This window comes from Solenopsis invicta, chromosome 7 (assembly GCF_016802725.1).
Source record: "Solenopsis invicta isolate M01_SB chromosome 7, UNIL_Sinv_3.0, whole genome shotgun sequence".
NCBI classification, from domain to species: Eukaryota; Metazoa; Arthropoda; class Insecta; order Hymenoptera; family Formicidae; genus Solenopsis; species Solenopsis invicta.
In genome coordinates, this window is record NC_052670.1 from 9,713,179 (window position 1) to 9,835,074 (window position 121,896).

At 30.4% G+C, this 121,896-nt stretch overlaps 16 protein-coding genes, 1 non-coding gene and 1 pseudogene across 29 annotated transcripts; 6 read left to right on the plus strand and 12 right to left on the minus strand.

Moving 5' to 3' along the window:
* The first annotated feature begins 2,028 nt into the window (after positions 1-2,028).
* On the plus strand, positions 2,029-3,670 carry LOC105198240 (histone H4). Its single transcript, XM_039451797.1, has one exon. It carries the CDS (start codon positions 2,100-2,102, stop codon positions 2,409-2,411), a length of 312 nt encoding a protein of 103 aa, XP_039307731.1. The 5' UTR covers positions 2,029-2,099; the 3' UTR covers positions 2,412-3,670.
* A 2,938-nt stretch (positions 3,671-6,608) lies between these two features.
* On the minus strand, positions 6,609-7,434 carry LOC105198239 (histone H1A, sperm). Its single transcript, XM_011164894.3, has one exon. It carries the CDS (start codon positions 7,332-7,334, stop codon positions 6,672-6,674), a length of 663 nt encoding a protein of 220 aa, XP_011163196.1. The 5' UTR covers positions 7,335-7,434; the 3' UTR covers positions 6,609-6,671.
* Positions 7,435-10,004: 2,570 nt separating this feature from the next.
* LOC105198238 (short/branched chain specific acyl-CoA dehydrogenase, mitochondrial) lies at positions 10,005-13,239 on the minus strand. Its single transcript, XM_026137179.2, has one exon. It carries the CDS (start codon positions 12,439-12,441, stop codon positions 11,191-11,193), a length of 1,251 nt encoding a protein of 416 aa, XP_025992964.1. The 5' UTR covers positions 12,442-13,239; the 3' UTR covers positions 10,005-11,190.
* A 6,507-nt stretch (positions 13,240-19,746) lies between these two features.
* Positions 19,747-25,472, minus strand: LOC105198237 (15-hydroxyprostaglandin dehydrogenase [NAD(+)]-like). Of its 2 annotated transcripts, XR_005575193.1 has the most exons (3): positions 25,128-25,472; positions 20,011-21,058; positions 19,747-19,928 (listed from the first exon to the last, which is right to left on the minus strand). XR_005575193.1 is itself a non-coding variant. In XM_039451711.1 (2 exons), exon 2 carries the CDS (start codon positions 21,010-21,012, stop codon positions 20,206-20,208), a length of 807 nt encoding a protein of 268 aa, XP_039307645.1. In that variant the 5' UTR covers positions 21,013-21,058; positions 25,128-25,472; the 3' UTR covers positions 19,962-20,205. The 2 variants fall into 2 exon arrangements, 1 of the variants encoding a protein (XP_039307645.1); XM_039451711.1 differs by lacking the exon at positions 19,747-19,928 and having other exon boundaries at positions 19,962-21,058.
* A 2,342-nt stretch (positions 25,473-27,814) lies between these two features.
* On the plus strand, positions 27,815-40,127 carry LOC105196724. The gene is made up of 7 exons (XR_005575246.1): positions 27,815-28,888; positions 29,315-29,426; positions 36,251-36,395; positions 36,466-36,645; positions 39,145-39,293; positions 39,443-39,627; positions 39,729-40,127. It is a non-coding gene; the product is annotated as a dehydrodolichyl diphosphate synthase complex subunit DHDDS (transcript).
* Positions 40,128-59,425: 19,298 nt separating this feature from the next.
* LOC105200076 lies at positions 59,426-60,681 on the minus strand (annotated as a pseudogene).
* Positions 60,682-61,643: 962 nt separating this feature from the next.
* On the minus strand, positions 61,644-62,712 carry LOC105200075 (15-hydroxyprostaglandin dehydrogenase [NAD(+)]-like). The gene has a single exon (XM_011167452.2). It carries the CDS (start codon positions 62,534-62,536, stop codon positions 61,748-61,750), a length of 789 nt encoding a protein of 262 aa, XP_011165754.1. The 5' UTR covers positions 62,537-62,712; the 3' UTR covers positions 61,644-61,747.
* Positions 62,713-64,087: 1,375 nt separating this feature from the next.
* On the minus strand, positions 64,088-65,709 carry LOC105200074 (15-hydroxyprostaglandin dehydrogenase [NAD(+)]-like). The gene has a single exon (XM_039451898.1). The coding sequence runs from the start codon at positions 65,066-65,068 to the stop codon at positions 64,271-64,273; it is 798 nt and encodes a 265-aa protein (XP_039307832.1). The 5' UTR covers positions 65,069-65,709; the 3' UTR covers positions 64,088-64,270.
* A 138-nt stretch (positions 65,710-65,847) lies between these two features.
* On the minus strand, positions 65,848-66,839 carry LOC105200073 (15-hydroxyprostaglandin dehydrogenase [NAD(+)]-like). Its single transcript, XM_039451899.1, has one exon. It carries the CDS (start codon positions 66,765-66,767, stop codon positions 65,976-65,978), a length of 792 nt encoding a protein of 263 aa, XP_039307833.1. The 5' UTR covers positions 66,768-66,839; the 3' UTR covers positions 65,848-65,975.
* A 225-nt stretch (positions 66,840-67,064) lies between these two features.
* On the minus strand, positions 67,065-68,041 carry LOC105200072 (15-hydroxyprostaglandin dehydrogenase [NAD(+)]-like). Its single transcript, XM_039451900.1, has one exon. It carries the CDS (start codon positions 67,775-67,777, stop codon positions 67,088-67,090), a length of 690 nt encoding a protein of 229 aa, XP_039307834.1. The 5' UTR covers positions 67,778-68,041; the 3' UTR covers positions 67,065-67,087.
* A 551-nt stretch (positions 68,042-68,592) lies between these two features.
* LOC105200071 (15-hydroxyprostaglandin dehydrogenase [NAD(+)]-like) lies at positions 68,593-69,592 on the minus strand. The gene has a single exon (XM_039452022.1). The coding sequence runs from the start codon at positions 69,510-69,512 to the stop codon at positions 68,721-68,723; it is 792 nt and encodes a 263-aa protein (XP_039307956.1). The 5' UTR covers positions 69,513-69,592; the 3' UTR covers positions 68,593-68,720.
* A 2,561-nt stretch (positions 69,593-72,153) lies between these two features.
* LOC105200070 (histone H3) lies at positions 72,154-72,902 on the plus strand. Its single transcript, XM_011167451.3, has one exon. The coding sequence runs from the start codon at positions 72,169-72,171 to the stop codon at positions 72,790-72,792; it is 624 nt and encodes a 207-aa protein (XP_011165753.2). The 5' UTR covers positions 72,154-72,168; the 3' UTR covers positions 72,793-72,902.
* A 1,578-nt stretch (positions 72,903-74,480) lies between these two features.
* On the plus strand, positions 74,481-80,125 carry LOC105200069 (transmembrane protein 145). The gene is made up of 5 exons (XM_011167450.3): positions 74,481-75,762; positions 75,857-76,364; positions 77,196-77,333; positions 77,429-77,684; positions 77,760-80,125. Exons 1-5 carry the CDS (start codon positions 75,383-75,385, stop codon positions 77,948-77,950), a joined length of 1,473 nt encoding a protein of 490 aa, XP_011165752.1. The 5' UTR covers positions 74,481-75,382; the 3' UTR covers positions 77,951-80,125.
* Positions 79,738-82,601, minus strand: LOC105200067 (cytochrome c oxidase assembly factor 4 homolog, mitochondrial). 4 transcript variants are annotated; one of them, XM_011167445.3, is made up of 4 exons: positions 82,433-82,601; positions 82,248-82,313; positions 81,899-82,048; positions 80,935-81,117 (listed from the first exon to the last, which is right to left on the minus strand). In XM_011167445.3, the coding sequence occupies exons 3-4, from the start codon at positions 82,001-82,003 to the stop codon at positions 81,010-81,012; spliced, it is 213 nt and encodes a 70-aa protein (XP_011165747.1). In that variant the 5' UTR covers positions 82,004-82,048; positions 82,248-82,313; positions 82,433-82,601; the 3' UTR covers positions 80,935-81,009. The 4 variants fall into 4 exon arrangements, with proteins under 4 accessions (XP_025994457.1, XP_011165747.1, XP_039307963.1 ...); XM_026138672.2 differs by having other exon boundaries at positions 79,738-81,117; positions 82,248-82,601; XM_039452029.1 differs by having other exon boundaries at positions 82,248-82,601.
* Positions 82,602-82,769: 168 nt separating this feature from the next.
* On the plus strand, positions 82,770-94,360 carry LOC105200068 (ras-related protein Ral-a). Of its 6 annotated transcripts, none has more exons than XM_039452028.1 (7): positions 82,770-82,904; positions 84,132-84,237; positions 84,482-84,601; positions 84,803-85,011; positions 85,205-85,379; positions 85,950-86,066; positions 87,436-88,112. In XM_039452028.1, exons 3-6 carry the CDS (start codon positions 84,497-84,499, stop codon positions 86,064-86,066), a joined length of 606 nt encoding a protein of 201 aa, XP_039307962.1. In that variant the 5' UTR covers positions 82,770-82,904; positions 84,132-84,237; positions 84,482-84,496; the 3' UTR covers positions 87,436-88,112. The 6 variants fall into 6 exon arrangements, 5 of the variants coding, with proteins under 5 accessions (XP_039307962.1, XP_011165751.1, XP_011165750.1 ...); XM_026138671.2 differs by lacking the exon at positions 82,770-82,904 and adding an exon at positions 83,253-83,519; XR_850946.3 differs by lacking the exons at positions 84,132-84,237; positions 85,950-86,066 and adding an exon at positions 94,219-94,360 and having other exon boundaries at positions 82,786-82,904; positions 87,436-87,604.
* LOC105200078 (LETM1 domain-containing protein LETM2, mitochondrial) lies at positions 90,426-96,497 on the minus strand. The gene is made up of 7 exons (XM_026138669.2): positions 95,966-96,497; positions 94,422-94,885; positions 94,184-94,354; positions 93,354-93,668; positions 92,797-93,267; positions 92,265-92,705; positions 90,426-92,062 (listed from the first exon to the last, which is right to left on the minus strand). The coding sequence occupies exons 1-7, from the start codon at positions 96,024-96,026 to the stop codon at positions 91,658-91,660; spliced, it is 2,328 nt and encodes a 775-aa protein (XP_025994454.1). The 5' UTR covers positions 96,027-96,497; the 3' UTR covers positions 90,426-91,657.
* A 461-nt stretch (positions 96,498-96,958) lies between these two features.
* LOC105200065 (alpha-endosulfine) lies at positions 96,959-99,016 on the plus strand. The gene is made up of 3 exons (XM_011167442.3): positions 96,959-97,324; positions 97,833-97,952; positions 98,058-99,016. Exons 1-3 carry the CDS (start codon positions 97,283-97,285, stop codon positions 98,226-98,228), a joined length of 333 nt encoding a protein of 110 aa, XP_011165744.1. The 5' UTR covers positions 96,959-97,282; the 3' UTR covers positions 98,229-99,016.
* A 491-nt stretch (positions 99,017-99,507) lies between these two features.
* LOC105200064 (very long-chain-fatty-acid--CoA ligase bubblegum) lies at positions 99,508-118,300 on the minus strand. Of its 4 annotated transcripts, none has more exons than XM_026138667.2 (13): positions 114,537-114,822; positions 108,720-108,787; positions 105,859-105,907; positions 105,406-105,613; positions 104,784-104,918; positions 104,437-104,632; positions 104,253-104,354; positions 103,916-104,068; positions 103,295-103,764; positions 102,978-103,192; positions 102,688-102,839; positions 102,480-102,605; positions 99,508-100,227 (listed from the first exon to the last, which is right to left on the minus strand). In XM_026138667.2, exons 1-13 carry the CDS (start codon positions 114,571-114,573, stop codon positions 100,033-100,035), a joined length of 2,106 nt encoding a protein of 701 aa, XP_025994452.2. In that variant the 5' UTR covers positions 114,574-114,822; the 3' UTR covers positions 99,508-100,032. The 4 variants fall into 4 exon arrangements, with proteins under 4 accessions (XP_025994452.2, XP_039307957.1, XP_039307959.1 ...); XM_039452023.1 differs by lacking the exon at positions 114,537-114,822 and adding an exon at positions 118,147-118,300 and having other exon boundaries at positions 100,033-100,227; XM_039452025.1 differs by lacking the exon at positions 114,537-114,822 and adding an exon at positions 118,161-118,286 and having other exon boundaries at positions 100,033-100,227.
* Positions 118,301-121,896: the final 3,596 nt, after the last annotated feature.

The following is a 121,896-nucleotide window of genomic DNA, read 5'->3' on the forward strand; positions in this document are numbered from 1 at the left end:
ATTTAAGTACTTTTTAAAGCAAAATAAATTTTTATCTCTAAAGTTGCGATCGTAAATTATATGACACTTTGGTTATAATAGTCTCTTCAGTTTAAGATTGTAAAGTTTAACAAAAAAAAAATTTTTTTTTTTTTTATTAAACTTTATAGCCTTAAAATGTATTCTCAAAGCAATTTTATAATATTTAAACAATTTATCAGCGTTTTAACAATATTTTTTGAAAATTGATTCTCCAAATCATTTTGGAGAATCAATGATTCTCCACTACGAAATGTCTCAAGAAAATAGTTTAAATTAAAATATATATAAAATATATATATAAATATATATAAATTAAAATATATGTTTATGTGTAAGTCATAAATAACAATATTCAGAAAAAACATTAAAAATATTTACTAGAATAAAAAAATATCAACAAACATACAGGGTGATTCAGAATAAATATTGTTTCTTTTACAAGCATATTCGTAATCGAATTCTCAGACGATTTTTCTTATATTTAGGAGAAGGAAAAAATATAAAAGAGAGGGGAGGAGGGCCTTCGACAAGTTCGAACACGTTTACTCACGTATCATTCCGTACGGCGATCAGCTTATTGTTTCCACGATGTGATAGTTCAATAGAAATTTATCTTTTATCCTTCGAAGTTGTATGTGTTATATCATGAAAAAGTTACTATGAATGTTGAAAGAAACAATAAGTCGAGGCTCAAATATTCAGAATAATCGGATAAAAGAAATGTTTGACAAAGATTTTGACTTACACAAAAAGAACAATTGTGCTAAAGTGTCTTCAGTGTCTGATTTAGCTGCATATAGATTTGAAAATAATTTTTGTTAGAACATCAAAATAATTATGTAAGATGCACAAATTAATTATTAAAATATCGAAACTTTTTGCAGCATTTGTGTTTGAGCATTTAATAAAATTATTTTGATAATTTAACAAATGCATTTTCTGATCTGTATTCAGTTGAATTACTTTAGCAAACCGCCACACATTAATTTTTATACTTCTTTATTTATAATACTTTTATGTAATATTTTTACATATATTTTTATATAGACATATTTGAAGTCATGTATTTAACAAACTTCATAAAACTTATATAAAATTCTTATAAACTTTTAAAATTAATATTTAAAAATAAAAATGAACAAATGATTAAATTCAACATTATTTGTTTTCGAGTTTACAAAATATTGAAATGTTATCTGGATAATTTATTACTTATGAAAAATATAAATATAAAAATAAGATTTTAAATAAAATAAAATGTTTATAAATTCGTCGAAATTAGAAAATCGTCAGAAATTCTACTTGAAAATCACATATCTCTAAATAAACAAGATAGATAAATTATTTTTAGGAAATATAGAAAAGTAAAAGCGAGATATGTTTTGAGTTTACATTTGAATATAGTTTTTGTTTGCTTTTAATTCCAACTATATTTCGTAGATTATTTCTATAGATTAGCGATTTAAAATATATAAAAAATCGAAAAGTATTCTTATTCTTTAATTAGAAATCAAATAACTAAAAAATCGAATAAATAAGAGTGATGCTAATTTGTTTTATGTATATTTTAGAATATTTGTCATATTCATTATAATATAGCATGGGCATTCAGTAGTGTATGTAAGAATTTTGAATAATTTATTTAGTAATTAATGCATAAAACTTTAAGTATCGATGACATCTGATTTTAGAGGAAGTTCAATATTAATGAATTTAAGACACAGTATAAACGCAGTAGCTTACAGTTTCACACATTTTTTAACGTTGTATTTAAATCTTATAATAGATTTGCAAATTGATTAATAATAGAAATTAATATTGTATACCAATGCTAATGAAACAATAAATTTAATCATCACAAAATCATATTATTGAAGAAAATAATAAATCTTTTCGTACTAAGGTTGCAAACTACACCTAGCTACGCTGGTTTGCGGTGGCGTCGCTGATTGGCTACTGATGTAGTAGAGGGGCTAGCTTGTCGGTTCTAGGGTATAAAAGCAGGCAGCCGGCGTTACATCAGCACATCCCGTTGAGGTTTCACGGAGTTCAAGTCGTACTAAGCTTACTAGATCAAGATGACTGGTCGTGGTAAAGGAGGAAAAGGATTGGGAAAAGGAGGTGCGAAGCGTCATAGGAAGGTTTTACGTGATAACATTCAAGGTATCACCAAACCAGCCATCCGCCGATTGGCCAGACGTGGCGGTGTCAAGCGTATTTCGGGTTTGATTTACGAAGAGACCAGAGGCGTTCTGAAGGTTTTCCTAGAGAACGTTATTCGTGATGCTGTAACTTATACTGAGCACGCCAAGAGGAAAACTGTAACAGCCATGGACGTCGTCTACGCTTTAAAACGCCAAGGAAGAACCCTATACGGTTTCGGCGGTTAATTTGGTCACGACCTTGCAAATCAACGGCCCTTTTCAGGGCCACCAAATTTTAAAACGTGGGAATTTTTTTTCAAAAGCATACCCAAAGTATACAATACCAAAATTAAAGTTTGTCAATAAAAATAGAGAAATAATATTGAGAAATAATACTTTTATTTTTTAATTATTTTTATGATAGAATTTTAAAGTCAATATCTTTAATGTATTTGCTATATATGTAATCTAAAAACTTTCCACAGAAAACTGATCAATGCAAAGGTCACTGAATATCAGAATAATTCTTGTGTCGATTTGTCTTGCTACAAAGTTGTCAATGGTTTTAATTACGCGCATATATTAGCTGCGTTCCTACTTTGTGATTGGTTTTTGCCTCAAATTTTTGCAAGATTTGAATCTAAACTAATCATTAAAGACCCAACAGCAAAATGGCTTTCCGTTGAGCATAGCTATTTCCCCTTTGTAATTACTATCGCGTCGATCGCAGGCGCAATGTATTCGCTTATTTTACTCGAAATGCGCATGCGTACAAGTCGTATTAATTCGATGTGCTTAGGGCAGTTAGGGCTTAGAGTATGTTGACACTGCGCATTCAACGCTAAATGCGACTGTTCAATTACTTATTTACGTTATTATGCCGTTAGTATGTAATGTTATCTCACCTAGACATGAATTTTAAATAATTTTGAGTGACTAACATTAACAAATATGTGAATACGAGTGAAAGGCAGTGATTTTTTTCGTTTCTGTTAACCTCAATCGCAACTATTTACTTTTTGATGCAACGCGTGCAAGTCATAATTTGCTTTATATTTATATTTTACTTAGCACTATTATTTATTTATTACGTGTATTATAATCATGATCTCTCTAAAAAAATGTTCATGTCAGACCCGATACGTAAAGTACATGTAATACGAAAATAAATACATGAGATTAACTTCATAACCTTACTTACCAAAGTTTATGATATAATTGCTGACGAGTTTATTATATATTTATAAAGCGTTTGCAGTTGTTACAGGTCTGCAATAGACGATTCAGAGAAGAAAAAACCATATACTTTCTTTGATCGATCCAACGTTGTAACATCGTAGACATTGCCTTATAAACATTACAAATATTACAAAATTAAGCTTAATAAGTTTATAGCCGTTTTTTAACATTATTTATTTATTGCGTGTATTATAATCATAAAAAAACGTTCATGTTAAATCCGATAAAGTACATGTAAAACGAAAATAAATACAAGATTAACTTCATAACCAAATCTTACTTACTAAAGTTTATGATATAAATTTTATAATTGATCATCATTACTCTAATTCATATCTGTTATTTTCACAAATTAATTTAGCATCATCATGGGGAAAAAAATTTATCTTCGTGACTCTTGGTTGTTAGAATTACAGTTTAAATATATCAGTCTTTGAAAATAATTATCATTATACACAATGCTCTTTATGTTCGAAAATTATATACTTAAGTAACATGGCAAAGTCAGCTTTAACCAGACATAAAAAGCAAGAAGCATATTAAAAAGCAAACCAGAGATAACTTGTAAAAATCAATTTTTCGCCAATGTCTTATTAGGTAAATTTTTCTTTAATTTTGTTAATTTTATTAAAATTTGTAGTTCTCATTTCATTATTTACTGTTTATATTTTATTATTATTCTTAGATTGCAGGAATGACAAAAACAATCCAAATACTAATTTACATCATCCTAAATTATGAAATTGCGCAGATAAATTTCAAAATAAAACCAAAAGTACTTGTAATCAGTAGCATTAGTACATATTTTATAAGAGTCAATAGAACAGAAATATAATATTATAATCTTCGATAAATGCTCTTTTCTCAAAGACGCATGGAAATTGAAAAGATAAATGTTTCTCTCAAAAATGCAATGAAGTTTATGTCTTATAAATGCTTTCAAAATGCGTTAAAAATGTGAAAAAATTTTATTTTTGTTATAGTAGAGAGATATTTTATTTTCATGTTATTTTCAACATTTTTTATAAAATTTTGTTTGTAATTAAAAAATTTTAACACTTTCTCTTTTCTTGTTTTTGTTAAGTGCTCCTTTTTCAACTTTAATAGTGGAAATTTTCTAAAAATAATTTGCAAAACGTGGAAAAGTCATGTAATTTTTTTTCTGATTCGTTAATAATTTTGTTATATAATAAAATAATCAAATATACATATACACAAATTAAATTTTTATTGTTGGCGCATGTTTTTCAAAATAATTTTGAAGAAGAAAATAATGTAAGTCTATTTGAATCATCTCATACTTACACATTTACTTATATAAATATTCTATGTAATAATTGCAATCAGTTGTAGAATTAGTATTATAATATAAAAATATTCAATTTTTTAAATCTGTTTTTAAATTTATAGGAATGGTACGAGTAGCAATTATCTACTATAAAAAAAAAACAGAAAATACATTATCTAATAGCACATTAAACAAAAGATTTATAATAATAAAGCATTTATATATAATGTAGATACTTTGCATTTTTATGTATTCAGCAAATTACGAACGAAAACGAATTGTCAACACATTACAGTCTTTCATTAATGCAAACATGTCATATTATTTTACTCTATATCATAAACCATAAATTTTGCTCATATCATTAAACTAATAAATCTGTTGATTGTACATCCAATCATAAAATTTTTAAATTAGATGGAATTTAAAATTAATTTAATAAATTAAAATTTTTATAAATTCTTTGCAAATTACAAAAAACAAAATTTTCAGAATAAAAATATAGGATGAAATATAGATATATTATTAAGTATCATTTAGTTCCAGTGAATTATATCCTACTATTGTTCACACATCTCGATGCATTGAGGAATCTGGAAAATACAAATGAAATGTTTCAGGAGTCGAAAGTAATCATAACAGTTTGTTAGATATTGTGTTAAAAAATGTTTGGATCCTAATTTATATATTTTTTTCTAAATGTTCTTTTAGATAAAATTGGAATTGCAGATTAACAAAGTAAATGCAGATTTGTCAAATGTATGCGAGGAAAGAAGATATATCAAATTTGAAAGTTGATGTAGTTATTTCATAAAATTAATGTTTAATTTTACCAACTTGGAAATTAACTTTAAATCACGGTTTGACTTGCTCTTGATTCTTAGAAAAAACTAAAGAGCAAATAAAACCAAGATTAGTTACATATGTACAATTTACATTGATAGAAATGTACATAAGTGTTTTTAAGCAATTTCATCATAAAAGAACGATTTTTTATTACAATTTTTATCTTATATATATATTTTTTTTATTATTTTATCTTTTATCTATTACCGATACAGCTCATTTAAGATAACAATAGCTATACATCGTAATATCCGTGAGTTCCCGACATTAAGTGCGCTGAGTTATCTTTATTTTATTTTATTTTTTAATTGATTATTTCACTATTTTTCTAGAGTGAATTTCATGTATTAAAAATAGCAAATGAAAACAGAAAAATGAATAAAATATTACTTAAAACATTATTTTTTTCAAGAATGATTGTGTACATTATACACAAAGTACAATTATGCTGACAAATTCGACAAGCATTGTCGATTCATCCGAGGAACAATTATCTTTTAACATTAATGAACTCGAGAAACTAAGAATATATTCCAATAGTAATCTCGGCAATGAAACATCGAATAACGTTAACGATAACAATGAATTCAGGCATCAAGAAAATAAACAGAAATTAGCAATTCTTCGTGCTCAGCTTAAGAAAGAGGAGAGTAAAATTAAAATGGAATAAGACTCAAGCTAACTATATTAAAGTTGCAACCAAGAGAAAAAATACTTTCTAAAAATTCGTTAAATTCTTAACACGTAATGTGTATTTATAATATAATATTTATAAATGTGTTTATAAATTTGTAAACTGTTTTTATACATAAATATGAACCATCTATATTCATGTGTATCTTTCTATACTTACCGTATCAACATTTTGATGTAATCATGCACGGAAGCATGTAGACTTGTTGCATCGTCAGTCATATCGAATCACGATGCGACACACGCATGTGCAACAAGTCTGTACCTGTCCGAACGTGAATCAAAACATCTGTAGTGATGAAATAAATTCTTTTCAATAGGATTAAAGGCAGAATATAAAATGTGAATTGCGAATCGTATTTTTGTTCCTCGTTAAAAGAAATTTGGGCCCTGAAAAGGGCCATTTGTAACTGCAGCGAGCAAATCCTTCGACAAAACAATTATTTCTTTGCTGAAGCCTTCACGGACTTAGCTGTCGCCTTTTTCGGCTTAGGTGTCTTGGTTTTCGCCGCAGGCGCTTTCACGGTCTTCTTAGCCTTCGATGGTGACTTGGGCTCAGAAGCGGCTTTGGCCTTCTTCGCGGTAGCCTTGGCGGCAGTCTTCTGAGCAGGCTTCTTCGGTGCGGCTTTTTTGGCGGCCGGTTTCTTCGCGGCAGCTGGTTTGCGTGCCGTCGTGGTCTTCTCTACTCGCGCCTCCTTCTTGGCTCCCGAGTGGACCAACGAAGCACGTTGTGCCTTGCCCTTGGAAGATTTGGGCTTAGGCTTGTCAGTCGACAATTTGAATGAGCCGGTAGCGCCCTTGCCCTTGGTCTGAACGACAGCGCCCGCAGAGACAGCGGTCTTCAGGTATCTCTTGATGAACGGCGCCACCTTCTCGCCGTCTATCTTGTAGGTCGACGCGATGTACTTCTTGATCGCCTGGAAGGACGAGCCCTTGCGATCTTTCAGATCCCTGATGGCCGCCGTCACCATCTCAGCGGTCGGCGGATGCGACGAGACCTTCTTCTGCTGCGACTTGGCCTTACTCTTGCTAGCCTTCTTAGCGGGAGCGGGATTGCTCTCAGAGGCCTCCACAGCTGTATTTCCACTGACCTTGTCCTCCATCTTCAGCGTAGCACGTACGTTTCACGTTTTGAAAACGATCGTCCCGTGTCTCGATATCCCACAGAATGTAGAATAGTCAGATTGTGAGGCAGTGAGCGCAGCCACGCTTTAGTACGTAGCGCGCGGACCATGGAGAGAGACCTACCCAATATGTCGACCCGTTGGTTTCACTGAAAGCAACGAAGCGGTAAACGTACTTGGACTTTGAGACGTAATTTTCGCGAGATGAAAATTGTCCGGGACACGCGATACGAATCAACACGTAGCCGTGTGTATGCGGTTCCGTTTCCGTATCCGTCCGAACGTCCCGCGACCGTCGGCCGTCGTCTACGGCGGAATTTCGACGCTCGCGTATTTTCGCGCCGATAGCAAAGCTCATGGAAAAACATGAAAACTGAGCTTTTCCCTGGACATTTTCGATGTTGTCTCTCTAGAAAGATGTGCCGATGGAACGGGCCCGGGTGCTCGATTAATCGTTTTCATCCGCTATCGGCTTGCATCGCGAAAATAAGAGGCTTCATTCACGGCCTCTCGGGATACATGCGCTCGTAAGCTGCACGAAGCAAAATGGCCTTGTTGCTTCTTCGCTTAATGGTATATAATGCAAATCGATTGATCCTATAATTTTTAATTTTTATCAACGCCCACGTTCCAAAATTCACAATGACTCCAAATTATTCATAAAATTGATCCCGAGAAGCCCGTTAGCCGAATTGATGAGCGAATACCGCGTAGTTTATCCCGCAACCACGTGACGCATTCCATTCAAGAACGTAAGAAAAATCGATTCAATAATGTATCGCCGTTAATCGTTTTCCTTTTTCAATGACAATATTTATTAATAAAATAAAAATAAAAATTCTAATTAAGCGCTTTTAAAGTAACAATAAGTCTAAACAGGGAGGTAACTTGTGTCGCGCGCCTTTTTAAAACATCGTTTTACACATATATGACTTTTATTTATTTACTATTAGTGCAAATAGAGTTAATAATGATAGTAACACATTAAAGTTAATTAAAATATTGAAATTTCATTATTATAAAATAAACTATACGTTTGCGGGTAATATTTATTAAAACAAAAAAATCAACATCACCGTACATACGAGACGCACGTTACCGACAGGACGATGTAGCAATTATAATATTACGGTAAAATTTACTTCTTATAACTGTTTATATTTGGGAAACATTTCACAAATCATTATAAGTGAATCGTTTAGAATTCAATTTACATATTTAATGATGTAAAAAGTTTCTGAAAAAGTCTCCACGTATGAAAATATAATCAATTCATCATTGTATGCGCGCACATTCTGTAATATCTCGGGTAATTCTGACTTGGTAGATTTCCCTAGAATATCTTTTGAAGTATTATTTTACAATTCATAAACTAATATTGAAATAATGTTTATATTTTAAATTAAAATACATGAAATGTAATATGTACTCATAAAAGACATATTTATTTCACAAATGTTTATTTAAATTGTTTTATAATTGGTTTCTAGAAACGTTTCTCATGACTTAAAATATCACTTTGAAAAATATTAAAAGAAACTTTCTTTTTTCGACAGAGATTCAGAATATGTTTCTTCTGTTCTTTTAGATTTAGGTAATTAATAAAATAATACATTATATATATTACAATAACAAATAAAATAAAATTGTGAAATAAAATAATATTTTTACGATAAATAATTGTCATTAAAGTCTTAATAAAAATTAAACAAAGAAAAGTTATATTTAATGAAAAAAAAACTAACAAACATACAATTTAAAACAAAAAAAAATTTTTTTTATAACGAGTAGAAGAGTAGAAATTTGTATTTCTGAACTTCTAAATTTCAAATAACATGACGTAAAATTAGACTGTCTGAAATATATATCTTTTTTCATTATTGTCACTGAAAAATTTTTCATCACTGTAGTTTCTTCAGTATTTTGTTCAACTCTACAATAGTTGTAAAAAATTGTAAATGTATATACATATAATGAAATACATTTATAAATTTTGTTGACTGTAGTGACATTGTAACATATAGCAAAATTTTGGGTAGGAAAAGAAAAAGAACGAGGTTTGGTAACAAGAATTCTTAATATTGTATATCTGTTTAGATGTCCAAGATGTGTATCAATTATTATTCTACTTAAGTTGTCACGTATAAAATTTATATTTACACATGTAGATCTGATTTCAGATATCTTTTGCTATCCGGATCAAACAAGTAAAAGATATCTGAGATGCCAATAAAATATACTTAATATTATTCTACTGTAAATATAAATTTCATATGTGATAAATTTGCACGTAAGATAATAACTGATTCATATCTAACAATAAGATACCTTTGAGATATAAGTCCAAAAACTATATATTTTAAAATATATTGTAAAATATTTTATTAAATCAGTATACGACATTTTATTTGTATTAAAAGTACAATATCCATATTTATTAATGTTTTGGCTGCTGTGCGAGTCTAATTTTGTAAGCCTATGTTTAATTTTGAACATAATCTACTCAAACAACACCTAAATACTATATTTAAAAGATGTTTTTAAGTCATATTTTTGCAGATAGGTGTTATCTGGTTATCTTATTTAATATACATGACAACGTGAACCAATAATTCAAACATCAATTTTTTTAAATACTTTTCCATTTTAATAAAACAATTGAGAGAGAGAAAGAAAGAGACGTTTAAAAAATGTATAAGATCTATATTATCTAGTGTAGGTAAGACTAAAATTTAATATTTACATTAGATATTTAAAATATTCCATAAGCAAGAGTAAAAAAACCGGTTGTATAAAATGATGTATTTTATTGCATTTATTATTGATTTTTTAAAAACAATTCTTTCGAAGAATAAATTCAATTATTGCGAACTAATTGCATATTGCGTACATTCTGATATACATATTTTAACAAATTAATATTATATTCAATAAGATTTTTAACATTTCAATTTATGTTAGTTTACATAATTTAATCAAATTGATCTGTAAAAACGCTGATTAGTACGGTATGTATGTATTATAAATAGTAGTAATGTATTATAAATAAACGAATTAAGGTTCGGCTTTCTCGCATACTATATTTGATTACATGACGTCAAAAGCGAGAAATTACATGCAATGAATTGATTGTTAGCGTGCAGCTTTATTTTTAGTTTTCCTTAAAAATACGTAATAATTTCGTAGTCCTGTAAAATATGTGGAAAACTGAGACATTTATTCGATATGTTACGTAAAAGTGTAAAATAATTTCTGAATGGTATATTTTTCAGTTACGGCTTTTGTTAACGACTAAAAAATGTACCATTATTTCAGAAATTATTTTACATTTTGACGTGACATTTCGAACAGATGTTTTAATTGGTCATATATTTTGCAGGTTCCAGAATTATGTTTTTAAAGGAAAACTACAAAATAAAATTATACGTAGTAATTAATTTATTATCTTATTTCTTGCTCCTAATGTCATACAATCAATTATATCACCATTAGACAACCAAGCCTTAAAAACATTATTAAGTATTCGAAAATGCGTTAATGATGTGTATCTTGTATAAGTAGGAAATGAATATTTTCAAAGTACTAATTTCTTTTATTTGTACACACACACACACATAGATACGTACATATTTTACATTAAAGATTATTTAAATAGCAATTTAATAAAAATATTAAAAAATGTATTTATTAAACAAGACTACTTAAAAAACTTTAAAAATAATATAAAAACGTAAAAATAACTTTTACCTATATATATATATATATACGTAATATTTTTAAAGATAGGTAATAAATGATACACCTAATTTTGGAACAATCATAGACTTGTTACCATTTAAGAATATTCCTTGCGAATACATTTCGCAATCGTCGATAATTGTATATTACTTGTACCTTCGTAAATGGTACCGATTTTTACATCCCTATAATATTTTTCTTGAGGAAAATCAGTCGTAAAGCCGACGCCTCCCATAAAGTCTATACACTTTGCAGTGATACGACACGCGGTTTCAGACGCGAAGAACTTCGCCATAGCTGCTTCTTTCATAAAGTCCTTTTTAGCCTCCACTAATCTTGCCGCGTTGTAAACGAGCAATCTGGCGCATTGCAATTCCGTTACTGCCTGAGCTATTTGATGCTGCAAGCTTTGGAAAGAAAAGATGTCCTGCCCAAATTGTTTCCTGTCCAACGTGTACGGTATGGTCGCGTCCAAGCATCCCTGTGCCGCGCCGATCATTTGCGCACCGATGCCGATTCTGCCTTCGTTCAAAAATCCGGCCGCGTATTTGTATCCGTGCCCGAATTTTCCCAGCAGATTACCCTCAGGTATCTTAACATCGTCGAAGTGCACCATGCAAGTGCCCGATGCTCTGATACCCATCTTGTCCTCAGGCTTGTCTACCGTCAAACCGGGCGTATCGCGATCCACGAGGAAGGTTGTGATGCCACGGTAACCGGCCGAGGGATCCGCGTTGGCAAAAACCAAAAAAATTTGCGCTATATCGGAATTGGATATCCACATCTTCGTGCCATTGATCACGTACTCGGCACCCACCTTCCTCGCCTCAGTTTTTAGAGAGAACGCGTCCGATCCTGAACCAGGTTCCGTTAGGCAGAAACTACTCAAGGAATCCCGAGCTAGTCTAGGTAAGTACTTCCGCTTTTGTTCTTCAGATCCGATTTTGAGAATCAACGAGTTCGTCAAAGTATTGTGGATATCGACAGGTACGGACACTGCCATATCGACCTTAGAAATTTCTTCGATAGTTAGAATCGTGCTCATAAAGTTGCTGCCCGTTCCACCGTATTCCGTCGGGATTTCTATACCCATCAGGCCATTCTCGAAGAGTTTCTGAAACAGACCATCGTCTAGTTTCCCCTCCTTTTCCATTTTTCGTACGAGAGGAGCAATCTCTTGCTTAGCCAGCTTGGCGACCATTTCCTTTGTCATGAGCTCGTCGTCTGTAAACTGTGTCAGTGGGCCTGTGTGGTGCTGAAGACGCGACGTGTGTAAATGTAGTTGGCGCGTCGCAGTCAGTTTCTGCTGCGTGCGGCGCAGAATGGATCGAAGTATCGACGAGTACATGTTTGGCACTTCTTCGAGGAAATACAAAGATACTGAATATTCGTTAAGTGCGAAAGTGTGGCAACTCTTGCACGTGACTCGTTAGAGACTGATGTCGAATAATCGTTATCAACACCACGTGTTTATAAAGTATTATTGCATGCATGACGTGGCATTTATTGCAAAAAACGGCACACATTTATTAATAAAAATTTTAAAGTATAATCGATTGGTCTGTTCTTTTAAGATGAAATTTTCTTGAACGGTTCATCGTCTCTTCTTCTTTTCAACGTGAAGGGAAAATGAGAGAAGAGGGAAAAGCTGAACTGCACAACAAGTTCAACTAAAAAGAACAGACCTAATCACAGTGGTGCAGGACAAAAATATTTTGTTAAATTAATTCTTGAGAAATTAATTCTTTTGAGAATATTTCGACATCATTCGTAATATTCAAATAAATATTTACTGCCGAGATGTATGTACTAAATCTCTATGATGAGAACCTGTCTAAAATTATAATCCAATCTAACCAGTCCAAATTTACTTATGTACTAGCAAAATATTTTTTTTTTTTTATTTGTATACTAACCTCCAAATGCAATGATCTTGACCACATGCACGGACCACTTGCAGTTTTTAACTCTTTTTTTTTCTTTTTGGCAACTGAATCAACAATAGAGCACTCCTTCCAATGTATGATTACATCATCCGAGTTTTTTGTGATGTTTTGTACCGTCCCATTAATGTCTGGGTCACCCATTTTAGGGACCTTGTTTCTTTCTTGGTTATTTTTACGTTCATGACCGAATGTCGCGCGCGACCACGAATGTATCGTGGTGTTAGTAGTGTTTTGACAGCTAGCCGTTCTAACCTCAATTTTGATCGTTCAAATTTCTGAAATATTCCAAAGGAATACTAATACATACAATCAATATGTGTCTAAACAAGAGTGCAGAGAATTTTAAAATATGTATGTATTAAAGAATATATTAATATAAACCTGACTGAGGAACGAACGATGTTGTTCTCAAATGGTATACTAATTTTTTTCAGGCGCCTCAGGTGCAGAGGCTCTGAGGAGGGATGTCCATAGCTGGTTGCAACATTTCCTAACGTAGCAGTGCATCGATACATCTTCTTTGTCTAGCTGCTCATCGTACAAAATATAATGGTAATGGCATGCGAGCACTAAGATAAACTCTGGGCTCTACCGGCTTTCCAGCAAGAGAACACGCTCTCTTCCCAAACTTGGGTCCTGGCAAACATATAAACTTTATTTATTTTCAACTTCTTTGTTATTATCAGATTCTCTAAAACTAAACAAATACATCGTTAGCTGATCTTGCTAGCTCATGGATATCTTTGTCAAGATATTATGTATATCTCAGATATCAAATGATTGTTATTACATGCACACAATATCCAACAATCCATTCTTGCAAGATCAGTATTATTGAACTACTTTACCATTATATTCTGTCAAATATTTTATAATTAGATATTACTTCTGTGTTTGCATCCAATAAAATGCTTGTCGCTACAAACGCTCCGTTGTTGACTTCTATTAAGCTGGACTCCTTACCAGCGAAAATCGAGTTTGCACTAGGTCAAAAATTTAGTGCTTTTTAGGTGCTAATTTAGTACTCTAGTCCGAATTTCGGTGCTCAAACAGTTTAGCAGTAATTAAAAAAAAAAATGGGGGGGTGCAACTTAATGGCAAGCTGGACTCCCCCCCATAATAAAAAAATATATACAGTGGTCACAAACACAAAACAAGTACACTAGAATTTAGTGCTAATTTAGTGCTCAAAGAAACCCCTAAAATAAATTAAAAATATATAATTGTTTAAAAAATATCACTATATACCTAGCATTGCGATCTCGGAGAACAATACTTATACAGACTACCATATTTGTATGTTTTTGGTAGTAAAATAACATGAAAAACACAAATAATCGAAATATAACAGGATTCTAAGTTATTAATATAATAATAATTATTAATTCATCCTGTCCGATAGAGCAAAAAATCAGTTATCAGATCGTCGAATTTGACGCTTGTAAAAATTATACACTAAAATGTTCCTTAAATATCGTAATATCAAAATAAATTAACTGCGAATTTGGTGCTCGATGCTAACTGCTGAAAAATAAATTGTTTATGCGCTGAGAGCACGCGTCACGCCATAACTTTACTCTTCTGATCCACAGAGAATTTGGTGCTCGTAAAAATCTTATACTAAAATATTCCTTAGACATTGTAGTATCAAAATAAATTAATTGCGAATTTGGTGCTCGCTGAAAACCAAATTCTCTAACGATCTGAATACCACACATGGCGCGAAGGAAAAAAAGAACCGGGAAACAAAACAGGAGTGCGTGTCGAATAAACATTCGAGAACTGACTTAAGGTAATTATACAATTTAGAAATCTTATCACCTTCGATGAAAATAAATGTTGTAGTAAAAGAAATAACTATTTCAGATATTTAGCAGTTATATGTTTATATTAATCGAGCAATCTTTGGAGAATGATACTGAGTGTCAAAAGCGAGGACCATACAAAGAATTTTTAAAGGAAGCAAAATCTGAAAAAATTCTTGACAGCTCATTCTCGAAAAAAAAACGCCAAGAACAGGCTTCCAACAACACTGTTGAAAATAATAAGGTTTCCATTTATACATATCACGTTTTTTATTTTTTTATTAAAGTATATGATACTTTTACTAACAGTATATATAATACATGTATAGGGTAAACTGAAGTATTGGCCATACGGAAAAGATGGTCATAATCTGTAATTTTTCTAATATTGCTAGATAATATTTTTATAGACATTAAATTTAATTTTGTATTCTTACAGAATCAACCAAACAGTTTTGATTTAAACAAAAATAATGAAAATAAACTGCCTGAACCTGATGTTAATATGCTGAATGCTGAATGCTACCATAATCCCATCAGATGTAGGTGAAGACCACAATAGAATCAGTGATGATGATTCCATCCGCAATGCACAAATAAGTAGTGATAGTACAGACGATCTTACTTCACATGAAAGTTATCAAATGGATGATGAAGTAGATATTGAAACAGATTCTACTTCATCTAATGTTCACCCATTTGAAAATTTAAGAGTGGACGACGAAAATAATTGTTTTCAAAATATTCCCAATTATAATGATGATGGCGACGATAATGAAAATAATTGTCCAAATAATGCATTGGAACAAGTATAATTTTAAATATAACATTTTTTGTTTGTGAAATTAACAACCGATTTTATTATAATAGCTGCACAATTTACGAAAAAAGGACTGTTTGTTTTTAATTTCAAACTGCTGTTATTTTTGTAAAATTGATTATTATGAAGATGAAAATTGTGCAGATAAAAATTGTAAAAAGCATTCGAAAGCTTAGTTTCAACTTTCATTTCATTTATTTTTTCTATTTTTCTTTGCATAGTCATACAATCTTTATGTGCAAATAAGTTCTTTTGGAAAAATTTGGTTTGAATATTTCAGACTTGTGCAAAAAACTTAAAAGAAAAAAAGTCACCTTGCTGTTTTGTATTAGATACAATTCGTAAAATTTTGTCAGAGCAGTTCTTTTCGTGCACTTTTTAATTTCTTTGTACAGATGTATTTACAATTATTGTAAATATGTTCATATTATTTAATGAAAATGTGGACCTTTTCAGTATAACTGAATGGCGTATCTTTGAAAAAAATTTAATTCTCCTATACAGAATTCAATGAAGCTTTAGTATTGATAGGTTTTCTGAGTCGCTAAATCCGAATCTGAAATCAGATTTAGAAATTTTAGGAAGGATTAATTGCATATAAAAATACTAGAATTGGTAAAAAATGCTCTTCAAAATGTTTATATTTTCCTAAAATGTTTGAAAATTATACGAAAAAGATATTAAAAAAAGTCCTCTAAAAAATATTAAAGGCTGCAACTGTAAGATTTCTAATGATTTTGCACTATTTATTTAGATAATCGAACAAGAACGGGAGTTGTTTAAAATGAGAAACATTAATATTTCTACAATCACGTTTGCTGTAACAAGAATGCTTTGAAGGAAATAAAAATTGAAAACACTTTTTTGTTAAATTATACTATTATGTGTTTAAAAGGCAAATATTATTACTAAAATAAAGATTACTTGTTTTTCAGTTGCGAGAAGTGATATACGATGATTGCGACCTTACAAAAGAAGAAAGTGAAATCCTTATACTGAGTGCGGCTCTTCGTCATCATCTCACTGATGTGGATTTGCAAGATTTCATAAAATTAATTGACTGTCATTTACCACGCAAGTGTCATGTGGCTAAGTATTTATTTTTAAAATTATTTCCGAAAAGTACTTTTTCTACATATTATTATTGTTCACGTTGCATTACTGTTCTAAATTTTGTTGACCGTGAAGTTATTGCCGAATGCGATAATTGCTTTAGTGTTTATAATAAACTGAATTTACAAAAGGATAAGAAATATTTTTTACATCTTCCCTTAAAAAATCAATTAATTGCGTTGATTAATATTGAAATTTTTCTGCAATTTTGAAAGGAAAGTGAGACTGAAAATAATACAATAAACGGTTCTATCAAAAGTTGAAATTAAAAAATGTAAATGGAATTAATGATATAACCATACAATGGAATACCAATGGAGTTCAATTGTTTAATTCTTTTTCGCGATCTATTTGGCCTATTTTAGTCACAATCAACGAATTGCCATATCGTCTACGGCAGTCTACGCAAACATCACATAATAATAACCGGATTATGGTTCGATTCTGTTAAATCCGATATGAATATTTTTCTCAAACCTTTCATTGAAGAATTCATCGACTTACATAATTACGGTTTTCAAAGTACCACCTTTCTCCATAATAAATTAATTCAAATAAACGTTCACGCTCTTGTGGCTCTAGTTGATACAATTGCAAGATCAATGATTCAATGCATGAAGTAATTCAATGGTAAGTATGGATGCTTATATTGCTATCATAAAGGTAAACAGATTCGAATGGATGGTAGACGTGGACACAAAAATATTTATCCCGGTAATGTACGCATGCTGCGAAAACAAAGAGATTATGAAATGCAGACTAGAAAAGCATTACAAGAGTCCAAACATGTAAAAGGCATCAAGTGTCCATCCATTGTGGTTCTTTTATCCATTTTTGATATAATTTCATCTTTTCCGCCAGATTATCTACACAGTATTGCAGAAGGCGGCATAAAACAATTTGTTATGGCACGGTTTGACTCAAATAATCATAATTATATTTGGTCTTTACATAAACACGAAACGCGTTTCGATAATAGATTAAAAAGTATTCAGCCTTTTTCCGAAATTACACGAACACCTCAATCGATCGTTCTTCGTAAATTGTGGAAAGCATCCGAATTTAAGAATTTTCTGCTATATTATTCTTTAAGCTATTTGGACGAATTATTGCCAAAAAATATACATTGGTTGTTATTTGTTTATAGCGTACATATTTTTTTTAAGACAAAAATCTCTCATGACAAGTACATTTCCGCAACTTCTGCGATTCAAAAATTTGTGCTGGATATTGAAAAATTGTACGGCGAATATTTTATGAATTACAATATTCATTTATTATTGCATATACCGGCAGCAGTTCGAAAATTTGGTGCACTATGGGCGTGGTCCACTTTTCCTTTCAAAAGTTTCAATCATGTTTTACAAACTTCTTTTAACCGTACTCAATATGTATCTGAACAAATTTGTAACTTCTATTTCCGTCTTAATTATATTAAACGAAGTACCGTTTTTAATCGCCAGAACTGTAGCACTAAAGGAAAGGTTGTATTAGAAAATTATCAATGAATGTAAGGTCCAAAAATGTATTGAATATGAAGACACCTTAAGAGTATTTGGTTCCTCGCGTGAAACGCAATTAAATTTGACAGAAAAACTAAGTATAGTATTGTTAGTGGGGCAACGCATTAAATTAAAGATACTGTAAGAACTTTTGAACGATTTATTTATAAAAATGTTCTATATCATGGGGCCAATTATTCCAGACTAATAAGAAGAACAAAGTACAATAATAACAAAACAAAAATCCATTTTAGATATATTATATTTCTGTATTATTGAAACAATTACAGGCGAAAAACAAAATGTGTTACTTTGTAATAAAATGCGAGTTCTTCGCGAAGTGTTATGCAAAAACGGTAACATTTTATCGCAACATTTTTCTTATAACGTTGAAGAATCAGACAGTATTAAATGTTGCCGACTTGATGATATTGAAAATAAATGTATTCGGATTAAATTTGAAAATGTAATAAATTATGTATTGTATCTTTGGTAAATAATATCGAAACCGATTAAATAAATGTTTAAATTACTTGTACTTTATTATCAATAACCACATGGATCACAACTCCTAGCCCGTGCATCTTTTTCGTAAGGGATGTACACTGGCAGATCCAGTTGATTGAAACTGCAATTAAAGAATACACTTTTAGCTCTGTAATTTTATATCAATTTAATTTCAGTTTATACACGTATATGAGAAAGTATTAAAAAAATTTATTTTTTCATATATTTACCAAGTATCTGCAGATGGAAACCGTCGATTTATCAACATCAGAATGCGGCAGTTACCTTGGAAAATAAATTTGGAAAAGGCCGTGCCGTCTTTATTGCCTGCGACATGTCAAAGGCCGATGACTTAAAGAAGACATTTGAGAAGATTGTCGATGTATTTGAAGGGCTCGACATTCTTATTAACAAAGCCGGTATTTTCAATGATGTGCTCTGGGAAGAAACAATCAAGATTAATTTCAAAGCGGTAATCCGCAGATCTATGTTGGCGTTCGACCATATGGAAAAACACAAAGGTCTGTTGATCTATTTTCTCTGTGAATTTGGAACTTTTGTACACCGTTCATGCCTTCCAACGCGGCGAAACCTTGTAACGACACTTTGGACGTACCAGTGATAAATTGTATAAAGGACTTTGGACAATCCATAATACAAAATATCAAAATGTACCTGTAAAGACGTAGCAGTGTATTTATGATGCTCAATATTTGCTTTAAGATCCTTGATATCTACATTAGGTAAGCCATTGATCAATAGTTCAAGTTCTTGTTTATTAAATATGGAAATTAGTCGTTTAAGTAAATATTATAAAAGCTTTCCAAGAATGCATTTAATCTATAGCTAGGAAGATTTAAAATATAAAAATAATGTAGAACGTGAAAACGTAATTAAACAAATAGTTAAAGCAAATAATATCTTTCTACTCAATTTTGAAAAATTTACTTATTGCTTACGAATTGCTCCAGTCATTTTCATTTGACCTAATATATTCGAGTTTGGTCTCTTCTGTAACAATAATTCCTAACAGCACACTTTATCCAGGGGACGACCTACGGAGATCTGCTCTGTTACGGAGGGACTATATTACGTCTATTTGGTATTAAATCTTTCACATTGTTGACGCCAAATTCATTCACCTAGAAACAACGCATATATATATTTAGCAAACAAAAAAATATATATAAAGCCAATAATTACATTAAAATAATTGTTCTTTACCTCTATGGGGAATGTAATATTTTCAATGCAGTTGCACAAGCAATGGGTGCAATCGTAAGTGAGATAAATACACATTTGTTACCAGTTCGGTGGTGTGACAAATATTTTATCCTGTATGCAACAGAACCTTGCTTCTCTTCCTTCAAAGTCATTTTCATGCGCAAGGTAGCTCTTCCTTCTTTTAACGAACCGTCTTTATATAGGTCGAGATCGCTTGGAATAATGAGGAAAGTCTACGGCGTATGGCGGCTGACGATTTTCGCTGACCCAAACCGCTCCGGATTCACCCTTCTGAATAAGTTCTAGCATTGCAAGTGCTACATGTTCGGGTGTTTGCATCGTGAACACTCCTTTTGTTATAGAAGTGTAGAAACTATTGCCTATCGTAGATTTAATAGAATCGGACATTTTAGCTTTTACATTTATGCCGACTACTTTTGTTATTGTACCCCCCGGGCACATAACAACGACTCTTACTCCAGATTTATTGTATGTTTTTGCCAAAGATTGGCTGAAGCTCAAAACAGCATGCTTTGTAGCGGAATATATTGGAAAAAGAGATTTTGGGTCTAATCCGGCTACGGATGACATGTTCACAATTACCCCGCCCTTGCCGCCTTTGTGTTTTCCCATATAGTCAAACGCCAACATAGATCCATAGACTACCGCATTGAAATTAATTTCAATTGTTTCTTTCCAAAGCACATCATTGACTATACCGGCGTTGTTAATCAAAATGTCGAGCCCTTCAAATAAATCGACAATCTTCTCAAATGTCTTTTTTAAGTCATCGTTCTTTGACACGTCACAGGCAATAAAGACGGCACGATCTTTTCCAAATTTATTTTCCAAGGTAGCCGCCGCATTCTGACCTTCCGATGTTGATAAATCGACTATGGCAACCTTTTTTGCACCATTGCGAAGCAATATTTTGGCACACTTGTAGCCTATTCCAGTAGCCGCTCCAGTGATCATTGCAGTTTTATTCTGTACGTTGTACATTGTGATTCAATGATTTCTTCTTGTAAAATGCTTGTAAGATATGATTCTATAACATACAGAATCCCAATATTATGAGTATATTATATGAAAAATATATTGTAAACAATTTTTCAGAGAAACAAAAGTGTTTGACTCATTTGGTTGAAATACAATACAACACCATGGATTTTGAAAAATCATTGAAGTAAATCACGACAGTTCAAACAAGAATATATTGCAAAGTTACATGATAATGTAAATAAATTATTTGACGAATGGCCTGTTTTAAAACAATCTCTTGGATATACTTTGGTAATTATCTTTAAATAAGAATTTTTCATGTAAATGCATTTACATAATATTTTATTAAAGTTTATAAGCTCTGTTTATTTTACAAAAGTTGTTATTACTAAATAATGCTTTTTAATTAATATTCTTGTGTTCTTAAAAGTATTATAATAAATTATAATTTAAATTCTATTTATAATTTATTTACAATTTACTATTTTGAAATCTATGTACAATTCTATGAGTCATCCTAGAATACAATTTACAGTGGAAATAGGGGATGGTAAGATAAACTTTTTGGACGTTATAATTATTAAGAACGATAATTTTTTAACTTTTAATTGTTATCGTAAATGGTCAAAAAATTTAAAAAACTAGGATTAAGGCCGCCAATAGACATTAGAGAAGTGTTAAAAAGACTGAAAATGGAAGAAATTGAAATTATTACAGACTTTATTTTTAGCCGTAAAATAGACATTTAAAGTAAAAAAAGAAAAAAAAACACACTGTCAGTATTTGGTATAAGTTCCTATGTTAGAATATTCAAGCGTAATCTAAAACAAACATATGTAATAATTGTTGAAAGCCAAATCAGAGAAGAACCTGAGAGGTGCCATGCCGGCCTTTTTCTTATAACGCTAAAATTCCCGACGCACTAACGACGCACATTCATTTAGGTCGGAATATGAACTAAAATTACATTTATTTTGCAACACAAAATGGTTCAAGTCTGTGCTAAAATCACGTAATGGGGGTACCCCCAATATAAAATTTTTTTTGCGACAGTTTCGCAAAATGAATGTAATTTTAGTTCATATTCCGGCCAGAATGGATGTGCGTCGTTAGTGCGCCGGGAATTTTAGCGTTATAAGAAAAAAGCCAAAAAAAGCCGCATGGCGCATGGCCGCTCTTAGATTCCTCTCTGACGCTGGCAGGTTCCTTTCTGGCATTTCTAATGCATCATCAATGTATCATGGTGCATGCAGTCCATTCATGTCCACTTGACGCCACAAATGCTTTGAAATAAATTTGGCAAATGCATTAAAACATTTGTAGTATCAAGTAAACCGCAGTCTATTAATAATATTTTACAATGCAATGTGCATCATCTAATCACGGCTTATGTCATCACCATATGGTTACCACAAATAAATAAAAAGAGGTGAGTTCTACAATAATCTGTTTTAAATTTATCTTTTTTATTTTCCACAGTTTAAATTTATATCTTTTTGGCGTTTACAATGATACAGAGCAAAAGCTATTAACACTCAAATGGACAAGAAGGAAATGAGTTCGTTTTTCAAATTGCAAGTCACTGGCGAACGCGAAGGTAGCCCGTATCATATCAATCGTCAAGTCACAGGATACGCAGATAATGAGAGATCAAGGTCCGAATTCATAGACGTTTCTCAAATCTTAGATCTCAAATCTTAAATCTGTCTTTGTCTTGCATTACCATACGCGAAACAAAGACAAATTTGAGATCTGAGATTTGAGATCTGAGATCTAAGACTTGAGAAACGTCTATGAATTTGAACTCAAAATCATGTGCATTTGTTAGATAAGTTGTTGTATTTGCATTGATACAATGTCATTAAAAGCAAGTTTATTTTATATGATTAATAGATATACTAATTGGATTTTATGATACAGGTTATAATAAAACATTTTCAACTGTATGTAATACAGCGATAGTCATGGTCAGGGGTCTCTAAAAAAGATATAAATAAATTATTATCTAAATTAAATCAAGACACATCCATTCCAATAATTTTCAATGAATAAAAGTGAAATATGCAGCTCAAATTTTAAGTTTTTCTGTTATAGCTTCTACTATTAATACCATAATCTCACATTTGCCAACATCTGCTAAAGATACATCAGAATTTGTTAAAAAAATTAGATACTGCATTTGATATTTTTTTATTCATTATCCATTAAAGGAAAGAAACTGAGCAGAAACGCATTTATAGAAAAATTTATAGAAAAACGCTTCAGAAAAATAATTGGAATTTTTAAAATCATTACAAACATTTTTAGCAGTCTTACAATTCTTACAAAAGATGACAAAGATATTACAAGAAAAGTTAATGTATTTAAATGCTGGAATCAAAACATAAATAGCTTAAATCAAATGTGGGAATATTTTAAGAAAATTAATACAAGCCTTCAATTTTTATTAATGAGGCGTTATCAAGATATAGTCAAACATTTGGAAGTATTAGAAAGTTATCAGGTAATGCATTTAATCCAACTCCAGTTTGCAATTTTATTAATCTTTTAGAAAATTATTTACTTCCAATCATGTTCAATTTAGATAGAAAATTGTACCTTAGTTGTTGAGGAATCGGAAACAGATTTGATGACTAGAATGAAAGAGCTTATATATGAAGTGTTTATGCAAAATACATCATTGCAAAAAGCAATACCTGTTCACATTGATGACCATCGATTGATGATTATCTCGATGATTATCGACAAAAGAACATAGTTGAGGAAAATGCATTTTATTATATTTGCGATTATCTTATGTCAAAAAGTTTTTGAAGCAACATTCCTGTGATACATGTGAAAATTTTGTCACAGACATTGATAATTTTAATAATAACAGATATTATACATTATTTAGAGCAACAAAACCTACTGAAGAAAATATGTATGGCGGATTATGTGTTCCAAACCAATTGTTTGAAATTTACATAGAAAATTTAGATAATATTTTTTTTCAATCATTTACGTACGCATATTTTAAATGAATCCGTTCTTGTTATTATGATTACTTTGTTAGAAAATAAAGATCTTATCTCTCCCAAAACTATTTTAATTCAAGAAATTGATGGCAGTCTTTTGTTTTATTTCAAGTCTTACGAAGAACTTTAAATTTATCTATTATATCTTTTATTTTTATTTTCAGTTGTAAAAATTAATTCTTATTTTTAATAAAATTTTGATAAAATTTGATGTTTGACAGTTTAAAATATATGAAAATAAGTCAGAAATAAGCCCAAAAATAAAAATTAAGAAATAATGATTAATGTTTATGTCAAAACAAGAAACGTATGTAATGATATTAAAATAATTAGTTTCTTCAACTTAACTTCTGAATACCTATATATTTTTATGAAACTAGATTAATATATATCATTTTTGTTGTAAAATTGGCTTTTTTTTAGAAAGAATTGAAATTTCGTACATAAGTGTTAGATTTACATAAATGTTAGATTTTTTCTTTATGGGAAGGGATAACTTGACATTTTTTTTGTCAAGTATTATTGAAAATAATTTTAAAAGTAGATTATAAAAGCTATGGGTTTTTAATATAAAAAAATCAGTTGGTGGAGATCTGTATCTTGAATGATTTTCTAGAAAATTACAATTAAAATCATAAGAATCGCAATTCTTAAAATTTTGACTAAATTTATAGTTAAAAATTTTTTTTAATATCTACATTTAAAGTTGATTAATATACTAAGTCTTTCAAGCTTTACAGAGTAATTTTAATTATTAAAATTAATAATGTCTTTAATTAATAAAATATTAATAAAAATTATTATTATGTTCACTACTGATTATATTATATAAATATTACATAAAGAACTAAATAATATATTACTTACTTCAATATTTTAAATTATCAAATATTAGGAATCTATCCTATAATAAGCGACTTTATCTTATAAATTATTCAAAATATAACATTATGCTCAAAGGTTCCGAAAAATTTTATATCAATTCCTCTTTTAATTGTAGTAAATTATTTTTTTACATAAAAACCTTTTCCCTCGCCAGTACTTATTTGACATAATTTTAAATGTAATCAATTATCACAATAAATTCACAATACATACCTTGTCGTTTTTCAAAAATCACTCGTTTCGTTTGTCGACACTCGATTGTATGACACGTTCAATGTTTGGTTAAACTTTGTTGAAAATTGTTGAACTGCAGATATAATCGATGATTTGCCGCGTAACTCGTTTCGACCAATACTGCATGAATGCCAACACCTGCACTTTTTATAGCCGGGCGTTCGTCGTTCGACGCATGTGTGCGTAAAGATTTCCTATTAAAAAAGTCCTATAGATTCATTCGAGGAGTGGGATACAGCTCACGCATAAATTGAAAAGAGATAACATGTTTTGGATCCATAAGTTGACCTCCGTGAAGTTGGTCTTCCCCAAGTCAATTATCAGGATATTTTTTAACTACAAACAAAAATTCTTAAACTACAAACAACTACAAACGATTTTAGATTGAAATTTGTTGCCATTTGAGCTGTAACTATTAAATAATTCCTTACTTTTTTAAAAAAAATCCATAATATATTTATTTTCCAACTGTAAACAAAAATTCTTGAACTACAAACGACTACGAACGAAAACTCTTAAACTACGAACAACTACAAACGATTTTTAGTGAGGATATGATGTAATTTTTTATTTAATTATAAATTAATGCCTAGCTGTTATTAAAATGTCAATTATAAGCATATGTTTTAACTACAAACAAAAATTTTGGTACTACAAACAACTACAAACGATTTTATATAGAAGTGTGATGCCATTTGTGCTGTAGTTAAAAAATAATTCCAATAAGAGTAGCTACAGCTCAAATGGCATCAAATTTCAATCTAAGATCGTTTGTAGTTGTTTGTAGTTTAAGAATTTTTGTTTGTCGTTAAAAAATATATTGATAATCGACTTTTGAACAACAGCTAAGTATTAATTCATAATCATAAAAAATTACATCATATCCTTGTTATAAATCGTTTGTAGTTGTTTGTAGTTTAAGAATTTTTGTTTATAGTTTAAAAACAAGTATGTTATAAATTTTAAAAAAATATTTATACTTTTGAACTATAAACAACTACAAACAATTTCAGATTGAAATTTGATGTTATTACAGCTGTACCTATTAAATAATTCCTAATTTTTTTTTAATCGATAACATATTTATTTTCCAACTGTAAACAAAAATTCTTGAACTACAAACGACTACGAACGAAAACTCTTAAACTACGAACAACTACAAACGATTTTTAGTGAGGATATGATGTAATTTTTTATATAATTATAAATTAATATCTAGCTGTTATTAAAATGTCAATTATAAGCATATTTTTTAACTGCAAACAAAAATTTTGGTACTACAAACAACTACAAACGATTTCAGATTGAAATTTGATGCCGTTTGAGCTGTAGTTATAAAATAATTCCTAACTGTTTTTTAAAAACCAATAACATACTTATTTTTAAACTATATTCAAAAATTTTTCAACTACAAACAACTACAAACGATTTCAGAATAAAATCTGATGCCATTTGAGATGTAGCTGTTAAATAAGTCCTTACTGTTTTTTAAAAACCGATATCTTATTTATTTTTTAACTACAAACAAAATAATGTTCACTACAATCATCTACAGACAAAATCCTACAAGAAACACACTTTGAAATTCGATTTCGTAAAAGTCGGGTGCCAACTTCATGGAGGTAGAATGTCAAGGAGAAACTTCCCGCATATAAATTGGAGTACTTTAGGTGTGAACGCATTCAATTTCACATTCTTTCATTCGATCTTCATCAGCATCTCGTCTGTCGCATTGGATAAAATATAAATATTCATGCTATAACTAATGCGTTGAATCGAGCATGAAAGGCGAGAGTTGCAATGTACAACTGGTTTTTCGGATTCTCTCTCACGTTTGCTTGTCACAGCGTTTCAATTTATTGGTTGATGGCTTATCCTAACAAAAGTGATCGACGACGCCAAGCAGCCGTTCGATAAAAATAAAATGGTCTATTGAGTTGCAAAATAAATTCAAGTTACATACTATTAGTTGAACAAAAAATTTCTAATACTACTACTAATGACATATTATTCTGAATAATTATAATTTGTTATAATACTTACAATAAGAGCAATTCCGCGTGAAGCGGATCAGTCATCTCTCACAAACTTTTTCTTTTGCTATCAATGGTTATTAATAATAAGTTGCAAATTTTTGCATTATTTAATATATATTATAAATACCAGTAGCAATAATTAACGCAATAATATGTAAATGAATACTAACAAGGAAAGGCACCGCCTCAGATTTAAACGAGCTTTTAAGGGGTAACACCACTGTAGAATTTTTGAAAAATCAATTTTTTTATTTCTTTATAAACTGCTTTGTACCTTCTAGAATGAGTTAAAAAAAGTGTTACAAAATTTCTTTTTTAAAATTCGCACTCCTTAAGTGTATTGGATTGCTTCAAAATGACTACCTACGGCACATCGATACCTGCTCGAAGAGTAGGCGGGCAGCTCAGTTTTAAGTGGCCTGCAAGCGGTGTGAGGGGCTTGAGGGGAGACAGTAATATTCTTTTTTACTATTTTCACAAATGCGGAATAGCATCTGGAATAGCTTTTCTGTTATTCGTTTAAATAAGAATGCAACTAGTAATTTTGTGTCAATATAATATAATAATTAAATTAAATATGAAAAAATTTCGGAAAATCTGTTTAATAAAAAACGTCTACATGACCCAATTTTCAACTATATGTTATCTGGATAAGAGAAGACAATAGTGACGTTAATTATTTTTGTTAATTATATATTTGCAAAACTACATCTAATAGAAACGAAATTTTCGAGTGGTTGAAAAGGATTTGAAATACTTATTAATATCAACCATCGGCATTGACGTCGAATAGATGTGCACTCATGTAGTCGGCGCCCTTGGATGAAAATAAAAGTAAATTTTAATCAGTCAACTGACCACGGTCAACCTGTTATATAACACGGACTCAAGGACACGCAGACTTCCATTGATAACGTGCTCTGCCGGAATCCTGCTGACACGAAAAGATCTATTTCATGGAAGTGATTATCGTGCTTGCCCCCGAGGAATTAGGGTCCGGTTGTTCCAAGGTCGCCCCATGTCCGACGACTGTAGCCCTATTATCTAACTCAGAGTTCGCAACGATCTGCGCATTTTGGGCCGATTCCTTAAGCGACGTCCACTTTTACCCCCGCTACCGCTCGCCACCCGATGGTCGAGCTCGCGATCACGCGAGCGGCGCTCTGCCTCAGGAGCATCCGTTAAAAATACGCTAGTAGCGTACCTTTCGAGAAAAATTTTTTTTTTAACTTAATTTTTATAATAACAATAATGTACGGTAATTAGAATTTAGACAATAGCTTTCTACATCACCCTTATGCAGTACATATTTTATTTTCTTTGATTTTTTAGTGGACTAGGCCTACTTGGGAAACCACATAAAAAAAACGCATCAATAATAGTACCTCATGTGTGATGTGGAAAGCTATGTACGGTAATTAGAATTTAGACAATAGCTTTCCACATTACCCTTGAGGTACTTTAGTAGAAGGGCATATATTCAACATACTTCTGAGATGGAAACGCCCCTGAGGCCACAGCGCTCGGCGCGCGATCGGCAGCTCGGTACGCGGGGTATGTGAGACTCGCCGACCTAGACGTGACCGGCATACTTACCGGCAAAACCCAACTTTTTTTTGCGTCTCATCTCGAGACGGATCACGGAATCGAACTAAACATTCACCGCGAAGCCTAACCTACCCTAACCCAACGACGATGTTTTACGTAAGCAGTAAACCTGGCTTGGCCTACGCGAAGTGCTCCCAATACTTTCCTGGGATTCGGCCGCCCATCAATAACCCCCATTCCTCTTCGCTAACAACTCCGACGAATAGGCATTGAATATAGGCGCCGAAAATCTGCGCATTTTTGCATTTAAAATTTTTACATGCACTGTTATCTGTTTATCTTTACTTTTCCGTTTACATTAGTAGAAAAAATTGCTATTATATACGCGAACATTATTCGACAATATCAAAAAGTAGCTGATATTATCGTGATGACGATAATACACTGCTTACAGATGTTATTTATTTATACAGTTTTGTAATTTGCAAAAAAATTTCATATGTGCTATTGTTTTTTAATCTATATTTTTTCGTGTATTGTAATAGAAAAAATTTCTGGTGTGTGCATATTTATTTTTAACAGAACATAATGACGGATGTAACAACAACGATAATACATTGTTTGGCAATGATAATATCATTTATTTATCATCAGTTTCGCAATTTGCAGAATATGGGATTTAAATACATTTTAGGTAAGCTAATTAGAACTACATAGAATCATTTTTACTGTTTATGCACATTCTCAGGATTAATTAAATTAATATTTCTTTAAAACTTACATAAATTAAAAGTTTATAAAATTAAGCTATTTTAAAAGTTACGTTTAACAGGCCGTGTTTTGAATGATTTATTTGACAGCTACGCTGAACTGTGTTACTTTACTATCCATTTTAATGATTTAATAATACCCAAGTTTTGATGCAAAAAACTATTATTCACAAACTATTATTTGAGTAACTATAAAAAATTTTTTTGCGCACAATGATTAATTGCTGGATTAAAACAACTGATCTATTTTACGAGCACATAAGTAAGATAAACATCAGCATTTCGCGCAATAACACAATTTGTTTCATTTTTGTATGATTTCGTGTGACAATAGAATCTTTTTTTTCGCGAATATTAAAAATACTAAATGTTTTGGCCGGTACGCCAACGATGTAATTACGCGGAAAGAGATGCCTACTAATTATGCAAAACTGGACCATTCATAAAACCGGTTCTTCCCGAGCGGCGCGTTAAAGCTCACGTTACGATAGCGAAGAGTAAAAATCTCATATTTCAGTTTCTAAATTTGTATGCCATTTTTAACGTTACATAATGTTATGCTCGCTGGTACACACTGACAATTTAATTTATAGCGATACCGCGTTGGATACCAGCTCGGAACTCTGTCACCTGCTGATGACCTTACATTAATATTGTGGGATCAATTAAGGGCTTTTAGATAATAAGTATAATATGTATATTTCGTTGAGTGTCTACAGAACGCTCTCTTGACTCGTAGGATCGTTTCTCTCTGATCGCTCGAAATCTTCTGCCTTTGGCTTGTTCTGCCTACTCGCCTTTACCCCTTTTTCCTGATACATACGTGCGTCCATTCGCAGATGTTACATTTACGCGCTTTGAATACAATTGATTGTGTGTTTTATGACGCTACCATAGAACAACACATGTTTCGAACAATGGCAATCCTTTTCGTCAAACGACGCTTTTCTTCTACGACACATGTTCTTTCGCTCTCTCTCTCTCTCTCTCTCACTCTCATACTCTCATTCTCACTCTTTTTCCTTAGCTAACATTTTAACATCCTACAATATAGTAATAATTAATCGGCGAAAGATAAAGAAATACAATAGTGTTACATTCCGTTCACTCGCGAACAAATGAATCACGACAATCTGTATTTTCTTCACACATAGATATTTCACATCAAAGTTATGTCCCGATTCTCGATTTAGTACGTCTCACGTCCTTGTTTATGTCAAAGAACCAACACGTGTAATTAAACCTGCAAGACCACCCAAAAGACGAAAACTATATTTGAAGGAACCGACATCATTAAGTTGTCCTAAATTATTTTAAAAAATAATTTTGAAATAATAAGTAATCTAATAAATAGTTTCCTTCTTCTCTTTATATAAAGAGCCAGTAAAATCTTTTCATCTTTTTTATAATCAAATTCAAATCCTCGAAAAGAGAGTCGTTATCAAGGTCGTTTCTAAGATTTTGTAGCTGATTCGTGACTTATTACACGTGTACATACTAGTAATAGAATCTTGAGCAATTATTTCTACAATTCTTTTTTTCATTCCGATCGTTCTTATTCGACGATTACGACCTACGTCAACTTTTGATGCCGACATCAAACAATTACTATTTAGAATTCTGCGGTCCAGTCGGTTAAAAAGTTTTGCAATCAGGATGCATACGATTTGGATAACGTACTGCATATAATCTTGCTGCACGTATACTTACACAGTGTGCTTTACCATAAATTAAATACATATCGGCGTATTTGTTGTTATTATAATGATGCATTCTTCTTTTATAAACAATAATTTTCTTTTTATAAACAATAATTTTAAACAATAATATGCTTAGTCGCAAAAGGAAATCATGATAGATGCAATTTTTTTCATTATTTTTTTATATTTGTGTATTTGATACATCTCAACTTTCCCAGAGGTGGCACCAGACATTACAAACTTTATGAATATTTTACTGGTCGCATCATCTAAGTATTTCACATAAAAGTAACTTTTTGTGAAAAAAAAATGTACCGATATAACAACGAATACAATGATATGTTTAGTTTACTGTGAAGCAAATTGTATAAACGTGCGTACGGAAAGATTGAATGCGAAGCATTATCCAAATTGCATGCATTCCGATCGAAAATCTTTTGAGCATTAGATGATCTCGGAATAGTAGAGGAGAAGAAACACCCATGTTTATTTTATATGTAATTAAGTGCTGAAATATACTCTTCAAAAGTTTAGAAGTGTTCAAGAATAAAAATGACTTATAACTTAATTGTTAGCTGTTGTGCATTAGTGTACTGGTAAAACTACAAAAAGTTGTCAAACGAATAAGTCTATAAGCAATTGTTAGAATTCGTCACTTAATAATGAAAATAACAGGAGTAGCGGTAATATCCGCAGTAGCCTCCTTCTCTTCTAATTAATAAAACTATGTTGAAACTGATGGTGATCGTCGGATAAGAATGATCGAAACAAAAGAGAAAATTTTAGAAATGATTGAAGACAATAAATTTACATTTGTGATAAGCAATTAGATGTTAATAACAGTTTACAAAATATTGAAAAATGAACAGTTACTTCCGTTTCATCGTACATAGATACAAAGACTAAAATCTAAGAAATTATCTATACCAGGGATGGGCATGATTGACTTTTAATGATTAACGATCGATGAATAAAAATTTATTTGTTATTCAGCCTTTTGTAAATGATGAATAAAAATTTATTTGTTATTCCGCTACTTGAAAATGATGAATAAAAATTTAAACGTTATTTAGTCACTCTTGAATAATGAATAAGCACTTATCTTTATTTAATACATCTTGAATAAGGAACAAAAATTTATTTTCCTATTCAATTCTCTTTGAATAACGAAATAAACAACTGAAATTATTATTATTTTTATTCTATAAATTCCATAATAAATGTAATAAATATATTATATTAAAAATTTTAAAAACTATGTTAACCGATAACATTTTTTTTTCAAATGCTCCTTTACATTCTTTAATTATCAGTAAAATAATTTTAAATTATTAAAACATATATGATCAGTTAATGCTGAGGTACTTATTTATTACGAACAAAATTATAAATTAATCTTTATTTGGTATTCAGAATTTATAGAATAAAAATAATAATAATTTTAGTTGTCTATTTTGTTATTCAAAGAAAATTGAATAAAAGAATAAATTTTTGTTCCTTATTCAAAATGTATTGAATAAGGAATAAGTATTGAATAAAGAATAATTTAGTCAAGAATGACTAAATAACGTTTAAGATTTTGTTAGTAAGAAGACTTACTTCGGTCGCAGCTAGATCTTAGTGCTTATATTTATTTGTGTAATTTTATATACTTCTTCGAATTCAAGCAGAATGTGCGCCAAATTAATTTTCGGTCGTAACACAGCATGTCGAATAAGAGTTAGTAATATCACTATTTATATTAAATTGATTAATTTAATATAATAACTTATGTTATTGATGAAATTATGTTAACCAATAACGTTTTTTTCAAATGCTCCTTTACATTTTTTAATTATTAGTACAAAATCATTTTAAATTATTAAAATATATATGTTCAGTTAATGCTAAGGTAGTTATTTGTTATGAACAAAATTAAAAATTAACTTTTATTTGTTATTCAGAATTTATAGAATAAAAATAATAATAATTTCAGTTGTTTATTTTGTTATTCAAAGAGAATTGAATAAAAAAATAAATTTTTGTTTCTTATTCAAGATGTATTGAATAAAGGTTGTATTGAATAAGTGATTATATTCATTATTTAAGAATAACTAAATAACGTTTAAATTTTTATTCGTCATTTTCAAGCAGCTAAATAATGATGAAATTTTTATTCATCATTCACAAGTGGCTGAATAACTAATAAATTTTTACTTATTATTTGTGAGATGCTGAATAACAAATAAATTTTTATCCATTATTTACAAAAGAACAAATAACGAATAAATTTTTATTCATTATTTATAAGATATTTGTTGTAGAGGCGTTTATTGCGGAATATTAGCGAATAGTATTCGCTCAAGAAAACACACTTAAGACACGATTATAATTATTGAAATAATTAATATTTTAAACGAATGAAATCAAAATTTTAAATAAGCAGTTGTGTCAAAAAGAAAATCGCGGGGTCTATACGCACGGGGAAATAAACAAAAGTGAGTTATTTGAGTTCGAGACACCAACGAAATGAGCCGCTTAGATATAAATACAAAGGCGCTTGTAACGCTAAAATATAAAAAAGAAATTATATCGAATTATATTTTCCGACAATATTGAATAACAAATAAACTTTATCCATTATTTACAAGAGGCCGAATAACGAATAAATTTTTATTCATCATTCACAAGTGGCTGAAAAACGAATAAATTTTTATTCATCGTTTATATGAGGCCGAATAACGAATAAAATTTTATTTATAATTCACAAGTGGCTGAATAACAAATAAATTTTTATTCGTCATTTATAAGAGACCGAATAACAAATAAATTTTGATTCATTATTTACAACGGGTTGAATAACGAAAAAATTTTTATTCGTTATTTGCAAGAGGCTGAGTAACGAATAAATTTTTATTCATCATTTATGAGAGGTCAAATAACAAATACATTTTTATTTATTATTTACAAGAATAACCGAATAACGAATAAATTTTTATTCGTGATTTTTTTATTATTTAAATAAAAAATTATTCAATAATGCCCATCCCTGGATACAAATAAGGTGTTATAGCCTAGCCATAACACGGTGCATGGCAACAAGAATCAATTACCATGACCCGAAAGTAAAACCATTTAGCAAGCACCTTCGCAATACGAGGCAAAATCAACAATCCCATAAATCCATCGGGCAACGACCGAAAATGTGTACGCGCGTACGCGCTAACAAAGCGGAAGTAATTGCGCCAAGCAGCGGCTTATGTTAGCGTAATCACTTCAGTATAAAAAGACCGCCCGACAATCGAACAGCGCAGTAGCTTTTATGTATCTATACGCACTCTCGAAGCACTTTCAAAGCGCGCAATAGTTAGAGGGTTTCTAGCAATAGCTAATTCGGAACAACTTTCTAACAACTTCTACTAGAGTCCTTAGATTCGGAACGCACCTTTATGGATAATGCACCTTCATGGATAACGAAGTGTATCATGAACTGGCTGCAATAGGGGAGACCGGGGATAAAAGTTCCGATTTTAAGAAAATATCAAAAATAGTAAAATAATTTGTTGTTCCTTTGACTATTGACTGATTTATCATCAAATTTATTGTATTTTAGGATTATAAGGTTAATTGTAGTATATTATCATTGATTTTTGTACAAAGTTATTTATAAGTGTCAGAGTCAGAGAGGAACGTTTTACCCCTTCATGGGGTTAGTTGTTACCAAAAGCACTGGGGTAATTTGTTACCAAAAGATATAAAGTCATTTAAAGAAAAAAAGAAAACATCTTTTAATAAATCAAAACACGTGAATTACATTTATAATTAATATTTAATGAGGTAACGAGACAATCAGGTACATTAAAGCTAAACAACTGATATTTATATTTAATTATAATTATGTTAATAATCATAGAGTTTATAATAATTATAAACCACATTTAAAACTATATTTTATCTCATTTTTTTGTGACAAACATTTGTATTTATGAGATCAGTACTTTGAAATGATCTTTACGATCCTTCTAAATAATAAATTTAAAAATCTAATCTAAATAATAATAAAATAAAATAATGATCAGCTTTTTAGGAAAACAATATTAAGATAATCTTTGTAATCTTTTTACGTACCTAATTTAAATAATGATAAAATAAAAATGTAATCAACCTTTTAGAAGAACAATAAAAAGTTAAATATTAAAAACTTAAAAAAGAAAGCAGAAATAAGAACATTTTATTAAAATAAAAAATTTTTTACCTATGAAAATATGGCGCTACTGGATAAGAAAAGCAAGGAAAAGAATTGGCAGAACGAATGCAATAAATGTAACACTTGTAAAATATGCGTTTTAAAAACAATTAGAAGTAAGTTACAGATTAAGTTTCTTTAACATTTAAGTAACATTGTAAGTTATAATAATTTTCTAAGTTACTATTATACTTTACAACATTTGATTATTAGATAGATATTTAAATATCTAAGAGCGTCAAGTTTTTGTAGTTTAAAAATTTTTTATTTTAATAAAATTTTCTCATTTCTGCTTCCACTTTAATTCTTTGACACTAAATGTTGTATATTCCATTAAAACTTTTCCTGTCTTTTGTTATATGTCCGCATCCTATAATAAAATGAGAATCGATATAGACAACTGCACATATGCGACAGGGAAAATTTTTCCAAGGTAACAGCGTACCCCAAATTACGGTAACAACTAGCCCCATTCGACACATGTAACATCTTGATACAATTTTTTGCCTACATATTAAAATAGACGAATAAACACTAGTGTATCATATTTCTGAATGTCTATCCATCTACATAAACACAATAAATAATAGGAACTACCTTAAATAAGCAAAATAGACCAAAAAATTACGATAGACAAATATTTACTTACTTGATTTACGAGCATGTCTTTGCACAGACCGCGGCGTAAATTAAGTTAAACGCTATTTGCAATATTAAGATAGTTGCCGCACTTGCGTGATCGGTTGTTGTTTCGTGACGTACTTAGAACATATCGCTATTTTTTTTATGTTGAAATTATAATCACCGTAACATTGTACCCCAGGAACATCTTACCTCGGCCTCTCCTACTTGGTTTTGAACATCATAAAGACCGGAAAGGTTCCCAGGCACGTAGCGTTCATCATGGATGGTAACAGACGCTACGCGCAGAAACGAAACATGACAAAAAAGGAGGGACACTTAAAGGGGTATGTATCTTTGAGAAAAGAGTTTGCAAATGCTAATCTGTATATGTGTTACATATTTTATTTGTGACAGGTTTGATAAAATGATTGAAACGTTGAATTGGTGCATGGACCTTGGTATTAAAGAAATCACAGTTTATGCGTTCAGCATAGGCAACTTTAATCGTAGCCAAGAGGAACTTGATGGCCTCATGGATCTCAGTAGGCAGAAATTTAACAACCTCTTAAAAAATATATATGTATTTTAAATCAAGCGTTACAATGCGGCACAATTTTAAATCTTCCCAAGCAGGAAAGAAATAGTTAAAAAATGTTTTTTAAATGTTTATTTTTTTTTAATATTCCTTTTCTCAACTCGTTTTGGAAAAAAAATATTTATTTAACATTTATTTAACATTTTTTTTTACTGAAGAATTATTTTAAAAATTGTTATCTCAAAAATACGTTTTTAAAACGTTTATTTAATATCATGTAAACATTTATTTTTCACAAATTAGTTATTTCAGAAAATGATTTCAGTTAACATTTTTTAAACATTTTTTAATTAACGTTTTATAAATATTTATTTGTCATTAATAATTCATTTGAGATAACGATTTTACAAAATATTTTTTAAATGTTTATTTAATATTATGTAAACATTCATTTGCTATTAATTGTAGGTTAGAAAAAATGATTTTAATTAACATTTTTTAAACGTTTATTTAACGTTTGGTTAATATTTAGTTTTCATTAATTATTTGTTATCGAAATAATTTCAGTTAACATTTTTTAAATCTTTATTTAACATTATGCAAACATTTATTCCTCATTAATTTTTCATTATACAAATTAATTTCAGTAAACATTTGCGTAACGTTTATTTAATATTTTTTCAATTTACTTTGTTTTTTTATATATACTAGCAAAACAAGCGCGCGTTACACAACTTTCGATATTATATATAAGCTTCAAATTATAAATTTACTATTAACCCTGGATATACATAACGTGAAAATGCGATCTCTGCGATAACAGTAGCTCGCGATCAGTGTGTAGCGCGGGAGAACCAAAATCAGCATTACGAAAAAGCGTTAACAATAAACTTTGAGAAAGATACAATTATCGATTTATAATATCGAATAACATGCACTTTTTCAGATAGAGAAAGATAGGAGAAATATTTTTCAAGTTTTTATTTTTTATGAATTATTCATTTCAAAAAATAATTTTATTTAACATTTTTTAATGTTTATTTAACATTATATAAATTTACTTTTAATTATTCACTTGAGAAAATGATTTCAGTAAATATTCATATAACATGTACTCAATATTTCTTTAATACTTTTTTAATGTTTATTTTTTATGAAGTACACCCACGGTAATTGATTCTGTCCTTCAGAATATTTTTTAAACTGAGAAGTCACCATTTTTCTACATACTCGCAGTTCATGATTAATATAACGACTAGAACTTATTGATCGTTACGTTAATCATGAAATGTAAGTATGTAGAAAGATAGCGACTTCTCTGTTTGGAAATTTTCCACATGGACAGAATCAAAGTCCTTGGGTGTACACAAGACTTAACGTCGTTATCGTTTTCGTTATTTTTTTACGGTAACGAGCATCATCTTTTTATGTCTGTAACGGTAACGGTAACGTCGTTACATTTTTACAGTAACGGAATTCATCCGTTACTTTTTCATTACTTAGTTCCTTATTATTTATTCAATAGATCGCGCGCTGATCGCGCATTAGAGTATTGATTGGATACAAATATTTTTATCCAAATCAATTGGAAGAATAAATTTTCAAAATCATAATAATGCGCAATGTACATACAATTAGAAAATGGTTTTAAATATTCACTTACTCATTAAATTAGTTTAAAATTGATTTGTATTGATCAATTTTTTTATATTGATCAATAATGTTTGATTAATCATCATTCATAATCAATTATAATCATTCAAATGTGATGATTATGAATCGTAATTGTAATAAATTTTAGTGAAAGAATCAGTTTTTGAGTGTACATAGAATGTCTTTTTATCACAACAAATAGGTTTTTTGTCATTGTTCTACATTAAAAGACTCCATACGATTTGAGTAAGAAAAAAACATCGGTTAAATTTTTTATTTTTAATATTTTACAGTTTTCTGACGAAAATTCAATTAATTGATAATATTTTTTTTACATAAATTGTATGGAATTTTTTCCAAATTTTGTATTTACTATGGTATAAAAACTTAAAATTTCTTTCGTTATGAATACCCACACACACACACACACACACACACACACATATATTGTTGAAAAAATTTTGATTTATTTCTGAGATGTAAAATGTGACGAAGTTTAAATCTAAAAACAATGTTTAATCTAAATGTCTATAAAAATTGTGCAGTATAAAAATAGTAAAAAGTAAATAAGATATTAATATAAGGAATTTGAAAAATTATTAGACAAGTTAAATAAATATAAAAAAAACTATGTTCTATACAATTGTATATAAATTTAGAGAATTTAAAGTTTTAATATTTACTACTACATGCAATATTAATTATTAAATAAAGTAATTTTAAAATCTAATAACTTGATACTTTAGCATTAGAAAAAAATGACAAAAAAATAACAAATCGTTATTTTCAAAGTAACGGTAACGGTAACGAGTTACTTTTATAAAATCACTGACGAATAACGTTAACGAGTTACTTTTTACAAAATGTAACGCGTTATTTTTATAAAATAACGTGCCTAATTTTAGAGACATATTGATGAATGCTGGAGTGTGCTTTCGTGCGTTTGGAAATTTGTCCTTGATCCCAGAAGATATAAACCAATTAATGGCTCAAATTGTAATTGCCACTAAGGATAATAATAAAGCATTTTTAAATTTTGCTGTCGCTTATACGTGTAAGTATATGATCATCGTAAATCATATTTATATATGCACTCACTTTTATATTTTGTACTAAATGCAAATGAAAATTTACATTTTTTTCCAATGTTACGTAAATACGTAATTTAGAAATATATATTTTTATATTTTTTTATGTTTGCAGCAAGGGATGAACTTACTCATGCAATTACAGATATTGCAACGGCTGTAAAACATAATGAAATCTTACCAGAAGATATTACCGAAGAGTTAATATCTGACTATTTGTACACTTACCAATCCTCAAATCCAGAGTTATTGATTCGTACGTCTGGAGAATGTCGACTTAGCGACTTTTTGATGTGGCAGGTAAGAGAACGTACTTTATTCTTGTGACTTAAATATATATTTCTTCTCATAACTTATCAAAACAGATCTGCATTTAAATAATTTTACTAATTTTTTTTTAGCTTTCCAACGCTTGCCTCTACTTTACTGATACCTTATGGCCTGAATTCAACTTATGGAACTTGCTCGGTGCAGTCTTTTATTATCAAAAATGTTATTATATGTATTATGTATTTAGAAAAAACTCCCTTTTCTCGTAAAACAGCATTTTATAGTATTCCAACTTTAGACAGAGTATATGCGAGTAACATCCGCAAACCGACCTGTTCGAACGCATTTTGTCCAGTTTTTTTATGTAAAATAGTCACAAAAATTTCCACTTACATACTATATGGATCGCATTTGCCCTAACAAAACTTTGCTGCCGTGACGTTCGAATTCTAGTTGATCAAAAAAGTTGGTCAAACATATCAATCGAAAGAGGAGATTTCAAACTTTTTTTACGTCTTGCTCCGAACCTCCTATCTCATTCCGTCTTCAAATAGCAAGCGTTCAAAGCTTCATGTGGGGTCAGATCCACTTACGTGTTTAAGAGTTAAATTAAGATTACATTAACTTAAGTTAAATTTAAAAGTTAATTTTAAATAATATTATTACATTAAATTAGATTACTCTATTTTATAATAGTAAAACAATTGCAATCATCCAAAATAAATTAAACATTTTGTTTTTAAATTGAGTTTAATGGCAATTTTATATGAAATAACAAAGAAATATTATTATTTAAATAAGATTACTTTTTCCTTTCACAATTTCTTTTTCTTACATAATCTTTTTACGTAAATACTTTTAACGTGGAAAATGATGTTTATGATTTAAGATTCATATGTATTTTAAAAATAACTATTTTTAAAATAGTTATTTTTAAAATAGTTATTTTTAAAATACATAAAATACAAAAAATAACTATTTGAAGTTAAAAATTTGTTTATTCAAAATTAATTAAGTTAAAAAGTAAAACATTTATCTTTCTAATTGCACAACGTTTAACTTTTTGACTAGTTACTACTCAACCATGCATATACTGCTACATAAATAATTTATTATAAATTAATTTATTATATTGAAATAGCATATAAAAATGATAAGCCGTGTTTTAGATGATTTATTTGACAGCTACGCTGAACTGTGTTGCTTTCCATAGTGATTTTACTATCCATTTTAATGATTTTATAGTATCCAAGTTTTGATGCAAAAAATTATGATTTACACATATTTGAGTAACTATAAAAAATTGTTTTGCGCACAATGATTAATTGGATTAAAACAACTGATTTATTATACAAGCACATAAGTAAGATAAACATCAGCGTTTCGTGCAGTAACACAATTTGTTTCATTTTTGTATGATTTCGTGTAACAATAGAATCTTTTTTTTCGCGAATATTAAAAATACTAAATATTTTGCCGTCAACGATGCAATTACGCGGAAAAAGATGCAAATGCTAATTACTAATTATGCAAAACGGGACCATTCATAAAACCGGTTCCTCCCGAGCGGCGCGTTAAAGCCCACGTTACGAAGAGTAAAAGTCTTATAAAAAGCGATAGTGTTTCATGCGGACTACGGAGCGTTACATGATTTTGGCTTCTAAATTTGTATGCCATTTTAAACGTCACATAACGTTATGCTCGCCGGTACCAGAGAGAAACCTGAGAGAGGCCATGCCGTCGATTTTCGTGTAACGCTTTCTCTAGGTCGTATACCTTTTTTCCCGTAGCTGCTACGGACATACACCAATCGAGCGGGAAAAAAGGTGGATCCAGCCATATAGTTCCGCCGACTGAAAATGTGGATCCATTGGTGCCACTGTACGACCTAGAGAAAGCGTCACACGAAAATCGACGGCATGGCCTCTCTCAGGTTTCTCTCTGGTAAAAGTCTTATAAAAAGCGATAGTGTTTCATGCGGACTACGGAGCGTTACATGATTTTGGTTTCTAAATTTGTATGCCATTTTAAACGTCACATAACGTTATGCTCGCCGGTACCAGAGAGAAACCTGAGAGAGGCCATGCCGTCGATTTTCGTGTGACGCTTTCTCTAGGTCGTATACCTTTTTTCCCGTAGCTGCTACGGACATACAGTGTTGCTATCAGGGACGCTTTCTCGCGCATGTGCATTCAGATACAAGCTCAATGAAGTATCACATTTAGTAAAAAGAAGGTATTCGAGAGGGTAACCACTTGATATAATCGTGGGACAATATCTCCGAAATCACTTTAAGATCTTTACGAAGTCTTCGTGTAAAATTATCTGTAATGAGATTAAATAATCAAATAAAATTATATAAAATAATAACAATAAGAAATAAAATCATATAATCTATGAGACAACGTGCCATGTTACGGCCCTAAATTTATTGTTGGCTATAATTCGCATGCGCGAGAAAGCGTCCCTGATAGCAACACTGCGGACATACACCAATCGAGCGAGAAAAAAGGTGGATCCAGCCATATAGTTCCGCCGACTGAAAATGTGGATCCATTGGCGCCACTGTACGACCTAGAGAAAGCGTCACACGAAAATCGACGGCATGGCCTCTCTCAGGTTTCTCTCTGGTAACTGTAACTTAACTTCGTTACTTTTTTTCAACTGTAACTATAAACTTAACTTAGTTACATTATTTGTGTAACTAGTAACTAAATTAATAGTTATTTTTATAGTTACTTTATATATTTCAAACTCATTTGCCAATTTAGATAGCATTTGCAAACATCACCCGAGTGGCGTCGTGTATCATTTTATCTTTATTTAACAATCGGTAAACAACAAGGATAAAATGATATATATGAGGGTACTCAACTGATGTTTTCGAACGCAGCTTTAATGTGATTGGTGATTGGTTAGACCTAAAAGAATACACTAATAGCAGTAAGCGCTCACTCAACCACTGAGTTTGCTGAACGCAGCCACTGTTGCTCGATGCAGTGACAATTCTATGTTCTATGCTTCTTATGTGATCCGAGAGAGATGATATGATGAGAGATGATGTGATCCGAGAAAAAGTTCTGTCTAGAAAGATACACGTGACAATGAACGGTTATATGTTATACATTTGGCAGCCCCGTACCAGTAGTCATAGGTTACAAGTTATTTACATGTAGATACACGATTGTATGTACATACAGTCGTGAGCTAAAAGATTGAAACACATTTTCTTCGATGGTTTTTAAAATATAGACTTGTTCATCGAACGGCGAACGTAATTGGTTCTTATTTGTGGATTCAACCAATTATGTTCGCCGATCGAGGAGCAAGTCTACATTCTAAAAACCATCCAAGAAAACGTGTTGTAACCTTTTAGCTCACGACTGTACTTGTAGGGTCCGGATATTCAAGTACGATTCCGGGATGCTCGCGAAGAATCACTGCGTGTTGTGTGATCGTCTGGCTGGTCTATCGTGTACATACGTGTGATAATCAGCCAGCAGAGAATTGGTTACTAAGAATGCCTTTGAGTCTAAATTCTATACTTAGTCTTAAAGTTAGTTTATAATAGCCGTTACCATAAGAAATTGATCAATCATAGTCAATTATTCTTTTATAAATCAACTATGATTGACCAATTTCTTACGATTACGGCTATTATAAACCAACCTTTATCCTCAAAAAATTTAGAACATAATTCACATAGTTTTCATCTGTACATATAGGTAATTAATATTTAATATATGTAAACATGTCACATGCATTTTATGCGTCGTCAATAAAGACTATAATAAAGACTTAAGCCTTTAGCCTTAAGAAATTGGCCAAACACAATCGATTATTCTTCTATAAATCAATTATTATTGGTTAATTTCTTAAGGTTAAAGGCTTAAGTCTCTATTGTAGATAACGCTTTACACAATTAAAGATAGAAAAGACTTTACGTGGATGCTCTTCAGTAAAAGTCTCGTATTTAAATTATTAATGTTTTATAATATTAGCAAAAAAAAAACAGAAAAGTAACTGAAAAGTAACTTTAAGTTACTTTTTCAATAACTGTAACTGTAACGAGTTATTTTTTAAAGTCAGTAACTTGTAACGGTAACTAGTTATTTTTTGGAAGACAGAAACTGTAACTGTAACTAGTTATTTTTACAAAGTAACTTTCCCAAGCCTGACGAAATCCTGGTTAGGGAAAGGGGAATGTAAGTGAATGTGAGAAAAGAATGAAAGAAAGTAAAAATTCTGCAGCTTTCAATTTGATTGATAAGGACCAATAAAACGGCTTAAGCAAATAAAAAATACACTAGTATTAATACGTAAATTAAAAGTTTATGTCATGTTAAAATAAAAGTTCTTATTATTTACATAAAACGTAATAGATGTGATAGTAAATGTGGAATAAAATGTTAATTAAAATATTGAGACTGTACTGTACACATATAAACGTTTATAATTTTATCAGTTAGAATATTATAAGGGATATTTTGTGCACGTATATTCTCCTAAAAGATGTAGAGAGAAAATTAAAGAAAGCTTTCTATTATTATTACATTATTTTACTACTTATTATATTATTATTAACGTTATATACAATAATACACTCGTTAACAAAAAATAGAAAACACTTATAAAATGCTTAAAATGATATATTATTCAGATTGCTATAACTCTATAAAAAATTATCGTAGAAAGAAAACTAAAAAAGCATTTGAAACTTGAAATCGAAGGTAATTTTTGTACAAGGGCTAGGTAATTCAGCGCCAATCCAAACGGAATTTTGGGTAATCTAATGTAATTTTTAGGAAATCCTAAGTAATCTAAGGGTAATATCAAATAATCTGTAGGTAATTCTATATAATCCTAAAGTAATCTCAGATAATCTGAGGTAATCTAAGGTAATCTTTGATTTTTTAGTAAACGTTATTGCTGAGCATGTTATATTTTTGTACAATAATATACATTTTTAATCAACTTTTGGAGTTGACGTAAAAGAATTGCTTTTTTTATAATCTAAAAATTGTCATTGCTAGATTTTTGCGGTATTACATCTTGTAACGCTTTCTCTCAGGCTGCAGATATACGAGCGTTTAAAAATTGCGAAATTTCCAAACTATTTTAAGCAAATTTCTTTACGTTAAAAAATTTGCCTAAAGTAAATCTTTTAATTCCTTAAAACGGAATTCTCTCTCTCGAAATGAACAATGGGTTGTATTTATTTTCCTGCTGATAATGGATATAAATGAAATAATGCCGTTCAAATTGGTATGTAAAGTTTCATAAGTCCGCCTGATTTAAAACAAATTTTAAAGAAGCTAAAAATATCTAAAAATATATAAAAATTGCAAAATACATTTTTATCTACAATGAAAAAATATGTGCAAAATCTTTTAAAAAATTCTTTATATTGATTATTCTTCGAATTCGTTTTAGAATTGTTAAGAATTACTGTTTCAAAAAGTTATGTTCGCCACACGTGCTTACAGAAGATTTCATCGTTTCATTGTTTTGCGTATACGCATACGCGATGCATTTCGCTGCCGAGAAACACTCACATATCGGAAACGCAGTCTTTTTCGAGTCTGTACTGGTCTATACTTGATGTAAGCGAGACGTTACGCGCTCTGTGCTTGATACAGTTTTTGTGGTTTTATTATCGAAATCGATCAAAATGGAAAATTCATTTTGAAACAAAAATTTGGCTCATAGAAAGAGATTATTTTTAATTTGAAAATCTGTATTTATTTTCTGAATATGGCAAAACTGGATCTTAGAATAAAATGATTTAACTCTATCAAAAAATTTCATTACTCCAAATTCCTATATGTCAGTAGAAATCAATGCTCACTTCTTACTTATGCTTTTTCAAAAAACTGTATCTAACTCTAACTTGAATTCTAGTTTGTGCGTTCCATGGTTGATGAATAGCCAACCATGCGAACAAATTTTTTGTTCAACAAGAAGCTTAACTTCGACTTTTTCTACAATAGTCAATTTTAGTTTGAACGATATTATGAATAGAATTAAAAAAATTTAAATCATACAAAACGTCAAAAATGATTTAAAAAATCAGTTTATTTTTCCAAGGGAAGTACATAATCGTTTAGGTATTGGAAGTAATGAAAATGTAGGTGATATCCCAGATGATGTAGAAATTGAAAACATTATTTATTATGTCAACTCTTACAGAAGCTAAATCGGACCTTAATAAAATAGGCATAAACAACATTCCTGAATCGTATTGGAAAAATATTAATTGTTTCCAAAAAGGTTTGGAAAAAAATTTTTTGGAAGATATTGATTTAAATAATGATGAGGATGATAATTTAATTTATAAAATACCTATTAATATTTATTATGTGCTAACTTCACAGAGGTTTAATATTTATATTTAATAGGATATTGTTTTGTTAGTATATTAAAAGATCTCAAACGTTAAAAGTAGTCAAACTTCTTACTATGTATACATATAATACATATTCTGTTTGTAAAAATTTTTATATTTTTGTGTTCTTGTATGCAATAAATATTTGTTTTGTAAAATTATTTTTTTTTACGCAGTGAAAATCTAAAATTGATTTAAAGAAATAATACTTTAGCTACTCGTATAAGGTAATTTTAGATGAGCAAAGTAAATTTGGTAAAATCTTGGGTAATCTCAGAAAATATGACGTAATTTTTAATACTCTAAGGTAATCTTGGGTAATATAAAGTAATATTTGATAATCTGAGGTAGTTGGGTAATCTGAGGTAGTATTGGGTAATCTGAGGTAGTATTGTGTAATCTAAGGTAGTATTGGGTAATCGTAAGTAATCCAAGGTAATTTAAAGGTAATCCGTGTTAAAGGTAATTTTTGTACACCATAACCGCTAGTGACCAACCCCTCGCTTGAAATCTTTATATAGTTTTGAAATTGACAATTCATCAAACGATTTACAGATTGTTTATGAAGTTACGTGGATTCAAATGGGGATGCGTTAAACTCAAAATTTTTTACAAAATTTGCAAAACTCTACGGCGTAAAATAAAAATTGCATGCAAAGGGGGTTTACAGCATTCAAAGCGCGACTTTCTATCTTTAATTTGCGAAGTTGTTGAGCGTTGTACTTTTTTTACTGACGAGTAAAGCTCTCCATTGGGCCGCCTCAGATTTCAACCGCATATGATTTTTCTGAATCTATTTCAAAGGAAAACAACAACCTAGAAAGATTTCCGTCTGAGAGTAAGCGGTTTGCTGTCGACATGGGAATGAATTTTTGAGATTTTTCGGTATATGGACATTATTTTTCCTATATTTCAGGTCATAGCTCATGAATCGATTTTCTGGATCGATTTTCAATTGCAAATGAGTATTTAAAAGCTAAAAATTATACAAAAATTATGAAAAAAGAAAAAAATTAAAATTAAATTTTAATTTTTATTATACTTTTATTATCATATTTATTTAATTTTAATTTTTTTTTAATTTTTTCTTTTTTCATAATTTTTGTACAATTTTTAGCTTTTAAATACTCGTTTGCAATTGGAAATCGATCCAGAAAATCGATTCATGAGCTATGACCTGAATTATAGGGAAAATAATGTCCATATACCAAAAATCTCAAAAAATCATTCCCATGCCCACAGCGAATCGCTTACTCTCAGACGAAAATCTTTCTAAGTTGTTGTTTATCTTCGAAATAGATTCGGAAAAATCATATGCGGTTGAAATCTAAGACGGCCCAATGGAGAGCTTTACTCGTGAGTTATTCAACACTGAAGCAAAAATGGCTTTTTTTGCTTTAATTACACTGCTGGTCGACACTATTTCGACTATTTCGACTATTTAAAGTAAACAAAATTGTTTTTGATAGATTTTTATGCGCTGATTGTGATATTGTTCATTTATAAAAAATAAAAACATTTTTATAAATATTTTGTTCATTTATAAAAATATAAAAAGATTTATTCTGTTTTAATAATATATATTATATGTTAATGATTTAATGATTTTTAGTTTTGACTGCCACATATATTTTTCTTATAATAGAATACAAAATGGTACTTTTGGCTGTGTATTTAGGCTGCGTTCCGATATACACTACAAGTACTGAAAATCTATAGTTCACGTTACGTATACTATAGATTTTTAGTACTGGCAGTGAATTTCGGAACGCAGCCCTTAATGTACATGTACATGTGATGATACACACCCGACACACAAATAAAATAACTAGTGATATCGTTACATTATCGTTTTTTATTCTTTTTTATATTGTGCCGATATATAATCATATGAAATTATAGACGAAATAGGTTCATGAATGAAGAAATCTCTACATCCTAATGAGCAGACCATATTTTTTAATAAAAATTTTTTTGTATTTAATTTAATTATTGTATTATATTAACATATATTTTCTAGTTGCATTTTTATTTAAACAAATAACAAAAATTATTCCAGATGCTATTCCGCATTTGTGAAAACTACAATTTTATACATGTTTATATAAACAATATGCTTTAATTATACATATTTTATTTTTTCGATAAAGTATATTGATCTGATCTACCAGTTATATACACATACCAGCATAAAGTGTTCACAGGTTATCACAAAGGATCAGTTCGTAGCGATCACAGAGGTCAAGCAACGTTCACCGAAGTCGCGACTTGGATGGGTGACCGCTTAGGAATTTCCGAAAAAAAGTCCTAAAAATGGAATTTTTTTGCAAAAATTGTATTTTTAAAATATAAAAATATTGTTTTACTCATTGGGATTATGAGGTGTAATATAATATAATAACTTAAGTTATTATAAAAATAGAATAATTATATAACTTGAAGAGGGAAATTGTTTCCTTCCGGTTGCGCACAATTGTTTCTGGCATACATTGCCGGCAAAATTATAAGCAAAAGCGGAAGCCGCTTTCCTCAATAAAGATGGAAACTTAGGCAATATAATTTTTATCAAATTGATCGTAACATAAAGGAAACTTGCTATCTGGAGATTTATGAAATAACAGAAGCACACAAAATAAAAAAGTGTCATGTTCGAGAGGTTAAACCCATGTATCCCTATGTATTTTGACGCCCAGGGGGTCGATCATGTAACATTTTCCCTAGGGCGGAAACGTGAAAAGTGAAAAGTTTCACGTGAACTGCACGATCATGTACGATTCCACGGGATTATGTAACTCACTCATGAGCGGAAATATGAACTTTTTTACGTGAACTTTTTCGCCATTAGCCGTGATAGCGAAAAGGTGAAAATTTAGGGAATTAATAAATTGTATGTATTTCGAAATTAGAATAAAAGTGTGGTAACAGTGTGGTAACAGTTTGAAGAGATATTATTGAAGGGGTTAACCTTTTTGGTATTGCATTGCGTTAACAGGATAAGCTAATGTACATACGTAAATAAAAATAATGCTTTTGTGATATAATTAGGTTCGATATTTATATTTGACAAGTTGACATTTTGATAATTATATAGAATGAGGCTTCATCAAATGCAAATTTAGATAAAAATATACTTTAACGTGTTTTGATACACAATGATATAAGAAAGATATGTCTTGTGAAATAGAATATTAATCAATCATGTAAGTGTTTATAACTTATAAATTTGGAAAATACATGTGTGAGCGGAGAATTCAGTTTTGATAAAGATCCGTATTCTAAATTATTCAATATTTTTTAATTAAACAAAGTTAAATTTAATGACTAATAAAATTAATTTATTTTAAAATTTGAATAAATATAAAACTAAATTAAAGTTAATTTTGAAAAACAATGTTTGTATTAAATTACAATGTAATTTTTAAAATTAGGTTACTACATAATAAAATAGTTGTTACAATATATGGATTATCAAAAATAAATGTAATATATATTATATTTGTAAAATAAGTTTATGCAATATAACTAAGAAATATTGCTATTTATTTATGAATATATTTTTTTACAATTTCTTTTTTTATATAATTAAATTTTTACAGTAAAAGTTATACTATAAAAGCAGGTAGAAGTTGCCTTTTTCACGAGCGCTTAATAGTTGCGATGACAGATTCGAGCCTCTAAAGGTTGAATTTTGGAACGCAACCTAAACTTCCGCGCATTATCCATACATAATCGCTGTGCGTGAAAAGATTCACGTGAACTCTCTATGAGTGAAAAATGAAAAAATGAAAAGTGAAAAGTGAAACGTGAAAAGTTTCACGTGAAATTACATGATTGACCCCTTGAAACCGAATATGACCTTAGAATTGCTCCATCAGATCAAAAATTTTTTTATCCTCAAAAAATGGCGAACATTCCTTCAAATTACACTATTTTTGAAGGTAAAAAAAATCCTGACCTGATGAAGCAATTCTGAAATCATATTCGGTTTTAGAACGTCAAAATACATAGGGATAAATAGGTGTAATCTCTTGGAAATGATACTTTTTTTATTTTGTATGCCTGTGTAATTTTTTTTCAGCATCCAGCTGGATGTCACATTATCCCTCATACTCTATTGGTTTAATACGTTCCTTAATCTTATGTTGAGGGTAAAATTTGTCCTACATCTATATGCACTACATGATTATTTTTATTTATTAATTTTTAAAATTTTAATGATATAGTTTTATTAACATAATCTTTTTACAGTCAGCAAAGACATTTATGTTTATTTAAAGTAAGAAAAAACGAATTCTGTACGTATTTATAGCAAATAAGATTTTAAACAATGTATTTAAGGACTCTCAAAATTTAAACAAATAATTAATAAACAGGTTAATGAAAGTCTGTGCGGGTTTTGAAACGCAATAAACAATTAATATTCAAATAATTATGAAATAATTAACCGAACACGTTTTTTTCATATAAATCGTGCGGGGTCCTTTATGGAGCAAACGTTAGGAATTTTAGGAATAAAAAATTTCAAACTTGTGTTACTTGAAAACGGAGAAAGATAATCGAATTCTGCGAGTTGTGTTAACTTGTGCTACGCAAAATCCACGATGCACAAGCACAGAAAGCAGGGATTAACCGAGAGAGACGATTATAATTAATTAAAAGGGGGGAGAGTGAGTAAAAAATTTTACATTTTCGAAATTTCTTCTGTTGTGCCGGATTGTGCTAAAGTAGTACAACAACTTTTTCTAATGACTAAATTTCCGCAGATTAACACATTTCGCAGCGCAAGCAAAATTTTGAGTCAGACTTTTGAAATTTATGAGAATGGAATATTCAAATTTGCAAAATGTGACATTTTCAAATTTGTATTAGTTATTATTAATTATAATCGTTATTTGTGTTTTGCATAATGTTTGTTTAAGTTATATTATATTTATATGTATAGTTTTTCTGAATGACATTAAAAAATTATGTTTTACAGATAACAAGTATTATAAGTGGGAACATTTTACAAGAAATTGATCTAATTGAAGAACAGAATTGTATAGATGATTTACATAAGGAGCAACAGAAGCAAGATGAGTTTACTTTTTTTTGACAAAAATTAAAAAATGTAATAATATATACAGGGTGTCCTAGAGCAATGTATACATATTATCATGATGAGGTAGAAGAGATCGAGATAAATCAAAAAGTCTAATACCATTTTGCGATATTTGCAATAACTTATAATATATTAAAATCGGCCGAATAAGAACGCGCGAAGAGACAAGCGGTCGCTCGCCTGAGCCGTAGGACCGTCCACCGCGACCCGATTGTAGGCGACGATAAGAAAAAAAGTAACAGTTTATACTTATTTTTGAAATTACACGTAATGATGGGACTCAAATATGATTAATTCGTACTGTTGTTAAAACTTGTAATATTTACTGTATTCTTGTGTTTTAGAAGGTGTGATGAGAGTTGTCAGCATGCTATATTCGCGAAGTTACATTATTTAACTTTTGGTTTTTTGCTATAAAAAATGCTATAAATATTACAGAGAACAAAATACTTAATAATTGTAATCACGAATATATAGCGTTGACGCGTGCCACGGCGTGGTGCAGGAGCATGAGGGAGCGGTGCGGTGCCAAGCTATCCTTCTCGCCGCGCTCCACTTAAGCCCGTATCAGACTACGCATTGAAGATTGAGATTGAAGATTAAAGATTGAAATTTGACCAATCAAAACAAGGAAATTTTAACTCTTTTTATTTTGATTGGCCAAAGCTCAATCTTTAAATTTTTATCTTCAATTTTCAATGCGTAGTCTGATACGGACTTTACTGTCACGGCGTCGCCTACAGTCGGCCGCTGTGAGCGGTCCTACGGCTCAGGCGAGCGACCGCTTGTTTCTTCGCGCGCTCTTATTCGGCTGACTTTAATATTTTATTACTCGAAAGCTATTGCAAATATCACAAAATGATATTAGACTTTTTGATTTATCTCGATCTCTTCTACCTCATCGTGATAATATGTATACATTGCTCTGGGACACCCTGTATACATATTCCTATATATAAAATCTTTTTTTGAAATGTCATATTTTTAATTAACGTATTTATAACTCAATTTAATTTATTAATATATTTTAAAATATATATTAATATTTAAATATAAATATTTAAAATATATATTAATGTATTCTAAATGAGGAATCTTGACGCAAAAATTCTAGAAATTAATGTTCGACGAGATCGAAGAAATAAAAAGATTTATCTTGACTAAGAACTACATGGAAGACATCCAGGGCCGAATTAGGTCGCTTGCCGCCCTTAGACAACCAGCTTGCTGTTGCCTTTGCCTAATCTAAATTTTTTTTGTATGTGAAAGTGGATTATATAAATATATTGCTTTAATAAATCTAAATAAGCTAATACTGATATTTAATTTTCTATATATATGATATATTATATGTATAATACATAAAAATGAGTACTTATACATATAAGTAATGCATTAATTCCATATATTTGGATTTACATTAATTACAAAACACATAATAAATTTACAAGTTTTAGCTATAGCGACAAAATCATAAATAATGTCTTTGTAATCTATTTCGAGACATAATTTTGCTTCTATGCACAATAAAGTTAAAGAATTAAGCCGATTGTTTCCCTGAATTGTTCTTAAATAGTTTTTAACTTTTTGCAATACAGAGAATGACCTCTCCCCCAAACAATTTGACACGATCATACAAAGATACATGAAAAGTGCAATGTTAATATTCGGATAGAAGTCACAAGATCTTATTTGCGAAGAAACTTACACAAATCTGACTCTGATTTTTACCATATTCACTGCATGTAAAGTGCAGCTAAATGCTGGCATTCAATATCTAAAATATTTTGCAAATCAACGGGATAGTAAGACTTCAATTCACATAAAAAAAAAAAATTTAATATTTGAAGATGCCTGCCCCTCTGTAATACCATCCCTAGGCCATGACCTTGTTGGCCTAAGCGGTAATACGCCACTGAAGACATCTTAAGAAATTTCAACAGGAAGATTGTCATCCAGTTAAGATTCCATTGGACATCAATTTGAAGCTAAAAAAAGAAATGTCACCTGAGTCTGAAAATGAAGAATGTTCTTTATCGGGAAGCACTTGAAAACCTGATGTACGTCTATCAAGCAACAAGACCCGATTTGGAATGCAATTATGACACTTAATTCTTTTGCAGAGAATCTAAGTAATACACTGGCACGTCTTGTAGAGAGTTCTTACAAGTAAACCTATGGAAGTGTCACTCTCCGATTTTTCTGAAATTTGGATATGTTATAATACATGAAAAACTAAGGAACATGCATTTTTTTTAGCGCGGAAAAACATATTTAGGGGGTGAAACAACCCCCCCCCCCTCAAAATAGGGAGTAAAATGGAAAAATTGCGATATCTTTGAAATCAGTGAAGCGATCTTAATGATTTTTAGTATGAAAGTATCTTTTGATAGAAAACAAAAATTGGTTTAAATATGTTGGAGGAGGAGTAAAAATTAGGGGGCCAATTACCCTTAAAGTAACCAATTTTTTGCTGCAAAAAATCAGTTTTGATCTAATCGAAGTAATCTATTAAAACTTTAAAAGGAAAGCTAATTAAGGAACATGTATTTTTTGTTCTTTTTTTATATAAATATTTGAGGGAGAGGTAAATAACCTCTATATTGCCGCGCTCGTTTGACATTACGCATGAAACACCTTGTGAAACTATATTTGAACTGTTCGATTTTTTAAATATATTGGTTTTTGAAGTCGCTGAATCCGAATCTGAGATTTTTAAAATTCAATATGGTAGATCCAATACGGCGTACGAAATTACTTGAATAGGCAGTAACTCGACATGCGATTTTCAAAATACAATAAAATCAACTTATGACATTTATTGTTAGTTATGTGAAGTGAATTAAATATGTTAAAAATATTAATTGTTTATAACCGCCAGTGTTAGCGTTACTCGAGATGTACCAGAAAATAGTGAGAGGCAAGGGGACTCACTCTAATCAAGCACCCCGAAGAGATGTAAATCCGACCGAGCGACCTCCGCGCGGTACATCTTGGGTAACGCAAACGCCATATTGAATTTTGAAAATCTGATTTCAGATTCAGATTTAGCGACTTCAAACACCAATATATTAAAAAGATCAAACAGTTCAAATATATAACTAGATCTTAGTGCTGATATTTATTGTGTAATTTATATACCTTTTTAAGTTTACTAACCTGCGCGTTAAATAGATTTTTCGGTTATAACACAGTTTTAAATTGAATAAGAATTAGTAATATTACGTTTATTACATTGAAAATCAATCACAACAAATTTTTCATAGTTTTTTAGAGGGGCGGAAAAAGTTCTCATATTCAAATGCGAGTTAGCATCATTTATTATTAAATTTATTTGCAATTTAATTAGTGAACTTGAAAAAATAAAATTACACAATAAATATCATCACTATGATCTAGCTATGAGCGTTAAGGCACTTAGTTTACATTATGTTTTCTTATTATTGGTCGAATAAGTTCTCTATTTTAAATAAATGTAATTCTGTTAAAAGTGTAAAGACTATATTTATTTTTTATAAATATATCAGTTTACATCTCGATTTTAATGTAATTTTCCTCGTCACGAGTAACAACGGGCTTTCATAACCGGCTACTCAGTCACGGAATTGGCAGAGGGGGTGATTCGGTGCGGGCGGGAAGATGGAAGAGAGCGAGGGAGCTTAGAGAGAACATTTTGTCTAATATTAAAGATAACGAATATATTTATGAGGCATCCCGAACATTACATAATATATCTCGAAACTGACACTTTCTCGATACGTGAGCGTGGCCGGAAAGTGCCATGCGGTTGTTGGTACAAACTCACATAAAAAAACTCAGAAGCAAAGTTGGACTCTAAATTCTAATAAACGGCGAACAATATTCGCCACTCGCTTAACATACTCATTAGCACGCACATACTCATTCTACGCGAGCGCGATGCAAGGAACGCGCGATCGAAACTGTGCAATTGATAGACAAAGACACGAATTAAGAAAATTAAATACAACACACAAGATTAATAAAAAGAGTAACGCGAGACTTATAGCTGTAATGTCAGCGGCGTTTTAAATAAGCGAAACGGAAAATTTACACGCGACGTGATCGGATGAGGCGTACGTCGGAGTAGAGTCTCTAGAAGTAGAGAGTCTGGACATCTCGGGTTTCCACATGATTGGATGCACGTGATTGTGCACCTAAAATGGCAGCACCAATACGGATCCCTGTTTAATCCTCTTTAGCGAATGCGATAACAGCATACAACATGTTCAAGTGCACACAATGATAAACATACACACACATAAAGTTCACGTACGTACACTGACATATTCATTACCGACATTTTAGGGGCAGATGTCCAGACTCTCTACTTCTAGGGACTCTACGCCGGAGCAACGCGGGCAGCACTCAAATACGTGCATGCTCCAATTTCGGCGGAAAATCTACTTACATCAAACGCGGACTGGAATTACGATTACCGCGCGCGCGACTTATCCGATCGACTAAATCGATGGCTTTACAGAATCGTTCGTCTCACCACCACGCTAGCCTATCTCAAAAATCATCGGTAAACCTTTAAAAAAGGGGAGCAGTCTCTGACGACCTTGACCTTGACATATGTTATCAATGGGAAGGTACTAAGTGACATACACAAGGTTTTAAGTAATGCTTACTTTTTATTAAAAAAATATCATTACAGAAAGAAAAAACAGTTTTTCTTACTTATTTCGGAAAATATTTATTTTACAAAAAAATGTGTCAAACAAAAAATAAAGCTACTAATAAGCTCTATAAAAAAGGTTATATACATATTTTACCTAATTTCAATACTTTCGTCATTATTGTAGAAAAACTGTTCTGCGTCGGAAGGGTTTTTGACGAAAAACAGTTTTTCTACAATATACAGAAAACGCGTGGACGGGGGAAGGGCTCCGCTTTTCCCCCTGCACTCCCTCCCCGTATTTTTTTTAACCCACTTTGTCTTAGGTCCACTAATGACGGGGTGGGTGCGGGAGGGGGTGGGCCATAATTTCAAATCTAATATTGCAACGTCAATTAAATATTCTTGGTCAAATTACAATTAAGATAGGGTTAGGTTGGGTTAGAAAAAATACGGAGAGAGGGTGTGGGGGAGGGGCAAAACCTAAAAACTAAAAATAAAAAAAAAATTATTTTTAAACAGTTTTTCTACTATAACGAATAAAGTATTGAAGTTAGATAAAAAATGTATATAATTTTTTTTATAGAGCTTATTACTAGCTTCATTTTTTGTTTGAAATATTTTTTCGTAAAATGAATATTTAGTGAAATAATTAAGAAAAACTATTTTTTCTTTCTCTGATAATATTTTTTTAATAAGAAATGAGCATTACTCAAAACCTTTTGTATGTTACTCAATACCTTCCCATTGATAACATATGTCAAGATCAAGGTCGTCAAAGGCTGCTCCCCTTTTGTAAAGGTTTACCAAACCATTCTCCGGAGAACCTCTGGGATCGTTCTCAGCGATTGTCCTCTCGACTCGCAATCGGGCTCACAAGAAGATCCACAGCGAAGTGATCGAGCGCGAGGGACCTAACCTAACCTAACCTTTTGCAGACGGCACACAGAATCTCTCACTCCATGCACGGGGGTTTGTCGCGCCTCGCGATTGGTTCCGCCTAATTGTGGTTTTTGCAACCCTCTAATGAGACTGTTGCGCTTCGGCACGCAATTCGAGGCAAATCGGCGTTTTCAGGCAGCTCGCAAATTTTCCGTGGTTTTTTTGACAGCCTGACGGACTCTTCGTCATCCGCAGCCTCCGCGCTCGGGACCAATCAAAAACATCCCCTTGCGACTCTACGGTCGGGGTCTCTCACGCGATGGTCCGTGTGGAACGTCGACGTCCCCTTTTATCCGACTTTCCCTCTTTGCATCCTATAATAGGCAACAGTCTTACCGTTGCGTACGGACGCGACGATATTAATTAATTAAATGAATAGAGATCACTTGCAGTGCGCGCTACTGTGATCCTGCGCACAATCCATTAACTTCCGGATAGCGGTACGTCCTCCGTCTTACAGTCTTCTGTTGTCTTCTGAGCGGGTGAAACATCGTCGATATAAAATTACGGATCGCTAACCGCCGGTCAGCAAAACATCGCTAAAACTAATGGACAATTATACACACACAAAACAAAAACGCAAAATTATAAGCGCACGCGCCGATACGTCCGTCTCCGAGCCGAAAGGACGTACAACAACTGACAACAACTGCAGCGTGCGCTCCTGGGCGGAACTTACGATTCCTGTGATGAATGACCAAACAAGACGTTACGTCACAATGTATATAGCATTACATAAAATCTTCTTAAGGCTCCTGACTCCTCAGCCGAGAACTCCGCGTTGACGGTAGCGACATTTCGTCGCGGACAAAATTAGAACTAATACACGTGAAACGTGACAGATTGACGATAAAATGTTATCGTGCATGTCATTTTGTTATTATGTGTTTTATTGTGAAAATATGACTTGTCTCGTATTTATCAAATTCGTAAAAATGGACCGCGAGTAAAGTTTGTTTGAATTTTATACATAAAAGTACATTTTTCACTCCTTTTAATAGCTATCCGTGTGTTTTCCTGTCTGCATAAACGTCACTTTACATGCTTTTTACGATTATTTACTGACTGTTAGGAGGAAAAAAGATAGTCGTGATCGATATTTAGAAGTGTTTTAAAGCCATCTGATTAGTCTGTTTTATCCAATTTGGCTTTATTTACAAATGGCATGTCGGACAAAATTATGTGTCATTTCACGCAATTTCTCGCTTCTGACGTCACGACTTCAATATGGCCGCGGCGAGTACTCAGGAGCCTTAATTGCAAGATCTCTGAACTACCATGAGCACAATTTTTGCTCTTTGCATCAATACACGTAAAAATTACATAAACAATTTTCAAACATTTATATCTCTTATACTAAGGCTTCTAGGATCATTCTGCGAGCGCTGTATTGTTCTTTTATTTAATTCACACCCCGCTGGCTACTTATTTGATACACACAATGTCTAAATATGGGAGCATGTCACAAGTCGGCTGCAAAAGCCAATAATTAAACTATAAATTTTTATTCAACTTTTGTTTTTTGTAATAAATTATAACTGGCGGGGTGTTTTTGTCACTACTTTAATTGTGTAAAAGGATTTTGTAAAGCCAGTTAAAAGATACGGGTGTCCGCGCGAAAATATGCACGTATTAGACCGGTCCAGCAAGATAGGGTGGGAAGGTAAAGGAAGTAAAGATAGGTTGTGCAGATAATAAGGAGATAATTATTATTATTCAAAATAGGGGTATTATCTGAGGTATTAAAGAATATTTAATAAATATTAAATTATTTTAAATTGACATTTTAAGGTTATAAAGATTAACTAATTCTTTAATTAAAAAAATAGATCATTAAAAATAGATAGTTAATTCTATTATAAACGTCTTAAGTATTTCGTAATATCAAGAATAAATTTAAAATCATGCTACACGAACGATTTAATTCCACTATTAATAAATGACAAGACATAATTTATGACGTTTGCATTGTTTTTGTAATCCTAATTTTCTTGTGATTTTGTTTTCTACCTATTTAAACAATGTAACTTATTTCTTAAAAGAATGGCAATTGATTAAAGAAAAGTTGTTTAAAATTTAGTACAATTTTATTAAATTTGATGGTTGTAAGAAAACACATTTGAAGATACTGACATAATTCAATGCATGCATATTCAAATCTCGAAATTATACTTGCCAGAATTTTGGATACGTACTACTGTAAACTATACAAGCTTTAAAATTAATGCAATTGGTTGAGGTGATATTTTTCGCAATAAATTCTTTATAGTTTTTTCAAAAGGGAGGGGGAGTTAGATGCTGTATCAGCATCAATTATTATTAGATTAATTTAATAAAAACGTGATATTATTAATTTTCTTATTCAATCTAGAAGCTGTGTTATGAACGATAGTAACGGCGCGTAGTTTGATTGAATTTGAGAGTATATAAAATCACACGAATAAATATAAAGCACTAATTGTAAGAACTAGCTGCGGACCGCGGAAGGCCTTCTTGTTTAGATTTGTATTAATGCAATTAGTTGTTTTATTTTATTTATGCATTTAAATGAATGCAAAAATATAATTGTGTTGTGAAGAATATTGATGAAAAAATAATGCACTTTTAGTTTATCATATTTTAAATTGTGACAAGAACATTTAATTGTGGACTAACGATAGCTTTGTATAAAAATATGTGTATGATGCTTTCAAGATTAAATTTCAGGAAAAGATGACATACTTAACAAGTACATAATTTTTGGAACAATTAAGCTTATCATTTAAGAATATTCTTTGCGAATACATTTCGCAATCGTCGATAACTGCATATTACTTGTACCTTCGTAAATGGTACCGATTTTTACATCCCTATAATACTTTTCTTGAGGAAAATTAGTCGAAAAGCCGACGCCTCCCATAAAGTCTATACACTTTGCAGTGATACGACACGCAGTTTCGGATGCGAAAAGCTTTGCCATAGCTGCTTCTTTCATAAAGTCCTTTTTAGCCTCCACTAATCTTGCCGCGTTGTAAACGAGCAATCTGGCGCATTGCAATTCCGTTACTGCCTGAGCTATTTGATGCTGCAGGCTTTGGAAAGAAAATATATCCTGCCCAAATTGTTTCCTGTCCAACGTGTACGGTATGGTCGCGTCCAAGCATCCCTGTGCCACGCCGATCATCTGCGCACCGATGCCGATTCTGCCTTCGTTCAAAAATCCAGCCGCGTATTTGTATCCGTGTCCGAATTTTCCCAGCAGATTGCCCTCGGGTATCTTAACGTCGTCAAAGTGCACCATGCAAGTGCCCGATGCTCTGATACCCATCTTGTCTTCAGGCTTGTCAACCGTCAAACCGGGCGTATCGCGATCCACGAGGAAGGTTGTGATGCCACGGTAACCGGCCGAGGGATCCGCGTTGGCGAAAACCAAAAAAATTTGCGCCATATCGGAATTGGATATCCACATCTTCGTGCCATTGATCACGTACTCGGCACCAACCTTCCTCGCCTGGGTTTTTAGAGAGAACGCGTCCAATCCTGAATCAGCTTCCGATAAGCAGAAACAACTCGTGGAATCCTGAGCTAGTCTAGGTAAGTAATTCCGCTTTTGTTCTTCGGATCCTATCTTGAGAATTAACGAGTTCACCAAAGCGTTTTGGAGTTCGACAGGTACGGACACTGCCATATCGACCTTAGAAATTTCTTCGATACTTAGAATCGTGCTCATAAAAAGTTACTTCCCGTTCCACCGTATTTCGTCGGGATTTCTATACCCATCAGGCCATTCTCGAAGAGCTGCTGAAACAGACCATCGTCTAGTCTCCCTTCCTTTTCCATTTTTCGTACGAGGGGTGCGATTTCTTGCTTAGCCAGTTTGGCAACCATTTCCTTTGTCATGATCTCGTCGTCTGTAAACTGTGTCAGTGGACCTGTATGGTGCTGAAGACGCGATGGATGTAAATATAATTGGCCCGTCGCAATCAGTTTCTGCTGTGTGCGATGCACACCGAATCGAAGTGTCGACGAATACATAATTGACACTTCTTCGAGAAAATACAAGAAAATATTGAATAAATATAAAGTGCAATAGTGTGGCAACTCGTGTATGTAACTCGTACTCGTTAGACACTGCTGTGGAATAATCGCTATCAACACCACGCATTTATAAAATATTATCGTGTATGACATAGCATGTAGTTGAAATGCAAACTGCGAAGAAGCAGCATATATTTATTGATAAAAATTTTAAAGTATAATCAAATTGGTTTGTTTTTTAATTTGAGAACCTTTTGCACAATTGTCATTTTTTTCCCTTTTCAATATGGAAAGAAAGTGAGAAATAAGAGAAAAGCCGAACTGTGCAAGAAGTTCAGTTAAAAAGAACAGTCTTAATCACAGTAGTGTACAATAGGGTACTAAGATATGTTTTGTAATTTCTTAAATTATTTTTAAGCAATTAATTCTTGAAAACCCACTTACTGTTAACGGAGAACCTACATAAATATACACAAATAAAATGATTGAAAATTGTCGGAAATTATATCTTTATCTATGTTCCTTATCAAATAATTTTGGCATATAATATCTACATTTCTATTTCTTCCCACCTTTCACCTCGCACTTGGCCCTCGCCGACGATTCGTCAACAAGTTTATTGGTGGGAAAAGTTGTTCATTTTTTATTTACTCAATTATCTCGTAATATCTTTGAATATCGAATACGTATTGCTATAAACTATACAAGTTTTTAAGATTTGTGCAATTAATTGTTTTTCTTTATATTTACTTACAATTAGTTTGATACAGAAATATGATTATTGTAAAGAATATTGATGAAGAAATATACGTTTGTGATTAATCATGTTTTAAGTCGCGAAGACAATTAATTATGATTTTATATAAACTTGTAAATAATACTAAAAATTTCAAGATTAAAATTTAGGTTGAAATGCAAGGATTTTTTATTAATATCAATTCGGTTGAAATATTAATGTTTATTTGAAATGTTATTTTATAATTTTTAACACATATGCTGTAACAATTGCTGGTTATCGTGTAAAATGATTAAAAAGTAGAGTAAGATAAGTCATCAAATATCAACTTTATACAGACAGAGATCGCTTGGAATAATGAGGAAAATCCACAGCGTATGGCGGTTGGCCACCTTCGCTGACCCAAGCCGCTCCGTTTTCACCTTTCTGGATGAGATCTAACATTGCAAGTGCCACATTATCAGTTGTTTGTGTCGGATAGTTATCCATTTCAGCATCAGTGTCTATCAGATCTCGAAAAGAATCGTATATCTTTTCTTGAATATTTGCCACCAACGCTGTAAGTGTAACTCCCGGGCACATTATAACAACTCGCACTCCGGTCTTGTCGTACATTTTCGCCAGAGATTGGCTGAATCCTAAAACGGCATATTTCGAAGCGGAATACATTGAAATAAAAGTTGGTTCCAATCCGGCCACGGATGAGATGTTGACGATGACGCCACCCTTACCGCCTTTGTGTTTCCCCATATAATCGAACGCCAACACAGAGCCGCGAATTAGCGCCTTGACATTAATGTCGAATGTTTTCTCCCATACATTATCATTCAATATGCCTGCGTTGTTGATAAGAATATCGAGCTCTTTAAACTCGTCGATGGTTTTCTTGAACGCCTTCTTCAAATCGTCAGCTTTTGTCACGTCGCAGGCAATGAAGATGACACGGCCCTTCCCAAATTTGTCCTCCAAAGTAGCTACCGCATTCTGGCCGTTCGATGTTGGCAAGTCGACCACGGCAACCTTCTTTGCACTATTGCAAAGCAATATCTCGGCGTACTTGTAACCTAATCCAGAACCTGCTCCAGTGATCATTACAGTTTTACTTTGTACGTTGTACATTACGCTGATCTCTCGGATTTTTATTAAATGTTTTCTTAAAATATAATTCTGTAATGAATCTTAGTAGAGGATTACTTTCGAGGAAATACAAGAAGATACTGATTTGTAAACTGCGAAAGTGTGGCAACGTGTGTATGTAACTTGTACTCGTTATATAGACACTGCTGTGGAATAATCGTTATTAACACCATGCGTTCATAAAATATTATCGTGTATGGCATAACATGTAGTTAAAATGCACATCGCGAAGAAGCAGCGTATATTTATTGATAAAAATTTTAAAGTGTAATCAATTAGTTTATGAATATACACGAATAAAACGATTGAAAACAGTCGGAAATTGTATATTCATCTGTGTTTCTTATCAAAATATCTTAGCATATAATATTTACATTCCTATTTTCCCCACTCTTCATTTGCTTGCATAAGCGTTATAGGCGCTAAACAGTGGGAAACATGCATTTGTGATAAAATTTATCTATATCATTATGGAGAACGTGACATTGCTCGTCAAACGTTATATATCACAAAGAAATTAGACATTTGCACTGTTTTGTATTTAAGCTTTTAAATTTAAATTTAATTTAAATTTTTTAAAGGCATATTATATGTACTTTTGTAAAATTTGTAAATTAGTAAGTTATAAAAAGGATTATATTTATCTTTTAACTATAAATTTTAAAGGATAAACTGAGTAGCTATTTGAGCAAGAAATGTTTTCGATTTAAATGATAGCTCTAAGAAAGATTAATGCGTTATATTATAGTATTTTTTTTGTGATTTTAGTGAAACATTCTTCGATGAATATCTTTTGGACAGAAGGTAAATTTTTTATTTAATTATATTAATGAGAGAATTTTTTTAAAATATCGATCTCTAGTCATGTTACTAATTAGAGAAAGAGAGAAAATAAAAAAGACCCATTTTAAGATACTACTCGCTTAAGAAAACTTATAAAAATAATAAGCATAAAAACACTCGTATGATATGCTTTCATATAAATATATTTTTATTATTTTTTATTTTGAATATAAAGCTGTCTTATTTTAATCAATTCTTTATTAATTTAATATTAAATACAAAATGTATTATTTATTTTTAAAAATTATAAATTAATTTTATAAAATTATATTAAAATCTATAAGATTTTCTTGTTTCATAATTATATAATACTTAAGTTATTCTTTACTTAATTTAAATAATTAAAAATTTAGATGGTTTAAGTTTCATCACTCTCTTCATATAAGTTTCTATTTAAAAAACACTTGATTATGCTACTTTAGTACAATCAAAATACTGCAGACATTTAATACAACTTATTCAGCAGAAAGATTTTTATATTGAAATAAAAGAACCATGTTTTTATTTAATAAATGCACTTGAAATTGTTATCTCTAAAAAACAGGAAACATCTTCTTGAACCTTATCTACGTGACAAGATAAGCGATAATTGTGTATAAAATTACATATATGATCTTTAACATTAAATTTTGGGATGGAAAGTGTCAGGACTTTTATTAATACTAAATATCATAGACGTAATCAATTTGATTGTAATGCAATGCATAGTTTATTTTAATTGTAAATTATTGTAATTGTAATGTAACGTACGTACTGTTTATTTAAAATAGTGTTTTGTAATTTTTTTATAGATACTTTATGTAACATTAGTTAATCATCGTGCAAATTGATTAAAAAAGAAATTAAGGTATAATAAGTTATCAAATATCAACTTTATACAGTTAGAGACCGCTTAGAATAATGAGGAAAGTCCACAGCATACGGCGGTTGACCATCTTCGCTGACCCAGGCCACTCCGTTTTCACCTTTTTGAATGAGATCTAACATTGCAAGTGCCACATGATCGCTTGTCTGTTTCACACATTCTTCCAAACGAGCTTCAATACTGTTGCCTACCACAGCGTAGACAGATGTGCAGAGCTTATTTGTAATATTTGCTAGCAATGTTGTTGTTGTAGCGCCCGGGCACATGATAACGACGCGCACTCCTGTCTTGTCGTACATTTTTGCTAAAGACTGGCTAAATCCCAGAACGGCATGCTTCGAAGCGCAATACATTGGAAGAAAAAAAATTGGCTGCAATCCGGCTATGGATGAGATGTTGACGATTACGCCGCCCTTACCGCCTTTATGCTTCCCCATATGGTCGAACGCCAACATGGAGCCGCGAATTACTGCCTTGATATTTAGATTGATTTCTTGCTCCCAGATTTTATCATTCATTATACCGGCGTTATTGATAAGAATATCGAGTCCCCCAAACACGTCGACGATCTTCTCGAATGCTTTCTTCAAATCCTCAGCCTTTGTCACGTCGCAGGCAATAAAAATGGCACAGTTCTTCCCAAATTCGTCCTCCAAAGTATCCACCGCATTCTGGCCATTCGATGTTGGCAAGTCAATCACGGCAATCTTCTTTGCACCATTACGAAGCAATACTTCGGCGTACTTGTAGCCTATTCCATTAGCAGCCCCAGTGATCATTACAGTTTTATTTTGTACGTTGTACATGGTGATGCAATGATTTCTCTTTGTAAAATGCTTGTAAGATATGATTCTGTAACGTATTTCAGTGAAGGACTGTCTATCAATAACGTATGCTCATGTTAATATATCATTGCTTTCTCTTATCGTACTTAGCTCGACTATTAATAAGTTTATTGGTGGGAAGAAGACTCTGTTTATTAATCTTTTTTTTTTATTTACTCAATTACTCAAGTATCTTGTAATACCAAGAATAAATTTAAAATTATAATACATGATGACTTAGTTGCATTATTAATAATTGACGAGACAATTTAAAGATGTTTGCATTGTTTCTTTAAATTTTACAAATGTGAATATTTTCTACTTTAATAAACAATGTAATTCAATTGTTAATAAAATGGCGATTGATTAAAAAAAAGATGTTTAAAATTTAGTATAATTTTATGAAACTTGCAAACTGTAAGTAAACACATTTGAAAATTCTAACATAATTCAGTGCTTACTATTCGAATTTCGAAATAACATATGTCAGAATATCGAATACGCGTTGCTATAAACTATACAAGTTTTTAAGATTAATGCAATTAATTGTTTTTCTTTATATTTACTTAGAATGATACAAAAATATGATTATTGTAAAGAATATTGATGAAAAAATATGCATTTCTGATTAATCATGTTTTAAGTTGCGAAGAGAAACAATTATAATTTTGTATAAACTATGTATGATGCTTAAAATTTTGTGCCTAAATTTCAGGATGAAATGTGAAGATTTTTTATTAATATTATTATCATAAACATAATTTGGTTGGAATGTTAATGTTTATTTGAAATGTAATTTTATAACTTTCAACACATGTGCTGTAACATTCGCTGATTATCATGTAAAATGATTAAGAAAGAGAATAAGATAAGCCATCAAATATCAAATTTATACAGGCAGAGATCGCTTGGAATAATGAGGAAAGTCTACAGCATACGGCGGTTGACCACCTTCGCTGACCCAAGCCGCTCCGTTTTCACCCTTCTGGATGAGATCTAAAATTGCCAGTGCCACATTATCGGTTGTTTGTGTTGGATATTTATCCATTTCAGCGTCAGTGTCTATCAGATCTCGAAAAGAGTCGCATATCTTATCTTCGACATTTGCTAACAACGGTGTCAGTGTAGCTCCCGGACACATTATAACAACTCGTACTCCGGTTTTGTCATACATTTTCGACAGAGATTGGCTGAATCCTAGAACAGCATGCTTCGAAGCGGAATATATTGGAATAAAAAAAGCTGGGCACAATCCAGCCACGGATGAGATGTTGACGATTACGCCGCCTTTGCCGCCTTTGTGCTTTCCCATATGATCGAACGCCATTATAGAGCTGCGAATTACCGCTTTGACATTAACCTCGATAATTTGTTCCCAGAGATTTTCGTAACAAACACCAGCATTGTTGATAAGAATATCGAGTCTTCCAAACACATTGACGATCTTCTCGAACGTCTTCTTTAAATCATCGGTTTTTGATACGTCGCAAGCAATGAAGATGGCACGGCCATTCCCAAATTCGTTCTCCAAAGTAGCCGCCACATTCTGGCCGTTCGATGTTGGCAAATCGACTATGGCAACCTTTTGTGCACCATTGCGAAGCAATATTTCAGCACACTTGTAGCCTATTCCACTAGCTGCCCCAGTGATCATTGCAGTTTTATTCTGTACGTTATACATTGCGATGCAACGATATCTCCCAGTAAAATGCTTGTAAGATATGATTACTGTAACGTATAACGGTGAAAGACTGTCTATAAATAAAGTTTACTCAGGTTGATATATAGTATGTTTCCTCTTATCGCACTTTGTTTTTGCCAACGATTCGTCAACAAGTTTATTGGTGGGGAAAAAGACTCTGTTCATTAATCAATTTTTTATTTAAAATGATTAAAAAAGAGAGTAAGATAAGCCATCAAATATCAAATTTATACAGGCAGAGATCGCTTGGAATAATGAGGAAAGTCCACAGCATACGGCGGTTGACCACCTTCGCTGACTCAAGCCGCTCCGTTTTCACCCTTCTGGATGAGATCTAAAATTGCAAGTGCCACATTATCGGTTGTTTGTGTCGGATGGTTATCCATTTCAGCATCAGTGTCTATCAGATCTCGAAAAGAGTCGCATATCTTATCTTGGATATTTGCTAGCAACGCTGTCAGTGTAGCACCCGGGCACATTATAACAACTCGTACTCCGGTCTTGTCGTACATTTTCGCCAGAGATTGGCTGAATCCTAGAACGGCATATTTCGAAGCGGAATACATTGAAATAAAAGCTGGGTACAATCCTAGCTGAGATGAGATGTTGACGATTACGCCTCCCTTGCCACCTTTGTGCTTCCCCATATGGTCGAACGCCAACATGGAGCCGCGAATTACTGCCTTGATATTTAGATTGATTTCTTGCTCCCAGATTTTATCATTCATTATACCGGCGTTGTTGATAAGAATATCGAGCTCTTCAAACTCGTCGATGGTTTTCTCGAATGCTTTCTTCAAATCGTCAGCCTTTGACACGTCGCAGGCAATGAAGATAGCACAGTTTTTCCCAAATTCGTTCTCCAAAGTAGCCGCCGCATTCTGGCCGTTTGATGTTGGCAAATCGACTATGGCAACCTTTTTTGTACCATTGCGAAGCAATATTTCAGCACACTTGTAGCCTATTCCATTAGCTGCCCCAGTGATCATTGCAGTTTTATTCTATACGTTGTACATGGTGATGCAATGATTTCTCTTTGTAAAATGCTTGTTAGATATGATTATGTAACGTATCTTAGTGAAGGACTGTCTATGAATAAAGGATACTCAGATTAATATATTAATTATGCTTTCTCTTATCGCACTTAGCTCTCGCCCACGATTCGTGAATAAGTTTATTGGTGGGAAGAAGACTCTGTTTATTAATTTTTTTTTTTTTCATTTACTCAAGTCTTTTGTAATATCAAGAATAAATTAAAAATAATAGTATTTAAATAATGACTTAGTTGCATTATTGATAAATAACAATACAATTTAAGATGTTTGCATTGTTTTTTTAAACTTTACAAATGTGATTGTGTCTTCTATCTTAATAAACAATGTAACTCAATTGTTAAAAAATGGTGATTAATTAAATAAATATTTTCATAATTTATTATAATTTTATGAAACTTACAAGCTGTAAGAAAACACATTTGTAAATTCTGATATAATTGAAGATATTCAATTTCGATTTAACATATATGTTAGAATATCGAATACGTATTGCTTTAAATTATATAAGTTTTTAGGATTAATGTAATTAATAATTGTTTTTTTTTATATTTCCTGAGATTGATACAAAAATATGATTGTAAAGAATATTGATAAAAAAATGGGTATTTGAAAATTTATCAGATTTTAAGTTGTAAAGAAAACCAATTATGATTTTATATAAACTTATACATGATACTACAAATTTCAAGATTAAATTTCAGGATGAAATGTAAGGATTTGTTAATATTAATTATCATAGAAATAATCAATTTGGTTGGAATGTCAATGTTTATTTAAAATGTTATTTTATAATTTTTAACACATATGCTGTAACAATTGCTGGTTATCGTGTAAAATGATTAAAAAGGAGAGTGAGATAAGTAATCAAATATCAACTTTATACAGGCAAAGATCGCTTGGAATAATGAGGAAAGTCCACAGCATATGGCGGTTGACCACCTTCGCTGACCCAGGCCGCTCCGTTCTCACCCTTCTGGATGAGATCTAACATTGCAAGTGCTACAGTGTCGGTTGTTTGTTTCGGATATTCATCCATTTCAGCCTCAAGGTCTATCAGATCTCGAAAGGATTCGGATATCTTATCTTGGATATTTGCCATCAACGCTGTAAGTGTAACTCCCGGGCACATTATAACAACTCGCACTCCGGTCTTGTCGTACATTTTCGCCAGAGACTGGCTGAATCCCAGAACGGCATGCTTCGAAGCGACATACATTGGAAGCGTACAAGTTGGTTCCAATCCGGCCACGGATGAGATGTTGACGATGACGCCACCCTTACCGCCTTTGTGTTTCCCCATATAATCGAATGCCAACATAGAGCCGCGAATTAGCGCTTTGACGTTAAGGTCGAGTGTTTCTTCCCATATGTTATCATTCAATATGCCTGCGTTGTTGATAAGAATATCGAGCTCTTCAAACTCGTCGATGGTTTTCTCGAATGCTTTCTTCAAATCGTCAGCTTTTGTTACGTCGCAGGCAATGAACATGGCACAGCCCTTCCCAAAGTCGTCCTCCAAAGTAGCCACCGCATCCTGTCCTTTCGATGTTGGCAAGTCGACCACGGCAATCTTCTTTGCACCATTGCGAAGCAATATTTCGGCGTACTTGTATCCTAATCCAGAACCTGCTCCAGTGATCATTACATTTTTATTTTGTACGTTGTACATTATGCTGATCTTTCGGAGCCTTGTTAAATGTTTTCTCAAGGTATGATTCTGTAATGAATCTTAGTAGAGGACTATCTGTAAGTAAAGTACACTCAGGTTAATATATGTCCTCTTATCGCTCTTAACACTCTCCGATAATTCATCGGCGAGTTTATTGGTGGGAATAAGTTTCTTTGTCTTAACAATTATTTGTGTGTTGGTAATATTAAGAATAAATTCATATACGAACGACTCAATTGCATTACTAATAAATGACATAAAATCATTAATAATTTATGATGTTTGAACATTTATTTAATCTTTACAAATGTGATTATGTTCTCTTTAAATGGTATATCTCATTTGAATACCTACTAATGATGTACGGGAATAGGGATTTAATATTTGGAATTGTAAATATATTCTGAAGATTAAAATAGAAGTTTCTTTAAAACCATGCTTTTCTGGGGTACAATTTTCTTGTAAATCCAATTGTATTACTCAAATGCAGTGAAAAAATTATTCAGCAATAAAATATTTATTTGAAGTTTCTAACAAAGTTACCGTTTTAAGAAAAATCTTTTTTTTTTTTCGAAAAAAAATTGCCTTTTTTTTGTTATTTCATAAAATAAAGCAAAACTGACAGAATTCTTTACTCAAAACGATGTACTTTAACTGAAAATTATTGTTGCAGAAATAGAAATAGAAATATTTTTTATATAGCCAGAATTGAGGTATTTTCTGTTAGTAATTTATCTTCTAAGATAGTAGAATCTTTCTTTTAAAAATAATTTCAATAAAAATTAAGTGTTTTTTAGTAATAAATCTTGCAAACTTTATAAAGTAAATTTTTAATAAATATTCATATATACTCGTAAATTAATATACTAAATGTATCGTTTATGTTGTCGGAACATGTCGTTATAAATAAAAAAAAACAATATAACTTTTATCTTTCATTTTTTTATAATAAGCGTCTTATGCTTTTCAAGTTTTTTTACTATTTCACTTTTCGAAATGTGTTACTCCACATTTTAATCAACTTTTTTTATATAACTCGTAAAGATCAAGTTTTTAAAATAATGTTTATAATTCCAAAATAATTAATAAATAACATTTAGAATTACAAAAGAATACTTTACTTTAAATGAAAATAGCGTTACGTGAATATCATAAATTTTATACACACTACTTTGTACAAAAGTGTGCTAATTCGCACTAAAACAATTTTTGAAAATTGCTAGCTCGAGTAGCTGAAGGAAACTGACATTTGATTTATACAGATCGTAACCGTAAAAAATTGGCCAAACATTATTGATTATTATCCCATCAATCGAGTGTGATTGGTTAATTTTTTACGGTTATGGCGTCTATAAACCAGGTTAAAGCGTCGTCCAGAATACAGTCGTTACGATGTTATGACGTTGCGACGGACCAATCAAAGAAGAAAATATATGATTTTTTCTTCTTTGATTGGTCCATTGCAGAGTCGTAACATCGTAACGACTGTATTGTAAACGACGCTTAAGGCTATGAATGTGCATTTCTGTCATCCGACTGGAGAGGGGAGAAATTCTTAATAAATGTAGTAAGGAGAAATAGTTACAACTGTTTCTGCGTAACTAGCAGCAATTTGAAAAATTTTCGTAATGTGAATTCGCACAGTGTATTAATTAAAGATTAATAAACAATGTAACTCAATTGTTAATATGATGGAATCAGAGAAAGATACAACGGTTATTTTTCTACTTGATCTTCACTACCGAAGTTACGCTCGATCTATTTTTACTATGTTTACGAATATAATACACATCTCAACGCACATGCGAAAAGCAAAGATCAAAGTGTGATCCATACGGTCTAATTCTTTTAGTTGTAATTTTTAAATCATTAAAAGCCTAACAAATGAAATGTGTCTTATAAATCACAAATTATAATGCATTTCAACTCTGTATGAGTAATAAATTTATACTAGAATATTCCAAGGCATCAGACTGAACATAGCTGTACTTCAAAATATCTAACTCTTAACGATAATTATCACCTGATCGCGGATATATATTACGTAATATATGATAAAAAAATTACGTAACTATAACGATAACGACACTGTTGTTAAGTTACACAACAGAATAAACTAGTATATGAAAAGAGATGAAGAAACAAACATTTTCGAATTAAGAGCAAAAAACCGAAATTAGTTTTTTATGATAGAAAAGTATTTCTGTCAAAGTATTAAAAAAAAGAAATATAATTATTTTCTTGATATTTATTGTTAAAACGTTTGATACATTATTTCGATATTATTTAACACTTCTGTGCATTTGTAATTTCAAATCGAAACGAAAATATCCTTGTGTTATGTAGATTAAATAATACAAGCTTAAAATTCGTTTCCTGTTTTTTATTGATAATAATCTAGATGTCTATAACTACTATCACTTAGTTATTGTATTACATTTTGATTTATATTTATCTTTATACCAAAATCTTTTAGATAAATACTAAAACTGAACTCTGAAACAGTAGTATGGCATTAAATGTCAAAAAACATACATATTCGAGTAAAACATTTTTAGAGTTTGAGTAGAAACTCTAAAGACTGTTTTTATCGAATTTTTTCTTCTAAGTTTTTAGTTTTCTTCAGTTATTCTCGTCTTTATATGCACATAAGAAAATGCATACAATAAGATTTGAAGTACTGCCAGGAAAACCGTTACAAAGCCAGACTACAGTTCCCCGTGCGTCTGGTCGGTGCATCCCCACCACTATTGCACTAGCCAATCAGCGTTCCGCGTGTGGGGCTGGATACCCATATAAGCGCGACGCTCAAGGCACAGCCATCACATCGCTAGTGTTCACTGCATTGTACGGACGTCATTTGTTCGAGATGGCACGAACCAAGCAGACTGCTCGCAAATCTACCGGAGGCAAGGCCCCGCGTAAACAACTGGCTACGAAAGCGGCGCGTAAAAGCGCTCCAGCGACCGGTGGTGTCAAGAAGCCTCATCGTTATCGTCCCGGAACTGTTGCGCTTCGTGAGATCCGTCGCTACCAGAAGAGCACGGAGCTTTTGATCCGCAAACTTCCATTCCAGCGACTGGTCCGTGAAATTGCTCAGGACTTCAAGACCGATCTTCGTTTCCAGAGCTCTGCTGTCATGGCTCTCCAGGAAGCTAGCGAAGCTTACCTCGTTGGATTGTTTGAGGATACCAACCTTTGCGCGATTCACGCCAAGAGGGTTACCATCATGCCCAAGGACATCCAGTTGGCTCGCAGAATTCGCGGCGAACGTGCTTAAGTGCCTTTCCTTCTTTTCAATCGGCCCTTTTCAGGGCCAAAAATTTTCTTACGATGGAATATTTCATACGTTTGCAATGTATTTTCTAATTTATAAACCAATCTCATTTAGATTCTGAATTCATTACTCATAGACAAGTTTTGTATAGCAAGAGTGACGCCTGCATTTGACACATTTTTACAGGAATACCGTGCATATGACAACGATAATGCCCAGCCATTTGGAATTAGCTACGTATTCCGAGTTAATCCATATACAGCACGTAACATTTTATATGAAAATCTGAACGCTATCTTCAGATAAATAGGCAACGCTCTCTTCTGCAGTTTTGGCGCGCTTTTGTGACGCGTGACTCATGCCGTAATGGCGTGTAATGTAATAGCATCTTGTGAAAACAACTCGTCTCGTAGAATGAGATTGGGTTAAAAATTTATCTTGGAATTCGTAGAAATAAAATGTTCAATTTTATACGGCAAGAATATTTCTTGCAACAATAATGCCTACCTATTCGAAGTTGTGTTCTGGGTTTTCTCTAGTACAAATAACATTTGATATGAGAATCGTAACGTTAATCTTCAGATAGGCGTCGTTCTCAGCTGCAGTTTGGCGCGCTTTTGCAACGCGTGACTCAGACTGTAATGGCGTCTCTAGAAGCAGCAACTCATCTTGCGCAGAATAAAAACAATACTAGGTTGAAAATTTATCTCTGGGGTTGTTGAAATGGAATATAGTTATCCATATCTCGTCATTCTACTTTTCGAGAAATAACGCAAAAGGAAGGTAAGCTATGAGAGACGTTAATTTATCGTTTCTTTGCTGTAAAAACGCGCCAAAACTGCCAGTATTACGATACCTCGTCACAAGATGGCGCGCGCACAGATGGCGTCTAAACACGACACACGATTCCAAGATGGTATTCGTGAAATAAATAGAATCTCGATAAGAAATCTAAATATGAAATCATTCTTATCTTGGGAATCATATTTGCATTCTTGCGTATATGCACACTGTGTAGCATTACGTAACGTCGATTTTAATTAAAATTGGACATTAGGCGTAAAATATACAATATAAACTATTCTATACGTGTTATATAAACATTAATACACAGATCACAGAAGATTGAAATTTTATCAGAAATAAAAATTATTTCATTTTTTAAATTTTTAATATTTATTTTCATTTTATCAATACTGAAGATACATTAGCAATCTTATAACTTTACAGCTACTACTTACTTTTTGTATTATAATATCTCTATTCTAGTAATTGAGATTACTGCATCTATGTGAAAAAAATTCGTGCAAATATAAACATAAATAATCCATATAGACGTAATCTTGAAATTACGACTTTGATTTTAACTACATGCCGCGAACGAAGCAAGGACACTCATTCAGACAGCACAATTATATTTTATGAAATATTTATAACTATTTGTATATTTTACAAATATTTACGAAATTATTTCATTTTTGTGATCTTAGATTGAACAGATTTATTGTAAATATATAAAAACAAAATATATAAAATATTATAGATATTAAATATTAATTTTTTTACTTACCATTAATATTATATAAAATATATAATCTATTTTAATAATATTTTGAATAAAGATTTTATGATTTTTTCTTCGTGTAAATAAAATATTTATATAATAGGTGTACCACAAAGTAAATGGTAATAAATATCATCAAATATTGTATGCTGTTTAGTATAGAGAGTCGCGTCGTCGTAACCGTAATACGCTTCGATCGTTGTTATTAATAGAGCGAACGCGATTCGCAAATAAGTAACGAATTAATTCATGCACGGTGAATCGCGCTCGTCACGTATTCCTCCGTCATCGTATTAAGTTTCTGTGGATTTCTGATAGCTGGCAAAAAGAAGAGTTGCTGAGTCTTCCAAAGAAAACAGTGCAGCGAATTTTTGCAACGCAGTAGTGTCGGTTCTGCGTTGCACGAATTTAAACCCAGCCGGGTGAAAAAACTTTTTCTGCCGTCGTTTCGTAATAATTGCGACGGTCGCGACGCGCGAGGGAGAGGCGGCATCGAGGAAAGTTTTTAACCGGGCGATATGTTGGGAAGCGACAGTTTCTCCTTGGAGCGGACGGTCTGTCTGGGTGGGGAAAATCGATAGGAAAAGGCGAGTTCAAAGTGCCCGAGGGAGAGTACATACACACGGCGTGTCGTTAACGATTGTGTCTCTCTCGTTTCTCTGCGTGCACAGGACAGAACCACAATTATCTCTCTCGCAGACAATTATCACCGGTGGTGGCGGCGGCGGCGGCGACGACGGCAGTATGTCGAAAAAGAGGTGTCCCTCCCGATAAAAAGGTGTCGTCGCGTCTCGATGACGGCCGCGAGTGGCGTCGTCGCAAGGAAGCGTGATCCTCGTCATCCGCGTCGCATGCCGTGCCGCGGCAACAGCTGTAGTGTGCGGTGTCGCGCAGGAAGATGCTGAGGGTGCCCGACGACGACGGCTCCTGACGGCTCCTCGCGGCACCCAGAGGAGGCGCGGCGGAGCACGCGGGTGTGATCGTGAACGACAGGATTGGCGGCGGCAGCGGCGACGGCGACGGCGGAAAATGATTGCCGGTCAGCGACTGGTGCGCGTTCTCTGCGCGCTCCTCTGTCTTTCGCTACGGCTTGATTACGCGCACTCCACACACATCACCGGCACCTTCAACACGAAGGAGTTCTTCCGGTTCCTCATCAAGTTCGGCTTCCAAAAGACCGACCGCCATCGGCAGAAGGACTCGTATGGTTACATATTCGGCAATGTGACCGCGAGAACGGACTTCGACGTGCCGATCACCCTGGCGATACTTGACCGCGGCCACTTCCTCGAGTACTACGGCAATCGCACGCTGTTAGACAAGAGCGCCGCGTGCGCCTACATGTTCAACACGCTGAAAAAGAGTTCCTACGATCCCGACTGCAACGAGGAGGGCCAAGACTTCCTAAGGTACGTAGAGCAGCTTTCGCTACCTTTGCGCGCTTTACGACATTTTTGATTCATCGTACAAAGTGGCTAATAATTTAAACTTTGCACTTTGAAGGCGAGTCCCGTGTCCCCGAGACAAATTGTGCCCAGACGAGGACTCGGTGTGGAATATTGTGAAGGGACATCAGTTCACGTATGTCATACAGGATTTCTGGCAGCCACGATTTTGGTACATGAGCTTGGTGGCATGCTACAGAAACAAAACGACCTGTCAATGGGAGTATTACAGTAGGCACGACGAGTTGGAGTATGACATTTGGCTGGTAAATGGCAATCCGAACGTCAGTGGCCTAAACAGTTTGACATACCAGTTTTCGTACGACAGACAGAATACCATCGAACTGTATTTGCTGTTTTTCCTGTGTTATATCATATTGGTACCACTGCAGTTGTATGCAGTAAGATTGCAAAAGCATCCTGTAACAAGATTGTTCACTGCTAGTTTATTATTAGAATTTGTGGCAGTATGTTTGATCTTGATACACGTGTTGAAATTTGCACTAGACGGAGTAGGCTACGAACAATTAGAAGTTGCAGGTGATATTTTTGATATTCTGTCACGGGTAAGGAAAATATCTTCCCCTAAAGATATTATTAAACTATAGTATTAAATTCAAGTAGTCTAACATTGTATATATAATATTACCATATTTTTTAAATCTTTTTAAGTTTGTTAAAGAAACTAACAGTAATAATAGTAATATAAGAAATTTATAGTTGAAAAACTAATAATAATAATAATAATACAGGATGTGTACTACCAGGAAAACCTAAAATTTTCAGCAGATTTAGTTTTTATCCCTAAATCATGGATGATTATGGGATTTTACTGGTATTCAGAGACATTTTTGGAATTGTACTTTTAAATTTAAATTTTATCTGTTTCTGAAAAAATTATTTCTTATATCTTCTATCCACTGATGTCTGTATTTATATCCAGTGATGTAAACTAGATCCATGTATTGTAGACAGATTGTTATATCCAGCATATTGTGTTTATTTCTTTCTAATTCAATCTCCAATTTAATATTCAAATCTTAAATAGGTTTTCTTTATAAATGTATGATTAAAAAATATTAAAAAGTACATGTAATAAATTTATTTTAAAGCTGCATTAAAAAGATTCTTTATAATATTACAAATTTAAATTAAAATTCCTGAAAAATCTGGGAATTTTTAAGAAATTTGTTTACAAAATTTAAGTACACATTTTGTAATAGTAATAGCACTAATATAAAAACAGCTATAAACTACTTCATAATTTATTCTTAATGTTTTCAAAATACGAATACAATTAGTATATAAATGCTTTATCTATTTAAAAACTTAAAAACTAAATAACAACTTTGATATTATTTGTGTATGCATCTTCAATATTATTTTTATATTTCTAGACGTCCTTTATGTTATTATTACTCCTACTTGCCAAAGGATGGGCTGTAACAAGAATGGAATTAACATGGAAGCCACTGGTATTTGCTATATGGTTTTGTTATGGAGTTGTTCACATCTTATTATATGTATGGAATATGGTAACTATATATATATATATATATATATATATATCTCTATTATTTAATTTTCTATAAGTATAAATTTATTTTGCCATTGTACATTTTATTTTCAGACAGAAGTTGATATTATCGAAGACATAGATGAATATCAAACTTGGCCAGGATGGTTTATATTGTTATTCCGAAGTGCCATAATGGTATGGTTTCTATATGAACTTCGAAACACCATGACATACGAGCATAATACTCAAAAATTGAACTTTCTCCTTCACTTTGGTGCGTCGTCATTAGTTTGGTTCATATATTTACCCATTATAGCACTTATAGCGCTTCAAATAAGCGCATTATGGAGGTTTAAGCTGTTATTAGGTGAGTAAAGTTTGTAAAATATTAAAATTAACTTTTTTTTTAACCGCATTTCACACGCACATTATCAATTTATAGGTATAACATACTCAGCAGACTGTTTTGCTTATTGTGTAATGGCTCATTTATTATGGCCCACCAGAAGTGAACAATATTTTTTACTAGCGCAAGGCGCGGATAATGGTGATGAGCTCGATGAATTCAACGAAGCGCCGCATGTATTAAATAATTATGTAGAGCCGCCGGAACTCGGTAAAATAATTACTTAATACTCGTCCATATTGGAAGTATAATATTAAATCGATGACATTTTTAATTACAAGTGATGTGATGTACATTTGCCAAATGATCAATCTAATAGAATCAATAATACTCTAATATGTGCTATCGAACTGAAATATTGTGCACATCCTATAATTAGAGATATATTGTCAAATTCGGAGCTGTGTGATATGAAATCAATACAAGTAAATGAGTATGATATGAGTATATTATATGAAACACGATTTTCGATTTGATATATCAGTATTAATTATATTCATAATTTTCTATGCACGCATAACTATTAAATATTTATCTATTTGCTATTTATGCATCTTGATAACATTGGTGCATATCTTATATGTTACTAATGTTTAAATAATTAGTCTACTCGTATGATTATGCATTAGGATATAAAAACTATATATATTATAAAATATATAAATTATATAATATATTTTATTAGATTATACAATATATTTTGATATATTTTGTATAATTATATAAACTATCAAATTACATAATTATATAAAATAATACTATTTCTAAAATTTCTTTACCATACATGAGAGACAACTTATTTTACTTACTCATATCATATTCATAAAGCTTTAATTTAAAAGTATTAATTTGTTTATTTCTCTAATCAATTTACACATTTTGATTTTATAAAAAAGTCTTTAAACTTCTATATTATACATGCAAAGAAAACCTCATAACAAAGTGTACATTTTTGATATCTTTAATTCGTCACTACATCTTGTAATTATTCCATGTCTGCTCCATACCGAGAACATTACAATGTGCACTTGAATAAGAATGGTGGAAATAAAATACTTGTATGACTTTCGTAACATGCAATTTGATTCTAGTTGAGTGGTTTAAAGTTGCGTATGTGATAACTGTATATATAGCCATATTGATTTATTTATAGTAGACTTTATAGCAAGAAATACAGAATGTTCCAAAATTACTAGGCATTCTTTTAAGACTGTAGATTCTTTGACTAAGGGATGTATTCTGTAACTCTTTAACAGTTAGTTTCAGTATTATGAATTACAAAATAGGGTCCCAATTCTCATATCAGGATGCTAATAACTTTCGAGTAATTCGCGATTAGAAAAAAAAATATAAACTTTCTTTAATTTATTTTAATCACATTTTAATGGAGAACTTGAAAATTTATTAAAAAAGTATGTACAATATTACAAATTAAAAGGATAATGAACTCTTAATGAACTTTTTTAATAACTAAAGAAAAATTATAAAACATTGGATAAAGAAGCTATGATTAAGAAAACTGTATTTTTGGTATGTTTTGTATGAGAATGTTTTCATATCTATTTTTGTTCTTAATTTTATAAAAAGCTTTTTAATCTTTTAAAATGTAATCTTAATAAACACTGTCAACATTAAATTAGTTTGTTATTAGATAAACAACATGTAAGTATATATAAATAATCACATACACAACGCAGAAAGTGAAAGAGCACCTATATAATATTCTTCCGATTTTATTCAAGCAAGTTCACATGTTAATTGCACATTGTTGAATAAATATAAATACTTTATATAAAAGATTTAAACATATGATCTGATACGCTAGCTGTAAGCGCGTGTTTTCCTGTCATACTATTATTGCTCAATCTTGTAATAACTTAGATAACATGATTGTGTATATACTCTCTTGAGAATATTTTAATGCTCAGCATATACACCGTATGGGATCGGTAAAATCTTTACGATACATTTATATTTTTAATATTCACAAGTGAGAACAATTTAATATAATCTGTTTTTTTTTTTTTTTATTTTTATTTCTTTATAGTATTGTCTATGTTTGAGTTATATTTAGAATTATAAGCATATTTTTTTTAAAGCACATTTAAATTTGTTATACAAATTATGTTAATGTTTTTGAATATCAATGTCTAATATGTACATGTATATTTACATATAATTTATTTTCAAAAATATGCGTGTCTTTGCAAACACATGTTTTGCTTTTTATAGATGAATGAAGGAAATAGCAATTATAGTAAATATTTTAGTATAATGAAATTGTTATATCACGTCATTACAGTCCAACTAAGCAGGAAAAATATTTTATTTAATTAATCTTTTTGCCAGGATAAATAATGTATTATACAACTTGATAATAATAATTGTTTTATATACCTAAACTATTTCAAATTTTTTTGTATATTTGCATTTAATATAAACTTCTTCAGGAACAAGAGCAACATTACTTAAGAAATACAATTTAAATTACAGTTGAAAATTAATGTTTTTTTTATTATATATTCTCTTCTCTCTATACAATTATGTATACATTATATACACTGTACAGTGATACATCAAGAATTTATTATATTTAACATGTTTCCATAAGATACATAACTATTTTAATAGATTTACAAATTATTTTTATACAAAGTCAAATTTTTTCTGAAAATTTTATTATAGAAAATTATCTTCTGTGAGGAAATATAAGAAATGTACTCTCTTCATTAGCATTTAAAAAAAAAATTGTTTTGTGGAATCATCCTGTCTAAATGATGTACTTTATTGTAAAAAAAGTTAAGTTTTAAGTACTCTCTTCTTTAAAAAAAAATATTAAATTTATAATACATAAAATCACAATAATCTTAATCTTGATGTAAGATTGTCAATAATTTCATTAGATCCAGGTCCTATACCAATGACTGTAATTGTACCAGGCTTTAACTGAGTCAAACCAGCATCTTTTATTATGGCAGTAATTAAACCAGCGCATTGAGCCTTATCCGCTAAGCTCAACAATTCCTCTTCACTCGGTATTTTAACAACAATTTTAGGTTGTCCATTTCGTAACCAGGTTTCAAACATTAAACGTTTCTTTTCATTATTGAAGGTCTGGCGACAGCATTCTAAAGCAGCATGAGCACATTGAGCAGCAGTTTTACCTTTTCCCATAGGTAAATCTGACCGAACTACTATTACCATTTTACAGTTTTCTCCATTCCAAGTAGGAGATAAGAAAGATCTTATAAATTTGCTTATCAACCTCATCTTTATTACCATTGTCCTATTGATGTCTTGATTCTTGTTGTTTTGTGTACTTAGCCATACATTCTTTAAAATTTTTTACTTCATTCTGACACTTTCTCCAATCTTGATGCTCAGCTATGCATTCCTGAAAATTATTAGGAACTTCAATGATATAATCAAAGCTTTATCAATAACTATTGATCAAGGAAATAGATTTCAACAAAGTAACTTATACTGATTTATATTATTGAAAACATAATTGTTGAAATTTTAGTGTGTATTTGGGTTCCACATGAAATCACTATTGGTTTTAACTGCATAAAAGTAGTAAAATTTTTTTAATATGTTAATAAAATTATTAATAAAATATGTTAATAAAACTGTTAATAAAATTTTACATTATATATATATATATATGAAGAAACTACATTTATTTATTTATTATTTTATTTAATCCGTTTGCCTTGCGGCTTAGGATGGCTTCCGGTTACATTCTTTTGGTATACATTTACATATAGTTTTAAAACTTAACACTTAAACTTTGTTTTAACACTTCTTTCTAACAGTTATCAGTCTTATGAAGAAACTACATGATGAATGGAACATTTTTGCAAAGATATACAAAAGGTTTGTTCTAATTATTCATATAATGCATTTTAAAAAGTAACATGACAGTAGTTTGATGCAATAAGATGCTATGTATAAAACCTACTTGAACCTTTCAATCGATTTGAAACTTTCATATAATATTAGTTTTATTTTAAATAATATTCTTATAATTTTTAAACAAATTTAAATAGATTTTTTGATTGTACCTTCTTAATTTAGAATTCGCTTAAAGTTAAAAGCAAAGTTCAATTTACAATTCTTCTAGAATTGGAGTATTATAAACAATTAAAAATTATATCGATTATAAGCGAACGTACTTGAACTTGATAGTGCAATTCCATGCAACCGGTTTTCTTTAGCATCCGCTCGACGGGATCTTCAATTTCTTTCTCAGCATCGGTACTCGACGACGCGGATATCATATTACGATACCGGTGCTCAGATGTAGATAAGTTTTTATTATACCACTGAAACAGTCATTCTCATTAAATTATCAATAAAATATCACTTAAAGGCTTCAACAAAATATATGCTAAAGGTTAATTATTCTTTGGAGGTTATATTATTTCTGCCTGCCGGTTCGAATAGTTTCGACGATATACGAGCAAATCGGAACGAACTGATCCAGAATGTCCAAAATAGACGAAGAATTTAGCGAAATTATACCTGTGTTTAGAAGCCGGCAATGACGTTCGTGAAATCACTGTTCGATTCACTACACCATTACCGCAACTGTAAAAAATTTTTTTAACAAATATTTTAATATGATTTTGTTTAATCTCTATTTTGTTTGATCAGGATAACAAGACATATCAGACGGTAATATAGATAATTAAAAACGTAACAATTACACGAATGACGCAACGTGCACGCACACGAGGTCACAATTGTGATAACATGAAGTTGGCGCGTATCGAAACATGTATGCATGGTATGTATATACATTCAAAACGCATGTTTCCCGTTTAATTAATTATTTTTACACTACGCAGTTAGCCGACATAAATAAATTAAATAAAGCTTCATGCAACATTGTTTGTATTTTGTATGACGAGTTTTTTGACATCAGTAACTGAAAGAAATTAATAGGCATTCGAATAATTCAGATTGAACAGTTCTAAAGCAGCCGACATATCGGCTAAGTTCACTCCATTCATTCGGGTGTACAGCGGCGATCGTGGCGCCGCTGGCGTTCGATCATTGGAACTATTCCGGTCGCGTGAAAGTAAACCAACGCGTGTGACTGCGTGTGACGGCTGCGAGAGATCAACGCGGAACGATCAGCGGAGCCAGGGACACTCCCGATTTGCGCGAGTTTCAGAGGTATTTATCGGAGAGGCGGGCATCCTCGTTATCGCATGTTACGTTTGATTCGCCCGGCTCGGCGCGACGGCTCGATGCGAAGCGGTCCCTCCGCGTGAAACGCCCGACGGAAACCACGTCAGGATTCCACGACGCGGCGACGTTCGGCTTTCGCGGCATCCGTGCCTATCCTTCGTGGAGAAGTTGGGAGGAGTGCGCGGCACCGCCTTTCTCGTTTACTCGTGTTACACTCCGCGACGGTTTTCGGCCTATCTCTCGCTCCGGCCGGCACCGCTCGATAATCGCGACAGGTCGGGCGCGGCGGCGGCGGCGGTGGCAGCGGCCTGCTGTGCTTCTCCTTACGTGTTTCGTCGCAATTATTTATAACGTTCGCGTCGGCACCCTCGCGCGAGTTGAGTTAAAGGGAAGAAAAAAAGTAGCGGGGAAAATCCGAGCGCGGTAGTAGCGTACGTCACATACGAAGTGTCCCCCGTGTATCTTTTTCGCTTTTGTTTTTTTTTGTTTTTTTTTGACATCTTCTACTTCTCGTCTTTGATTTTCGTTCACGTAGACGAAAACCGTGGCGAATCTCGAATAGTAACATGTGTCGTGTGGGTGTGTAATTTAATTTGATTAGTAAGTTCATTGCTCTTCTCTGGTTGACATTGTTATTTCTATTATTTGACAATAGCGTGTCTAAAATATTACATGTCTCTCTCTTTCTCCTTCTCTTTATTTATGACATTATTTGCTGTAATATTAAAAACAACTTGTTATTGAATTTCTTACTAAGATTTATGTATCACTGATTTGTTTTTCACATATAGAATATAACACAAGTTTAAATTATCTATGCATATTAATATAAATTGATAAAATATAACATAATTCTTTCAAGTACATAATATAAATAAATACTGAAGGTTTCCTATTGTTAATAGTGCCCTGATATTCCAACTGTTCTAAATCTGCTGTCCAAGATATGCAATTCTGAGAATCTAGTTAACACTTATTGTAGTTCATGTCTATTATCTTCCTTCTTGTTCTCTTTATTGAAAAAACAGGAGGCAATTGGAATAAAAGTCAATATATGTCAGACCCAAAATTACAAATTTGGGATAGCAGTGTTCTAATTTATTTGTTTTAAATGTAAAAAATAGTGCAATAAACTTGTTGATATATTGTAAAATATATTATAATGGAGACCACACACATATGAAACTATCCACTATATACTCTTTATCCTAGGCTTAGATTTCTCATACTGACAACATAATTCTCACATCCTGCCATTGTTGTTTCTGCTCTGCTTTAATTAAGATAACCATCAGAAAGAGACCCTTATTTTGAACAAGTGTGTAAGATATATATACAATTATAAATTTATTCTCTTGCAATGGAAATATGTGTGTGTGTGTGTGTGTGTGTGTGTGGATTTTTGCAAGATTTATAAAAATAATATAGAAAATAATATAAATAAATTATGTTGCAAGTACTTTTATGTTTAGGAAGCCTTTAATGTTCAAGTAACAAAATTCTATTACTCTACACTTTTAAGATATGGTGGACATTTAGTGACCACTTTATTTTAATTGAAGGTAATTATCTCAAAAATGTCGAGGAAGCCAGGAGCTACCCAAGCCATGCATAAGGTCATAATGGTTGGGAGTGGAGGTGTTGGAAAATCTGCCCTGACATTACAATTCATGTATGATGAGGTAAAAAAAGAAAATGACTTAAAAATAAGAAAAGATGATAGATAATTCTTGTTTATTATTATTAACTTAACATGATTTTCATCTTTCAATTTCTACATATTTATTAATAAACATTATAATGATACTTTAAGATTTTTCTTTTAAACATTAGTTTAGAAAACTATTTCTTATAACATTAATTGTGATGTTAAAATCACACAGTTTGTTGAAGATTACGAACCTACAAAAGCAGACTCCTATAGAAAGAAAGTTGTATTAGATGGAGAAGAGGTACAAATAGATATTTTGGACACTGCAGGACAAGAAGATTACGCAGCAATTCGGGACAATTATTTTCGTAGTGGGGAAGGGTTTCTTTGTGTATTTTCAATAACAGAAGATGATAGTTTTCAAGCTACACAGGAATTTAGGTCAGTAAAGTTTGATAAAACTAGTTACACACACACACACACACACACACACACACACACACACACACACACACACACACACACTAGTTTAATAAAATTACTGGAAGAGAAAATTTCAATATGATAATTTTTCATGTATTGTTTGATTGTTTATTCTATATGAATAGAAAAAAATCTGTTTTCTTTTCCATAGAGAACAAATTCTCAGGGTAAAAAATGATGAGAACATTCCATTTTTATTAGTGGGAAATAAAAGTGATTTACAAGAAAAAAGAAAGGTTAGTTTAGCCGAAGCTCAAGCGAGATCCCAACAGTGGGGTGTTCCATATGTGGAAACAAGTGCTAAAACAAAAGAAAATGTAGACAAGGTAAAACGCTGATTGTGTGTAACATAATTTTTATTTTATTTTACTGACAATCTATATATAAAATAATATTTTACGTAATTTTTTTCTTATATTAATATTATTTTTTTATTAAAAAGCTAACTAATATTACTTTTTGATTCTGATTTTTCTCAGTTTTATTTTTCATAAAACGAAGAACATGTAGGATTAATTTTTTAATTATAGTTGTAATGCTAGATGTTTCACTGCAGAACATTTTATTCATCAATCATATACATACATACATACTAGTGTAGTTAAATCGTAGATGCATTTACATATATATTTCTTGTTGCTTTTATTTTTTTCAATGTAATGTATCGCATATGAATTGATTGCACGAAATATTGCATCTTTAAATAGGCTTACAATTCTGCAGTCTGTATATTTATAAATTGTTATACATCACCATGTATTGTGCTGTTGCCTTTGCACACAATTCTCGTTTTTTTTGTTTTTTTTTTTACGAATATGAGGAATACAATGTTTATTTTATAACGCACATTTTATATGCCTTAAAGCTTTGAGACAGCATCCATTGCACATTTGCAGGTATTTTTCGACTTGATGCGTGAGATAAGGTCACGCAAAATTGAAGATAAATCAGCAAGCAATGGTCGAGGTAAAGACCGTACCAAGAGGAAGAAAAAGAAGTGCATTATTCTATAGGTTTGCTATTTTTTTCTCGCACCATATTTTATTTTAGAATTTATTTAAGAAAAGATGATGTAACTGCAGCATTTGCTATCTTGGGAGTTTTAATTTATCAATATTAGGTAATATTAATAGACATTTCCTATATATTTTATGTTAATAAACTAAAAAAGAATTTAACTTAAATTTAAAAAATATATTTAAAATAGGAAATACGAATTTAAAAGCCATGCTGAATGTTGTGCATCAAAACAAAAACTAATGATCAAAATAAAAGCAAACGTTTCGACTTTTAATAAATAGTCTTCACCAGTGTATACAGATCTTAGAATCTGTAACAACAAACAATTAGATTATATGCTTTATCGTAAACTTAACGCATCGAAATAACTAATAATTCAAATTTTACCGAGTATGAATCTACGACATCCGCTTACAAAAACGTACAAGATCAAATCAAGCTTACACATGATATATCGAAAGCGCCTTAGTCTAAGTGGTAATCTCAAGGAACGTGAAAAGAGACATCGGAGACTTTCGGAACATGAATCTAGTGAAACACTGCTCTCAAGTTTGTTTTTCCTATTTTGAATTGTTATTCACAGGAGATTTAACTTTTCATATTTGTTTTAATTTAAAAAATATATATATTTTATTGCTTTATCTCCATTTTAATTCCGTTTTACATTCATTGATATTTGAGATGTCCAAATTTTATACTTTCATTTAATAAGTTGTTTACAAATATTTATTAGTTATTCACATAATAAATTTGAAATATCCGCTTATCTGTAAAGCTTATCACAGCTTTTGCAAGGCATGTATGCTTTTTTTTAATGATGGTGTTAGAATGTTCTGTGTTATATGTCATATAACTTACCTACATATATGTTATATATTATAAATAAATACATAGTAATTATAAGAAAACAGAAAAGCATCAAATATTTTACTCTTAAAATATTGCTGTTGATTATAATAAATATTCTTTCTCTCATTAATTTGATTATACAGAATTATAATTTTAAATGTTTTTATTACTTTAAAATTAACTAACTTGAAATTAGATTCTGTAAATACAATATTTTTTTTTATTTATGGTATTTCAATAAAATATTCTCTAAAAGAAACAAAGTAAAAATATATTAACGAGAGAAAATAAAAATTGTTTTTTTATAAATAAACTTTTTTAAAAATATTTTATTAAAATATTTTGAAAAAATATCTATATTAATTTACTTGTAATATTATTGGTTATGTCTTTTTTTCTTTCTTAATTTAATATTAATATATATTTTAATTTTTATTTATCAATGTGTGCAAGTTTCAAAAAATTAGTTTACAGAAAAATAAATAAAAACATGTCTGCTCCATTCCATTGCAGGTGTTCTTTGATTTATTGAGAGCAATAGCTGCTCGCAAGGCACAGGACAACCAAGGAGATGGGAGTGAACGTAATAAGGAAACAAAGTGCTGCATCTTGCTATAACAAACATAAAACGATATGTAGCTTATATTACGGAAGGTTCAACTCCTATAATTGAAAACTAAGCGTAAGAGAACTGTATTTATACAAAAATGAAAGTTTTCTGACACTTTACAGTGAATTGACGCTCTTAATCTTCGCTGTTCACTATATTATACACAGAATATATTGAAACTCAAGATATATATACAATTTATTCTAATATATTTATATATATTAAATATTATACAACTGATATATATTTCAAGGACATCATATATTACCTGTTTTCTATAAAATTATTAAAAAAAAAGTTTAATAGCAATACATTTTATTACTTTCTAGTTTATATCACTATGTAACATATAATTTGAATTAAAAAACAAAATTTATAACATTCAGTGGCACAAAGTTATGAAGATGCGTGCAAGATTACTTGCAAAATTATTTTTCCTTAGAGTGCTGAAATAATATATTTGGAGGAGACTGAAAATGTGAACAATACATGATTTATGAAGATCTTTTGTTTTGTTTTTTTAATTGTGCAAATAATGTAATTACATTCATGTTGAAATAAAAATTGTATTCTCAGTTGCCGTTTGCATTATTTATTTGCAACCTTTAATAAGTTCAGCACTCTTTAATGTGTTTAAAACTATATAACTATAGAAATGTATGAATGGGATTCAACATACTTGACATATTTTTATTATCGATTTGATGAATCAAGTTCAGATTTATCAAAGTAGTCATAACACTGTAAAGTAATGAAAACTTGTAATTTGTAAGCAATTTGTTTATATATATATATATATATATATATATATATATATATATATGAATGTATTTCACATAGTTTTAATGTATCGCTATGTTTTATTTTATATAGTTATTTTTATCACAGCATTTTATAGTGTAACAGTTTGATATCTCGAACGTGTGTGAGTGAATTTTATAACACAGTTGCAACACATTAATAATTATTTCTCTTTGTTGTATAAAATGTTATATATTAGATTTTATTACAAAAAAAATGATCGCATTTTGCGTGCAAATATGTATAATAAATTTAGGATTTTAAGTATAAATCCTAGGCACAAAACCAAAATAGAAGGTTATAATCAAAACATTGATTTATTATAATCTTAAATTTTTATAATGAAAGATAATCAGTGGCTGATTTTGCAGTAGCATTTAGCATTCGTGATTATTGTCATTACTCGCACATCTGAAATATCAAGCCATGATGTAAAAATAAAACAAATTTTTTATGTTTAACATATTAGACTGTAATTAGAGACTGATTGTATAATTAATTCACATAATTAAGAGTCACTTGTTTAAAAAACTTCTACCTCTATGAGGTGCATTTATACAGATACATAAACCAATTTTAATACAGCTTTGACCGAAGAGAAAAGTGACTTGACAATTGTATTACAGAATGGTAATTATATAAAGTTCGCAAAATGCGTATGTTATAGTAGTTTTCTTATAAAAGAAAAGTGAAATATTTGTCTATTTAATTTTGATACTTTTGTACTGTTGACATTGATTGTGCCTTTTAAGTGTTCACTGTTAATGTAACGAGGTCAATCAAACTTTGAAACTAAGATTCTTTAGAAGAGTTTTATGACGACATTTAGATCCAAATATACAATATTCAGATATATGTATATATATGTGTGTGTATATCTATGTGTATGTATATGTATATATATATATATATATATATATATATATATATATATATCATACATTATCTATACCACTATATATATCTTTGCAATTCTATGTTTGATCTGCTATTTTGTCATAGATTAAATGCCTTTTTATGTAACATTGATATGATTTATCGAACTGTTATTTATCTATTAAATTATTATCCAAACGATTTTAATCAGTTCCAAGTATAGAATACATTTATTAAAACATACAACACATTAAATATCTTTTATATTATTTTACAACAAATTATAATTTTTAAATTATATATTTTCGTAATTCGATGATAAGATAGTTTAAGTGGATCATTTGTGTTAATATTAAACAATAAATAAAATTTTTAATTAAAAGAATAATAACAATTTTATTTCTATATATGTATGATAAAAATAATTAAATAACTATTAAATTATTCTGGTATCATGCATAGCTATTTCAAATCCGACGAATATTTGGCGCGCAGTTTGCATAAGTTTGATTGTAAAAATTATTATTCAGCACTAAGATCCATTGTGATTGACATAAGTAGTCTTATATTTATATTTAAAAATAATTTGTCTTATTAAAGATTGTACCTATATTGAGTAAAAGTAATAGAACTAATGAAGAACTAATCCATCACGCAATGTATCAGGACATATGGTTTCAGTAGGAGCACCTAGGAACAGTATAACTAGAATATGACCTAGGTGCTTACTGAATGGTTAAATAATAATTAAAGATGATTGGTTCTTACCTTCGAATCTAACCAATGACGCTTTATAATACAAATAGAGAATAGATATCTTGGATGAATGTCATTTTATCTAAGATTTATGATGACGTAATTAACGAAATAATAATAATTTAAATTGTCATGCAATAATTTCTGTGTACACATTTTCTTAATCCATATCTCTAAAAATATTTATTAATGATTATTATTTATAAAGAATTACAATTTTTTATAAATACTTTTATTTTTTGAAATTGTATGTAAAACGTCATAGCTATAAAATGATTTTTATAGCAATATGATGTGATAAGCCCCCTTTTTTTTAGTTGAATTGGTTGCATTACCTCATAGTTTATTTTTTCCCTTTCACGTTGGAAGAAAAAAGGTAAACTCTGAGCTGATACAGTCAAAGAACAAGCTTAATATTTAACGGATTATAATTAATGAATTTATATATTAAAATTCAAAATTTTTTTTTCAAAATTAATTATTTCTGCAGCAAAGTGCAAAGAAGCAACAAAATACAAGGAAATAAAACAAATAAAGTAGAATGATGCAGCAAAATTTTATAAAAACTTCTCATTTTTTAGGACACTTAATTTCGCAATTTTATTTCTTTTGGAACGGCATTCTATAAAAATTTAAAAAAATAATACATATTTTTATATGTACATTTAGACTTTCATGCGCAGAAGTAAAGAAATAGATCTCTGAACGTCCTTTCTGAATTCATATTTTATAATACAGATGTGGTCTTTGTCTAATTAATATTATAGAGTATATGCAATATTTCTCTTTTGTTTATATACATGTAGTGCCCCGAAATTGATGTAACATCTTTTCACATAGAATTATGCCATTAACAAAGTTTCTTTTGCAAATTTAACGCACTATGTAATATAAATCATACTCAATTTTTTTTTATATTGAGTATGTTTGTGGTTTTCATAAATGAAAATAATATTATAAATTACTGTACATTTATTTTATGTCACTCATTAAATAGCCAATTATTTTGCAATATCAATGTCGGAATTACAAGATAATACAATTGGAGACTATTATTTTGAGTTACAAGTGGTGTGTGCTTAATGTATTAATAAATATACAATATTGAGATAGTTGGAATGATTTATCCCCTGTAAACTTATTGAAATTAAAATGTACTGTAGTAGAAAACATTTTTTAAATATATGTAATTTGTTGTCAATGTTTAGACTAACAATATTCTATTTTTTCTTTTCGACATTGACAATTAATTACAAAAATAGTGTTTTAACAATTATGATCAACAAAATTACATCGCTATGGATAAAAAGTAGTAATGCAAATGATGCTGTTAAATGCATCACAGTCTTCAATGAGAAACTTCGGGTTTTTGCATGTGCATATGTGTGAAGTTAGAAATCAATATTACTCAAATATTATAAATGGCTAATATATTACGTATATTCAACAGTTTCTATATACAATATATTAATAATTAAACAATTGCAATAGCCAATGTGTGATGAAAACATCTTTGTGCCTTATGTTAAGATAAGATTTTTCTCCTATTGTATTATGCACTCTATTTGCAGAAATAAAAATTTCCTAAAAAATATGAGGGGTACAGACAGACGAGGATCCATATCAAACATCACTTCAGTAAAAATATTACTGATAATTAAATGTACTAATTTATATTCCATTGTGCGTTAATCACAGTTGTTTAGAACCTTCTGCTTTTTTCACTGTTGGTGGAACACTTGATGTAATTGGAGGATTTTTTACCTCATCGGATTTGGAATTACTTTTAAGAACAGCAGCTGATTTCTGCTTGTCTTCTTCGGGACCTCCGTAGGCTTTGCTGGATTCTCTAACAGCATTGTCTATTAATTCTTCTTTTCCAAATCCTGACTCAGTTGTTACCGGCGTAGCTGGAACCGTAGATTTATGCGTAGCTTTTATATTCTCTTTTGTCTCGGATGTCTTGGAATCCTTTTCTAATGATTTTTGTATTTGTTCCTCTACTTCTAATACTTCTTCTTTATCCATTAATTCTATCAATTCATTCACTTGCTCTTTGCTTAATTTAACATCTTCCTTACCTATTAATTCTACAACCTGTAAAAAATATGCATTATACAATTAATAAAAATATATTCATGAAGAAATATAGTTTTGTAATCTTGCTTTTATATATGTGTGTGTGTGTGTGTGTGTGTGTGTGCGCGCGCGTGCGTGCGTGCGTGTGTGTGTGTGTGTGTGTGTGTGCATGTTGACTGCTCTTATTGTAATTAATAAAAATTTATAATTTATCTCATACTTTTAAGACATCTTCTATTTTTATAGCACCATCGTGATCGTCATCAATTTTTCCTAAAATTTCTGCTATGCGTTTCAAACGATGTTCGTCGGGTACACTTTGAATTTGCTTAATGGCAGCAACTAGTTCATCTATTTTAACTAATTCTTCAACATCTTTGACATCCCGTTTCTCATCAGGACCCAATGACTTGAATCTTTGTTTAACTTTTTTCTCAGATTGCTCGAGCTCCAGCAAAACGGCATCCATTTTTGAAATCATTTTGTTAACCTTTTTGAATAATCTATTAGCACCTTTTGATACTTTAATATTTTCTATATCTGCTTGACCTTTTGCCTCTGCTTTAATTTGATATAACTCTTTAATATCTTCTTGATATTCTGCCATTTCTTCTTTGAGTTCTTTAATTTCCTCTTTCTCTACAGCCATATTTTTATTATCCTATAAATAAAAAATAAAATCATATAATATTGAAAATTTTGTAAATATGAATAATTTTATATATATATATATTTTAATATTGTTTACTCACTTTACCAATTGAATCCAAAGCTTGTTCTAAAACTTTGACATCTGTGGTAGTAATTTCATCTGTTTTAGTAGTGGATTCCAGAACAGGCTGTGGTTCAGCTTCTTTCTTTTCCTTTCTTTCTTCTTCGATTTTAAGTTCTTCCATTTTTATGATCTCGATATTGGTCTTATGATCCAGCTTGCCCTCTTTTTCTCCAATAGCACCTTGAGTACGAGCTACAACTGCATCAGGCAGGGCCGAAATGGTTGCTTTCAGCTTGTCTGACATAGGTACCGTCTCCGGTATCATAAGCGCTCGTGATAGCAATAGTAAAGAGGGTGGAACCTTTTTAATTAAACTCAAATCCAACCACTGTGATAATTGTTCCCTTAATCTGCCCTCTGGCAATCCATAAGCGCGCATACCACGTGCCTTGCAAGCTTGTTGTAATTCAGCTCTGGTTAAGGTATTAACTCCTTCTTTTTCAATTAGCTATTTAGAACCGAAAAAATTTGATATATTAAACAAAGATTTAAAAAAAGAATTTTATAAAATTAAAAATACTTTGTTGAACGTACTTTGTCATCTGCAGTAAGACTTCTGAGTCTCATCCTAAGTAGAAATCGTAAAAAATTGGTAGTTCCAAGTGTTTGCACATCTAATACACGACATAAAGCAATTAGTTGCGGTCGTGAGAGAGAATCTAGGGTGATTTCATCCTCGAAAACTTTGCTAAATTTCATAATTTCTTCGTTCGTTGCGACAGTGCCGGTTGTTCGTACTTTGTAGAAAAATTCTACAAACTCTTTAGCTTTCTGAGATTTGTGATCTGATGACTGCAATGCCATTTCATCCAATGTTTTTTGTAAAAATTTTGCCATTTCTATTTTGACCTGTATGTAAAAAATATTTATTAAAATAATATTTAGGACATTCAAGAAAGCGTGATTATCATGCAGGTCATTGTTATTTTTTCCTGCTGGACTATCTTCAATCAAGAACTTTTTATGCATAAATATTTCTGTGACTTAAAAACATGCATGCTTATCTCTGTGCATTAATTATAATCAATGTAACATTTAGTAACCATCTAACTCGTGATCTATGGATTATGCCATCCACAAATGATTAGACGAAAATGTGTCCGTCATGAACGTGTTAATAAAGCTTTTACCAAAATATGCTATTTGCATGTCTCATGAAGTTTTTATCATATTTATCAAATTATGTTTATGCACGTAATTTTTATTAAATTCTATGGCTGCGTTTGAGAAACAACGCTATTGCATCATTATATTTTTATCTTTTATCAGACAAGAATAGAATAATAGTGCTTGACAGCATCGCTTAAACGCAGTCTATATCTTAAATTAATATTTTAATGAATTTAAATCCAATATTCTCATACCTTTAAAGCCTGCTTAAGCTTGTCTTCTTTTTCAGTTGCTGTTTGGAAAGTAGAAGGCAGCATGCCAGGGAATAACTTAATTGCCACTGGTAATAAAAATTCCATAAATGGAACGATAATAAAAACGGAGAATGGAATTAATCTGAACATATCTCCGGTTGTTTTTACTAACTGTCAGAAAAATGTAATTAATATTTTAATATTAATATAACACGTAACAATTAAATATTTAACATACCAAACGATGCTCCCTTCTGCTTAGTTCTTTCCCATGTAAAATTCTCCATATTAATTTTGCTGATACTTTCATGTCGAGTCCCAATAATCGAAACCCATGATAATAATGCAATAGTTCGCCTTTAATTTTTTGCCATATTGTGACTTTAGCAACAGCTTTTTTTGCTTGTTCACAATCCTTCACAGCACTGTCTACTATTTTATCTTTAAGTTCTTTCTCTTCCTTGATGGATTTTACTGTTTCTTCTATTTTTGACGACGGCTCTTGACCTCTCCAACTTGGAGATACATAAAAGGTACGAACTTGTAGGTATGTTATATTTTTATTATTAATATTATTGATATACATTGGTGATACTATAGGTTCCAGCAATAATCTTCTTGGATCTCTCAAGTCGGTATAAATTAGAGCTATGCTACCCATCGTATGATTCATATTGCACCATAATTTAAACGGGGAGTACCCTGAAATGCAAAATTAGAAGTTCTTAATTATTTAAAAATTACAAAGTATAAAGGAAAAACTTATTTAACTCATTTAATACTAGTATAAATTATAAAGATTAATAATAATAAATACCATTCTGTCTTTTCACTGATAATAAAAAAAATTAAAATAAATTAAATATACTAACAATAAATTCGCGACTAATCGAAAGATGGAGCAATAGAATAGATAATATGTACAATAACCATATCCAATCCTTTCTTAGGTAGCAAATTGATGTAATTTGTTGTCATTTTAATGACGACAAATTATGTCAGCTTGCTACTTGGATTATTTTGGATAATTGTCTTTTAAATTTCTCAAAAACTTAATTTTATTTTAACCTGTTGTCCATTATTTTATGGGTAATTCTTTTCTAATTATTGTTCTAATATTTAATGGTGTAACAAATACACTAAGAAAAGTTATTAATTGGACTAAATTTTTCAACTTGATTAAATTTTTCAGTTTAACTATTTATATATTTGATTTAAATACATAAAATACTCGAACATCTATTTAAGCATTCATCAATTTGACTTAATTACGTATATATTTAATTTCAATACATAAATATATCAACTGAAGAAATTCAAATAAATTGAACAATTTAGTCAACAATTTTTTTCTCAGTATATTTATGGAAAAAAATTGATAAATTTAAACTGATTTAGAATCATGTGTAGGAAAAAACCTCAAAATTTTCAGATTTATCCTTTATTTTCTTAAAGAAAATATAATCATCATAATAATACGCTCTTTGCCAAATAGAAATTTGTATGGTGTAAAAAATTCAAAACGTATAACACAACGTAATAATTACTCTACGTTTCTTTTTCTTTATTTTTATTTAAATGTGATTGCATTATAAACCATTGGACAAAAATTTGTAGAAACGATATTCGAAGTGAGGCGAATTATTATTTTCATTGCGAGGCGTGTATTATCTGTCGTTATATAAATGTAGGTTTGGTATTATCTATGGTAAGACAGCAGGTTATCGTGTAAAATCATGCCGATCTAAAATGGGACGTGAAGTAATGCACAGTGATACGTACGTCGAGTGATGACTCCACCGTGACCGGCAATCATCGTTTTCGTGTAAACTAACGCGTTCATAGCGTGTCACTCTCTCCGCAATTAGCCCGGAATACTTTAGGACCGTCGTCGTGCTGTCTCGCTGCAAGTACCATGTGTGAACACACGTGAACTGATACGAACACGCGACAAGTCACGTCGGTCACGTCTATCACACACCGCCAACCGCTTTGAACATAGCTTGAGTGGAGCTCGAGTCAGTTCAATTCAGTTCGGTTTATTTGTAGTTCTCCCGTCCCCACTTTGACTTTTCGGGGATACGACTATAAAATAATATTCTTTGCTTCATATAATTGTCGAGTCCGTAGGTCTTGAAATGCAATACGTAAATTGCGTCAGCAATCAAAATCTCCCCAAAAAATTTTTTTCGAACAAAACTTCCGAACACATTCACGTTTCAGCGAGACTTGGCGAGACTCAGCCAGACTTTGGAAGTTTCGAGCTCGAGTCGAAGATCAGCTGGCGCCATTGTCGCAGAATGGCGAAAATTCGAGACGAGAAACTTTCGCGTCATGTCCTCATGATGAGTTACGTTAGGTTTGTTCTTTTTGAGAATTGCGCGTCGTTTTACATTTTTCTTCGTGGACAATAAATCAAAGTTAATCTACATTAGTAGAAACACACATGGATGATTAAATAATATAGGTAATTAAATAAATTATTTTATTTTGTTAATATTAGAATTGAGCGAGTTCAAGCCGGCATGATTTGTTGGATTTAGAGGAAAACCAATCACTTTATCGTTCCACGAGCAGTTTAGCTGGCCTGAACTTGCTCATTAATCAGCTTTTTGTTATTTAGGTCGATAATTAAATTAGACAAACGACAACGCTCTATATACATATAATTAGAAATTTTGTTCTAAACAATAAAATACTGAATTAAATTAATCGGCGGTCGGTCATAGTCGCTCTATAGGAATCGGATATTATCGCGCGATGGAAACCCGCCGCCGCGCGGCGGGTCGGTAACGGTCACCCGGGAACGTAAGCCCTGCATGTGACGCTGTCCGTCATCCGTCCGATCCGTCGCTGTTTTCGCCGTTCGTGTATGAAAACAGTCTCATTGACAATCGTGGTCGATCTACTCCGGTGCACGCGTCCACCTTGTCGGCTGGAAAACACGGCGGAAGAAACGATTGAGAGACGCTGCCCGTTATTGCGCCGTTCACTTAGCTTATGTACGTTATATACGTTAGTGTCGAAATTAGTATTCGGAAGGTAACTGGTCTGAAGACGAGCGGTTGCTGACGCAAGGTGTTTTAAAAACTTGCGAAGATGAGCGACGATCAGACGAATGAACAGAGCCCAACTACGGAGGTAAGTCGCGCCATTTACCAATCGGACGATGAGCGATTAAATCCGAAAAGGATTAATTAATTAATAACATAGCTTAATATAAAATTAGCGTGTTGAGAAACTACAAATTCTTTCCATGACTTATCGGAACATTACTACACAGAGAGCAACATTTTTCATTTGAAAGTTGTTGCACATTATTTTATTTATAATTGATTGATTGATTGGAGTAGTTTTTTTTATCTTGCACTTTATTTTTATACACAAATATTTACAGATGTATATCTGTCTGTAGCTTACTTATGCAATAAATTCTTTTGCATAAATGTCAAGATTGTATGACATTGAAACAAATATGTGGTGCTGCATATAACAATGAACATGAATTTTAGTAGAAGACTCAGGAAAAGCCTAAGTTGAAGCACATACATAATCTTTCAAATTCTATTTGCATAGAATTGCTTGTTTGTACAAAAGAGGATATAATTACATGTATATGAATGGACCTTTATAAAAGATTTTGTTATAGCTGTCGTCGAGTGATATAGAAAAGTTGGAGGAAGCAAAATTAAAAGCAAAGTTCCCAAATGCAGCTGGTCGACCATTTGGCGGTCATTCTGCGTTTTTGCAGAAGAGGCTAGCCAAAGGGGTAAATGTCAATCTGCCAATTTTGATTGCATAGTTTCTTTAATAAAGATAGCTTTTTTTTGTAAATTTCATGGTTTCTTCAAGTGATTAATCTCAACATTTTCAGCAAAAATATTTTGATTCTGGGGATTATCAAATGGCAAAACAAAAGTCCACAGCTAAACCAAAGCCAGCTGGTGTTCTGCCAACAGGAGACGCTATACCAACACCAGAAACAGTACCACAGCGAAAAACATCTATTATCCAACAAAAATTCAATACATCGACAACATCATAAAATCTGCTAGATTACTTTATCACTTCTCAGAATACATTTTGTTAATTAGCTTTATATTTGGATGCTAGAGTAACATGATACAATTATAATTGGCAGTTTTATATAATTTTACATACTTGAAGATATTTTCAGGATCTTCCACAAAACATTTTACAGTATCACAAAATTTTCATACCTTGAGAAAACCAACTAATTTATAGTCGGTTTATTCTCAAAATAGCATCTGGTAATATTATTAAAAACAGTGTTCTATATACGTATGTGCCACAGTGCTATATAACTTTTATAATATATGAAAGTAACTAAGTGTGCTTGACGTATTATATTTTTCTTCATTGTCTATACTTTGGATATTTTTTTAGAAATTAATTCCGATTTTCAGAAAAAAAAAATTAAAAGAGTTAAAGATATAAAGATTGCACATGTATTCAAGTTATATTGTTAGCCAGCAATAAATTAGCATTCTACGTGCACATATGTAAAAATTTATATTGAGAATGTGTGAGAATAAGTAAAGGAGTAATAATAAATATGTAACAGCAGGAAAATTTATCTTGGTGATGTGTAATCACTATAATTTGATTATAATTCACTTGTGCATGATTGAGAGTAAGAGTATACAGATCTGCATTTCCAAAGCTGCTGTGATGCGCTCTTAGTAAGACTATTTTCTTATGAAAAGCCATATTTACTGTAAAAATCTCTAGTATGAACATAATAATTTTAAACTTAACTACAGTTTTGCTTATTGTAAACTACATTTAGTAATATATTGCAACTCTATAAAATCTTTTTTATCATTTATTCATACCTTCCCATTACAATTATTACATTACTTTTCATTACAATAGCGTCGCATAAATAAAAAAAAAAAAATATCAAAAATTCTTTACTTTGTGGTGACTTTGATCAATATCGATCAAAATTCAAAGATTTTATACAAATTGAGAAAAATGTGTTTATTGTTTGCAAAAAAGATTCTGTCTAAATATAATTTTCTTTTTAGAATTACTGCCAAGTTTTTATTAATATGTATATATTGAAATATACTTAATATATATATATATATATATATATATATATATATATATATATATATATATTTATATATATATTTAACGTAATAAAATATATATTTCAAATATGCAATTACATATAGGTCAAGTATTACATATCTTTTCTTGTGTATACATGTGCGTACGTGTACATAGATCATTAAGTACACATTTAATATTGTAATCTTTTAAATAACGTGATTTCGCAGCAATAAAAAAGTATAATTTATGTGATATTTTATTTATATATAATTGCATAATTGCAAAATATATTTATATTGCTTATTATATATGTATATAAATCTAACTTATTGTATATGTCATTATTATGATTACTCTGTGCTCTCTTGAGGCCAAAGCACAGATAACGTATAAGAGAATTAACCAAGATCCTTGTTTTCCTTTCCAGCATGGTATAACCGTGCTTTCCAAGATAAAAATGAAGGATTCTGATTGGTTAATTACTTTGCATTATGCAAAAATATCTGTGCTTTGGCCTTTATAAAATATATAATCTTCATACAGATGTCAAAAATATTTATGTCAGTGTGACTCTTGCTAATGAATCTATAGATATATAGTTTATTTTCTAAAATTAAACCATCTGGATTAAAATGTAAAAAATGAATTAAGATGTAAACACATGTCGCATTTAAAAAATATCAGATATCTGGATATCAAGGCACTTTATAAAACCGGTATAAAAATTTTTAATAGTACATCCCTTATTAATACAGTAGCACGTGATTTCATTCATACATTTTATCTATCAAATCAGCATACATCTTCTGAACCACGTTCTTCTTAAGCTTTAACGTGGGTCCTAATTCACCGGTTGGAATCGAAAAGTCATGAGGAAGAATTTCGAACTTTTGTACTTTTTGAGCATTACTTATAGCTTGCGTATTTGCTCTTTTAATCGCTTTGTCGATTTCTCCATATATCTAAAAGAACAAGAAATATATGTATTATTTAGTAATATTTAAGCATGTATCATGCTCATTTTTACAAATGTGTTAGTATACATACGAGGTGTGATCAAAAAGTAAGGTGACTTTTCATTTTTATAAAAAAATATTCATTTATTCATCCAAAATTATGTTATCCCCTTCAAAATAATCCCCCTCTGATACAATGCATTTGTGCCAGCGCTTTTTCCAGTCGTCAAAACATTTCTGAAATGCACTTTTGGGTATTGCCTTGAGCTCCTCCAGCGATGCAGCCTTAATCTCCTCAATCGTCGCAAATCGTCCTTTCATAGGCCTTTTCAATTTTGGGAAGAGGAAAAAGTCGAAGGGGGCCAAGTCTGGTGAATACGGTGGCTGAGGCATGATGATAGTATTGTTTTTGGCCAAAAAAGTACTCACTAGTAACGACGTGTGCGCAGGTGCATTATCATGGTGCAGAATCCATGAATTTTCTTTCCACACTTCCGGACGTGTTTTTCTTATTGATTCACGCAAACGCCGCATAACCTCAAGGTAATACTCCTTGTTTACTGTACGACCTTGTGGTAGGAATTCTTGATGCACAACGCCATGGTAATCAAAGAAAACTGTGAGCAAAACCTTCACATTCGAACGAACTTGGCGTGCCTTTTTCGGTCTTGGCTCTCCTGGGCTCTTCCACTGGGATGATTGGGGTTTGGTTTCGACGTCATAACCATATACCCATGTTTCGTCACCAGTTATAACCTTTTTGAGCAGATCAGGATCATCATTGACGTCGTTCAACATGTCTTGGGCGATGTTCATGCGACGCTGCTTCTGATCAAAATTAAGCAGTTTTGGAACGAATTTCGCTGACACACGTGTCATACCCAAAACATCCGTTAAAATTGATTGGCATGAGCCAAACGATATGTTAAGATCATCAGCTATTTCTCTAATCGTGATTCGACGATTTTTCAACACAATTTCTTTCACTTCCTGAACATTTTCGTCGGTTTTTGACGTGCTGGGGCGTCCAGAGCGAGGTTCATCGTTAACATTTTCTCGGCCCTCTTGGAATAACTTATACCATTTATAAACATTTTTTTTGCTCAAAGTTGACTCACCGTACGCCACTGTCAACATTTCAAGAGTTTTTGAACACTTAATATCATTTTTTACACAAAAATTAATACAAACTCTCTGCTCCATTATTTTCAACAGCAAAAAATCGCTGAGCACGCAAACACGAGTCTAATCTTTATGCCTCTCACATAAAAACAACACATGCTATATAGTCAAAACTGTGAACATATGATCGTGACGAGTGTACCAACACACAAAAAAAAATTTTGAAATTAGAGTGTACAGAGCGCGAGAAATTTAAAGTCACCTTACTTTTTGATCACACCTCGTATACTTTAAATATGAAAGTTGTATTTATAACATTTTATTTTTAAACAATATTTTTTTACAGTTTATATATATTTTGTTATTATTTTTCATTGTCATAACATTAAAATTGAAAAGATAATGACAAAATATCGTTTTATCAATTTATGTATAGGTATTCATGATGATTTATGCAAACTTTTATTACAATTTTGAGCTTAGGTAAATAAATAAATAAATAAATTTTATTTATTTACGGAACAACTAATCGTAATAAAGCTTTACATAAATCATCTTAATAAATACTTAAAATACTTATGTAAAATAATACCGATTTTTACCATTATTTCTTAATACATTTTCAATAAAGTATATTTCACCGGAAAAAAATTTTTATATATATTTATATATAATTATATATAATATATTTATTCATATATTTATGAACACGAATTAAATGAATACATAATTTTATATACGGTGTATATAAAATTAAGAGTCACTGCACCAGTCAATGAACATATAAATAAAATTTTAATATAATTACATTTTTAAATAAAAAATCTATTATTTTAATAAAATCTTTGAGCAATCACCAGTTAATGACTATTTCAGAAAAGTATTAATATAATAAGACTTTAAAATAATAAATTGTGAATTAATTGTACTTATTATGATCTAATTTTCATAAAGATTTTATTATATTAACATTTTTTATTTAAAAATGTAATTGTATTAAAATTTCATTTATATGTTCATTGACGGGTTCAAATTTTTTATTTGTTTTTTACTTGATTTGAATTTGTCTAATAAGATGCTTTAAATACTTAAATATGTGTCATTAGTATTCAAAGAAAGGAAAAGATCTGACTTACGGCTGGATCACGAGAGTTTATGACTTCTGTGACTGTTTTGGCACTACTACCGATAGACTGTGCCCATTTTAATACATCGGGATTTAACGTATCCAATGGCGCACCAGTCTCTATATTCATATCACTCTGAAAAAAACCCATTACTTGGATTATTTAGATATTTAGACATTCAAATTTATATTTGTATCTTTAGTTTTTTGCATCGTACCTTAAGTGTGACAAGCACTGTTAAATATTTCCTTTTATCTCCAATCACCATGGCATTACTTAAATATGGCAATTCCGACAATATCGCATGCTCTATATTGTTTGGTGCCACATTCTCCCCTCCACTTGTGATTATTAGTTCTTTTATTCTACCTGTAAATTCATAAAAAAATATGTACATAATATGTATCGTATTCGCTGACTTAACATATGTATGTATGTGATTATGTTTAAAGTATATCATTACGTAATGAGTGTAATAAATGTTTATGAGCGTTAACAAATATTTACCAGTGATAAACAAATTCCCTTTTGAATCAAATTTGCCAAGATCACCAGAGTGTAACCAGCCACTTTTATCTTTCGCTTCTTCGGTTTTCTCTGGTGCTTTTAAATAACCCATAAATATATGTCGTCCACCCATACAAACCTCTCCCTCACCATGTTCATTTATATTGTCTAATTTTGTATATGCTCCAGGTATAGGTCTTCCCACACCCTCCATGCTAACAAGTGATTGTGCAAACGTTTATTATTGTAAACAATATTTTAAAAAAGTACATATCTTTACTTCTTTACTACTAAATTCAATAAGAATAAAAGCTTACAAATCTTTGCTGGTTAACGTTTGAGCCCCACCACTTTCAGACATTCCGTATACCTCTAATAGGGGCATGTCTAAACTCATAAAATATTTTTTAATATCGTTACTTAAGGGTGCTGCTGCTGTAACGAATAATTGGCATCTGTTGAAACCCAATACCGCCTTCACTTTGTCAAAAACAAGCCATTTTGCTAAAATGTAACCCCAATGCTTATGATCTACACCATTCAGTTTATTCGTATAATACGAAAGTCCTTGTGCTTTCGCCCATTTAGCAATACAGGTCTTTATCGTGCCGTTACTGCGCGCCTTCTCTTGCATTTTTTCATATATCTTTTCCCATACTCTAGGCACTCCTAGGAATATGGTCGGTTGCGCTACAGATAATGTATTTATTAATGTACCCTTTAATGCACCTGGATCTGCGAAGTATACTGTGGTAGCCATCATAATATTTGCTATGATGTCAATTATCTAGAATTAATAAAAATGTTATACATTTTTTCAATTGTCACAATAGATGTTTAGATGTAATTTATGTACGTGAAAAATCTTCATTAACAGTAACTTTACTACGAAATATTTTTACAACTCAAAATATATTGTCCTATTCAAAACATCTCACCTGTGCTGCAACATGAGATAATGGCAAATAGCTAATTACGATCTCAGATTTTTCTTTCAGTACATTTCCTAGCGCTAATAATAACATACGTAGGTCATGTAATACATTATCATGGCTTAACATTACAGCTTTTGGATTTCCAACCGTTCCTGACTGTAAAAATTATTGCAAATTAAGAAGACAATAATAAAGCAATATACATTAAATATATAATTGCAATACTCTCTAAAATTTTTGGAGTGGAATTCCACTCTTTTAGATGAAATTTTACTCCAAAAAATTTAGAGAGTATATAGCTGCGATTTCATTAGCTGTGATAAATTCAAAATTCACGTACCGTATATACTAAAGTGCAGCATTCATTTACTCCAATTGTTTTTAACACGGATTGTAATTTGTCCTCTGATTCTTTCTTACCTATGTCCAATAAATTGTTCCACTGTGTAAGAAACAATAAACAAGTTGCATTTACTAAATAAAAAAATATTAGTATGTCTAATATAAAAGTATAATCGATTTACGCTCAAGGTATCCTTATCGGTGGGTACGCCATCGTATTGAACAATTGCTTTCAAGTCGGGCAAATTGTGTTTTATCTGCAAGATTTTCTGCAATTGTTTGTCATCTTCAACGACTATTATATTTGCCTGACTGTGTTCAGCGCAATATTGACACGCCTCTGGAGAATTTGTGGTATAAATCCCCGTAGCAAAGCCACTAAAAAAAAACGATCTATTTTATCTAAAAATTGGAAGAGTAAAAATACACGTTATATTACTTCCATTGCCAAATAAGCACAAGTGTATAAACGGTATGTATGAATTACACGCGGTGCGTATTTAAGCATAAAGCAATTAGGATCTTTTACCCAGCGTATATAGCCGCAAGATCGGCAATGAACCATTCAGGACTATTGAATCCTAATATGCAAACGCTATGATATCTCTCCAAACCTAGCTTCAAAAACGCTTTCGCCACGGTTCTTACAGAAGACTCGTATTCTCTGTAATAAAAATTAACAAGGTTTATGGCACCATTTATTACGTCAAATGTAGACGAAAAGAACGGTGTTTTGCTGAAGTATTTAAAAATTTAGCAGATACAGATCTGAAAATAATTTTGTTAGACTATCAAAATAATTATATAAGACGTTCAAGCTGGTTACTGGAAAATGTCAACATTTTTTGCAACATTACTCATCATACTTGAACTCATCATACTTCTTTATAATTTGATAATTCAATAAAATTATTTTCAGATTCACTATACAGCTAAATCTTTCAATACCTACTTCGGCAAAACCGTTCTTTTCGAATAGTTGACAAAATTATCGAGTTCATCTGTAAATCAGATCGAAAAAGAGTTTGTACAAAAGCAATATTTATACTTTATGAAACTATAGAAAAATCAGAAGTCTTATCAATTTTCTACATTAATTATGATGATAATAAAGAAAATAAAAAATCTTTCTATAACTGTTTTATACATACTGGAAGGTATACGTAGTTCTTTTGCCGTTGGCATCAGGTCTGGACACCAACGCGATATGATCAGGATAACGTTTCGCTGTTTTAGTGAAAATTCCAGGAATTGATTGGGGCATGATTGAATTGAGTCCATTGCTGTCTAACTTTATTCGTACTCTGCCGTTAGCGTCACTTGTGATATCTACATCCGCAGACAGTACCTGATCTGGTCCTAAAAATATTCAAACGTATATTATGTGTAAAAAAAGGCAATCTATGAAAATTGTGCACTTAATAGAAAACAAAAAAGAAAAGAAAAGAAAAAGGCATACTCTGTCAAAGACAGAATTTATAAATAATTGCTTATGCAAAATAAGAAAAGTAACTTTAATGTGTGTTTGTAATTGACAATTGCAAAAGAAGTTTGATCAATTATTGTAAAATAAAGTTTTCTTGAATTTCTTATAATATAATTACCATCGAGACCAGTTTCACTAGCCAATGCATATCTAGTTGTTTGATTTCCCTGCAACAAATTTAACACTCATTTGTGTATTGTAAATGTAAAATTGCTATGATATTAAGCTCAAGTGAATTTAACACTCTGTACACATGATTCGAATGATCCATTTCTTTTTTTTGTTAATACTATACTTGGTTAAATAAGTTCTTTATCCTTTCCCGAAAAAAGTTGACATCTAGAGAACAAGTCTAATGCATTATTATTTCGGCCTCAATTCGAACATATCTTTTATCCAAGACGCTTAGGTCATAAATAACACTATTATGCATAGAATGAATGCTTGATTTATATTTTAATTTTTCTGTAAATTTTTATTTTTTCTTTATTTTCAACTAACTTTTGTTTATATTGAAAAAATTTCTATTGAAGAAATTAACTATTCAAAAAAATTAAAATTTAAGCAATAAGTTTGATTAAAAATGCGAAATACCTCATCATATATACGTTGAATGTCATAAATAATATTCAAAAACGTTTTTTATAATTAATTTTAAGATTTTTGTTATAGTAAAAAAAAATGGATTGCTTAAAATGTAAATTCAATATATTTTCAATTTTTTGTACTTATTTCTCAATACTTATTCATGAATACTGATACAACGTGGTATGTGAACGTTGTTCTCATACTAAAATACGTCTTTTTTTAGGTTAATGAATAATTCAACTGTTTGAAGAATTGACACTTGAACTTTTTTTTTTTCTAGTTTGACATGTCAACCAAGATATAAATTTTTTTTTCTCTTGAGATACTTTTCAAAGTTATGAATTTTTATAACATACATTTCTCTGATTTTGTCGGCTATAATTAATTATAACATTTATACAATTTTTTAAAATTAATGATACAAATATTGTACTTTTTAGAGATGTTAAAGTGCGTAAGTCATTGAAGAATTTTTTTATACTTGTAAAAGTGATAAAAAATGTGATAAAAAAGTGATAAAGAAGGTGATAAAAAAGTGATAAAAAATTAACTCGAACTCAATTATACAGAGTAGGTATCTTAAAACAATCTGTATACAGAGTGCTAATACGTATTGCTTATCTTATATGTTAATGATAGGCATTTTTATGGTCAAGAAAATATGCTTATCTCTAGTAATTATTAAAAAATTTATGTAGTTTCAAACTTATATCTTTTTACTTGGAGATACATGGCTATCATTGTAGTGAATGAGATTCTAAGACTGAAATCGTCTAATGAATAATTCAATGATTTAATATAAATACGTAATAATTAATGTTAGAGTCATGAAACTCAATATACTTTTAAATTACATAAGTACATTTAATTTAATGTATTTGTAATTATTGAATAGTACATTTGTATACATGGTAATATTAAATGACAAGTGTTTTTAGTGTATAATAAATATTTTTAATGTATCTGCTCTGTAACATGTACATTAAATTTAATGCACTTTTTTAATAGTGTGTATATATATATATATATATATATATATATATACATATATATATATATATATATATATATATATGTATGTGTGTGTGTGTGTGTGTGTGTGTATTTGTATTTTTTGTTGGAATTTTTCAATTCTATATATCTACAGTGTCTCTGCAAATTGCAACAAAAAAGTGATTGATTAATGTTACATTAAAAATATGATTGAGTAAATGATTGATTATTTATTAATTTTCCTGACGTACATAAAAATTGCTGACGTACATAAAAATTTCAAATACCTAAAGTTAGAATTAGTTACGCGAGAAACTTATATAATTTTTTAAATTAAATGGTAATATATTCACTTTTATGTGCGTGTTTATAATAACATAATTTTTAATTTACATATACTATTATATAATTGCATGAAATCAATGAAAAGTAGAAAAAACAGGAACAAATATTTAAAGGATGTATCTATAAAGGTAGTATTTGAAATAAATATTTTTAATAATAATTAAAAAAAGCAAATAAAACATATTTGACATATACATATACATCTTGAAATAAGATATTTTCTATTTCTATATGTTATGGATAAATAAGTTTTTTTTTATTGTTTATTTAATATTTTTTATTCTTTAATACAAAATAGAAAATAGTAGGAACCAAATATAAAAAAAAAACAATATACATCTCGTGGATATATAAATATAACTTATTTTTCTTACCAAGTAACTAGGTAATTAATGATAAGTGAATTTATTTTAAAACATTTATAGAAATCGAGATACATCTGTATATCTATAAAATATGTGTTGTTTTTTATTTTAGTATTTTCTATTTTGTACTCTTAAAAAAAGAAAATAGTAAATAAACAATTAAAAAAAATAAAGAAAACTTATTTATCTGTGACATTGAAACATAAAATAATATAATATAAAATAATATTTTAACTGTAAATATTAAATATCTCAAGTAAATTCAAGTAGATGTAAATGTTAAACTATTTGCTTGTTTATATTTACTGTGCAAAATACTTATTTCAAATAATATTTTTTTATAAATATATTTTTTAAATAAGTATTCTATTGAATTTATTTACATTTTTGTCTAACGCTACACGAAATGTAGCCAAGATGTAAAAACAAAAACGTGTATTACATTAAACTTATGTATCATATGCAATAAGATGAAAATGATATTTAATCAGAAAAATAACGATTGTGCTTACTATCTTAACAAAATTATTCTTTATATAGCATCAACGCGTGATGAAATTAGTCAACAAATTCATAAATTACGATAGATCTGTTGTAATTACTAATCGCAATGAAATGTGTTTATTTACGTAGTCTCTGAATAGAAAGTTACATAATCATGTGATATTTTTACAAATATTAATCGTACCTTATCATCTCGCGTAATTCCATTTATGCCTCCATATGACTGTTTGGCCTGAGATACCGACATTATATCTGAAAGAAGATAATGTGTATAAATATGTGATAAAATGTAGTAAAATGTATATAATAACATATAATAAAATAAATGAACAGTGTTTATTATTAAATTCATATTATACACGTTATTAATATCCTAATATTTGTCGAAAGTATCTTAGCTATTGGTCGACTATAATTTATTTATGTACTTTTTTTCAACATATTGACACTATTACTATACATGTAATTTTATTCGCGTAGCTGTGGTTTATCTTTTAAATTCAATTAAATTGTAAATGTTTCGAATATGTTTTTTTGAATTTTTTTCTTTCTGTGCTGGCAGCATGCAGTAGTATTTGCATAAAATGTGTAAATTTTATCAAGTTAAAATATTAATTTACAAATTGTATGCGGCCCCATGATCAAAGACATTTTAATAATGATTAATGCATTGCAGACGCGCACTTCACACATGCTGTTTATCTTTTTATTTTTTATTTTTTGGAAACAATTGCATTAAAAACCTTCTATTAATGCACATTTTTACAATTACAAATTGGCATTTGCTAAATCCGCGATGACAGCCGCTCGTAAAGTTAGCGCAGAATAAGAGAACTAATCACCATTGCGGAAAAGCAACAACAATTGGCAATATAAAAACAAAAAAAGCATGTAAAGATATTCACATTTCTGGTAATTTGAAAAAACTCTTTAAAATCTACTCGAACTTCAAGAAATACTTAGGTTGACACATCTTCACATATCTTTTTTTAAAAAAGATACTTGTGTTTTTGTTTCTTCGTAATATTGGGAGTTGCTCATAGCATTCAATTGTTTAAATTATTTTTACTTCTCTCAAGTGAGACTATTTATATTAATTAAAGAATAAATAAAGTTGTATTCCCGCGGAAAAGAAAAGGATTCAACGAACAGGCTTTAACGCGCCAAATTTAAAATAGGAATAATAATAAATTGTTCCAATTTAAGCAAATGATTTTTTTTTTTTTATAGAAACGTCTGTGTCTCACATTAAATACATAAAGCATGACAATAAATAGTAGAAAAAGTAATTTATGTGCAAATATGATGTAGTGAAGTATTTAAACATTTAGCTGGATATAGATGAAAATGATTTTATTGGATCATCAAAATAATTGTGACGGATGTTCAAGCATGATAAGCAATACTTAAAAAAAATGTTGACATTTTAGCAGTTAGTTCGAAAGTCTAATATAATTATTTTAATGACCTTATAAAATCATTTTCAGATTTGTATCCAACTAAATTCTTAGATACTTTAACAAAACTATTCTTTCTATGCATAGAAATAGAAATGATAAAAGAAATAGAAATAATAAATGAAAAAATAACAAAATTTTATCCAATTAAAACAAAAATACAATATAGGTTGCAATATAGCATTTATTTACGAAGATACCATTAAATTTCAAGGTTTAACAAATATTTTAATTTATTCAAAAGTTAACTGTTTAAAAAGGAATTTGAGATAAGTATATACCAGAACTGAAAAGAATTGAAAAAAACTGAAAACCCCTATCTTCAAAGGTGTATGTCATAAAAATAAAAAAAGCCTTTATTCAACAGTTAATTGTTTAAAAAATTAATATAAGACATAGATTAATTCTCAAATGCAAGGTAGCATCAACAATTGAATTTGCCGTTTGAAGCGTTGATTTATTTATGTACACACATTGGAATGTTTATTTAACAAATAAACAAAGCTAACAGTTAGTAGTTGTCTAGACTACGGGTGCTTCTTTCAATTTTATATATTTAAGCAAAGTACAGAAAAAAACATGTTTACGAAACATGAACTGCCTTTTTACTGAAAAATTTGCATAATAATGACTGATGGAGAGATGGCAAACTGAAGTTTGCCATCTCTTCACCAGTCATTATTACGCAAAATTTTTTTCACAGTTAACATTGATACAAAGAAAGTTTTTAAAAAATTGTTGTAATTGTATGATGTACGATGATTGTTCTATTTTTATCATTTAAATGTTCAAAGTGCACTCATACGTGTTATTAGCATTGGTGGAAGACGTGTTACGTAAACTCGCAAATTGCGCTTAATCGTTGGCTGTAAGGATCAATGTCACAAGGACAACATAATTTTATGCGATTGCATCGGACAACGTAATTTCCGCCTCTTTAAGAAATCAATGTTTTTCAAGAAATGAAAAAAAGCGGCGCTTTTAAATAAAAGAAAAATGTGAATATCACATAAAAAAGGTCATTATAAAAGTACGCTGTTTGATTAGATTAATAAATGCAGTTGACAGCATATATTTATATTTTTGCTGTTAACCACACGAAGAAATTTACCGCGGTACTTAAACACAGAATTTTATTATGTGTAGTTATAAGCTTAGGATCTATTAAACTTGACTTATCAAGTATTATGAGTAAAGATAGAAATTTTTGAAAAAAATATACAAAAGACATTTTATAAACTGCTTAATAAAAATTACCATATGCAGCATTGTAAAATGTGCTAAGGCAAAATTTTTATAATTTGAGACAAAATTTTTTTATATGGTAATATATGATCATATAATATCGAAATTTATTGTTATATGATTATTTATTTAAATGTTATATATTATCTTTTGAAAAATGTGCTTATCTTATTGTTAGTAAAATACCAATTTTGAAATTTCTGGATTATGAGTCTCTTGTTTTACATGTTACGTCATTTCTTTTATGATTATGTATTAGGTATATAATGTTTATTTACGGGATAGTGCGATTAATCCATAATGCATTGTAAATTAAATTTGCAATTCAAGTTAGATTGAAAAAATGTATTGTAAAAACACAAGATATTACATATGTTTATCACTACTTAGCATTTATTGCATTTAAAACAAGAAAGAATCATAAACTATTTGATATTTTAAAATTATTGAAATTTTACTCTACAGTTTAACAAAAATAATCAAATCTTTTATATTTTAATGTATTAAAATATAAAATATGTGTAGTAAATATTAAATTACATAAAAATTTTCCGAAATACAATACAATGTTGTCTTGTTTGTATGTGACGAACGATTTCATCGATGTTAGGTTATTTTGTTTTTATCTGAATTGTTTCTTTGTACCCTATGATTATAATTAATTAATGCAATACACTTCTCGTAAATATTAATTATTGTGTGTATTAATTCTCATAATATTTTAACTAAACAAGAAGGCCTCTTCGGTCGTAGCTGGATTTTAATGCTTTTTATGTTATTTGTGTGATTTTATATACTTTCTCAGGCTCAACCAAACTGCGCCGTTACTTTCGGTCATATTCTTGTTTAGTAACTGTGTTACATGTATCGGTCGAATATCTTTCTAGTTTATAATATTTTAAGTTCGGCTTTCTCGCGGCGCGTTTGTATGACGTCAAAGTGCAAGAAATAATACGCAATAAATTTTTGTAATGACATGCAGCTTTGTTATGTAGTTTTTTGTTAAAAATATAATAATTTGTAAATAATTTATAAAACTATAATAAATAATCTTGAAACTCTTTTAGCAAATACTTTTGCTATTGGAGCAAAAATATTACTACTCATTCAAACAGGCTCATACGGGCTTCAACCAGTGATTCAATGAATTTGTTCTTACAGCAGAATGAATTGTAGTTTTAGCAAACTTATATTTAGCAAATATCAATTAGTACTCTTAACTAATCTCTTTCCTGTTCACATGATAATTAACAGATTTTGCTACAGCAATGTAAAATTTGCTATGCTACCAATTATTTCTTTCCGTGTACTACCTAAAACTGATTTTAATCCATGTTAGTAATAGATATATTTATTTTCTAGATTTAAATTACATGGACAGAACGGTTTTGCTGAAACATTAAAAAATTTAATAATAATATATAATAATAATTATGTAAAACGCTTAAGCTGATTGTGAGTATTTAAAACTTTTTGTAATATTATCATGCTTCAGCATTTGACATAAATTATTTTAATAGTTTAATTATTTTTAGATCTGTATTTAGTTGAATTTTTAAGTATTTATAATATTTTAATTTTAAGTATTTATTATATTTGCAATATTTTTTATAAATAAAACTTTCTAATATATAAACGTTATCGAGTTTTAATAACAGGGAGTTTTAATAACGATAAATCTGCAAACAACGAATTGACAGACAACATTTGAAAATCATCTTCAAAACTCATATTTTTTTCAATTGAATTTTGAATTCTGAACTTTTTTTATTACAGTACGCTTTTAAAGTATTTTCTTTCTACTTTTCTGCAAAATATGATAACGTATAAAGAACAAAAAAAGAAATTTTTTATCTTCAGATTATTGATCAGGAATTACCAGCAGTAAACAGAGTCACTAATAAATGTGGATATCATAAATGAAATGTTAGTTCATCAAAGTTTATCTCATAATTATCACATAATACGTGACTCTTCATAAACTTATCATATACAGCCATTGACAAAATTATTAGGCACCCTATTTATTTAAAAATTTTTTCAATTTATAAAGAAATACATAACACTATCTTTATAAATGTTATCATTTATTTCTTAAATAACCTAATGTTTGCTTGGTCCACCATTGTTTTTTATAACTTATTTTTTAGCTTAGGCAATTTAGTTATAAAAAATTTAGAAAAAGTAAGGGTGCCTAATACTTTTGTCAATGGCTGTATCATATTTTATTATAATTAAACTTTAATTATACTTTAATAAATTGTATAATAAAATTTCAATTTATATATTATATATTGTATTTTATGCGCATTTTGATGTTGCCACGTGGAATATAGCATGTGTGTGGCAATACTTTTTTTTAAATAAATTTAAATACTAATATAGATAAAACGTGTACAAAACGTTATAAAAGTAATAATTCACATATATCATAATTTATAGACAATTAAAAGCTCAATGTCCATCTTACATGTTGCATATATCTCAGCAATGAAATTTGTAAACAATGAAAATAGAGTGATTATGCAAAAAGCACTGCACTATGACTTGCGTAATTTTATCACGCATTCTTCTTATGCTTTTCATTGGATTTAACATTGCAGTGACATATTTCAAAGTTGTTGATCATAGATATCGAGCATTATTTTATAGCACTAAATTAGATATCGAGAGTATTTTATAGCACTAAATTAGGTTAAGACGTATTTGTAAGACATATTCACATAAAAATTTAATATCCTTTTCATTTTTATTTTTTAACGAACAATTGGAAGCAACTTGTGTTTATTTCTTTTACTTTTTTAATGAGAAAGTTTATTATCTAAAATATTGTCATGCATTTTTATGAGTTATTCTATTCTAGAAAATGAGAAATTGGAAAATATTGAAAGTTATTCATTCAAGTGATGTCTATTCAAGTTTTTGGATTTTTTTTTAAATTCATTTTCTATTTGTAATTAAATAGTGTACATCGTGACGCGAAGAGTCATGCGTCTGCCCTCTGTGCCAAAGATCGTTAAATTCCACTGAATCAGAATCTTTCATTAAATCGCTACTTGTCGGAAAGCAATGGCTTGATCCCCGAGAGTATCTTACCATAAAAACTTTTCTGAATTAGCCATTCAAAACCGGCGCTTAAACTGTAGATCTCGTATATTTATGTAAAGTGTAAAAAGCACACACTATAGAAATACGTTGAGGAGTCATCACGCTAACAATTGACAAGAACTAAGGACTAGAGAGAGAATCAAAATTTGAGTCAATAATTACGGATTGGCCATTTGCTTTCTGTATCTCACCCAATGTGCGTAGAAATGAAACGTGCGACCAATCCATTTGAATCCATAGCCGTTCGAAGAATTCAGTGTGTGTATTCGGAGGAAACAGAGAAAATCACACCAAGTGCCATCAAACCAACAACCGAAAATAGATCGGTGTGAACTGATATCGTTATCTTTTCATCAGAGAACACTCAACACTCGAAGGCATGTGATAATCTCACTATTTCTCCAATCATCGGAGCACACCAATAAGTGATGTTATATTTATGTTAATTTACTTATTTATCTACTATACTTTATCTATTTATCTATTTATATTGTATTAACAATTCGCGTATAAAATACATATTGCCGATTGACAACGTATTGTTAAAAATGTTTTTGGACGAAATTAGATCAGTACATATATTTTGATCAATAAATAATAAAGAATGATAAGAACAATAAAATGTTTATTTTTGATTAATAGATTTTAAATCGATAGATGATGATAGTAAAAAATTTGTTAATAAGTTTCTAGATGGTGTTATTAATACAATATTTTTTTAAATGAAAAGCTTTAGAAACAAATAACGTTCTTGTGTTTGAATATAATATAAAATATAGTTATTTTAACTCTCAATTACCATACGTATTTTCACTACTCAACTCTCGTGTGCGATCTTCACTACTGCGTCTTCACAAAAATTGACGACGCTAGATACAGGAAAACATACGTTGAATATTTAACTTTTTCCCTCTCTAGTCCCTCTTACTTTCCTGTTTCTACAAAGATTGCATGATTTTCAAAACTCTGGATATGCTATATCTTCGTGCGATAAGTGAGAGTTAATAAACAAGAAAAGATAAGAAATAAACAAGTTTAATAAATGAGTAAAATAAGATAAAGTTGAAAGAGATATACCTAATTTATTGGATTAATCACAATGAACGAAATGTTTCGACTTTACTGTTTTTTAATCATCATTTAAACAAAAAACAACATCCCACGTAAATAACAGAATGGGTTGATTAAATGATTGAGTATTAAAATCGTGATAAAAATGTTTACATTGTTTCGGAATTATTTTAAGGCTAATTTACATTGTGTTTTTTTGCTTTCTTGCTTTTTATTTATTGTTGTTTTTCTTTTGCTTTTTCGTTCATTATTTTATAGAAAATTATATGTCTTGTCTTTTTCGTTCATTAATCTTTTTGTCAATTTCGATAGTGCACAAAAAGGTGGAAAAGCAATTGGCAAAAAAAAACAAGAAAACAAAGAGTACATTGTATGTACAATGAATTTACATTTTTCTGCAATATATAGAAGAGATGTTTTATTTAATTAATTTACATTTTTATGTGACATATATATAATTGGAGTATTAACTATATTAAAAATGATCAATCGCAATATATGAGTCAAAAATGCTAATGGTAATTTCTACTGTTATCTAGTTGTATCGATCGTAGCCGGTCAATGTTACTTAAAAGCTTTAAGTTAATTGTTACTACATATTACAATAAGAGACGGTTATAGCATGATGTAAAATATTGATGCGAAAGTGCACGTTTCTCTGAAAAGAAACAAGTTTATAAGAACATCTTAAGAGAAGTGTATATGAAAAAACAGAAAATTTTATATGAATTTTCTGACAAAAAGTATTTGTTATTTTATATATCTTTACTTATATATTCAAATTCTTTGACTAACATGATGTCTCTATTTAAAATATTGAAACATTAATTATTTTTTGCGCTACAATTTTACAATCGTAAAATGCAAAAGTAAGTATTTGCATATGATATAATTAAACTTGATTAGGACAGGCAGATAATGAAATCCATTTTAATTTGATTTTAATTAAAATTGAATTATTATTTGTGATTATGCAAATTTTATAGTATAATATAGTATAATATAATACTTGTAATGTATAAAATTTCTAATAAAAACTGCAATTTAATTAAATTTTTAATAAGAGTTTTATTGGGAGCGTTTATTGGGAGCTAGAATTAGATTCAACATTTATTTTTCTGAAGTAATATTATCAATGCTTTTAGATAAAGTTGTTTAACGTTATTTCAAAATTGATGTTTTACATTTCATCATTAGAGATTAATGACGCAAATTATAAATCGTACATTGTAAATAAAGGAGATTTAGTATGAAGATGATAAATTAGGATTTTATTAATGCAAAAGAAACTTTATTTTTAAAATATTAAATAATTTAATATTAATATATTAATATTAATATATAACGATAGTATTTAATATTAATATATAATGATAACGTTGCTAATTAAATATAAATTAAATTGAACATGTGAAAAAATATAGCTTATGAATAAAATAAGATTAAAAGATTTTACAGTGATAGAGCAATGTAAATCACAAGTTAATTGAGAAATAATTAGAATTTAGATTTGGTTAACGATTGTTCTTAACATACCAGTTACTAAGCCAATTGTAATTATCGTACGATAAAAATTTATTATAATAAATTGTTTTTTTTTGTTTTTGTGCTTATAATTGTTGTCGTTAAAGAGACCAAATATAATAACGTAAAATATAAATAAATACATATAATAAATGTAATATAATATAAGATAAATATAATCAAACGATAAAAACAATTAATCTCTATATTTTACAATTTTATTAAACTAACTCCTTAAACATTCAAAAATGGATAGGTCAGTTGTTTTTAGGCTTTACAAAATTTGTAACAAATTTTGTTTTGGAAAAGGTAATTTTGTATAAAATATAACTTACAAGATACTTGTTAGACAAGTATTTTTGTCTTTTAATTTATATTTTTATATTCTTTTCAGACTTAATATTTGCCTCGTCTTTTAACTTTTATCTAAGTTTCTAATCATAAAACAATTATACGTAATATCTTTTTAAACTTCAGACTCAAGATAAAAATTTTCTCAAGAACGTAGAGTGAAGAGAATTTTTACTAAGACTTAAAATATAATCGTGTAAAATTAAGAAAATTTTTGCTCAAAGTAAAATTGTAATAGCCGAAACGCTCGACAATGTTATTGTTTCACTTGAATATTTAATACATATTTGCATACAATTGTGCAAGAAAAGTATCGCGCCATACTCTCACTATTTTATTTTAATTTTAAATTGTAGTAAAAGATACTCCAGTTTTCTAACAAGATTTTTTTTTAATTAATTTTACAGTATATAAGTTAAATCTCCTTTATTATTAAAAAATAAGTTTGCTAAATTATTTTCTTATTGCGTAATAAATCTTTTAAATAAAAATAACAATCTAAAATCGTGTGCAAAAAGTGATGTAGAATAAAAAATCTTTTATTTTTTATATATATATATATATATATATATATATATATATATACCTTTACTCTTTTAGTTATTTTTCTCAAGTTTTAGTTATTTTTTTCAAATTTTAATCAATTGTTTTATTAAATTTAATTTTTACATTTGTTCCGTAACTCCAGGACACGAGGCAGGACACATATCATGAAACTGTTTGGAATGAATTCCGATGGAATAATAAATTTTTATTGCGATTACTAAAGACGGAAAACGGAATAATTCCGATTGAAATTCCATTTCGAACAGTTGCATAATATATGCCCAGATATTCATTGTCATTCGCACTCACCTTGCCTTCCTTACTTTTTAATCGAATTACTAAGATAAACAATTCCCGCGTGCTTGAGTTACAGTCTGGACTATGAGTCGGACTCCGAACCGTGCGACAGCTCTTGTAGCACTGACTTTTCACCAAGAACTGACTTCATCTATGTCGATCACGCTATACATAAGTTGACGTCCGTATACTATTAAGGCGAAGTATGGCTTTAGCTTTTTGTCTCGATATAAGTTATACAGGATGTCAATAAAGTTTTCACTCATATATATTTAGTAAGCGATTCAAAATTGTAAAAAATCGTAAAATATAATATTAGATCATTTCAAGGGGCTATTTTTTAAAGGGCTTGCAAGAATAGAGTAACCCTTCGAAATGATTAAACATGAATATCGTGATTTTTCGATGATTTTAAATCATTTCTGAAATATAGAGGGTAGGGACAGACTTTAGACCTGTGTAATAAATCTGATTGAAATCGACCTGTTCCTTGAATAGCGTTATTTGAACTTAGATGAATTATTACGTTACAATTAAATTAAGAGTTTAAATTTATAATACAGATTACATTTGTTTATATAATTTTGAAATTATGATGCATTTACGGAATGCGTATGTCACATGCGTTAAATGCGTTAAACACACGCCTTTCAATTTTTTATAGTTTAATCATATTTTTCTTGTTCAGCCGGTTTCATTTGCTCGTTTCATGATGTAAATAAATGGAATATTTCATGCAAACTGAAATAAGAGTTCAATTTTGTACTATTGGACTATTTAAAATTATTTGGTTTTATTATTATTTATAAAAAAATGAATAATTTAAATGTACATAATTTGTTGTTAATATTCCGGATAAAAAGTACGCAATATTTAGCAAAACAGAAATAAAGTAATGTGTACTGTATATATGTAATACCTTTTTATGTGTTTTTAATGTATTCATTAACATATTCAGTAATTATTGGTCTTTAATATTTATCTGAATATTAAAATATATAAATATTTAATATTTATGTGAATATTAAAATATAATTTTTAAGAAACAGATTGAAATATTTTTGCAATTATAAGCAAATCAAATTAAACATTTTCTTTGGGTGTATATTTTTTACTATTAATTTTTTGATTTAAATAATGTCGATTATTAATTGTTTTTTTACGCTTTATCTTTTTAAAATTGTTTCCTGATATAAAGATGACATGCCGTATTCATTCTGTGAATGTACCGTTCACGAATAAAGAGATTGTACAATAAAATTTAATGGAAATGTTCACATCTAATCATGATCGTATTTGATTCAATCGTATCTGTACATTAAGAAAAGCTATTTATACTTATTTTTACCACTGTAGATCAATTTTGAACTCAGTTTAACTTTTTCTTTATTTTTTTCCAATTCTGAGAACTAAAGAAAAATAAAGAGCAAGATAAACGTCGATCAAAGTTAATCTGCGTTGGTAAAAATAGGCATTAATCATATCAACAAGAAATATATGATTGAGTGCAATTGTGCATAGTTTCTGTTTCTATAAAATAATAAGATTTGAGATTTGATAGCTAAAACGTTTAATAGATTTTACTATTATCCAGTATTTTCTACAAGATTTTCCTCCGGTTTTAAAAAACACAGTGATTAAATCAAGCAGATTTCCAATTAATATAACAAAACTTCTTTCAGTGATAGTTGTACGGTTTCAGTGATTGGTGACATTTTCGTGAATACAGCTCTCACACGGCTAACTAATGTATTTGCATGAGAATAAGTATTTTCGATGGAAACGAGTAAAATATCATTAATATGTATACAGGGAGTCTCTAAACTGACAATTAATATTTTAGTTAAAAACAATAGCCTATTATGACCGAGAAGTGTATTAGCATATTTAAATTTAGAAAACTAATCTTTGAAAGAAGAACAGAAATAAGAAAAGTTGAGGCAAAATATTACTTGCTCTATTTTCAATTAAAAACAATTTATAGGTTTTTTCAACAGGTTATTTCTAACTAAGTCACCGCAGAAATGTTTGTTAAATTTTTCTTCACTTTAAAGAGTGTGTTTTCACAGATGCACAGATGAGACTTACAATTAGTATGCAGATTTAGATTTGTTCTTATATATTAGTTTTTAAAAGGCATTATTAACTAAAACAATGCAAGATCATTTTCGCTTTAAATTTTTTTACTTTGCTAATTTGATTTTTAAAGTACCCCTTTTTTTATCTCTACAGTGGAGGAGGAGGATCTACAATGCAGTATTACGCGCTGCAATGGACCCACTAAAAAAGAAAAAAAAATTATATATTCTATGTTTTGATTAGTTTGTCGCAGCGTCGTAACATTATAACAACTGCAATAATAATTTTTGTAAATTGTAAATTAATATTTTAAATTTAATCGGAGCTTCCGGATTTATTTTATGTAAAGATTTTACGTAAAAATTTTTTATTTACATTTCAACTTTTGTTTTATGTAAATATTTTATGTAAAAATTTTTTATTTACATTGTCATGATGATTACGTCAATGAACATGAAAAACTTATCGTCGTATCACAAATACAAAATGATTCAAAGTGTAAAATACAGTTAAAAAAGTTGAATTTAATTTAAGTTTATATGTTTAAAAAAAAAACAGTTAATACAAAAAATTTATATTTAACATGATGATGAAATATTCTCCGTGCTTATGTAAAGTCTTAGACTTTTTCCAGTACAAGCTTGGCACATGTTGGCTTGCACATTTCGGCCGATCTTTATATAACTGGTTCCCCCTATTGTTATTCCTTTTATCTCACCAATTTTCCAGTGTCACTTTCCTGGATTAATTTTTGTACAGAACTAAAAACTGTTCTGTTAAGATACATCTCTTATTTGCTTATTCTAGTTCAATTTTGGGAACTCGCAAAAGATCATTTTATTAGATTATTGAAAAATTTTATAATACTACGTCTTTTATTTTATTGTATGTGGTTTTCTTCATACGAAAAATAATTACTGCCGCGTTCATGCGTGTATACATACTGCTATATATCAGAAGTTTTGTATAGATCCAGTTGTTAACCAAATCCTTATAGTTATCATATCTAAATGTTCTGTTTACAAATCCATATGTTTGATTGTAATAACCAGAAATTCTGTTTATTTTCATTAAAATTTTCTTAACCAAACGTGTTTTAATTCAACCATGATTGTTTTTGTTTCTATCGTAGCATGAAATAAGTTTTTTAATTGGTCGATTATTGATTAATCGCAAAAACTATATATTACGCATTTATATGCAAATGTAGTTTTTATAACAAAAAGAAGTTTGTGTAAAACGACTTTTATTGCTGAATTAAAAAACTCACTTGTATTAATTGCGTTTGTAAACTTGTGTTTTATTGACAGTTTGCTGATTTGCATGCTCTGCACGCAATTTAAATGACGACATTTAGATCGGTGCCAGATTGACGAGATAAGAGAATACTAGGTGGAACGAAGCTAAAAATCGATCGAAATATGCAATATGTGGACTGAAAAAAGTCTTGTTGCATTATTTACAAATCTAGTAGGTTCAACTAATACGTCCTGTTTCAAAACGATGAATCAGAAATCTCGTAGAAATTATCAGATTATAGTAAAATTTAGCTATCAAACGTTCTGATTATAATAACCAGAAATTCTGCTTGGTTTCACCAAAAAACAATCGTACAAATCGTACAAATTTTATTAATATAACTAGATCATTTTTCTCAGTGTATTGAGTATTAACGCAGTAATA

Excerpts from the sequence above, each read along its gene's own strand:
- LOC105200064 (XM_026138667.2), bottom strand. The coding sequence starts at position 114,573 with ATGGATTGGTCGCACGTTTCATTTCTACGCACATTGG. Across the intron at positions 108,788-114,536 it reads TTCATTTCTACGCACATTGG|ATATAATGTCGGTATCTCAG; the intron begins GTGAGATACAGA and ends ATCTTCTTTCAG. Across the intron at positions 104,919-105,405 it reads AGAACTACGTATACCTTCCA|AGAATACGAGTCTTCTGTAA; the intron begins GTATGTATAAAA and ends TTTTTATTACAG.
- LOC105198239 (XM_011164894.3), bottom strand. The coding sequence starts at position 7,334 with ATGGAGGACAAGGTCAGTGGAAATACAGCTGTGGAGGCCTCTGAGAGC.
- LOC105200065 (XM_011167442.3), top strand. The coding sequence starts at position 97,283 with ATGAGCGACGATCAGACGAATGAACAGAGCCCAACTACGGAG. Across the intron at positions 97,325-97,832 it reads AACAGAGCCCAACTACGGAG|CTGTCGTCGAGTGATATAGA; the intron begins GTAAGTCGCGCC and ends ATTTTGTTATAG. Across the intron at positions 97,953-98,057 it reads AGAAGAGGCTAGCCAAAGGG|CAAAAATATTTTGATTCTGG; the intron begins GTAAATGTCAAT and ends CAACATTTTCAG.
- LOC105200068 (XM_039452028.1), top strand. The coding sequence starts at position 84,497 with ATGTCGAGGAAGCCAGGAGCTACCCAAGCCATGCATAAGGTCATAATG. Across the intron at positions 85,012-85,204 it reads CAAGCTACACAGGAATTTAG|AGAACAAATTCTCAGGGTAA; the intron begins GTCAGTAAAGTT and ends TCTTTTCCATAG. Across the intron at positions 85,380-85,949 it reads CAAAAGAAAATGTAGACAAG|GTATTTTTCGACTTGATGCG; the intron begins GTAAAACGCTGA and ends GCACATTTGCAG.
- LOC105200071 (XM_039452022.1), bottom strand. The coding sequence starts at position 69,512 with ATGTACAACGTACAAAATAAAAATGTAATGATCACTGGAGCAGGTTCT.
- LOC105198238 (XM_026137179.2), bottom strand. The coding sequence starts at position 12,441 with ATGTACTCGTCGATACTTCGATCCATTCTGCGCCGCACGCAGCAGAAA.
- LOC105198237 (XM_039451711.1), bottom strand. The coding sequence starts at position 21,012 with ATGTACAACGTACAGAATAAAACTGCAATGATCACTGGAGCGGCTACT.
- LOC105200070 (XM_011167451.3), top strand. The coding sequence starts at position 72,169 with ATGCATACAATAAGATTTGAAGTACTGCCAGGAAAACCGTTACAAAGC.
- LOC105200069 (XM_011167450.3), top strand. The coding sequence starts at position 75,383 with ATGATTGCCGGTCAGCGACTGGTGCGCGTTCTCTGCGCGCTCCTCTGT. Across the intron at positions 75,763-75,856 it reads GAGGGCCAAGACTTCCTAAG|GCGAGTCCCGTGTCCCCGAG; the intron begins GTACGTAGAGCA and ends TGCACTTTGAAG. Across the intron at positions 77,334-77,428 it reads TATTATATGTATGGAATATG|ACAGAAGTTGATATTATCGA; the intron begins GTAACTATATAT and ends TTTTATTTTCAG.
- LOC105200073 (XM_039451899.1), bottom strand. The coding sequence starts at position 66,767 with ATGTATAACGTACAGAATAAAACTGCAATGATCACTGGGGCAGCTAGT.
- LOC105200074 (XM_039451898.1), bottom strand. The coding sequence starts at position 65,068 with ATGTACAACGTACAAAATAAAACTGTAATGATCACTGGGGCTGCTAAT.
- LOC105200075 (XM_011167452.2), bottom strand. The coding sequence starts at position 62,536 with ATGTACAACGTACAAAGTAAAACTGTAATGATCACTGGAGCAGGTTCT.
- LOC105200072 (XM_039451900.1), bottom strand. The coding sequence starts at position 67,777 with ATGATCACTGGGGCAGCTAATGGAATAGGCTACAAGTGTGCTGAAATA.
- LOC105198240 (XM_039451797.1), top strand. The coding sequence starts at position 2,100 with ATGACTGGTCGTGGTAAAGGAGGAAAAGGATTGGGAAAAGGAGGTGCG.
- LOC105200067 (XM_026138672.2), bottom strand. The coding sequence starts at position 81,005 with ATGGTAATAAAGATGAGGTTGATAAGCAAATTTATAAGATCTTTCTTA.
- LOC105200078 (XM_026138669.2), bottom strand. The coding sequence starts at position 96,026 with ATGAACGCGTTAGTTTACACGAAAACGATGATTGCCGGTCACGGTGGA. Across the intron at positions 93,268-93,353 it reads GTCTTACTGCAGATGACAAA|CTAATTGAAAAAGAAGGAGT; the intron begins GTACGTTCAACA and ends GGTTCTAAATAG. Across the intron at positions 92,706-92,796 it reads CTTTGGATTCAATTGGTAAA|GATAATAAAAATATGGCTGT; the intron begins GTGAGTAAACAA and ends TTTTATTTATAG.